This window comes from Garra rufa, chromosome 1 (genome assembly GCF_049309525.1).
Source record: "Garra rufa chromosome 1, GarRuf1.0, whole genome shotgun sequence".
Lineage (NCBI taxonomy): Eukaryota > Metazoa > Chordata > Actinopteri > Cypriniformes > Cyprinidae > Garra > Garra rufa.
In genome coordinates this window covers 81298854-81443032 of record NC_133361.1, presented here as the reverse complement: position 1 = coordinate 81443032, position 144179 = coordinate 81298854, and the positions used below count along the sequence as shown (strand labels likewise).

The following is a 144179-nucleotide window of genomic DNA, read 5'->3' as shown; positions in this document are numbered from 1 at the left end:
AGCTTTAAGTCAACTTGGTGCAGGTATTAGGTTCAAATAATAAGATAATTGTTGATTGAAATTGAGAATATCAATTTTCAGTACAATTTATGTTGTATGCACATTTAAAATAGATAGTGCTACAAAGAGATACAAAAAAATGGCAAAAGGTGGTCAGTCTGCTAAAGGTAGCAAAGAAAATTTATCAGATATTATGCAATCACAGCAGCAACTAAAATTCGAGGAATGTGTAGAGACACATGAATCAATAGCTGTTGATAATACAACAGATCCAAAGCTACGAAAAAGTCAAAGAACACGCAAATTTACCAAGAAGGGTAAAGAATTGAATGAAGAAAAGCTGGCTAAAATGAAGAATCATTTTCAATGCTCTTATGAGAAGTGGAAAGCTCTGGCTAGAGATGCTAGACAAAAACTGATGGGTCGTCTTTCTAATGACATGCTCCAAGCTCTTATAGGCACAATAAGTTCTGCTTCAAAGGATTTGAATGCTGCTTATGAAGAGTTGCGACAAAATGTGAGTCCAGACAGTGATACTCGTCGCAGAATAGATACGTGTGGTGCCGTCACTAAGATGATAGTTGAGTCTGCATGGAGTCGTTTAGGTGAGGGAGTAGAGGGTCATGATCCTTTTATACAAGAGGGATGCTGTACTGATACAGGCTCAGTGTTTTCATCCATAGCCTCCAAATCAAGTTATGGTCATACCAGGTCATCTTCTCAGTCTTTAAACAACTCAAGCGTCAGCTCCAGAGGTTCAAGTTTGTCCTCCGTTAAGAAACAAGAAGCTGCTGCAGAAATTGCTGCAACTGAAGCAACACTAGAAATAATACAACAACAAGAACATGAAATGGAGGAATTCCAAAGACTTGAGGCTGAAGATAAAAAGAGAATGGCAGAACAAGAAGCAGAAGCTTATAAGCGTCGACTAGAAAGAGAAGAAGAAGCAGCTACGCTGCGTGTAAAGTTTGAAGCCGAAAATGCTGCCAGACGAAAGGCATTGGAAGACAAGCGCAGAGAGCTAGAGCGCTTGGAGACACTCAAGAAGTTAAACGCTGCAAAAGCACGTATGCAAGTTTATGAGCAGACAGAAGACTCAAAGGATGAAACCAGAGAGTTACTCCATGACTGTGCACCTGTCCAGAAGAAGCACATGCCTAAATCAAGCACCTCCTTGTTCCAGCACACACCTCCACACAAAAATGTGACAAAATCACATCAAGAAGATAGCACTGCAGACCTTGTTAGGATGTTAGCAGAATCAATCAGTTCAAGTCGTCTTCCTATACCAGAACCTGCAACATTCTATGGAGATCCGCTCAGATTTAGTGACTGGAAAATCTCTTTTCAAACTTTGATTGACAGAAAGAATATACCAGTAAGTGAGAAGATTTACTACTTACGAAAGTATGTTGAAGGACCAGCTAAGAAAGCCATCGAAAGTTACTTCCTATTGGGCACAGAGTCAGCTTATCATGCAGCATGGGCTGTTCTGGAAGAAAGGTATGGAAATCCGTTCATTATTGCCAAAGCCTTTAGAGACAAGCTTGACTCATGGCCCAAGATAGGTCCTAAGGACAGCGTTGAGTTGAGGGAATTTACTGACTTCCTCAGAGGCTGTGAAGCAGCGATGGCACAGATTAAAGGTCTTCAAGTCCTTAATGACTGTAACGAAAATCAGAAGATCCTTTCCAAACTTCCTGATTGGTTAGCCTCAAGTTGGAATCGTCAGGTAATAGTAATTGAAGAAGAAACTAAGATGTTTCCTACCTTCAGTCAGTTTGTGGAGTTTCTTGCAAGAGAAGCTAAAATCGCTTGCAATCCAGTGACGTCTCTTCATGCTCTGAAGTGTTCTGATGTTGGAAAAGGAAAGTTAATAAGAAATCAAGGCACCAGAGCGAAGGTGTTAACAGTTCAGTCTAGTGAGAAAGCAGATGTTGCAAAAGGTGCTTTCTGTGAGAAACCAGGACATGCGATTCACAAATGTTGGAAGTTTATAGAGAAGAATACAACTGAACGGATCAAGTTTGTTCAAATGAATAAATTATGTTTTGGCTGTTTGAAGCCTGGCCATCACTCAAAGAACTGTGAAGACAGAAGTGTATGTGAGACATGTCAGAAGAGACACCCAACTTGTCTACATGAAGACCGCCCCAAAGAAGCAAAGAAGTTTGCAAAATCAGAACAACCAAAAGAGACGTTGAAGGAAAGAAAGCAAGAACTCACACAGAAGAAAGAGACAACAGGTGATGCAACATCCAATCGAGTGGTACAGGATGTGAACAATACTCATACCTCTACAATTGTTCCAGTATGGGTCTCAACTACAAATGAACCAAACCATGAAGTTCTTGTTTATGCACTTCTTGATACTCAGAGCGACACTACCTTCATCCTTGAAGAGATAGCTCAAGCTCTTGACACAACAAAGGAATCTGTGAAACTGAAACTTTCAACGATGGTGTCCAAAAGTACAGTTGTTTCATGTCAGAAGTTAACTGGTTTACAAGTGAGAGGATTTTATTCAGACAAGAAAATCTCCTTACCAGTAACTTACTCAAGAGAGTTCATTCCTGCGAATAGAACTCACATTCCTACACCCAAAACTGCAAGAGCATGGCCACATCTAATGCACATAGCGGAGAAAATTGTCCCTCAACAAGTTTGTGATATTGGCCTTCTAATCGGCTATAATTGTCCCCAAGCTCTCCTTCCTAGAGAAATTGTATCTGGCAAAGAAAATCAGCCATTTGCTCAAAGGACAGATCTAGGCTGGAGCATTGTTGGTGGTGGTAAGTCCTGCGTAGACTATGGTGATGCCATTGGAGTGAGTCATCGCATCATAGTGAAACAAGTGATGCCAAGTCTGCCATCATCTATAAATCTCACGAATGAAGTGAAGTATATTTGCAGAACACAGTTCAAAGAAATAGTCACCCCACCAAGTGTCATCAAAGCGCTTGAGTCTGACTTCAATGAGAAAGCATCAGAGCATAATTATGTTTCTCAAGAAGACCTCCGTTTTCTGTCAAAATTGAAAACAGGCATCAGACTTAAGGAAAATGGTCATTATGAAATGCCGTTGCCTTTCAAGGAAGATAGACCAAAGCTGCCCAACAATAAGGAATGTGCTATCCACCGTCTCAGATGCCTAGAGAAAAGGCTAAAAAGAGATGAGAAATACTATAAGGACTATGTAGCCTTTATGGATGAGACAATCGCTCGAGGTGATGCGGAAAGGGTACCAGACGAAGAAATCGATAAGCACCCTGCTTGGTATATTCCCCACCACGGGGTTTATCATCCTCAAAAGCCTGGGAAAATCCGAGTAGTCTTTGACTGCTCAGCAAAGTTCCATGGTACATCTCTCAATGAGCATCTGTTGATTGGTCCAGAGTTGACAAACACCCTTGTAGGTGTACTCTGTCGTTTTCGCAAGGGTCCAGTAGCACTCATGTGCGATATTGAGCGCATGTTTCATCAATTTAATGTAAAACCCGAAGACCAAGACTATTTAAGATTCCTTTGGTGGGAGCAAGGAGATCTAGAGTCCCAGCCACAGGTCTATAGAATGAGGGTACATTTGTTTGGTGCATCCTCATCACCCAGATGTGCAAACTACGGACTCAAACACCTTGCTGCTCAGGGGCGAGGAAATTTCAGTGAGACCTCAGTTCGATTCATAGAAAGAAATTTCTATGTCGATGATGGGCTGACAAGTGTCTCATCAGTGGATGAAGCTGTCCAGCTAATTAACGAAGCAAGAGAACTCTGCAGCACAGGGAGACTTCGTTTGCACAAATTTGTGTCGAACAGCCAAGAAGTGATAGCATCAATCCCCCAGCAAGAATGTGCTGAGAGTGCTATGGTTCAAGACTTAGCATTGGGTGAGCTTCACATTGAGAGGGCACTCGGTGTGAATTGGTGTGTGACATCCGACAGTTTTCAGTTCCGAGTATCTGTTAAGGAGCAATCACCTACAAGAAGAGGAGTCCTGTCCACAGTGGCTTCTGTGTATGACCCACTTGGCTTTGCAGCGCCCTTCATCCTAGTTGGTAAGCAAATATTGCAGAAGATGTGCCAAGACAAAGTTGATTGGGACGAACCACTAAGGGATGATTTGCTACCACAGTGGGAACGTTGGATTTCAGGTCTACGAAACTTGGCAGATGTCAAAATTCAGAGATGCTATCTGCCATCAACTATCAAGGATGTTCAGTGTCATGAGCTTCATCATTTCTCTGACGCTAGTGCTTCAGGTTATGGAGAATGCACGTACCTCAGAGCCATCGACACATCAGGAAAGGTTCACTGTTCCTTAGTTATGGGCAAAGCCAGAGTCGCTCCTACTAAGATTACCACCATACCTAGGCTGGAGTTGTCAGCAGCTGTAGTGGCTGTACAAACAAGTGACTTGCTGAGAAAGGAATTAGAGTTAGACAGCCTAGAGGAGTACTTCTGGACAGACTCAAAGGTTGTCCTTGGGTACATTAATAATGATGCCAAAAGATTTCACGTCTTTGTGGCCAATCGTATTCAGCGGATTAAACAAAGTACGGACGCTAAGCAATGGAGATATGTGACCTCTGAAGAAAACCCGGCTGATTCTGCATCAAGAGGCCTTACAGCAGAAAAGCTCATGTCATCCAATTGGTTTACAGGACCACAGTTTCTGTGGAAAAATGAACTGCCCAAAGATGTTAAAGTGGGAGATCTCGAAGTTGATGACCCAGAGCTTCGAAAAGCACAAGTTCATAATACCCAAACAACTGAAGGAAGATCATTGCTTGATCGACTCAACAAGTTTTCTGATTGGACAAGAGTGGTGAAAGCTATTGCGAGACTTAAGAGACGTGCCAAAGAAGTCAAAGGTCTCGTTCCAAGAGTCAATGAAGCTTTGTGCATTGAAGAAAGAAGAGAGGCAGAATTTACCATTATCAAAATGGTTCAACAATCAGCCTTTTGTGATGTGATACAGAGTCTCAAACATCAGAAGGAGATTAAATCCAACAGTAATTTGCATCAGCTAAATCCCTTCCTAGATGAGCATGGCATCCTTAGGGTGGGAGGTCGACTGACACATGCTGCATTACATTCGTATGTAAAACATCCTGCAATTCTACCAAAGGACAGTCAGATTTCCACATTACTCATCAAATATTATCATGAAAGGGTGCATCACCAAGGGAGAGGGATGACTTTGAATGAATTGCGTTCAAATGGTATATGGATCTTGGGATGTAACAAGGCAGTTTCCTCACATATCTACAAGTGCATTAAATGCAGGAAATTTAGAAGGCCCACTGAAGAGCAGAGGATGGCGGATCTCCCGCAGGAACGCATGGAGACAACTCCTCCTTTTACGTACTGCGGGATGGACTGCTTTGGTCCTTTCTACATCAAGGAAGGAAGGAAAGAGCTGAAGCGTTATGGGCTTCTATTTACTTGTATGTGCTCAAGAGCAGTGCATGTAGAAATGTTGGACGATTTATCCACTGACGCATTTATTAATGCGTTACGTGCTTTCATTGCCATACGTGGACCGGTGCGCCAACTTAGATCAGACCAAGGCACTAATTTTGTTGGTGCAAGACGAGAATTTGCTGAAGCACTAAAGGAAATGAATCCAGAATGCCTAAAGGAGTATGGCTGCGAGTTCATCATGAATACCCCATCAGCCAGTCACACAGGTGGCATTTGGGAGAGGCAAATTCGGACAATAAGAAGTGTCTTGACTTCGATTCTGGATCGGTCAGCTCAAAGACTTGATAGTACCTCCCTAAGAACGTTTCTCTATGAGGTCATGGCTATTATAAATAGCCGACCATTAACAACAGAGCATCTAAATGATCCATCTGGTCCACAACCTCTTACGCCTAACCACATATTGACAATGAAGTCTTCAGTAATTTTACCACCACCCGGAGAGTTCGTAAACGAAGACGTTTACCTTCGCAAGAGATGGCGCAAAGTGCAATTTCTAGCTAATGTGTTCTGGTCACGTTGGAGAAAAGAATATCTTCTGAACCTTCAACAAAGGCAGAAATTGCACAAACGTCGCAGAAATGCAAAGGTCAATGACATTGTCATTTTGAAAGAGGACACAGCTCCACACAGTCAGTGGAAGTTAGCGAAGGTGACAGGAGTCCACACTGGCACAGATGGCTGTGTCAGAACAGTGAAGTTACTGATCAGTGATTCAACATTGGATAGAAGGGGCAAACGTGTTACTAAACCAACTTACCTTGAAAGGCCCATTCAGAAAATTGTCACCCTAATTGAAGCAGAATAAGAGCCTACCCTGTGTCTACCATTCCTTGGGTTAGTCTGTGATATTCTTAAGAGTTAATGTCAGTAAGTTAGGAAAAGCACAAGAAAGTGCTTTGGTGGGAGTGTAACTGACAGAGATGTCAGCTATATTTCTTTCTTATTTACTTATTTTCAATATTTTGTTAAAGACTTTTCATTTGAAACTGCTTTGTTAAGAGCTGTTTGAGTGGGGACTTTTATTATGAAAAGTAAAAAGTGAATGAGGAAGACAGATGTCTGCAGCTCATGGCAAGTTAAAAAGTGTTCATGTTCTGAAGCTTATAGTGTATTCATCTGGAGTCAAGAACAATTTCAGATGCAAGAATAATATCTCCTTTTGGTAATAAGCAGCCAATGAAGTAAGTTTCCGTTTGTATCATATGTGATTGATGTGGATTGTGTTGCTGTGTGGAAAAGAACAATGTCTGTATAAAGACTAGTTAAATTGTTAAAGTTAACAATTCTGTCTAAAGGATTTACAAAGCCATTTATTTCATGTATTTATTATGTTCTTTATATTATTTGTTTTTACTTTATTTGTGTGTATTCAGTTCTCACGGCATCTTGAGTTGGTTGGTTATGGTGAACCAGTCAATAAATCGTCAGTCATCAGAGAATCCTTGTGCTCGTGAAATTACTGGGGGGAGCTACACCAACTTCAGTCTAAAAGGAAGAAAAGGGAAAAAAGTGTTTCAGGACCTTCCCATCATGCGTCTTATCACAAGTAAAGAAGTAACTCACAACAGTAGGGTGACCGTATTCTGAGAATCCAAAAAGAGGACACCCCCCCCCCCAGGATGGACTAGGCATCTTTTCTTTATACAGGCCTAATGCAAACATAAATAATACATAAAGTGCTTAAATAAGAAGAAAGAGATAGCTGTCACAGTTTGAGGAGTGGAGATGAAGGAGCATGAACCGGAGTAAAATAAACACTGATATTTATTAAGAAAACATCAAGTAACATTTATTAAGTAACATATAAACAAAAACCAGGAGCTTGAACAAAGAACATGTAACGTTATTGACGGACACTGGGGTGTGAACTGACAGACTTAAATACACAGAAGACAGGGTGTGGTAACAAACAAGATAACGAGGATAACGAGGGGGAAATACAAATATGGGCAAGACTAAACCAACTAAGACTAAACCCAAAGGGGGAGAACAAGGACTAAACCATTTACATGTGAAACATGGGGGGGAAAACATTGGGAAAACAGAACAGACAAGACTAAATCCTGACAATAGCCCACTGTTAAAAAATATATTTCTCAACAGACACATAAGTGCCGGCTTTGCAGATGGTGCACAATGCTTCCCATTTATCACGACCACGACTGAACGTCGGGTATATTTTTTAGTTATACAATTAAAATAACTAATTGTTAAATCAGTTATTTACAAAACTGTCCAGTTTAAATTTACTGCTACAATACACATTGGCGGTTTTGAAATGAAGTGGATTTTACTATAGCCCTGTAAACATTAATTGGAAATAATTATTGGATTTCATTTTGTACTGAGGTAAATTTGCAGACGTCCCCAAAGCAGCCTAGAATATGCAGCAAATATCAAATATAAACTAACTTTATTAAACACTAGCTAGACTGACTGTGCTCATTTAGAGTGTGTTCTTTCACTGCATCATTCAGTCTAATAAAATTCAGGATATGGGGCATTTCATATAGTTAATCAATATCACACAACGTGATATTGATTGTATACAATAGTTCAGTAAACTAGTCAATAATATTAGTTAATATTAAGATTTTTAGACACCATATTGCTTGTTTTTGCTCTATTTCGCCAAAAAAAATCATTCCAAATACAGGCACAGTGCTGTTTTGCGTCTCTAAACAACGTGTTTCGTTCCTGAATGAATCAACTGTTTAAATGATTCAGTTCAATCGGAATGACTCGCTTATTAACAGTGACTTACTGACACCATTTTTTATTTTTTTAAATAATTACAAATATATCAGCATTCAACATTTTAGGATTAAAATATCAAACATTATTCATGAATTTGTAACTGTTGGTTAAATGCATTCATGTCCTGCATTAAACAGTGGGTAAATACATCTAAATAAGTGAATTTATTGATTAAATGTAAGAATTTGACACAAAAGATAATGCACACTTTCAGAAAAAAAGAATGGCTTTATAAAGGTTAAAAAAATGCCCACAAAAGGTAAAAATCACTAAAAACATGTTTGAAAATATTAATTTCATCGGCTAGATATTTAATTCTTGTTTGCTTAGTGAATTCTTTGACACTATTTAAACACTGATGTATATTAATTTTTTCTTTCTTTTTCTATTCTAGGTCGAACTTGATGAGGTTGTAATCACATGGAATTCCCACAAAATCCGACCACAGCCTGGAAATGATGGAGCATCAGGACGTCCACTAGTTATGTACTCTCTTCCAGAAATGTGCAACGCTGAAGACAGATTAAAAAAAAACCAGTTGACATGGATGCAGCAGCCTTGTGTCATGAAGAGTGCACCCCCAAGGGCCAGTTCCCTTGTGATGAGACAGTTTTTGAACTCTGCTGTATGTTAATGGAGGAAAAAGGGTGTGACGCTCCTACAGATCCATTCAGTGCAGTTGATCTTTACATATTATTAAGAGCAGAAATACAAAAACATATTTGATGGTCATCTAGTAATCAATGATGAGACTTGAGCGGTACACATTCATGTTATTACTCTTATTTGTATTCTGTAGATGATTGTGACTTTACAATATCAACAGCAACTCATTAATACAAAACCATTAAAATGTATACAAACTGTCTATATGCATTGCATGGTTGTTGTTGTTGTTTTGTTTTGTTTTTTCATTTGATGCAGAATTAACAGCATTATGTCTAATTTATGACATTATTTTGTATTGGTATATTCACAATTGCATGTCATGTTTTTGAAATGTTTATTTAGTAAAACTTTTAACAAAATGACCAATAAACAGCAGTGAGGAACATGAAAACATCTTGTAATTTTTTAAGATGTCAAATTGGCACAGAACTCCAGTTTTAACTTACAAGAACGTCCTGGAATTTAATAACAACATATTACTAAAAGAAGTATGCACTGAAATTAACTATAAAACCTTGGCATACAAATATATGCATCACAGTGTATAAAGTTGGACAGCAGAGTTCAATGTGGATGCTCTTATTAGCCTGGATATTAAAATCAGAAGTTTTAACAATTCACTGCATAATTAAAACATTTAACCTTTTTTTCCTGAACATTTGCTTGACCAATTGTCGTCAAGCTAAGATTGCCAGCATTTACAAAACCAAACAAAGCCACCAGAAATAAAAATGAGGGTTTTGATAACTACATGTTAAACTATGTCCATTATCCAGATGTTGCTCTCCAGAACTGCATTAAATTCTGCATGGAAGTCTGGAAAATTATCATAGTTCTCACAGGGAGGAACATCCCACATGTACGATCAATAGGGCGCCTTGTGAAAACAAACTCGACAGAGATGCAGTCTGAGACAATCAAGTGACATCCTGTGCAGAACCTCAGAAACGTTCCTAGTTCCTATCATCCATTTCTCTGATGGACTAACATAACCAGTCTAAACGAACACACACGCAAATCACAAATACATGGTACATGGCAAACCCGCACGAGACCTTCTTTACTCATCTAATGACTGGTGAGAAGGTGTTTGTAATGATGGATGCCTGCCACATATTGAAGCTGACACGGAACATGTTGTGGGCTTACAGTCCTATAATGAGCAGTTCTAGCCAGATCAACTGTGCACACAGTGTGTGACGTCATCAGCTGCTGAATTTAAATCTGCTTTCGCGTATTGACTTGAGCTGATCCAGTAGTAGCAAAACAATACATTTATAGTTCATAAAATACACACGGTCTATGGAAACGGCAATAACAATCTGTTCAATTACTTTCAATTATAAATTGTTTTATTTATATCAGACACACATTGTGTTGGTAACTATAAAGTTTATTCTATTTTTCTCCCAGTTCACCAGCCTCTCATTTTCATGTATTTTGGGAGAAGTGGATGAATTGAGCCATTGCAAATCCCACAGATCCCATATATTGCACTGAAAAACACACTGACAGTGCCGTAGCCTGAGGAAAATATTTTATCTAAAACATCAGAACCTCAAAATTTGTGCAAAAAATTTTAAGAAAAAAACTGACAGATGAGGAGATCAGAGAAATATTTTTTTATTCTGATGAAGAGGTACATTTTGACAACGAGAAAAGTGAGAGTGATTCTGATGATAAGCTTCCACCCAATCTCCAGACCCTCGAAAGGGGTGATGATGCCACAACTGGTACCCAGGGAGAGACATCCAATTTAGCAGACCAGGTAAGCTCTACCTGGACAGTTACCAGCAACTTTACCCCTCCTGGACCAGGTGTCACCTTTGACAGCTCGAGGTCTGGATTGCAAACCCCTCCTGCATCTGCTACTGAGGTCCAGTGCTTCAAGCTGTTTTTTACGAATCGGTCTGCTTCAGAACTCCAGGAGAAGGTGGCACCAGGGGTGTTGGGAAAGATGGCAAGGTGGGTGTCAACTTCCATCAAAGAAATGTGCATTTTCCTGGTTGCGGTTCTTCTGATGGGAGTTATCAGAAAGCCATCTCTCCGGCATTACTGGAGCACCGACCCGTTACTGCAGACCCCTTTCTTCGGAACGCTGTTTTCACAGGACCGCTTCCTCCTGCTCCTACATTGTCTGCATTTCTCCAACAGTGCAACAGCTAGTCAGCAGGATCCACTGCACAAAATAAAACGCATATATACTGCAGTTACTTCCTCCTTTCGTAATGTTTTTGTCCCATATAAAGATCTCTGCGGGGACGAATCACTGATGAAATGGAAAGGTAGGCTGGCCTTCCGTCAGTACATCCCTACGAAAAGAAACGTCTAGGTTACGAAGGTAACCCTCGTTCCCCGAAGGAGGGAACGGAGACGTTACATTGGGATCTCGCTTGAGAGACCGATCACCTCTGAGCCTTATTAAAAAGGCCAATTGAAAATTGGCGAGTGGACGTGCGCGCCGGCCATGCCCCCGTACATACGGGTATATAAGATGGCTGCGCGCACCACTCAGTCAGGCTTTTGCTGAAGAGCCGGGAGAGCCCAGCGTCAGCGCGACGCCAGGGGCGTGGCAGGGGAATGTAACGTCTCCGTTCCCTCCTTCGGGGAACGAGGGTTACCTTCGTAACCTAGACGTTACCCCTTCAGTCGAATCACTTCGACGTTACATTGGGAACTAGACCCATGGAAAAGGCCACGACCCTGACGCCGCGTTACGCACAACGCCACGTGCCGGCAGGTCTTCCCAGACGTGTCCGCAAGCGGTCATTGAACGTAATCTTCCCAACGTCCCGAGGCCCCCTTTTTATAAGGGGGCCTGCAGGGATGCCAGATGTACTGAAGCATGGGTTGGGGGGGCGGAGCACATGCAATTTGTGCATGTGGAAATGAGAATAATTCAATATATCCATAAGATTTCTTAGGGATACACGAGGGAAACAGCGGTCTCCTCCGCTGGAAAATATTGAAAAGTATAGCCACAACCTGCGGGGCAAAGGAGACCCAGGCAGGATCACAGCCAAGGACTACTCCGCATCTAGCCCTGACTGCGGGGCATGGAGGACCCAGGTTCGCCGGAGGGAACATTCTGGGAGATGCGGATCCACGTGGGAATGGCGCAGCAAGCCGACACCAGCCGTCCCCCCGCTCGCCTGCAGTCTTATGTTAAGACACGGGAGGAACGGCCTCTGCGCGGAGGTTGAAGAACCTAGCGAAGGTATTAGGTGTCGCCCAGCCCGCAGCTCTATAGATATCTGCTAGTGAGGCGCCATGAGCCAACGCATAGGATGAAGCAGCACTCTTAATGGAGTGGGCATGAACACCTAAGGGGCATGGCTCTCCCAGATATAGATAAGAGAGGGAGAGGCATCTACCACCCAATGAGCCACCTCAGTTTGGGGACAGCATTCCCTTTCTGCTGAACCCCAAGCAGATAAGCTGCTAGGTGCGTCTGAAGTAAGAGGCGAATTCATTTTCACATAGACACAACATCGCAAGGCTGGGTCTGCCTCCTCCAGGGAAGAGCTTGCAGGTTCACCACCTGACCGCGGAAAAGCGTGGTGGGGAACCTTGGGCACAATAGCCGGGCTGGGGTCTCAGGTAGTAACGTGAGAGTCGCCGGGCCCGAACTTCTTGACACACTTTGCTGGCAAGGAAAGCTTGTAGGTCTCCAACCCTCTTAATAGGAGCCGGGGCAGTCAGGAGCGCTGTCTTAATGACAGGACTCAACTGAGGCCCACTGAGCACCTCTGGGGAACCTTTGCTCATTCAATGGGAGCCAGGGCAGTCAGGAGCGTTTTTCTCGCTCGACTGAGGCCCGAGGCTCCAAGGGAGCGCCCCGCGGCCTGAGAAGGCGACGGGGAAGCTTCCCTACAGAGAAGTTTGTAGGTCTCCTTACCCTCTTGATGGAGGCCAGGGCAATCAGGAGCGCTGTCTAAATGACAGGAATTCTAGCTCGACTGAGGCCAGGGGCTCAAATGAAGCGCCCCGCGGGCCCGAAGGGCTGGGGGGGGTTCCAAGAGGGTATGAGGCGCGGTCTGGCACCTCTGAGGGACCTCACGACCAGTGGGTGCTTACCTATTTCGCTTCATCTACTGCATGTGATATGCGGCTAAGCGGCGGCATATATTCCGAGAGTCGAGGGGACAGCCTGCGCTCCAACTCTCCTGCAGGAAAGGAAGCACTACTGCAATCGTGTATCTATGTGCCTCTCAGCGAGAGGAATGCCAGCGATAGACCTCATCTCAGTGCGTGAGCCAGCCTTTGCCAAGGGAGCCCAGTACCGAGTGTTAGTTTGTATCACGGCCTGTGGAAGGCCGGAGAGATCTATGGTGTCAAGCCGTGCCCTTACAGAGAGGGACTGCCGCGAGGGGAAGGTTACTAAGACCTAAGTCCGGGTGGGCCGTCCTTGCAGCGCAACCTCCAGACTTACTCCTCGTCCTCCCTGGACTCGCACAGAGTCTGCGCAAGGAGGCTCACTGGGGAAGGGCGTACTTGGGCCCCGGAGGTCAGCTATGTGCCAGAGTTACTCTGGTAATGGGAGGAATCGGGAGGGCGAGCGGATGTGGCTGGGCCTGCCGATATAACTCCAACTAGCTGCGTCACGGGGTGGAGTCGCCATTCTGCAGGTGGGTGGACTGCCGTGGGAACCGGGGGGCTGCACGGTTGAGTTTCCCTGCTTTAAATGAATGCCACGTTGGACTCCATGGGAGCAGATGGGAGGAGCTGTAAGCCTCTGTTGTACATGGCAACCCAACCCGTGGTAAGCCACGGGCTGACTTGTCGGCAATACTGCGGGAAAACGCCAGTCCGGAGAGAGCCGAGATGCCATGCCCATCATAGGACTCGATCGTGCTGCAGCGGTCTCACATGAAACAGCTTAACGGCAAGCGGCTAGAGCTGACATGTGCCCCAGGAGCCTCTGATTTGAGGGGACCGCTGAATAGTTCCTGATTAGCTCAGAGACTACAGCACCAACTGCGCGCTCTTGGTAGCAAGGCGGGCCGTCTTGTGGACCGAGTCGGGCTCCCGACCGAGGAAAGGGATTCCCTCGGTTGGCCTGAAGGACCAGATGGCGGGGGTGCCGAGGCACCAGGTCCCTGTATTCGCACAACGGAACTCACGAGTGGGCTGGTAAGCACCAGTCGAAGAGACGGTTGAAGACGCGAGTACCTGTCTGCCGAAGAGGGGACAGGGGAGCTCCTATGGCCTAAAGAAGGCAGGAAGGAGAGGGACTAGCCAAGTGGAAGCACCTCGCGCTGAGCGCTCGACCCCCGGGGCAGACCGCTGGAGGGGTGTGCACCGGGGAAAGATCGAGACCCGACAGCGGGTGCCCTTCAGGCAGATGGCTGCAACACAGCCCTGGAGACGGAAACATACTTGTATGTGCGTCGTCGTGAGCATGTGTGCCGACAGCCTAAGAAGGGATCGGAACAGAGCTCCATCCAGGGCGGATGTTAACCCACCACTCTAACTGGACACGTGAAGTCAGGACTCTTACCAAACCCCGACCTCGTCCTGGCCGGAGAGACAGGCTGGATCGCGTCCTTCGCCAGTAGGAACGCGACCTCCGCAGGCAGAACAGAGGCACGCCTGTTTCCGAATAAAGAATGTAAGGGGTACCTGTGAGTCTGAGCGGACGCCTGGAGCCGGGCCATACCGTCCGTATCAACCAGTGTAGGGGTATCAAGGGAACGTTGACCGGCGTGACCGTGGTGGGGCAGCCTGGGGAAAGACAGGGAAGGAGACAAAACCCAGAAGGATAAACGTCCTGGAGAAGTGTCTAACTGCGCTAAGCAGTGCTTACCTACTTCCCTGGTTCCCGATTTGGCGACATCCGGTCCCGAGTCTGGTTCCGAGGAGTGGAAGTGCTGCTCAGGAAGGAAACTCGGGGCCGGGGCCCCAGAGGTGAGAAAGCTGGGTCTTTCTGTGATTTCAAATGACTGGCTAAGTCCCGCTTCCAGCGGGAGTGCCGACAGAGTAGCTCTCTCCACCTCCGGGGGTGCTCGCATCAGGGACGCTTCGAAGCTCGCCTGCGAGGGTCTTCCGTCGCAGGACCCTGAGAGGCGAGCGGCGTCCCTCTCCCACGGGCGGCTCGATGTCGGCTGCGAGCCTGGATCGTGTGGCTCAGCAGGGGACGGAGCTGCGGGGGGACGCCCTCGGCGACGGGCAGGCGGTGACGGGGGCCCAGGCGGCGGAATGGTAACTTCGCGGCGGGGCAGGATATGTTGGACGGCCTCCGTCTGCCTCTGGACCGTTGGAGCGTCAGAGGAGACGCCCAGCCCGAACGACGGGGAGGCATACTGCTCTGGCAACTCGACGGGGTATGCTGATGGGCGGAGGATCGCAGGCTTTTGGGGGCCGGCGATACGTTCGACGCCGCTGAGCAAAAACCCTTCACGGTGTCGCCGAATAGGCCGCTCTGGGGAATGGGAGAGTCGAGAAAGCGAACTTTGTCGGCCTCTGCCATCCGGGCCAGAGTCAGCCATAGGTGGCGTTCCTGGACCACGCAGGTGGACATCACCTGACCAAGGGGACACGCCGCAACCTAGTGGCCCGAAGGGCGAAGTCAGTGGCGGCGCGGAGTTCTTCAAGTACCCCCTGGTCAGGACCACTCTCGTGCAGGCCTTAAGGTGCCTGCACCTGGCACTTTTGCAGTGTTGCAATGGCCTGCAGGGCGGGGCAGCGTGTCGGGGGGCGCAGAAAAGGCCCAGCCGATGAGGGCGGAAGAAATTTCACATGCCCTAAAAGGGAGACGCGGAGGGCCCCACCAGGCGGCCGCGCCCGCGGGCAAAGGTGCACCGCGATGGCGCGCCCGACCTGGGGGACCGCCACGTACCCCTTAGCTGCCCCGCCATGGAGAGTGGCGAGGGGAGAGGAGCTGGAGTGCGCTTCAAGTTAATAGGGCGCCATCGATTTTGTCAGCTCCTCATGCACATCCGGTCAGAACGGGACCGGGGGGGAGCGCGGCGCTGCCGCCGGTGCCCCCCCAGGAACCAGTCGTCCAGCCTAGAAGGATCGGCCGGAGGCCCCTGAGGAACCCTCAAACCGATCCCCCCCGGCTGCCCGGAAAAGCATAGCCGACAGTTCGACATCAACCTCCGGGGGTCAGCGACCACGGGTGGGCGCCCCGCTGCGGGAAGAGATGTGTCACCGTCTGACTCTCCCTCTGATGCTGTGACAGACATCTCATCCTCTGCAGGAGCACCGAAGGAGACGCTCAGCCCGCCAGGCGGGGAAGCGTCTGCTGCGGAAACTCAACGGGACCGTGCTGAGATAGAGAGGTCCGCAGGGCTTTTTGAGCCGGGCGGAACGCTGTCTATCGTAAATTGAATGTCCCCCCCCGCGCCCCACCGCGGTGGCCGAAGAGCATAGGCGGCTCAACGGCTGACCACGGGAGGGAGGCGGGGGGAGCCAGCTCGCGAACGAGCGGCAGGACTTCAGCGTGGTCATGGTCATGCTTTCACCGCATGGACCATTCATGAGCACCACCCCAGCGTGCTCAAAGCCTAAACACGTGAGGCAGCGCTCATATCCGTTCGCTGAGGAGAGGAAACTACCACATCCAGAAACGCACGGCCGAAAAGACATCCTGAAAAGGACGTCTAAAACGGCCGCTAGAAATTGCTCTTTTGTGATCCCGGTTTGCCCAGGGAGGGGCTGCGGGGCAATGCACTCGCCGGGGCTGCTCGCTGGAATGCAAAAAGGCTTTATATGGCCGTGAAAACGGCCGCCCGCGGGACCGCGCTGACGGCTGCCAAACAATGCTCTTTCTGTGAAACACTCTTTTAGTTATGGCAGCGCAGCAGCAGGAGGGAGCATGAACTCTGAAGAACTCTTCTCGGCTGTTTAGAGGCTCGACACATCGGCTCTGAAAGCAAAAGTCTGACTGAGTGGTGCGCGCAGCCATCTTATATACCCGTATGTACGGGGGCGTGGCCGGCGCGCACGTCCACTCGCCAATTTTCAATTGGCCTTTTTAATAAGGCTCAGAGGTGATCGGTCTCTCAAGCGAGATCCCAATGTAACGTCGAAGTGATTCGACTGAAGGGGTAACCGATTTGGAGGGAAGTTTTTCATCTTGTGTGATGTGCTGACCGGATATGTGCAAGTCATGGTCATTTATACCGGATCCACTACCGACATCTGCCACTATGAGGGGTTAGGCATTTCTGGTTCAGTTGTAATGACCATACTTGCACCTTACCTAGGAAAGGGCCACGTCATCTATATGGACAACTGGTACATCAGTCCATCACTGTTCCAGCATCTCCTCTCTCAAGTCAAGTCAAGTCACCTTTATTTATATAGCGCCTTTTACAATACAGATTGTGTCAAAGCAACTGCACAGTATTTAAACAGCACAATAGTGTGTAAGTAACGCATTATTGTAACAATCAATTTTCAGTTAAAAGCAGTTCATCAATGAATTCAGTGATATCATCGTCCGTTCAGTTCAAATAGTGTACGATATCGCTGGAAAGTGTCCCCAACTAAGCAAGCCAGAGGCGACAGCGGCAAGGAACCAAAACTCCACAGGTGACAGAAATGGAGAAAAAAACCTTGGGAGAAACCAGGCTCAGTCGGGGGACCAGTTCTCCTCTGGCCAGACCAAACAACAGTTTGTACCAATGTCTGATTGTAGAGAACTCATCAGGATCCTGTGGTGTAGTGCCAATGGCCGTCAAGGTTGGCGAGGTCTTTATTGGTGATCCGCCTTGGAGCTCATCTGGTTGACATCCATGGCTATTGAAGTCATCTCTAGGTGGTGATCCATGATCTAAGCTGGGTACGGACTGGATCCGGGGGACTGGAGTGACCATCTGATCCGGATACAGGCTGGATCTGGTGGCTACGGTGACCTCGGAATAAGAATGAAACAGACTAATATTAGCGTAGATGCCATTCTTTTTACGATGCAACGAGTGCATCAGGTGTTATGGGAGGTGTTTTCGGTTCCGGTTGACCTAATTAATGCAGCCTAACAATCCTTTAACGGATTTGAATTATAGAAATGTGTTAATGATTTTATGTGTAAGCCAGGTTAAAGAGATGTGTCTTTAATCTAGATTTAAACTGACAGAGTGTGTCTGCCTCCCGAACAGTGTTAGGTAGATTGTTCCAGAGTTTAGGCGCTAGATAAGAAAATGATCTGCCGCCGGCAGTTGATTTTGATATTCTAGGTATTATCAAATTGCCAGAATTTTGAGAACGCAGCGGACGTGAAGGACTATAATACGATAGGAGCTCGTTCAAGTACTGAGGAGCTAAACCATTGAGGGCTTTATAAGTAATTAGCAAGATTTTAAAATCTATACGATGTTTAATAGGGAGCCAATGCAGTGTTGACAGAACCGGGCTAATATGGTCATACTTTCTGGTTCTAGTAAGAACTCTAGCTGCTGCATTTTGGACCAGCTGGAGTTTGTTTATTAAGCGTGCAGAACAACCACCCAATAAAGCATTACAATAATCTATCCTTGAGGTCATGAACGCATGAATTAATGTTTCAGCATTTGACATTGATAGCATAGGTCGTAATTTCGATATATTTTTAAGATGGAAAAATGCGGTTTTGCAGATGCTAGAAATGTGGCTTTCAAAGGAGAGATTGCTATCGAATAGGACGCCTAGGTTCCTAACTGATGACGACGAATTTACAGAGCAGCCATCTAGTATTAGACTGTGTTTTAGGTCATTACTTGTGGAGGTTTTAGGTCCAATAATTAATACCTCTGTTTTTTCAGAATTTAACAGTAAGAAGTTATTCGCCATCCAGTTTTTAATATCAGCTATGCATTCTGTTAGTTTTTCGAATGGATATGTTTTTCCGGGCTGCGAAGAAATATAGAGCTGAGTATCATCAGCGTAACAATGAAAGCTAACACCATGTTTCCTGATGATATCTCCCAAGGGTAACATGTAAAGCGTAAAAAGTAATGGCCCTAGCACTGAGCCTTGAGGTACTCCATACTGCACTTGCGATCTAAATGATACCTCCTCATTTATTGCCACAAACTGATGACGGTCAGATAAGTACGATTTGAACCATGCCAGTGCACTACCACTAATGCCTACATAATTTTCAAGTCTATTTAAAAGAATGTTGTGGTCAATAGTATCAAATGCGGCACTAAGATCCAGTAGCACTAATAGAGAGATGCAACCACGATCGCTTGACAATAGCAGGTCATTTGTTACTCTAATTAGAGCAGTCTCAGTACTATGATATGGTCTAAAACCTGACTGGAAATCCTCGCAGATACCATTTTTCTCTAAGAAGGAGCATAATTGTGAGGATACTACCTTTTCTAGTACCTTTGACAGAAAAGGGAGATTCGAAATTGGTCTGTAGTTAATTAATTCATAGGGGTCAAGTTGTGGTTTTTTAATGAGTGGCTTAATAACAGCTATTTTGAAGGTTTTGGGGACATATCCTAATGATAGTGACGAATTAATAATATTCAGAAGAGGATCTATGACTTCTGGAAGTACCTCCTTTAGTAGCTTTGATGGAATAGGGTCTAACATACATGTTGTGGGTTTAGATGATTTAACAAGTTTATACAATTCCTCCTCTCCTATAATAGAGAATGAGTGGAATTGTTCCTCAGGAGATCTACAACGCACTATCTGATGCGATACTGTAGCGGGCGGCTGTATGGTTACAATTTTATCTTTAATAGTGTCTATCTTGGAGGTAAAGTACGTCATAAAGTCATTACTGCTGTGCTTTTTGGAAATGTCTAAACCTGTTGCTGCTATATTTTTAGTTAATTTAACCACAGTATTGAACAAATACCTAGGGTTATGTTTGTTTTCTTCTAAGAGAGATGAAAAGTAATCCGATCTGGCAGTTTTTAATGCTTTCCTATAAGATAAATTACATTCACGCCAAGCAGTACGAAAAACCTCTAGTTTTGTTTTCCTCCAGCTGCGTTCCATTTTTCGTACTTTTCTCTTTAGGGCGCGGGTATGATCGTTATACCACGGTGTTACACTGTTTTTCTTAATCTTTTTTAGGCGCACTGGAGCAACTGTATCTAAAGTGCTAGAAAAGAGAGAGTCCATAGTTTCTATTACATCATCAAGTTTTTCTGAGCTATTGGATATGCTGAGGAATTCAGATAAGTCAGGAAGATTACTTACAAAGCAGTCTTTTGTAGTAGAAGTGATGGTTCTACCGTATTTGTAGCAAGGAATTGAATTAACAGTTTTAGCTATCTGGATTGTACAAGAGACTAGATAATGATCTGAGATATCATCGCTTTGCTGCAGAATTTCAACGCCATTAACATCAATTCCATGTGACAGTATTAAATCTAGAGTATGATTTCGGCAATGAGTAGGACCTGACACGTGTTGTCTAACCCCAATCGAGTTCAAAATATCTTTAAATGCTGTTCCTAATGCATCTTTTTCATTATCAACATGGATGTTAAAATCACCCACTATTAAGACTTTATCTGCGGCCAGCACTAATTCGGATAGAAAATCAGCAAATTCTTTAATAAAGTCTGTATGGTGCCCTGGTGGCCTGTATACAGTAGCTAGCACAAACGTCACAGGGGATTTATCATTAGTACTTGTTTCTCTGGATAATGCTATATGAAGCACCATAACTTCAAACGAGTTATAATTGAAGCCCGTTCTCTGAGAGACATTGAGAATACTGCTATAAATAGTAGAAACACCTCCTCCTTTACCTTTTAGACGCGGTTCATGTTTATAACAGTAATCTTGGGGGGTGGACTCGTTTAAAATAATGTAATCGTCTGGTTTTAGCCAGGTTTCTGTCAAACAGAGCACATCTAGGTTATGATCAGTGATCATATCATTTACAAAAAGTGCTTTCGTAGAAAGGGACCTGATATTCAATAAGCCAAGCTTTATCAATTGTTTCTCTGTATTATATATATTTTTTATTAGTTGAACATTAATTAAATTGTTGGTCCTGATTTGATTCAGGCGTTTTTTGTATTTTCTAGCTCGGGGAACAGACACAGTCTCTATAGAGTGATATCTAGGTGAAAGGGTCTCTATGTGCAGAGAATTAACTGATTTCTGTGACGTGAGGCGGCTAGCAGACGGTCGGTTTAGCCAGTCTGTCTGCTTCCTGACCTGGGCCCCAGTGAGTCAAGTGCAAACTCTAAGACTATGTGCCATATTTCTAGATAGAAGAGATGCTCCACATCCGGAGGGATGAAGACCATCTCTTTTCAACAGGTCAGGTCTGCCCCAAAAGCTTGTCCAATTGTCTATGAAACCTATGTTATTTCGCGGGCACCACTTTGACATCCAGCCATGGAGTGACCACAGTCTACTGTGAATCTCGTCACCACGGTAAGCCGGGAGGGGACCAGAGCATATTACAGTGTCTGACATCGTACTTGCAAGATCACACACCTCTTTAACATTATTTTTAGTGATCTCCGACTGTAAACATTGGACTATGTTGGCTGGTGTATCTATTTTCACGTTCCGTACAATAGAATCGCCAATTACTAGAGCACTTTCATCAGGTTTCTCAGTGGGTGCTTCACTGAGTGGGGAGAACCTGTTTGATGTTCTGATCGGAACGGAAGAGCGGTGTTTTGACCCGCGACTATGCCGCCTCACAGTCACCCAATTGCCCTGCTGCATGGGCGTTGTTACCGGAACCGAACAATGTACAGGGCTTTCTGAGCTAGTCACATCCAAAACCGTATCTAAGGCCCTCACATTCTTACTATCCTCCATTAAAGTTTGGATGCGTGACTCTAGTTCTGAAATCTTCTCTGTCAGCCTGACTATATTCCTGCATTTATCACATGTATAAGGCTCACTGCTGACAGAGATAGATAAGCTATACATGTGGCAAGCAGTGCAGACTACAATTGTAGGAGAAGAAGCCATTACTCACCGTGATTGTAGAATGATTTCAACTTACCAATGTTGTTAGAGTTCCTGAAGAACAGATCAGGGGGAGAAAAAATGGAACGGAACCGGCTAAAAGAGTACTAATGATATTAAACACGAGAAAAAATAAATAAAAACGTGAATGGAACGCAGATGGCAAGTTAACCGGCCAGCGCAATGCTAAAAATAGTCAACAAGAGTTAAAAGCGTGAATGGAGTGCGAGCGGCAAATTAACCGGCTATGGAATGCTAACGTGCTGCACTCGTGATTATAGAGTAAGGCGAACAATCAAATTAGTCAGATTAGTTTGATGGATAAGACCAGAAATTAAATTAAGCTATATCTATCAATTTAAAACGGCAGAATTAACAATAAGATAGAGAATCCAGTAGAAAATCCAGTAGAAAAACGAAGCTGCAGAGAGCTAACGTTACAAACAAACAGACCACTCTGCAGCGAGGCAAACAGGAAGCAGGGAAACAGCGAAACAGCGACGATAGTTTCATCACTACTCTATAAAGTCTTACTTTAATCAGAATATTTGTGATATTTGCCTTAAATTGATTTCTAGGACACTTTTTAACTTTATTTTCCTAACCTTACTAAATGTGTCATCATTTACATTAAATTCTGAAATTTTATCAATACATTCAATCAGAATAACTAGACTCTGTATGGTTACCATTCAGATTAAATCAGTATCAACAAACTCCATCTTTCCAATGCATAGGAAAAACCCAGCCCACATCGAAAATGCTATTTAAATGTATTTACTTAGACTGTTTAATGAAGTTAAGAGGTTCCAAAAATGCATTTACACAGTAAAACTGCAAATACATAAATAATGTTATACGATTAATGTTGTACATCTAAAATGTTGAAAAAATGCAATACTTTTAAATATGAAACCGAACCACCAATAGATGGCAGTAAGTCACCGTCTCAATGAATGAGCGAGTCACGGATTCAACCATAGACAGATTTAACCAGTTCGTTCACTGACTCACCCCATTCATTAAATTAAAATGCTAAATCATTCAGTATTGAAACGGCGCTGTGTGTTTCTCAGATTCGCGACTGTTCTGATGTGTCTTTACTTATAACTATTTCGTTAACAAAAACGGCCAGTGATGTGTCTAAAATGTAAGTCAGTTAATATTACCTACTAGTTTATTGAACTACTGTTGTATAAAATCAATGTCACGTTTGCCATCGTAATGGTGCTAACCTATATAATATGCTATACAATATTTATCTTTTTTTTCTACCGCAGTATGTTTGTTTCTTTGTGTATTCTGTTGCGCCTATTAGTTTGAAAATTTTCATAATTCAGATAGGCTGCATGAGCTTGATACTTGATACCGTCCATTTTCAGTCACCGTTTACACTGTAAGTAATACAATCAGAATCATTCTCACCAAAGTTTCGTTGCTGCGCTAGTTATTGTTTGTTATTGATGTTTTAATCAGGTTACTTGTCCGGTCGGACAAGTAGAAATTCTCCTTCACTTGCCCATTCACAAAATCCAGTTGTCCCGGACAAGCGGACAAGCGTTAATGTCGAGCCCTGTGCTTACGGACATTTACAAGCTTTTAAAAGCGAGGAAACGAGAGAAAACTATCCCTCAACCTTTTCCCTTTGTGATACCGGTACTGCCCGTGTTCTCACACGTCAATTAACCGCTGGGGAAATCTGAAAATTATTATTTTCATGACTTTTCCTAGTTTTTTGTTGTTGTTGTTGTGATATTTACTGCAAGTTTATCAGAAAGTAACGATTTTGTTTTCTTTTTCTCGTTGGATGGAAACCGTGCTTTATGCGCAAATGTTTTATGCGATGTTCCAGTTTTGCGCATAAATTTAATTCGCATCTTTGGATGGAAACATAGCCAATGTTGTGTATATATGTATAAACCCAATATTTGCTTCTAATATTAAAACCATTTATTTCAAGCACTTTGGCTAATTATGCAAAAGTAAAAAATTACTCATTTTGTTATTTTCAGGGTTCATACGAGTACTTGAATTCCTTGAAAATGCTTGAATTTTAATGTAGTGTTTTCAAGGTTTGAAAAACGCTTGGATTTTGGATGAAGTGCTTGAATATGCAGTTGCATCGGTTTCATATTAATTTGCTTTCATACTAAATAGTTATTTTTTGCTAGGCTTATAATATGTAAAAGAAAAGAAAAGAAAAAAACCCCCAAACAATCAGCTCCGCTAGAATCTGCAGGTGTGGCTGTAGTGTGATCCGCCGCTCTATCTTGATGCGCGCATGCCGGGAGGTTGTCGCATCAGTCCGTGATGGCTTGAAAACAACAAATACGAATTATGTTTAAAACGAGAATTTGGGGCTCGCAAAATTGCCAGCCCGACGTGCCGGGCTATTGTGTTTTCCAGTCGGGCTAACCAAAATGTTTCTAGACTATTTTAGAGTAGAGGGCTCTTTCGGGTCCTTAAACACTCCTCCATTTAGTTGTATCAAATTTAAGGTCATAAAAAGTTTTAAATATATTAAATAGTATAAGAAAAGGCTTAATTATAAGTTTAAGAGGTCTTACAGTTACAGGTCTTACAGGATGGAAAGACAAGAATCGCGATAGGGCTGGATTAAACTTCAAAAGGCAATGTCATTGAATAACTATGCGCGCTGCAGGTTTCAAAGTACAGAGGAACCGACTGTCCTCACAAAGGTGTCGTTGGCCTTTTCATGTCATGTCTGATAAAACAGTGTACAGCCGTTACTAGAGAAACCATAGTCTCGCGTAGCCAGACCTTCAGACTGACGGCTGAAGGTCTGGAATTCATTGCAGCTTTAATTGGCCAAGGCCCGCCTATAAGGCCGTGTGACCGACATGTCAAACAACCAATCACAGTTCGTTTCGTTCAGCGTCACGTTTCGGGGTGTAGAAATGCCCCCCCAACAACAGACTGGCGTGCAACAAGTCAGTCATTGAAATAACCAGCATTGAAAGTTAACGAAGAAGGGGGAGAACAAGCAGTAAGTCAGTAATTTGTTTGCGAACGTCGCAAATGTGTTTAACAACAACGGCGTCTGCATAAGCACCTTTTAGCAAAACGCCGAGTAAACCAGTCTGCGCGTTGTTTCCCGGCGGACCGAAAATAAACGCGACACTCGCGTGTTCCGGAAATCCGGTCAAATTCAACTAATCAGATGATGACTTCGACATTCCTGAAGTGTTTCCAGTTAAGTGTACCATATGCATCAGACGTTTAGCCAACGTTCCGTGGGCGTGACGTCTGAGGCTGAGACTAGAGAAACCATAATGTTTCAGTGCTCCTAAAGCGCCCCCTCGTGGCAGAGAATGAATCTGCGAATTTTCAGCAGTTTTTAGTCAGATTATTACAAATATCGACCCATGTTTTTATGCAGCAAACACATAAGAGTTGTAAATGTGAAAGAAGTTAATGCTAAAAATCTAAACAATTAAGACAGTAATATTTATGTTTTAAAAAAAGTAACAAATTATACTTGATTTATCCATTTTAAAGTTATAAAGGCTGAAATGCCATTGTTAGATGTTTTGTTTTGTGAAAATCTGAATTATAAATCTCGTAATTTTATGGCTTAATATGTTACCGTATATTGTCCAACCCCACTCATACTGCTCATTTTACTTGTGCAGCTCTTAAAAAGGGTCATAAATTGCCTTACATTGATATTTAAAAATTCTGCAGATGCACTGTAAATAGTGGGAAAAAAAATAATTCCTTGATATTTGTGAATTAAAAATATTTTTGATTGACATTCAGACTCCTATCTGATTTTCTATGTTTATTTGGGGTAGTTAAGTTTCATTATTAATTTTATAGTTTCTTTTTGACTACCTTTTTAATACTTTTAAGCTCAAATGTAAATGTATTTGTGAAAAACTTTCAAGTTTTAGAAAGTTTTAGAATTTTAGGTTAGTGTTATATTTCTTTACAGTCATTTTATACCAGTCATTAATATGTTACCACAGACATTGCCTACTCCACTCATATAGTACTACTATTATTTGTGCAGGTCTTAAAAAGCCTTTACATTTCATTTTTAAAATACTGCAGGTACTCAGTAAATTATATTAGTTAAATATTTAAAGTTATATAATTTGTATACTGTATGTTTGCTATTTATACTAGGCAGGGCTGCCAACTTTTGAGTTCAGCTTGGCGTTAGAATTCCCACAGCAGTGTCTTTAGGGGGGTCCGGGGGCATGCTCCCCCGTAAGAAAATTTTGTACATTTTACAGTTAAATTCATCTATCTGGTGTACTTTGAGAGTTCACAATTCAGAGCTCCAATACAGTTTCAGTGTGAAAACTAAACAAAGAAAAAAGCTGGTGAATTGACTTGATCTTGAGGTTTAAAGGGGACTTAATCCTCTTATTAGTTGTGATATAGTGTCTCAGTCTATATTAGAATAAAAAATAATTTGAAAAAAGAATAATGATAATAATAATAATAATTTTATATTATTATTCCAACGACAGTAATATTGGAAAACAATTCTGTAAAGTAAATAAAAATGAGTATTTCACCAGTATGTTATTTTCTCTTATTCTACAGTAGGGGAATTACAATACTTTAGTTGTAATTTCTACACTTACAAGCACGGCCTAAAACTTTTTGCCATATCTGCCATTTTATTCATGATACAAGCGACATTTTTTGGTGATTTGAGAGAATTTACCAGCCATAAATATTTTTTTTTCTGGCAATGAAATGTTTTTGCAGTTAAAAAAATATTAATAAATTGAAAATTAGAACTAAACACTGCATTTTAAATCATGAAACAAAAAAGGTGCTACACACGTTCGCATGAGCAGTTTTTTTATTAAAATTTGGTCTGACTTCAGCATTGTGAAATTATTTGTTATTTTTAAATAAAATTCAAATATTTTTCTGTAGTCTGCTGTTCTGAGAAATTATATTTTTCTCATATTCGAAAATTAATCCTTCATTCATGAGGGATTTATCACTCCCGAAATTCTGCTTCTTGTACCGGGTATACAGCTGTTAGCAGGACGAAAAACAAAACTTTTATTCAAATTCTAAACGGATTATACGTAGCCTTGGAGTGCGCAATAGCCCTTCATTGATAATCACTAAAACGTGTCGCTTCAGTTAATCGCAAAAGTCCTTTTATTATCAATGAACCGTTTATTTACAGCGAGAGGACTGGCAAATGCAATCTGGCGTTTAGAGGTGAGTGAATTCAGAACGCAATGGCCAATTACAGGCGTTCTAGATCAACATATATGTCTGTGATTGGCTACATTGCTCAGCGCTACGAAAACACGTCTTTTGGCGATTTCCAGAGCACAAACACAAATACGCACTGGAGCTTTGTCCAAATCTGTTTAGCCAATATCTTATTATTAGTTTTAACTGAGGGTGCTTTTGACTGCGTGAGAAAATGGATGTGTGGCGTGAGAGCGTGTGAAAAGTGTCAATTGCGTGAGTCTCACGCTGAATGCGTGAGAGTTGGCAGCCCTGTATTAGGCAATGTTATATGCAATCCAGACATTTAATAGCACAATAACATGATTTAAAATTAAGAACTCATGTATGTGAATATGTAATTTACCACAGTGCTGGAAAATCTTGAAAATGCACCTTGAAAGTGCTTGAATTTTACTTTGGAAAAGGTGTAATAACCCTGTATTTTGCACAAAAGCAAACCTTGAAATGTGAGTAGTCATATTTGGATACTGCATGCTGCCTACAGTTGTTCATTTAAAGTATTTGGTAAGCAACTAAAACAGCCTGGTTACATCTAAATTAATCCGCATACAATCTGTATAACTGGATCCACACCAGCAGCATACGTATGATTAAATGTCCACAGAGTGGGCTGCTTCAGCAAATCATGCTGCTGTTCGTTGTGTCTTTAAAGTAGATTTGTAGCACTTAAAGGTTGTATCAGCGATTTCTAGGCTGAAAAACAAAGTGTCAATTTCAGCTGACCTTTCATCACGATCCGCTCGTTGCCTGCCCCATAAATTGTCTGTGAAAAAACCGCGTCTCTGTGGTCAGCCTACGGTCCGAGATATGCCAAAAAAACAATCGGCACTACCAAACTTTCCACACATAAACAAACATTGTTCCAACCAATCAGCGTCAGGGGTTTGGTGTTGTGGACTTTCCTACTGGTGCAGGGATGTGAGGGAGGTGGAGCGAAAGTCCACAACACCAAACCCCTGACGCTGATTGGTTGGAACAATGTTTGTTTTTCTGTGTAAAGGTTTGTAGTGCCGATTGTTTTTTTGGCATATCTCGGACCCTAGGCTGACCAGAGAGACGCGTTTTTTTCACAGACAATTTATGGGGCAGGCAGCGAGCGGATCGTGAAAAAAGGTCAGCTGAATTTGACACTTTATTTTTAGGCTAGAAATCGCTGATACAGCCTTTAATGGCTTGAAGAACAAATGTTGACAGACTGTACAGAGTGATTGATTTAAGAAACTATTCGATTCAAAAACATACCGTGTTGTTGGGGGGCTCCAGGAACGTTGTTGGGACTCCCATTTTTATGATTGGCTAACATTATTGCATCGTAATAAAACCTAAGAAAGAATTATTGTGTGACGAATTTTTCATCTGACGGTTGAGCAGGGAGTTTGTCCCTTTTCCTTGCCTTTCTTTTATTTTTTGCATTTGATCCCCTAGAACAGGGGTTTTTAACCTTTTAGGATATACGCCCCCCCCCCCCAAGTTTGTCTAATTTCATTGGCCCTCCCGCGAGCCGAAAGTAATGCATATGCAAACATCATTCACATTTTATTTGCTGCGTATCGAGTTCGTAGCATTAATTGCATTTAAAAATAAATGTATAACTATTTTACCTGTTTCAATGTGATGGCTGAGCCTGTTTCTGAGAGCACAACATGCCAATCCGTGGTTGTATTCCCGATATGGCTAACCGTAAATCATCCTCCACTGTCAATAAGCGTGAGCAATACTTGCGTTTTGATGTAAGTAAACACAGAAAATGCTGCTTCGCAAAGCCAAGTTGAGGCAAAAGGCAAAAGTACATCAATTGCAAGTCTTGCAAGTTCAGCGTATTCCGTCTCCGCTGCCAGCAAGAATTCTGACAGTGTGGTTGAGTCGAACAGTGTCTTCAAAGTACGGTCACTTGAAAGGTCCAGAAGGGCATCCTGCTGATTTGATGACAGACTCGGTGTGCTTTCGACGAAGGGGTTATGAACCCAGTCGTACTGGTTCCAACTATGCTGCTCAGGAAAATACTTAATGAAATGTGAAGACAGGGCTTGCAGATGGAGAGTGATTTTTTTTTTTTGTAACATCCCAGTTGAGCTCATTTTCAGTGAGAAATTCATCCAGTGTCGGGACTATGTCTAAAATTCCCCCATCAACCTGCCCTCTCCATCGCTCTAGTTTCTTCACAAACCCCACAATTTTATAGGACATTGTTAGCAGGTTGGAATTCGGGCCCTGAAGAGACAAATTAAGGGTATTAAGTCTATCAATAATGTCAGACAGGTGTGCAATTTCTGTGAGCCACTTAGCGTCAGTAAAAAAGCTTGCAAAAGAAGATCCACAGTCAAGCAGAAAAATCCTCAGTTCGTCACGCAATGAAAATATCCGCTGCAATACTTTCCCTCTGGAGAGCCATCTTACCTTTGTGTGCAAAAGTAAAGATTCATATTCTGACTCCATTTCTTTGCACAACAGGCCAAAAACAGTCTTGATTTTGTGGGAAGGGTCTTTATGAAATTTACAATCTGTGTTGCTGTTTGAAGCCCTGCGTTCAACTCCGCAGGAAGAGTTTTTGCTGCAAGGACCTCTCTGTGAATTATACAGTGGGATACTTCATTATATAATTGGGATACATAATTGAGATACATAATTGAGATAAGTCTTTATCTAGGTTTCCTAAACTTTTATTAGATTGGATAAATTGTATAGCAGCCAGCTTAAACTCTATAGGACACCAGCCAACTATGATCAGGTTTGGACACCATGATATGAGATCTAGCATACATGCATTACATACAGTATCTACATGTTTTGGTGTTACCTGCTTTGTGGCATTAAACTGGGGTTAACTTTTATTTATTTGTTTTTCCACCTTAGACCCAACAGCACTGAAAGAAAAGAGAGAAATACTGAATGAAACTGAAGAGAAAGATCAGTTTGAGAATCTTCATGTTTTCATAACTGGAAAAAAATCATTTTGTTCCTTACAGTCGGAAAATACATCTATTCAAAAAAAAGCTCAAAAGACAAGAACTAGGAGTTTGACAAGAACTTGCTTTCATCATGGAAAGAGTTTCAATGAACAAGGAGAATTTAAAGTCCACAAGAAAATTCACACTGGAGAGAGGCATTTCATCTGCCAACAGTGTGGAAAGAGTTTCCCTTGAAAAGGAAACCTTAAAGTCCACATGAGAGTTCACACTGGAGAGAAGCCTTTCATCTGCCAACAGTGTGGAAAGAGTTTCAATGAACAAGGAGAATTTAAAGTCCACAAGAAAATTCACACTGGAGAGGGGCGTTTCATCTGTCAACCATGTGGAAAGAGTTTCAGTCACAAAGGAAACTTTAAAGTCCACATGAAAGTTCACACTGGAGAGAAGTCTTTCATCTGCCAACAGTGTGGAAAGAGTTTCACTCGAAAAGTAATCCTTGAAAGTCATATGAGAATTCACACAGGAGATGACTCTTTCACATGCAATCAATGTGGAAAGGGTTTCAGTAACCGAGGAAACCTTGACAGGCACATGAAGATCCACACTGGAGAGAAGCCTTACACATGCAGTCAATGTGGAAACAGTTTCAGTCAACGAGAACACCTTGACAAGCACATGAATATCCACAATAGAGGGAGCCTTTTTACCTGCCAACAGTGTGGAAAGAGTTTGACTCATAAAGGAAATCTTAACAGGCACATGAAAATTCATAATAGAGAGAAGGCTGACAGATCTCCTCAGTGTGGAAAGAGTTTCAACCAAAATGTATAAAACAGTTTTGGTCCTTGATTCTGATTGGTTGAGCCACATCTGAAGCTGTTGTAAATTACTCTACAAACCGACAATCTTTGTTGCCTATGTGTTGCTCGGAAAAAACAATGTAGGGTCCAGACCAATCAGACACCGTTGTTCATTAGATTTACAAAGTAATCAATTTTTCATTAGATTAACAAATGATCACAGACCCCCCTTCACCCAATCCACAACACTGGCTGCCATGATGTCTACAAATGGTCTTACTATGGCATCCAGGACTCCTCTGCCAGACCAGAAAATCTTAAAGACTCAAAAGTATGCAGAGAAAATTTTTCCCCAACTAATACTCTAAAAAGGACACATACTGCCATAGGAACTGACTTCTTTCATTAATTCTTAGAAAAACCTTTCTGTGAATGAACACACATATCCTCAGATCATTGTGTATGTTACGACTGTTCATTCATTTTGTCTTTTGTATTGTGTAATGTTTTTATGCATGTGTTATAATAGTTTTATAAAAAGTTTTTACATGAACAACCAATCCCAGTACTTATGCAAATATCATGCTTACAGACAAAGAGTCGTAAACTTTCCCTCCAAAAGCAAAAGTCACCATTGGCTCTCTAGCCACCCAATGATCAATTAACCTGGCCTGCCAATTAACTGTATCTCCTAAGTGTGACCCCTATAGAAGATAAAGGCTTCACACAGTGACTTGCCTAAATTCTCCAGGCTTTTCTCAGTTCTTTTAGTCCCGTGTCTCATTACCTTGCCATCTTCTGGTTGATAAGGACCAGAGTCGATGCTTCTGCACCTGGGAGGCCTTAAACTCCTAGGAAGATGAAGAAAATAAGCTAGAACTCTCCAGAACCCTAAGCCTGTCTTTTCATTCCCCAAAGATCTCAGGATTTCAGCGGGGTCTCCCTCTCTCTCTCTCTCTCTCAGCTCATAATTCTTCTTCACTTTCCACTTTGAAAGAAACTCCCAATCACCACAGAGTCAGCACACCTTTGAAATTCATCGCTCCTTTAACCCAGAAAAATGTGATCCCAAGTCCAAAACCTTGAAACCATCAAGACTTTCATCCGAGACTACATCCAAACACTCGTCAACGACCAAGGCAATGCAAGTACTATATATTTAACTTAACAAACATATTTGTTTAATTTGTTTAAAAGGTTTAATTTGTAAACCCAGTTGTAAAATGGCACTGATGGTTTCATTCAGGTGGTTAACTGACTCTTTTCATAGCCTCATTTTTCTTGTTTCTCTAATGGCTCCATTCATCCAATCTGACTTGCCCTTCCTCCATGTATGAGCGATTGTATGTTTGTTAGTTTAGATTAGTTACGTGTTAGTCCTTAATAAAGTCTTGTGGACAAATTACATGAGTTTCTGATTCTGTCTTGTAAATTAATGTCCCTTTACGATTCTGATCAAGCTACTGTAATGTAGTGTTTCTCAACGGGGGCGTTCGAGGAGCATCGGGGGGCGCTGGACGCAAGATTTTTGAAAGGGGGGCGTTCAGGTTGTCATGGGAGGCGTTTGCAAGTTTAAACTAAAGATCCGTGTAAGACAAGAATTAACTTGTAAATACTTGCAAAAGAATATTGTCTGTGTTAATGAAATATGCAATTTTCCTGTTGCAAGTATGTCCTTTTCTTCTATATAACACTTGTATTGTGTTAGCTTTATTAAGAAAGACACCACACATTTGTATTGTATACGTTTTATTGAGAGTTGTTTATTAAGAAAGACACCACACATTTGTATTGTATACGTTTTATTGAAAGTAGTTTATTAAGAAAGACACCACACATTTGTATTGTATACGTTTTATTGAAAGTAGTTTATTAAGTAAAACACCATACTTGTTGTTTTAAAGCATTTATTAAGAAAAGGTTTATAACATGTACTAGCAAGAACATAGATAGGAAACAAACATGTATTAGAAAGAGCTTTGCTAAAAAGAATGACCAAGAGGAATTCAAATGTTACCGTCGAGTGTTCTGTAGTAGACAGGCGTAGAGTGAAGCAGAGGAGAAGAATCCGGAGAAGAAAGAATGCGAAGATGCAGAGAGGTTTTAAAGGTACTTTCTTAGGGGATTTCCAAAAAGGACATTGGAATGCACCTGCTGGGTATAAAAGACTGAAGTACGAAGAGGGCATCAGATGCTGGTTCTGCAACAGCTTCTCCGGTGCCAGACGACCTGCCATGACGACCTGCCATTGAAGCCTTCGAACGACTAAGATAGCAATTTATTTTCTTTTATATTTCTTTATTTTATATAGTAGTATTTGTATGTAAAATATATAACCTATAGACAATAAAATTATACTTTATTATAACCAAGAAGCCTGCCTGCCAAAAGACTCTGATTGATAGACTTGAACTGAACAGACCACGGAGGAGTCTTCTGAAGCCTATGGTGTGAGTATGAAAATTACTTATACGATAGGGCAGATTCGACTATCTTTACCTAACCTGAGAATAAACAAAATAAGGTAGAAGGTGTAGGAAATTGAGCACCGCAAAACATGGCGCCCAACGTGTTGGGGGGGCATATTGACCATTGATTTCTGGCCAGGATCAATGATCACTTGCTCAACTCAGCTAATACGATTTAGGCACAAAAATATAGAGTTTAATAGGTAGGGAAAACCTATAGGAAACTCGAAAACTAAAAATAATTCAAAACGAGTTATTTATACGACCCATAAAGGGTTGTGTGCGCGCACAAAACTAAAAATCTCTGAAGGGAAAGCGCTTCCTGAGATTAGCTAAGTTTTTGTGAAACTTAGAAGGGGCTATAAAACTGTCAAGTGGGGGACGCTCCACTAAATGATGGTGAGGCCCCGAAACATACAAGTATGCAGGACTAAAGATTCTTAAATACGCGTATGTTAGAGTAGTGCCGTAAAAGAAGAGAATGTTGGTTTAAAGAAGAAAAAACGATTTGGGATAATTTGGTAACCATCCAGAGACATTAAAAACTGTAAAGTTTAAGAAAAATGAGATAGTGATTCTCAGTTTTAATTATATTGAATTTTTATTCAATAAAAAATAACATAGTAATAATAGAGTACGTAACACAGTGCTAAGAAAGCAGGTAAAAATGGAGAGTAGTAAAAAAAGAGGATAAGGAAACAATTAGCTTAAAACCTGAAGAAGGAAATCTTTCAGGAAAACAAGAGGATGAGAATAGTAATAGAGAGAGCTTAATAATGCCAGAGCCAGGATCGGCAATTAGACTGAATAAACAGGGATTAAAAATTGGCAAAATTGAATTTATAATGTATGATGGTTTAATAGAAGAAACTAGAGGAGGAATTGTGGTTATTGAAAAAGAACCCGTACAGATAAGTGCCGTTTCTAGATTGCTAGAAGAACAGGCGTAAAAGAGAGATAGAAAATACACAAAAATAGTTAGGTATGCAGAGTCCAGGATCCTTTAGAATTACGACTGGATCGCCTTACTGGAATTTTGTAATGCATGCCGTAATGACAGACTGCATGGCGAAGTTGCGTACTATAAAATACTCAAAATTAAAAGATAAAACAATAATGTAGTCCTTGATTGAAATTGCAATTAGTAGAGAGGTTAAAATAATACACTTAACCTTAATAAGAATAGGACAGTTTAGACATTTTGGAATGGCAGTGATAAAGGAATGCTAACTAGAAAAAATAAGTAGAAAAGGCATTGGATAAAATAAGCCTGTTAATGAACAACAAGAATAGAGAAAATTAAAAACAAACTTACAATGAGAGAAAGGGAGCAATAAAAACCCCTGAACGGCAGTTTCTGCCACAGAGAGATAGAAGGGAGCTCCGAAAAACCAGTAAGAAATAGAAATTAAAGTAACTAAGTATAAAGATTCCACTAGTAATAAGAAAGGAAGAGATTTAAGAGGAAAATGAGTTAGGAAGATTGTTCCTGAAAATAATTTAACTTACAGGCAAATGCGAACAGCAAGCCAGTCACCTTTTGCCACTAAGATAAGCGAGGTAAAATGAATGGTCAAAAATAGGAAAACAAATTATATGCCAAAAGGGTTTGAAATTAACAGAAAATAGTTAGAGAGATAAAAAGGTTAAACGCAGAACTAAGGCAAATAAAGAGGGAGTTGAATACTGTGCGGGGTCGGCAGGCTATAGCAAAACTAGAAATCGGAATGTGGGAGATTCCAGCGAAGCGATTAGAATTTACAACTCCAACACAGAGTAGAGAGGAGCAAAATGATATACAGGCAAAGTTATTAGAACTTCAGTTAACGGAGGCAGTTAGAAAGCAAATAGGATCTAAAAAGGCAGGAGAAAATCATAATGCTTATACAGATCGGATTATAAAAGCGGCAGAAAATGCAAATTTAGGTTGCGGAGCTATAACTCGCTTTAGTCCATACATGTACAGGTCATGCAATTTCAGCAACAGTTATAGAGAGGGTGAGGAATTTAACCGTGACAGAGGACAAACATACGCAATGGAAGGAAATGTTAATAAACGCGTCCAAAGATCAAGTTCCAGAGTTAAGTGTATGGTTATCGATAGAAGAAGAGATACCTATGAAAGATAAAGTAAGGTTATTAAGAGATGTAGGATGAAATATTCCAGGCGGATATAAGTTAATAGCAATTTTAGAATACTGTAGCTAAGAAATAAATAGAAGAGAGACTAGCTAATTTGATCTGAGTTATCACCATGTAAGAATAGTGAAAAGAAGAATCCCAAAATATGCGTAGGCAAAAACAAAAAAGTTAATCTGTTGAAAAAGCAGAATACAAAAGTGAGTGAAGGGAAAACATATAATTCTCATTTTCAAATTAGACAGAGAGAGAGAAAAAAAAAAAAAAAAAAAACACAGAGGTACTACAGAAAAAAAAAAAACAGAGTATGAAAATCAGGGAGAAAAATAATACAAGAATAGGAAAAAATGACATAGGAAGTAATCCTGGAAAATCAAATTATATTTCAGAAGATAGATGAAGAAAAATGACTCCAGAAGAAAGAAGCCGTGTGATTCAAAAGTGTAAAACAGAAGAATCAAATTTAATGTGTGTTCAGGCAGTAGATCTCTCATCTTAGACAGAACTATTTAAAAAATAATAATAATAATAATTTTGATAAAGACAATAGTCTAAAAAGATATGCAGTCAAATGTAGGGAATGAAACAGGAGTAATAGAGAAAAAACAAAAAGTACCACAATGAAGGACATTTGGTCTGTAAAAACGGAACATTTGTGACCAGAGAGTAATAGCATATGAAGAACATTTATTTGTTGATTTAGAAGGAGAGTATTTTTGGATACAGGAGCAGATGTGACCACTATAACAGAGCCAATACAATTTACAGACAGTATTTTAATTCAAGCTTATAATATAAATATAGAAAAGAAACAAATAGGAGATAAATTCGGCATTAAGATGTTAAAGGGTATAGAAAACTTAGTAGCTGCTAGAGATCTAAAAAAAAAGGTCCTGAGATTAAAAAAAAAAAAAAAAATGTAGATATCGAACACGAATTAAATAGAATATGAAACAAAATGATAGGATCAGAAGAAGCGAAAAATGAATTAATACAATTCATGGGAAAAGCTCCGTATAGGAAATATAAAAATGAGTGTGGAAAAGTAAGTGATAAATAGGCGCATGAAATAATAGGTGGAATACATAAGCCTCAAAGGCAATATCCAATAGATTAAAATGGCCAAAGAAGAATTAAATCAAACAATAGATGAGCTAGTAGAACAGGGAGTACTTAAAGAAGTTAAGTCTGCGATAAAAAATAGTCCCATACAATTAGTACCAAAACTAGACAAAACGTACTAGTTACAGATCGTAAAGCATTGAACAGAGTAATGAAACCAGATAGACGTTATGTAAGTAATGCTAGAGACACAGTTAAAAGGTTATAAATGGAAGATTTCTAACTAAAGCTAGATTTAGCGAATGGCTTTTGGTCTATTCCATTAACAGAAAAGAATCAAAAAAAAAAAACTGCTTTTACTTTAAGTAATACACATTATGTTTTTAAACAATTGCAACAAACTTAGTAATATGTAAACCGTAATGAAGTTACTAAACTATTCATAAGGAAATACTAAAGCAATTAGAGATTTATGGTGGTGATATATTAATCATTGATAACAATGGAAAAACTTGTAAAAACTGTAAAGAAAGTGGTGAATCGCCAAGCGGAGGCAGGATTGAAACCGAACATTAAGAAAGTAATGACAGATAAGGGTGAATTTTTAGGATTTTGGATATCAGCAGAGAATAGAGAAATTACACAAAGAATAAAAAAGTGAAGTACAAATCTAAAAACTTTAGAAAGGGTTAAAAAAGTACAACAAATGATGGGACTTTAAAATTATGTAAGGGATATAGTTCTTAAGCTTAGTAAAAAGCTTAACTAATATGCTACAATGAAAGGTAGTAAATTAGGTTGGGCTGAAAAAGCAGAGAAAATGCTACAAGACTTAAAAGACACAATTCTAATTTTAGGTCAAAGAAGAAAGGATGAAATTATAAGAAGGCTTAAAAGGTAAATTTAGATTGCGATTTAACTGGTTATTATTTAATAACAAAAAATGAAAGTAGTAATTACAAATACTAATTTGTAAAAGATGTGAAAGCTGGAAAAATCCAGAGAAAAAATGTTTTACCTATCAAGAAGAAACTAGCAGAAATTAGTAAGAGATATGCAGAATGTTAAGATCTAGCACAAGGACAGAAGATATTAATTAACATAGATGAAGCAATAACGGGACATTTAATGAAAAATAAAAGATCCGAAAGCCCAGAATTTGAGATGACAGTGATTGGTTAGGTTCAAACTATAAAATAAAATAGAGGTAGAGAAAAATGTCAGAAAATGAAAGTAACCGTGTTTAAAGGAATAACAGTGTACACAGATAGGTCAAAAACTCTCGTGGACGCTAATATAGCTCATTGGACATTTATCATACAAGTAAAGAAAGGAGAAGAGTTAAGAGACGAGAGCTGTGTCCTCGGAATAACTCAAATTGCAGAGGTAATAGCTTTATTAAAAGCTTGTGTAAGATTAAAATAAGCTAATAAAAGCTTAGGTTATTCTTATAAAAGATAGCAAATATGTTAAAACAAGAATAAATGAGAACGTAGACATATAGGGAAAATTTAGTGGAAAACCTGTTGAACATAGTGAACTAGAAGGAAATTTATGATCTAATAAGAGAGTTAGATCCGATAGTTATTCATCAAACTATACATTCCTCAGATGACACAGAAGTAGCTCAAGGAAACTGAGAGGTAGACAAGTTAGCAAAATTAAGAAGAATAATTGTAGTCAGAGAAAACAAGAATAACACTGTTTAGAAAATACATATACATGAAAAATACATGAAAAATCCCCGTATAAACCATCTGAAAATTATATAACTATTGCCAATTAGAGGAAAAATATAGACAAATAGGACTAAAATGTAAAAATTGTATGCAAAGAAGATACAATGAAGCTATAAGAAATGACTATGGTAAAATTACACCAGAAAGAGTTAGTCAAGAATGGTCATTAGATATAGCTGGACCTTTAAATCCTAAATCAAGGTCAGGAAATAAATTCATGCTGATAGCAGTAGATGAATTTTCAAGTCGGATTTGGGCAAAATCCTTAAAAGAGGCATCTGCAAATGTGATTATAAGAGCATTAGAAGAATAGATAACTAGTTGGTTTAGACCTCAATCGTGTAAATGTAATTACGCTACTTAGTTCATTCAAAGGGAGTAAGAAGATTGACTTTCAGAGAAACATATAGTTGTATATAAAGCTTTATGCTGTACTCCTGAATTAAATGAAATCGCAGTATGCAAGTGAAGTATATAATTATACTTATTATAGATCAAATCAAAATTATGTGAGATGGAATGAATATATGGACGAAGCCTTGTATTACAGTGACTTAGAAAATCAAAGAAAGAAAAACAATAAAGTGTCAAGTTAGAGATAATGTCTAATAATAATAATAAAGTTAGACAATAAGAAGTCAGCTTATCCTTTTTAGAAGTTTAACAATAAAAATGGATAAGATAGTGAGAAGAGTAGGATAGCAATCAAACAATAGAGCCATCTGAAAATGGATTTTGGAGTAAAAGAAATTTGATTTTAACTAAGTAAATTCTTGGAAAAGAAATCCAAGAGAAAGAACAATAACCCTATTCCTAGAGTGCAATGTAAATGCAGTGAAATGCATAAAAAGAAACAGAGCAGCTTTACTCTAGTGTACAAATGTGAAAGACAGAAATTAGTAAGTTAAGGAAGCAATAATAGTATGTCTCTGGGTGGACCAAAGTTAAGAGAAACTATGTTTAGTGAAAAATGAAGAATAGAATTCAACACTAAACTAGAGTCTGAGTAAATGGCAGAGCAAGAAAAAGAGGCAGTGAGCGAACAACGAATATTTGCTGGCAGTGGTCTGGTCGTCTGGCACCGTAAGTATACAACTCATCAATTAAATAATGAATTGGAAATAACCCCCAAAGAAGGGGAACAAATAACAGAATGTTTTGAGTGTTGATTAGACTTTTAGAAGGGGAAGAAAGCCCAGTCAAAAGAGAAAAGTCTTCTAACACACAAAACAACTTCAGAGTTGAAGCTTCAGATCCAGAAGCAAGTGCTGGAATGTGAGGAAACGAATGATTAACGACTAAGGGAGATTCCAGAGCACTCCATTTTCTGTTGTATGATACAAGATAACGGGAACTGAAACAAAATGGACGAGCAGAGGGAAATATAGCAGAATAGTGTGAAAAGGGAAAAAGGTCTGCTTAAGCAAACTAAACTTTGTAGTAACAATGATAACTAGCTATACTTATAGTAGTAATTTGTAGTTTGAGAAAAAGCGATAGGAATGCGACTGTAATAGATCAAGAGATACAGGGATAAGGTACCACTTATCCAGACTATGAAATTGACAACCTTAGTGATAAACAAAGATTTCACTTGAAAGTCAGATAAAGAAGGATTTAACATAGAACATCATAAAATGTTACCCTTAGATGAATAACAACAAGAAAAGATAAATGAAAAACATTAGAGTGTAAAGAGCTGTTTACAAACGAAAATATATACATTATATGAAAGTTTGCAAAAGTTAAAAAATCAATTTCCCAGTCTAGGAGGGTTTGGCCAATCCATTAGGGAAGTTGAAATAGCTCTAGGACAAGTTAAGCATGTTAAAAGAGAAAAGAACCTTTTATCAAATCAGTATTATAATAGATAAATACTGGTAAGAGTGCCCTGACAATAGTTTTAATAAATGAACCAAGACAAGATATTGATTGGAAATTACATGTGATGTGGCATTTTAAAGTACTAGAAATATTAAATAAGAGATTTAAAAACCAAGCTTGCACGGTCAGAGAGTTATATTAGATCAGCTGTATATGGGCAGGGCAGTGAAGAGGTGATGAGAGTTATAGTCACAGAGCAGGAATAAGGGCAAAAGTCAAAGGCAGTTATTGGATAATATTCTCAGATGGAGATGGAGTTAAAAGTCAAGGAGTAAAAATTTAAACAATGTTAAAGCAACCACTGTTGTGGAGAAATCTGATAACGAAGAATAACACGATGACTGATCAGATGATAATACAGTTTAGGCTGTTTGATTTGCTGCACGAAGTAGCAATGAGTGAGTATGGAAAGATAATTCCAATTAAAATTAAGGATCCAATAAAATGATCCACAGTAGGAAATTATCGAGCTAGAGTACAGTATGATAACAAGAAGTTAGGGAAGGAATATCCAATACCTATAGTTTGAATAAGAGATAAGAACGATAAACAAATAAATACATAGGTTATTCCTGAAGAGATTCCAGAATCTTATAGGAAAGAAGATGAGCCAAATATGGCTTCTAAACTGATAAGAAGTTTCAGAGGTGATTTGGACATAACAAAGGATTAGTTCATCTGAAACTATTTTGGATGGTGAGATATTGTTATGATATAAAAGAAACTGGAATTTTGTGATGGGCAAACAAAAGATAGCAACAGAAATAATATGAATCAGGGAATTAGTAGGTTGCTATCCAAGACCATTAACACTGATAAGGCGATATATGCAAATGCTAGCCCACATTTCATATATTTCATAGTGGCTAAAAAACATTAATTTTTATAGAAAGTAGTAACCCAGAGAAAACTAAAGGTACAGAAGGGGAATTGAAGAGAGTAAGGTCTCTAAAAATAAAAAATACAAATACAAAGTAAAAAGGAACTTTTTATTTCTTGGAGGAATGTCAAAAAGTACCTATAGAAATTTGAAGTGGATCATGAGTAATTTTCATGTGATATTAATCACAATAATTGGACTGTTGGTTTTAATCATTTTGGAGAAAACTGATAAGAATGATTTGTTTCAGAATCTGTAGGATAATGAAAAAGTGTAAAAAGGGTGTAAAATAACCCCGACACTAATTTACATTCAACTATGCACCTGATAAAGTGGGTGTTGTCAAACCTAGATCCTATAAGACCTCATACGTCTAGTAACATAAAGACAGAACACTTCAAGACTTAAGGACACACCAAGGCTTAATTTGCCAACACGAAGATAATATATGGCACATAGCAGAGTGATGACTGCAGAGTCTGTCTTAGAACGACTTGATCATTTAGACCAAATGGTAATTATATATTTATTCTGTCTAAGAAAGAATAATGCTGTTCATTAGCAACATCTGAACATTGTAACTAAGAATAAAAGAATAAGTAAAGTATGTATAGCGATACTTTGAATTGTAATATATTTTATTTTATAGTTTAAAAAAACCGCAAGGTCAACTGTTGTCACGAAATCCGAACTACTGTATTGCTGTTAGAGAAGATGAATGCATGTGTTATCATCAGATGTTATTTATTCAGAAGACTAGATTTGTTATGGGAGATCTGTGTACCAATTGCTTTAAAAGATGTAAAGTGATAGCCTGGTTTAATGATGATGATGGAACAATGGAAAACTGTGTAAGATCACACGAGTTGATCACATGCCTGAGTACAGATGTATTTAAACAATGCAAGAGTAAACTGAAGTTGCTCCACCCAGAGGCCAGATACTGGTACAATGACTTAAGTGCTCACAAAAGTTGGCTAAATGATGACTTGCTTTTAGCGCATGAGTTGCATGGCAAGTACACCAATGATGTTAACAGAGTAGTGAAATTTGATGAAGTGTTTATTTCATAGATGAAAACATTGAGGGAGTTGCTGGAGATGAAAAAAACAGCCACTCTAGACACAAACGTCTCGACAGAGCTTCAAAATGACATAGACGGCCACTGGGACGGTATTTGTACCTAGATCCAGAATTCCATTGGTTGACATTTGTAGAACATGTCGGATTAATGGAAGGAGCCGCACGTTTATTTGTGAAGACTCTAAGGGACAATTGATTGGAGTATGTTATTATGAAATTACTGATGGGAAATTGATGAGACAAAAATTTGGGCAATATTTGACAATTATAAAACAAAACATCAAAATTTGGCCAACTGGTGATATTGTGAGTGGAAAAATTATAGAAAGTAAAATTATATGGCCTAAGAACAAATGACCCTGGGTGGATCAATATATGAACATATTCCAAATGAACGTTGTTACGGAGTCAAGACAAGTGTATACTAGACTAAGCAAATGTGTCAAGAATAAGAAATGTTACATGCCATACATGGGTTTCAAGATGCAGAACAAACTTGCAAGACTGGGGTGTTAATGAAATATGCAATTTTCCTGTTGCAAGTATGTCCTTTTCTTCTATATAACACTTGTATTGTGTTAGCTTTATTAAGAAAGACACCACACATTTGTATTGTATACGTTTTATTGAGAGTTGTTTATTAAGAAAGACACCACACATTTGTATTGTATACGTTTTATTGAAAGTAGTTTATTAAGAAAGACACCACACATTTGTATTGTATACGTTTTATTGAAAGTAGTTTATTAAGTAAAACACCATACTTGTTGTTTTAAAGCATTTATTAAGAAAAGGTTTATAACATGTACTAGCAAGAACATAGATAGGAAACAAACATGTATTAGAAAGAGCTTTGCTAAAAAGAATGACCAAGAGGAATTCAAATGTTACCGTCGAGTGTTCTGTAGTAGACAGGTGTAGAGTGAAGCAGAGGAGAAGAATCCGGAGAAGAAAGAATGCGAAGATGCAGAGAGGTTTTAAAGGTACTTTCTTAGGGGATTTCCAAAAAGGACATTGGAATGCACCTGCTGGGTATAAAAGACTGAAGTACGAAGAGGGCATCAGATGCTGGTTCTGCAACAGCTTCTCCGGTGCCAGACGACCTGCCATGACGACCTGCCATTGAAGCCTTCGAACGACTAAGATAGCAATTTATTTTCTTTTATATTTCTTTATTTTATATAGTAGTATTTGTATGTAAAATATATAACCTATAGACAATAAAATTATACTTTATTATAACCAAGAAGCCTGCCTGCCAAAAGACTCTGATTGATAGACTTGAACTGAACAGACCACGGAGGAGTCTTCTGAAGCCTATGGTGTGAGTATGAAAATTACTTATACGATAGGGCAGATTCGACTATCTTTACCTAACCTGAGAATAAACAAAATTAGGTAGAAGGTGTAGGAAATTGAGCACCGCAAAACAATACCTAGAGTTTGTTGCGCTAACATCAGTGTTGCCAAGTCTGCATTTTTTTTATTTTTTTTTACACTGTTGCTGCAGGTGGGTTTTCATGTCAGCGGGTTGAAACGACCCCAGTAACTAATCTTATCTTGATTGACTTCTGAATAGATTGCAATTACATTACATTACATTTATTTATTCATTCATTCATACACACGTATTGCATGTATTGTGTATTTTAATCTTTAAAAAACTTATTTTCTAAGAAACAGGAAAATGTCTGTATTTGGTCATTTGCCCTTGGCATGGACAGTCATTAATCTGCACCAACCTCTGATTGAGACAACCCTAAATATTAAATATGTATTAGCATTTAAATGTTCTTAAAAATATCACTTTATACAAAATAATTACTGACATGTTGTGAAGAGAGGCTGATAAGATTTAGATTTAGTTTTCCTTCCATTTTATTTTTTAGGTAAGGAATAACATCTGCAAAGTTTCATTTTTATGCTTAATAAAAATTATTTACTCAACTGCATCTTCATTATCTCAAGCTATTACAATCCTTCGGGAGTTTTTTTGTACTTTACAGCTTTAGATCTGAAATTAGCTTTAAATACAAATAAAACTAAATACATTATTTTTACACATAGTTGTTCTATGACCACCACTCTATTTATTCTTTCAGTTGATGGCGAAAGAGATGCTGCTTATAAATATCTAGGAATATGGCTTGACGAGAAGTTGGCATTTGATGTTCATATTAATTCTCAGATTAATATGAACATTACAAGCAATTCCTTCTTTGAATATTTAAACACATTCTGTTGACTATAAGTAAAGTTGAACCTACATATCCACTAACTCTCACTGGAGTGTTAGTAGAGTACTAGTAGAGTGGTAGGGTTAGGGTTAGATTAACTTGACATGTACTTGCAAAGTTACTTATAGTCAGTAGATTATCTGTTGAAAGACCATCACAATAAAGAGTTAACAGATATTAATTAAACTGTCTACTAATACTCTATTGAGAGTGTGTTGAGGTGCCACGTTACTTATTGTCAACAGAATGTTCAAAAGGGACCATCAACATAAAATATTACCGAAAAAATAAGGACTAAATAAACAAAATAAATCTTAAACAAATAATGCCAAATATTGCAATAAATAACTACTAAGCACAATGTGAATACATTTTATTTCTTTTAGAATTGTGATTTAATTATTTTAGAGTGATCTTTATGACTTTATTTCTTCTGTCTGTTTGATGGTATCCTGATCCCACACCTGTTTCTAAAGAAAATTACTGGCCCCAAACTTTGAAAAAGGTGTTTATTGTTACTAAAGTTTTCTATTTTAAATAAATCCTCTTCCTTTTAACATTTTATTTATAAAGTAACATATTACAGGCAGTGTTTGCAACACTGTCAGTAAATCAGCATATTAGATTTCTGAAGGATCATGTGACACAATGCTGAAAATTTAGATTTGCATCACAGTAATACATTATATTTTAAAGAATATTAAAATAGAAAACAACTATTTTCACAATAGTATTTTTTTTCTGTATTTTTAAATCAAACAAATGCACCCTTGAGGAGTAGAAAAGTCTCCTTTAAAAAGGATTCAAAATCTTACTGATCCAAAACTGTGGGCGACCTTTCCCGTCTGCTTTGATAGGACTTGTCCACCCTTGGTGCCCTTTTCAGAATTTATACCAATGATCCGCCTGAAAAACAAATGCGTACATTCAGAATTAGTGTTTATAATGAGAATGTGAAGAGAAATTAATATATGAATCTAAGCATCTAACCACTGAATGAATTCCATCATGCATGCAGCCTCAGCTTGGTACTCAGCAACAGCAGCAACCCCAGACAGAAAACTTGGCTGGATGCCCTCACAGATTGCTGGAAGCAATCCAAAATACAGCCAACATTAAAGATGTCACGTGAATAAAAGGAAGGGTCTGGGTCCAGGTGCAGGGAAAGGATATTTATTAATTAAACAAATAAACAAACAAAGCAAAAGGCCAACACGGCACAGCACGACAAGAATCTAAGAGCAAAAATAAACAAAACAGGAACACGGTCAAGGAGTCAGGATAACACACACAAAGACAGTACAGGAGACAATGCAGCCAGGATGAGTAGTGGGAAATGAGTGTTCTTATAGACCAGATAATTGTGGACAGATGTGAGTGTAATCAGTGCTAATGACTAGACAGGAGTGTACAATTAGGGATGTGTAGTGCAGGGAAGGGAAAACACCGACCTCAGGTGGCTGAGGGGAGCCCCACAGCCCAGATCATGACAAAAGAAACAAAACAGCAACACTAAGAAAAACTCCCCTCAGAATACGGTTATGTACAAGTCAGAACAAATACAACATTGAGGGTCTATATTGAAGGTATATTAGACAATAAATGATAAGATAGCAAGCTAAAATTAGCAGACGAGATTTTGATAATTTCAGCATGCAGAGACATTAATCTGACTTTGTTGCTACAGTGTTTAAAAGCTTACTTACATTGCAGAAGAGTTTATAGTATATCATCTTTGATAGAACTCACCTTGTAATCGTGGAACATCTGAATCAGAAATCCAGCTCCACTCTATCTTGGCACATTGACCAGTTTATCACTGAAATGGACAGATAAAACAGTTACAATATCAGCACCCACAATTATTACAGTTATTTGCAATTGCAAACATGCATTTGTGTAAAAGGAGCAAGACAAAGGTGCACTCACCGGTTAAGTCACAGTATAAAGACGAATGAACTTCCAAATGTGCTCGCTGACATTTTCTGTTTCAAAAATACTGTTAAGTACTGTTTTCTTTCCTTCATGCAACAAATACGGTAAAATACGGTAAAATAAATGTGTAACTGTAAAAAAAAAAACTTTATAAAAAACTGTAAAAAAAGCACTGCTTTTGAATATAACAGGATTACACTGTTAAAATACTGCCATAAATTAACAGCAATTTTTAACAGTGATATTTTGCTGACTTTGACAACCTCACAAAGACCATATAAGGTTCTTCTCTGTTACTAAACTACCATCAAATTATTCTTGATTCTCATTCATTATTGACTGTGAGAAAGTATGTGTTATCAGTGTGTGTGTGTGTGTGTGTGTGTGTACCTGGTATTCATCACGTTATGGGGACCAAATGTCCCCACAAGGATAGGAATACCAGTAGATTTTGACCTTGTGGGGACATTTCTCAGGTCCCCATGAGGAAACAGGCTTATAAATCATGCACAATGAGTTTTTTTGATGAAGTAAAAGTGTGCACAATCTCCTGTGAGGGCTAGGTTTAGGTATAGGGTAGATGTAGGGCCATAGAAAATACGGTTTGTACAGTATAAAAACCATTACGCCTATAGCATGTCCCCATAAAACATGTAAACCCAACGTGTGTGTGTGTGTGTGTGTGTGTATTATATATATGTATATATATATATATATATATATATATATATATATATATATATATATATTACATAGGCCTACATATTATATATATACACACACACACACACACACACACACACACACACATGGGCTGTAAGCATTAAAACAATGCACTACAGTATTGCAGTGCATTAGAGCGCTGCATTTCAGCCTGGGACCACAATCCCGACTTTTTTAACACCCCTAGGCTTGGGCTTCAGGCCTATTTTCAAATCATAGTTCAGGCATTAGGCCTCTTGTTTTAGGCTTCTCATTATTTTTGCATTTTACACATATTTTAGAAATATTTGATATTTTTTATGTTGGGGGAAAGAACACAAGCCTTCACTTAGCTTTTGAGACCAGTTTGGACGGCGTTTATTGTCCTTCAGCACACAAAGAGATCTACGTTCAAGTGCATGCAATAGGCTGAAACTTGCCACAAAGAGTAAGGACATATCTGAAATATTTATTAACAATCTAGTGTGTTCTGAGTCAGTGTGGCAAAGATCCTGTCTCCAATCTCCTTTTTGGACACGTATTTAGAGATAAATTCATATTTACCAATTACATAATGAAATGATTACAAATGTGTTTTGTTGAGTGCACACAAATAACATGGATACTTTTAAATTGCTTTCACTGAAAAAATTGCAAGTGATCGCACTGGCGTCTCCATGTCCTGCAAAGCAAACTCTTGGAAATGCGTCTCTGCACACACTATTGGATACCTAACAGCGCACATTTATTTTTAACGTTCAAAGTAATTGTTCAGTACTTGAACTGTTCTATATCTATAATTTTTTTAAGGCAAGTCGTGATGATTTGAGAAGGCAAAATGATCAAACAGAATATGATCAGTTTTCTGCTGGGCGCTTAAAAAACATAGGCCTACATTAGGGGTGATCGAGCGGGGCACAAGCTAACGCGGGGTTAATTGTAACAAACGTGGTTTAAATATTTCCACACATGCTAGCATAACCAAATTTACGGTGTTTATTAGTTGCAATAGCAACACTATGCAGAGCAAAAAGTGCGTCAAAATTCAAAAGCCTTTTGAAGATATCTCTGAATATTTATTTTACCAAAGTAAAAGTATATTTCTGGCTGAAGTAAACTTTTCATTTCAGTTTTTAGTATTCATTTAAAATGAGACAATTCTGCTATTATTTTAATCTCCAATTTGTTGTTTATCAGTTTAGACAGTTTATTAATGCTTGGCAAACCAGCAGAAGACACTAACCTGTTTTATATTCCTGCAGATGGGGAATAATATTGTAACACTGTGTGACAATATTCCCCGCTGTTATTAAACTATGCTATTCTATGGCATTAGTGGTGCAATTTACACTATTTACTTTTATGGGTTTTGATAAGAAACCACAAGAAACAGGTGAATAAAGGCTGACAATCAATGTTTAATGTTCAGAAGTTATTATTTCAAGAAATGTAAAGCATTTTGGCTGGTTTATTTGTCTGGTGTTCTATGAGAGCTGTGTGTGTTTTTCTGAATGTCAAAATGTGTTTCATCTATTTGTCCACATTGTTTTGAACTAGTGTACAGCTGTGTGTTGCGATCAGGGCCATTCCAAGCATTGTTGCGATGTGTTCATTGTCAAACTCCAAAATTAGATCATTTTTATTTTTTTAAAAACGTCATTACTTCATTTGAAAAAGTTAACACGTATATTTTACTGACAAAATATTTTAGTTTGTTGTGTATATTTTTTTTTCCATTCGATCAGATAACATTTTAAGCTGTCATATGGTCGTGTTACAACGTGCCCCTCAGATGTTACAATGTACGTCACCTACGGGGCATGTTGTCACGTTACACTTCCTTTCTTTTGAGGTAAATAACGAAAAACGTATACACTGTAAATATGAAACAAAGCAATATATTTGTACTAGACAAGTGTGAAAATAATGTGGATAAAAGTTTTACTCTGAACACCAAGTGGATTTACATAAACCGCGAAATTCAAAAAGTTATTGTGCCCCGCTCTCCCCTATATATTATTATTATATTTATATTTATTATACAAAATTATATTTAACAAACAAAAATGCTCCAAACGTTTTTCTAAATTTACTTAATAAAAAACGACACTAGATATATAATCACATTGCCATTGCATAAAAAAAACTGAACTATTTTAATAGCTGAAACTATTATTAGTATAGGCCTAAGTTGTTTTGGGAAAAGGGGAAAAAAAGACAGGCTCGAGTCGGATTCATGGTCGAGAATTCTGATGAGCTGTTGAACAAGGTCACTAATCTTAGTTCATAGAGATCTCTGTGTCTGTGATTAGCTACATTGCTGAATGCTGCAAAACACATTTGAATAGTTTGCCATGTCTTCAATTCCTTTTGCTTTCGTTTGAGGGAATTTAGCTCTGTCTGCTACCCTCGTACAACCAGGCTTGGCTAACCGCTCCAGTTGCAGAGGGCAGTCGGGGATTCCATGACTAATATAATATATATAAAGCATAAATGTTTCTTCATTATTGTATTTGTGCATCCACAGCTGAGTAGGTTTTATAATAAATTGAGAACAAAATATGAATATCGCATTTGCTGGACAACACCTGCCACCTTATGGGGTGTTTTTACTTGAGTACACTGTCGTGTTACACCAGTTATGTGTCTGACCAAGCAAATGAATAAATAACTCATTGTAACATACAAGATCAAGATAACGAACACTCCTGATACACCGTGTGACACTACAGTTAGTACAATTAAAAAATTATAATGAGAAAATTACAAAATACATTTACATTTATTATTGTTTAAAATGTTGTTAATGGATTTGTTTCAGCTATTTAAAATGTAACTATTTAAAATCTTTGATGTCATGTTCTCTGATGACTTTAGTACCATGGACAGTGAATTGTTAGCAGGCTGCCGTAATGGAAACGTAATTTGAAGACGGTCCCTCAGATGAGCGATGACGTCACGACACTCCATAGAGGTAAGCGTGTTTATCAGCTTCTTTAAAACGCCGACTTCTGCAGAAAAATGCGTTGTAGTTTGTGCTCATAATATTGGGTAATGATATTTGACCAAAAATAGCCTTTTTTGATGCAGATTAACAGAGTTATTGAACACGGAAGTCCGAATGTGCGAATATAAAACCAACTTTACCGCAGTCCCTCTGCCCATCTTGTACTTCTGAGTTTGAGATCTTCTCAGAGCACTAGCCTGCTTCAAAGACTAAAATCAAGGCGCCCATCATTAGTTCTAACACTACGTTTTGCATTGCAGATTATACAGTTTTCTGTTGCTATGTGGGCGCTCAGTTTTTTTCTGACATTTAGCTAAAATATCGACAACAAAAGTCTCGACAACAAGTGTTAGACTAAGACACACTTTTCTCATCTCCTCGAATGCAAAAAAAACATTAGCCTTTATAAATACAGTGCTGTGTTATAAATACAGAAAACATGTACTTTCAATCAACACTTCTTTATTTACCTCAAGTCTGCAAACACGCTGAGATGCTTCAAACTGCGCGCCGCACTTCATTGACGAGAGAGGCGGGAGGAATAATACGGTTTGACTGACAGTTTAATGAGCCAATGGCGTCACGAGGTTTAGTGGCGGTGGCGTCGCTTACTGACCCAGGATCAATGATCCGTAGCAGTTATATTTCCGATTTGAGCTTAAAGTATAGAACAATATATAGCTTGTAGCTTTTGTTGACGCTACCGCGTTACTTGATCAAAATAATAGCTTAGCTACTGAAAAGCTATTTGATTCAGAAAACAGCGACGCTACCACCACGCTACTGAGAAATGTAGTTAAGCTAGTAGCGTCACTACTTGTAGCGACGCTACTGCCCAACACTGTTTTCTGCTCACATTTTTAGTTTTCGTACGTTTACGCTCTTTGCTCACTCGCTCTCGGTTCAACAATCTGCGCTTGATTTTCTAAATGTTGCGCTCCTGGTTTCATGTAAATGAGGGCGGGCTCAAACATCACCATTGGTTCACCAGATGTGATTGACAGCCTCCTTCTCTAGCCAATCGATCAAAGCGCAGAAGTTGACGTCACTCCAATGCGTGATGGATGATTCCCGTCAGGAAAATGCTGGACAGTCTCAGTAGATTTTCCATAAGTATATTTTGTATGTTGAAAGTTGCACCCGTTTTACACCGCGGTCAAGCCAGCCGCCACCTGAATTCTGCTGCATGTCTATTTGTGGTATCACGGTACAGAGACTCGAAGCAGTCAAAAAGCTGACGAACATCTATATTCAGCGGGTAAAAATCAAATGTGCCCGAAAATAAGGGGAAACTATTTAAAAACATATCAATATTGTAGGCTTCATTAAAAAAAGATACAATTTGAATATACTTAACTGTAGAATTTAGCAGAAAATAAATGGTAAATTCAGTCACTATTCATTACCAGTTCTTCACATGTAACACTCAAAATCCTTCATAGTTAACATGAAAATTTCTATTCATACTTCTTCAGAATACTCAAGACTCTGTCTGTGTCAGTTCTCATGACATTTTACTATAGAATTTAGCAGAAAATTAATTGCAAATTCTGTCACTATGCATTATAATGCATTAACGTTTGCATCTATATCTCATATTTTCTAAAAGCTAAGGGAGCAAAGTGTTTTTAAAATCAGTCAAATTATCTAGTTAATACAAAACTCTCATCAACAAATTCATATAACATAATAAATGTTAATATTAAATAACCACAGTTAGTCTTTAGATAAGACCAGTAAATTACAATACTTTATCATCAACCAGGTAAAACTTCCTAATCATGTTTTCTTCTGGATTATTTTGCTATAACAAATGTGTTTTGCAGCAACCAAAAGATCAGAAGTAATTGTTAAAAAGTGAAGGATCAAGAACACAACTAAAGCAAACATTGATCACATGAATCTAAACCTCTGTTCTCAATCATAATTTAATCAATCTGGTCAGTAGTGAATGAAGCTGGTGCTGCTGTGTGTGGAGTTTAGTCCTCCTCTGCTGAGATCTTCAGAGATTTATTGTGTTTTATTTCAGTTGATTTCATCTGAGGCTGTGACTAAGTCTGTTATAGCTGTCTTTCTGTTTGTCTCTTCTTTTTTTGTGTTTCTCTTTGCTTCATTAATTTTGCTTAACATTCTCTTTAAGTTCATCTCTGCTTCAGTGTTCAGGTAACACTGTATTGTGGGACCAAATACACTCTGAGCATTGTTGATAGATTTTATTAAAAAATAGATTTTTTTTTTTTTGTATTGCATACAAAATGTAAATGCAATGCAAAAATTAACTGAGACTGTCCAGCATTGTCCTGACGGGAATCATCCATCATGCATTGGAGTGACGTCAACTTCTGCGCTTTGATCGATTGGCTAGAGACGGAGGCTGTCAATCACATCTGGTGAACCAATGAAGACGTTAAATTTACATGAAACCAGGAGCGCAACATTAAGAAAACCAAGCGCAGATTGTTGAACCGAGAGCGAGTGAGCAAAGAGCGTAAACGTACGAAAACTAAAAATGTGAGCAGAAAACACGATTTTAAGAGTGAATCAAATAACTGTGAATTCAAGTTTCAGATTTGTGCGTGCAAGTGTATAAATATTTATCTTGTGCTTATTATTTTTCAGTTTGTGTCCACGTATTTTATTCTTCTGAATGTCTTTGCATTTAATTTTCATTTGCGTGCGATATATTTTTACATGCGTTTTCAAATCTTTGATTCACGCTTGTTATTTTTCGATCTGTGAGCGCAATACTTTTGAAGGAAATTTGACCCCATAGACGGGTGGCAACCCTAAACTTTGCTCTTAGGAAAACTCGACCTGACCCCCCCACCCCCCACAAACTTTTTTTTTTCTCTCAGCCCCCCCAGCTCAAAATACGTTCCCGCGGCTATGGATACATGCAAAGAGTAAGAAAATGTTCCATTCATTGTAATTTACAACATGACATGCATTAAACATATTACATAGTTTCCCAAAATAGAATTTAGTTTAGTTCAATAAAAAAAAAATGAATTAGATCATAAATTAGACATTATATGATGTAATTTGATGCAAAATAAATAGTTAAGCTTTATTGTAATATGTAGAGAATTATTTATATCAGGGTTTCTGCAGATATGAACAAGTGAAATTTAAGACTTTTTAAGACCTTTTTAATACCACCTTATATGAAATTTAAGACCGAAACCTGTAATGGAAATAGATATTATATTACATGCATATATGTGATATTTAATGTGTTTAATGTAAAAAGTAAACACAATTTCATGGCTGTCATAAATTACATTTATTACTACGATATACTGTGAACTTTTCATATCAGCAGATACTATTCCACACAAAATATCCCCATAAAAGTACCACTAGAAATATCTGATGTAAAAAAAAAAATCTGAAGCAATATTTTCATCAGTGCTCTATTAGCTTTTACATCTTAAATCTGCATATTTGATTTACCTTTATAAAGGCTTTTTTTTTTTACTTTTGAAATGTATGCATTACCTTTGAAATTTAATTTTATGAATTTATCAATAAATTCTAAATGGCTGTTAGCAGTGAGATTACATAATTGAAACAGAACAAAACAGTGGAAATATTTTGTCTAATATGTAAGTAACTACTTGTTTATTGAGCTAAAAATTAATGTAACATTTGTAATTGTGAGAATATTCAGCAAAAAGCTCACTGGTATGTTACTGAACTATATCATGTTATAAATAAACTATACATTTTAAATTTTTACCTCAGAGTGTTTCTTTAGAGTGCTGTTACATTCATTTGTTTTAAAGTATGTCACAAATAGACCAGAAATGCACTATCCATTATCAATTTCTGTTAACGTTGAATGTATTAAAATAGGAATCTTTCTTCCCTTTCGCTGCTTCGCTAGTTGTTTTTGTCACTTCAGATTTAATCAGGCGGTTTGTTCGGTCAGGCAAGTAAAAAAACAAAAAACATTTTAAAGTTATCTCGAAGGCTGGCGGTCAGCTAGCTCGACCTATATTTATTATTATTATTGAGAACATTATATACAGAAAAAGGTAGTTTGACCTGTATTCTGCTACTGTGATTCTGTCTGAAGACGCAGTAACTTCCACAGAGGGAGGGAAAAAAATTACAGTTGTTAGCAACTGGCCTTAGCCAAGCCCTATATTCAGTTTTTTCAAGCCAAGTATCACTAAACTTGCACTTCCCCAAAGCTAAAAAGTTAAATCCATTTTCCTTCTGCGGTACAATCCGAGAGACTCGCGCCAATTACAGAAAGCTGATTGGCTATTGCATGTTGGTCTCATTTGTAGTTTAAATACAGAAAATTATATTTGGAATAGTGAAATAAAGAACTACAACACCACGGAAACCACAAAAAGATAATTTAAATGAGCTTTAGAGGTAGCGTTAGATGGACATCGGAAAAATAAGACCTGTGTAAAACTATTTAAGACCTAGAACAGCGAAATTAAGACTTTTTAAGGCCTAAAATTGTGATTTTTAAATTTTAGACTTTTTAAGACCCCGCGGAAACCCTGTTATATTTTCTAATGACATTTCAGCAATCGTGTTGTGTTGACATGGAGCAAGCAATGGTCTTCTTAAAGTCATGAATACAGCTCAAGAAACAGTTTCAGATGTCAAACAAAGTCTTTATTAGTCTTCTTTATTGATAGTTTGTCTGACCAGGCATCTGTACTTACAACCAGGGGCGTAGCAAGCTTTTCAAAAGTGTGGGGGATGAATGTGGTTTATTTGTTAACAATAAAAATGATAAATACAGTGACAGAAGGGTACAAAAGGTATTAACATACAAGATATAAAAAGCTTTCAATTTAAATGAGTGATAGTGATACTAAAGTGATACTAAAAACACACTCTGAACACACTTGCTAGACTTGCTAAAGATTTAGAATCAGAAATGCTTTAATAATATCAGGGAGAAATTTCAGGGCTGCCAACTTTTGACTTCAGCTTGGAGTGAGAATTCCCACAGCCGTCCCTGTAGGGGGGTCCGGGGGCATGCTCGGAAAATTTTGTACATTTTACAGTTAAATTCATCTATCTGGTGCACTTTGAGAGTTCACAATTAAGAGCTCCAATACAGTTTCAGTGTGCAAACTAAACAAAGAAAAAAGCTGGTCAATTGACTTGATCTTGAGGTTTAAAGGGGACTCAATCCTCTTTTTAGTGTGATATGGTGTCTCAGTCTAAATTACTCTCACACTGGTATATTTAGAAACCAAACAATTTAGAATTAAAAAAGAATTAGAAAGAACAACAATAATAATATTTTTATATTAACAACAGTAATATTGAAAACAATTCTGTAAAGTAAATAAAAACAAGTATTTCACCGGTATGTTATTTTACCTTTTTTTACAGTTTTCTACATTTTTTGGTGATTTGAGAAAATTTACCAGCCATAAATATTTTTCCTGCCATGAAACTGTTTTTGCAGAGGCTGCTACTACAACAACTAAAAAATTTTAATAATAATAATAATAATAATTAAACAAAAATTACATTGAAAATTAGAACTAAACACTGCATTTTAATCTTGATACAAGCAAAGATGCTACACACGTTCGCATGAGCAGTGTGTGATACTGTTTTTTTTATCATAAAATTATGTAAAGTAACTGTTGCAGTGCTGCAAAACTGTTCACTTTTTAGCACAACAAGAAACGCAAATTTACAGTGAAATGCACGAGTCATATGCGCGAGTCATTGCTATGATTGACAGTAATAACCAGACCAAAAAAATGACAAGCTGATGTCAAAAAAAGAGCTTAAATGATTCAGACTAATTTCAGAGTAACAAAACTACAGCAGTAACCATTACCGCGGGAAGTAGGGGTGCTGAGGGTGCTGCAGCACCCCCTGACTCAGAGCTAAAGAAAAAATGGGGGTGCGGTGCTAAAAATAAATAAATGTAAAATTTGTAACAAAAAAGGACAAAAACTGTCTTTAGTAATTCGAATATTCATTCAAATTTATTGGAAATACAATACAATGACAATAATTGTCGCGTGACGTCACCGCATCCGTCATTGAAGATTAAAAATAGCCTACCAACCAACCAACACGGCGCAAAAACGCATTTCCAAACAAAATAAAAATAGACTGAGACTTGAGCAGACAGATAATATTGGATCAGTCGGATAAGGAAGCAGATCTACCCCCAAATAAATAAGGTTTCCCTTTTTTTAAACGAATGCTTAATTTGTGGTTCACCGTTATTTTTTATGAAAACACAGCAACGATAAAGACCAGCTCATTTATTTTAAATGAAGAAATTAAAGGTTTATTAACAATAGTTATCTTGCTTTTGGATCCGCCACCTCATTTCGCATCATTCTCGTCACATATCACTCCTGCGTCTCAGAGCTGCTTGGAACAGACTCGCTGCGCTCCCTCAGATCTGTAGCCTCCCATGTTCAACTGAACTAAATGTATTTTATTTCTATAAAAAAAGCCACATTTACCGTCTCTAATTCAGCGAGTATGTCTTTGCACTTTTCAGAGCACCGTCACACTCAGTCAAATCCATTGTATGAGGTATGCCTTAATAAATGAAACTCCTTATTTAAATTTATTTAATCAATTTTTATTAAAAACAAATGACTTTCCGATGTGATATAGCCTAAGTGAAAAGGGAGACGATTTCGAAAATGATTTCACCAAAAGGCGGACGCGAACTCGGGTCTCCCGCGTCAAAAACAAAATTTTACACGTATTATCAGTTACGCCACTGAAAACGTGCTGAGATTGCCGTCTTTTGTAATATTTGTAAATATGGCCTATTTGCATTGTGTAAAAGCATTAACATAAAAGGTTACTACAGAAATAATTTTTTTCTCTCAGCCCCCCCTGCTCAAAATACGTTCCCGCGGCTATGGCAGTAACAAGTTTGTGTTGGTTAAATTTAGGCTACTTAATAGCTTTTACAGTTCAAGATAAAACTTAAAAGATGTAGTTATTAAGTATTAAAATATTAAATACGTTATTAAATATTTCAAATTCCTATCGATTCATATTGAGTGCATTATTTAATTATTATACCATCAATATTTAATGTATTTGTGGTGAACTATATATTAGTATTTAAATAATTCACCTTTATAGGCTGTTTGTGTGTGACCTCAATGACTTTCTGCACTTGCTATATATATATAGGCGGAAAAAGTACCACAATTTATTATAGCCTACTAGTAATTTTATAATAAATCGACAAGCAAGACGTCTTGATATAGGGATTTTAAAAGGCAGCTGCACAATAAATAATCCTCTGCTGCCATCTATTGGTTATATGGGTAATTCCATAAATAGACGTTGTTTTCTGTGAAAAGTCATTTTTTTCCGATGGCGTTTTTATGAATGAAAAGTGAGTCCTTGAAATACATTTTATTTCACAGCCGTAGAGTTGGAAAATAATAAAGGTTTTAAAAAAATATTGCAATATTTTAAAAATGTGTTCATGACTATGAAGGCAAGTTACTGATTATCAAGAATACGATTAAGATACCTTTGAAGAGACGTATTGTTAGATAGCTAACGTTAGCTTAAACACGTTATGACAGTGTTTAGCTGTCAGCATTTAAATTGCCAGGCTCCACATTTAAATGATATGTTGATAAATAATATTAAACTGAATGTTCATGAACAAACAGAACATCTTCCCAAACATAATCAAGCTTATATAAAAACCTCAAAAGCATAAAAATTCAAAGTACCTGGAAAACGGATATGTAAATAATCATAACAACCATAAATTCCCGCCTCCTCTGCACGAGCTGACCGATAAATCTAACACACCAAGAGAGGTAAGACTTAAGGCAGAACAGCCAATCATCAGCCGGTGTCATGTTTGAGAGGGAGGGGAGAGGAGAGCTGAAGCGAGCGTAGACAGAGACACAGAGCGGCCAGAGAAACGGAGGAGCGACTGCGAAGGCGTTTGTTCAAAACTACGGGAAAACTGTGGAAAAAGTGTGGGTGTTGAACCATCTCACCGGGAAAAGTGTGGGTGTTAAAACACCCACATCCCCCACGGGTGCGACGCCCCTGCTTACAACTTTTTCTTTTCAACCATAAATTGTCAATTCGGCCTGATAATAAACTGAAACAAGGCACTTTATTTGAAAGAGTTTACTTATTTGTTGATGCGTTTGAAGCTCACAGAATTTCTCCCGAGTCCGCCATGATAAAGTCTTCATCAAAATGATTTGTTCACATGCTTTGTCCACATATTATGGTGCTGATTATCAATGTTTGGAGTTTTTGTCTTCTCATCCACTCACCTTCCTGCAAGTCAACAGAAATAAATGCAATATGAAATAGTCTGCAGTGAGCACATGCCTACATTTCATTTGCTCATCGGAAATGTTGCACTGAAGCTCAAGAAGGAAACTGTACCAGGATCTTTGTCATCTCAGCTCTCATGAGGACACAGAGAAGGGAACAGAGACCCTGCTGTACTCCCAGCTAACAAAAAAAGGTCCCCAGGACGTCCCCTAAATGGCCTCTGCGAACGTCCCTCGGACGTCATTGTGTAGGGTCCCCGTTACGTCTAGCGGACGTTCGCGAAGACGTCCTCCGGACGTTCCCGGGGACGTTCACAGGACGTGCAGCGGCCAATCGGGACGTTTAGAGGACTTTTGCTTAAAGTACTCTTAATGTCATTTTTTTTTTAGGCTAACCAAAGAAAGTAGACACGTGGAAAATAGTTGTAACAAAGTAGGCTACATTTTATTTAAACAATTATTATTTTTTAGATGTTAATACATAAAAGATATACAACTATAACAAAACATCATAACACATAGTATATTTAAAAAAGATTAAAAAGACTTACAAGAAAAATGAAATGCATAAATGTAGAACTTAGCAAAAAAAAGAAGAATTATATCTAAAAAAACAACAACAACAATACAGGCTAAATTTTTTTATTTCATAACTCTTTAACTAAAAAAAAAAAATCATTTTTTTTCGTGCGTGGGTGGCTGGCTGGCTGTGTGCTCTGGCTTCTTATTCTGACAGTTCTGCCTGGCTTCTAACCTGAAACAATGAAATGAAAACATTCACATGTTAAGATAAATAAATCATATGTAATGCTGTCTTGCAATAAAACTACAGCAAAATTCTGCGTTATTACTGAAAAGCATCCACTCAATTATTTTCTAACATAATAATTTAAATTGTAAATGCCATCATCAAGTAATATAAAATTCAGAAAAAAAATAGCGAAAGTCCCCTAAACGTCCCGAACGGCCGTTGACCGTCCTGTGAAAGTCCCCGAGAACGTCCGGAGGACGTCTTCACGGACGTCCGCTAGACGTAACGGGGACCCTACAAAATGACGTCCGGGGGACGTTCGCAGAGGCCATTTAGGGGACGTTCTGGGGACCTTTTAGAAGTGTCTGTGTATGTTTGTTTCCCCTTGTATTTTATGTGGTGACCACTGGGAGGTGCTCAGTGCATATATTTTTCTTTCTTAGTTTCTTCCCTGATGTAATGTTGCAAAGCGAAAGTACACATTTACGCACGTTTGCTGCATATATTTATTAAAAATCGTTTATTTTATGAAGAACATCGCTTTCTCACATTACACACTGAAGCAGACCCTGCATACAGTGAATAATCACTTTCTGAGAATCTATATCAACCAATTCAGCACCACGGCCATGGGCAGCAACCGGTAACGTCGCACGTAAGCACGAGCTCACATGCGATTTTTTTGGTTATCGGAGAAAATCGTCTCTTCTCGTATGGTCTGGGCACGTACGGTGTGTGAGAAATTACGAGACGATCGTACCATTTTTAAACATGTAAAAAAAACTTCGGGAGCTGTCGGATTGGAGCGTGACGTGTGTGCTGTTGAACGAGCCGATTTGTTGATCATGGAAATGACCAATCAGAAGCTTAAGAAAAGAAAACCACAGAAGAAGAAAGATGAACATGGCAGCGCCACAGCGACTTAATTTGGACTATCGATAAAGAGGCCCTGGCACGAACAGCGAGCATATGTCAAACTGTATGATGTATCGAGCAGCATTTATCATGATAGGGTCACCCGAGATGACATTTTACAGCGAATCGCCCAAGAGCTACATTTATCAGGTGAGTTGTCACCTATTGTTTGCTACAGCTATTGCTAGCTATAGTGGTAGCCAACTAGCCTCCTCGACGTGCATAATACTACGTTAAAACATACATTACAATACTGTCCATGTTTTTGGCGCGGAAATTCGTGAGTGATTGCCTTGGAAATCGGCAGGTTTTAAAATCGTGCCGTGTACCACTGCGTCCGTCACTCGCGACATGTGCGTGACCATACGGTCTTCCGACCGTCCGAATTCGTACCGTGTACGGCCGCCTTTAAGCGGCAGCAGGCTATATAGTTAGGGGAACAAAGCTAGAAAAGGTACAGCTGTAGTGAAGATATACCTTTAGCATATAAGAGACCAGGCACGTGCAGAGGGAGGGGAGGGGAGGGGAGGGGAGGGGAGGGTGCTTGAGCACCTGCTCTTTTGGCCCCAAGTGATTAATTAATAATGTTTTAGCTGTAAATAGAATGACCCTCATGATGACCTTTCACGTGACGAACCCGGAAGTTCAGGACGATCCGATCACGTTTAAAACGTTTATAAGACACCGTTCGTGGCTGCTGGTAAGTGGTGTTTTCGCTAGATTTAACATTATTTATTATAAGAATGACGTGAAAAAAAGAGATTATGCACGAGTATTTATACTTTTTTTATAGCTTGTGCATGTGTCGTCTGCTCTGAAATAGCTGCCGATAATGTTAATGTCTTCATGTACTGTAAACAAAAGTGCATTTTCACTTTGTGAATAGTTCTTGCATTTTGGGGGAGAAAAGGACGTCATCGGCATCAGTATTTATTACTTGCCTACAAAAATTTACTACCTGTGTAATATTTACTCTTCTTTTTAGATTGTGCAATGTTTGCCTTTCAATAAAGGAGATTTTGTTGTTGAATACAGAGGAGAAATGATTTTGGAGAAGAACATTGAAGACACATCTGTCCAAATACAGGCCTTATCTTTGACTTTACTTGGCAAAACAAGAAGTGCTGGTAAGTTTTCAAAATTTACATTGTCTTTGTATTCATGTTTTAGTTTTTTTTAATTGTCTGGCAAAACATTCATTAAAATATCATGTTTCTCTTATTGAAGCATTGATGCAACTAAAGAGAACTCTTGGGCTTTCTGGTGAATGGCGATCGCTGGCTTTGGAGAGAGGTTTGACATTTGTTTTACTGCTTTTGTCATTTTTACAGTTTTTTTGTTTTGTTTGTGTTTTCAGTCAAACAGCATTTATTATAAAAAATATTATTTTAAATGTTATTTTCAGTCTTGAGATCAAACAGCAGCACTTACACACTGGTTGTTTCTGGTGTTACGTTGTGGGGTCCTGTAGTGTGCTAATAGGAAATCATGTGAAAGCCATTATATAATCACACACACTGTACTGCCCCATAAAGTTGATTAAAAAAACAACTTTGCTTAACACACTGCTTTACTTCACTTCAGAAGATCTAACAACTCATAGAGAAAATAATTAGTGTAAACTACCGTATCCATTCAGTCAAGTTCTGAGCTGCAAACATTAATGTTTTATCCCCACAATGACCAAAGACTGGTTGTGTGTTTGCCGGACCCCAAATTTACTCAATGCCTGAAATGTCCCCACAAGTAACCTCTGTGTCATGTTTGTAACTTTTGTAGTGGAATATTTGTAATCTGAAGTGATGCTTTTAAATAGGCTTTTTAGTTTGTGTCAAATGATCTTTTTAAGGCCTGTAAGACCAGAGGAAAGGCCGGTCCCCACAAAGTAGCATTTCTGACAGGTGACCCCCACAATGTACAAAAACAAGTGTGTGTGTGTGTGTGTGTGTGTGTGTGTGTGTGTGTGTGTGTGTGTGGAAAGCTTCCAAACAAAAAACTCTTTCATAAAGATTTTTCGTAAAGATGCATTTCTCTCTAAAGGTGCATCCAAAGAGAGATTGCGAGTCAGGATACACATTTGTCATATGTAAATTTGTTTTTTTTGGCTGGCTGTTTATAACATACAGAATTAATTTTCATGATGCACTCACCTGATTAACTGTTCTTTCTCGATCCGGGGCATGTTTTAGGGTGACGGCAATCATCTCTTCCACACTCTGGGATTTTTGGTGTGGGTATGCCTTGCTGCAGGCACCTGAATTTAATACAGAGATCACCAATATTAAAATTAGAACTAGACATTGGAATTACAAAGTTCTGTTGTAAAAAAAAAAAAGTCAAACATTAATCTTATTTCTGCTATGAATATACATTTATTTATTGAGAAGAATGTACACTTTTACATTTAAGAGGAGGAACAACATATACAACCTACCAAATCTTATTTACAACTTATTTACTATCCAAATAATTTGAGATCTTGAATTAGACACATTATTAGCCATGGCAAGTTTTAAAACTTACGTATGATTACATCGTTGATGAGGAGCTGCTGAAATTTACGTTTTCCCTTTCTCCCTTTGTAGCTGTAGTGTCCCCATAAGGAATTTTCTCCAATTTTTTTTAGCATCCGCCTAATTCCTTCTCCCAAGCTACCTCCACTCTGAAGACACAAATAACGCATCTACAAACAACAACAATCAGTAGTTTAACTCGACAGCAAAATGTTTTAAATCATTATAGGTTATGACACATACCATCTTCTTCCGAAATTCAGCATCTTTAAGCTGATCACACAACTCCTCTAATTCTTCTACAGTCTTGCATGGCTTCTCTAGCACCTCTGTGAGATCATAGGCAGAGGTGCTAGGCTGGCTTATTGGTTGCTGTAATGTGCCAACCACTGATGTGATGTTAGTTTGGATTTCGTCCAGTTTCAACATGATCCTCCTTTCTAAATTCTCAAATAACTTGAAGATTTCTGTGCAGAATTTATTTTGAAACATAAATGACATTACAAACTGCAGCACTAAAAAAACACTGCCATAAGAAAACATAAGTCTGTTGAATAATTATGATTAAATTAAATGGTTACCATCTCGAATAGATTGTGGATCAAGCACACTTCCTAAAACAAGTCACAAAAACATTTAGTCAGATAGGTACCTGTATCCGTGTGTGTGTGTGTGTGTGTGTGTGTGTGTGTACTGTATATATAGCTCTTAGTGTACCTTGATTCTGCAAGTTGGCAGAAACTGACTGATTCGGCTGCACTTGTGGTGTTGGAGGAGATGGAACTGTAATTACAGGGAAAAAATAATTAAGTTTAAAAAAAATCACGACCCACTATTATTCCAACACACACTTTAGCTGTACAGTGTTAGGCTATTCAACCATAAAACAATATTATTAGCATATTGTTTAAATCATGACAATAACTTTTAAAAACAAAAATATTTTTTGGTGCAGAATTTGTTTAGAAACAAATGACAACAAACTAAGTCAATAAAAAATAGTATTGCCATAAGACAACATAAGTCTGTTGATGAAATTAGATAGTTACCATCTCGGAGAGATTGTGGATCAATCACACTTCCTAAAACAAGTCACAAAAACATTTTGTCAGATAAATATCTGTATCGATGTGTGTTATTTTCATTATATATATATATATATATATATATATATATATACACACACACACACACATGCATGTAGCTTTTGTTGTTAATGTTAATTAATTTTATTTATTGCTGACCCGAATAAGATATTTCACATAAAGACATTTACATATATTCCACCACAAGAGAAAAAAAATAGTTGTGGGATCTGAAGGATTTTTCTGAAGAACAGCGGGCAGTTTAACTGTTGGACAAACAAGGGACTCATGAACAACTATAACTAAACAAACAAAAAATCAAAGAACAAAACAGCTATGATCATTCAGGTAACACATAAATGTCTTTTATGTGAGATATCTTAATCTTATTCAGGTCAGTAAATAAACTAAATAAAAAAACATGCATTTTGTATGCTCCCTATTATTTTGCTAAAATAATTAACACTGTTCATAACTACTTTAGTGTACCTTGATTCTGCCAGTTGGCAGAAACTGACTGATGTGGCTGATTTTTGGGTGTTGAAAGAGATGGAACTATGATCACATTAGAAGAAAAAAAAAATTAATAAACTATTATTAATCCAGCAGTCTCACTTGTTTGTACAGCCATAAAACAATATTATTAGCATGGTGTTTAAATCATGACACAATACCTTTAAAAACAATAATGTTTTTATGTATCATTAGTTGAGTTTTGTATATTTTTAATACGAAACTGTACATTTAGTAGTAATCAACATTATAACACAAATATGGCACATTTACTTATTTTACACTGAATATTCTCACAATTTCACTGAGATTTTAACTCACAGCAAGGTGCCTCAGGAATCATCACACTGTATCCTTTTGATTTTTTTCTCACTGGTTGCTCCTCGTCTAACTCAGAGAAAGAAAAAAAAAGAAGAAAAAAAAATTATATATATATATATATATATTAGTACAATTTCAGACTATAGAAAACAAATGCAGTCATGGTGATTTTACCTTCATCAGGCTCCCCAACTGAAAAAATAAATAAATAAAATTCAACACAACAGATATATTTATACAAGGTTGGAACAACTTAAGGGTGATTATGATGACATAATTTTCACTTTTGGGTGAACTGTCCCTTAAACGTAATGGCCTTCATGAATATTTTTGCATAACTTAGAAAGAGGATTCCATTTTTAGGTTAGCATTAACAGTTGATAACTTTTTTTTAACTTACAGTTAGGTGCAATTGCTGTTGATCTTGGCCGTTTGTTTATTTTCTTTGCTCTCAATCTGGAAATCTCATCTTCTGGGCAAAAGCAACAGGGCAATAAAGAAGTAATTTATACCAGTTAGAAAGAGATGCTACAGTAAATGGTCCTATTTTAAATAATTTATTCCCACTGTTAAATCTTGCATTAAACAATGAATACAGTGACAACATATAATTTTACCTTGGGATGATTCGCTGTCCTCTTGAACTGTAAAACAAAATTAGCATTTAAAGAAGATATGTATAGACAACATGTATTTTGGCTTTTCTTGATCATTCCAACTTCATTTGTTTTATATGAATACTTACAGCGTTTTGTCTGTGGTGTCTTTATGGGTTTGGAGGGCTGAAGTTCTTCTTCTGCAAGAAGCAAAGGTTACAACTGCAATTGTCTTTTAGTGTGAAATCATTAGCTTATTTACAGTGTCAGCACAAATCTTATACCTCTAAATCTTCTTGGTGGTATAATTTTTCGTGAACTATTTTCATCCGAGTCCTCAACATGGGAAGTTTCAACTGCTTTTTGGGCCCGATACCTTGCTAGGTCGAAACTGTCTGTTTTCAAAATAGTATAAATGAAATTTAACAAACCTTATATAAATAATTTAGATTTTAGGAATGGTTGTGAGTAGTTGATGAGATTAAAAATAATCTTGGTATTATACTTTACCTGTGTCAGAAAATACTCTGACAGCATATTTTGTCCAGAGATGTTTGTCTGGAATGGCACATTTTATGACCTTGGTCCCAACATTTGAATTGGGCCAATAGCAGAACAGTACCTTTCAGACAGAGACAAGGATGTTTGCTTAATGTTTTTGATGAATATAGTTGACCTTGTTCAATGTGTATAATTTGTTTTATAAAAAAATCCTACCCCATCGATCTTTTCGAGCCATGAAGATGGCGCCACCTCAACCTCATTTTGCTCAATGAAATTGAGTACTACGTAGCGGAGAAAAACCTGCAAGTAAAGTTCGGATAAGTCTGTAAGTTCAGCTTGCAATACGCAACTGAAACATACACAAGTACCTATTAATAGACGATCATTGGTTACTTTCCCTAACCTTATACTTATGTTTTCCAATGTTGTTTCTTGTTGTACTGGAAACATCCAGGTTTAAAAAAACATGGCATTGGAGAGCAAATCACCAGAAGACAGAATGAAGCTGTAAGAGGCAGAAACTTCTTCAGAAGACAGAGGCAAATCTTCAGAAGGCAGAGGCCAAGGGGTGAAGCTGTAGAAGGCAGTGACTCAAGGGCAAAGCTTGAGGATCCAGAAACTCAGGAGTAGATCCAAAACACTTAGCCACACAGGGGACATAGCTTCAGGATGCGGAGACTCAGGGCTGAAGTTGAAGGATGTAGAGACTCACGGACCAAATGAATACTTCAAGTATGTATTTTTACTTATTGTCATGATCTTGTCATCTGATTATTTTTATTTTTGTTGATTTTTTTTTTGCCACACCCTAGAAAGTATGTAGAATAGAAACCACAATTTTGATCCCATAGTTTTCCTCCACGAAGAAAGCCTTCCTCTGAAGGGACTTTCTTTCTAAGCAAAGCATTTGAGAATGCCTAATGTTAGCCATGTAGGTTCCATAGAGACGTGAATCACAAGGTGTAGTCAGATACGGCTGTAGATGTGTGTACACCCTGCACAACACTGTGTTGTCCGCTTGTTCTGACACCACCTCGCAACATTGTTCGGGGCTTAACATGAAGGCATTGTTTGGGCACTTGAATGACATCAAGTTTTCCTTGATTTCTATACTGGACTTGGATTTTTCCTCAAGACGATTGGCAACTTGTGACAGAACATTCTTCCCGGATCGGACCATTTTTTTCACTTGATGAAGATAGCTCTCAAACTTGAAAGCACTGCAGCTGTCAAGGCTCCCAAAGTTTTGGGCATCTTCTGTAAGGTGCAGCAAGGAATGGACATTGTAAACCAAGAAAGTGCCTCCATACAGCTCCCGACCTTTCTCTACAAAATACTTCAGCAGCTGGTTTGCATAAGGTCCTTGTGACTTTGTGAGATCTGGGTTCACCAAAATGCAAAGAGCCGTGCTGAAGCTCAAGAAGTGTTCATAGAGCTGGTCTTGGAGAATTCCCTTTAGGACAATCTTCCCCGTGTACAACGCAAACTGCCTGAATTCTGTTGCTTTCCAGCGGTCTATTTCCTGCAAGCCCCTTGGCTTCCTGGCAAAGCAATCTGGAATGGACTTCTTTAATGTCAGCAGCCTCTCACTTACAAGGGTCATATCTGTTGATGACATCCGGAAATCTGTTCTCCCTTTTGTCCACAAGAGCAGCAATTTTTTCATCACCCCAAGACAGCTCTGGTGCATATAATCGATGGGGAATGATTTGATCATGTCGATCGGGAGGACAGAAAAGGGTGAGATCTCGTCTCCCTGATGGTGTTCAGGTTGCCAGCTTTCTCTGAACGACTGATCTGTTCTCATGGTCAGGTTATTTGTTTCAGGATATGTAATCCGACCATCCCAAGATCCCCTCTGGTCACACTTATCGCATCCATGGTATCCTGAAAACTGCTTAATACACTTTACCATAGCTTTAGCTGGTGCATCGCAGGTAACACAACGTATTTGGATGTTTAAGAGTCTGCCTCCCCAAGTCAGACCATCCTGCATTAGTTCTGCCAATTGCTGAACCGTGTCAGAGACAAAGTTTGGTGTTTTGGGTTTCGAAGCAGCAGTGGATATGCAGAGGGGGAAAACACATTCGGGTGACAAGTTTATTGAACATAGAACTGGCCAGAGGGATACGTTTGAGCTCTTGAACATTGGCAGCCCATCAATGTTCAGGGAGAGATCAAGTGACTGCAGATGGTCTGTCACAGCTGCAGGATACCTGCTCAGATGCTTTGAGAGCTGATCGGCCACATTAAACTGTACACTCTCGACACCATTTTTGGTAGCAAGTTCATAATGTTTTGTGTGTCCAAAGAGCGTCCTTGCAGTATGGGGAAGGTCTTCATGCCCATGTCTTTTAAGGATGTTTAATAGAGCATCCACAGCATTATGTTTAACTTGAAACATACATGCCCATTCAGAAAGTTCTTCCCTGAGCATGGGTGTAATATCTTGTTCGCTCTCAGAACTTGACAGGGCTGGATCTGAAAACATGTGAAGATGATCCTCCTCAATGTGCTGGTTGTGATTAAGGATGTCACTTTCAGCAATACTGGCCATCTCAACTGAACTGATAGTTTCTTTGTTGTCTGCCTTCTTTTGTGCCCTTGACACTCTAGCCCAGATTTTGTTGTACTGCCTCCTGCGCTCTTTGGATGTCATCAAGCTACTGTACTGATGTCTCTGCCAATGATTCAATAAATTACCTTTTTCAGCACACTAACAGATCTATTCTATTTTTCTCAATCTACCAGCATCAACCATACAACCTAATTTGGTACTGAACTTACCTTTTTTGAGGACATGTTTGCCAGAGTTATAAAGGCTAAGGAAAAAAAAAAAAAATTGGTTAATATAGAAATAGTCAAAAGTTGGGAAACATTACTATTTTTAATACCTTTGAAAGAAGTGTCTTATGCTCTTCAAGTCTGCATTTATTTGTTCAGTAATACAGAAAAACTGTAACATTGTGAATAATGTTACAATTTAAGTGAATGATTTTTTTATTTTAATATGCTTTAAAACATAATTAATTTCTGTGATGCAAAGGGGAATTTTTTATCAGCTATTACCCCAGTCTTCAGTGTCATTCTAATCATGCTGATTTATTTTAATCAGCATCAACTCTGGAAACAATTAAGCTGCTATATAAATATCTACCCATCTATTCATCATCATCTATCATCTATCTGTATATGTAAACATTTTTATTTAAAACATTTATGTAGAATACAAATATTTTGTAACAATATTCACTACTATTCAAGTGTTCAAGAGTTTGGGATCAGTATTTTCTTTTTCAAAGAAATTGATACTTTTATTCGGCAAGGATGTTATGTTGATAAAAGTGAACTCTGTTTTGAATAAATGCTTTTCTTTTTAACTTTTCATCAAAAATGAATGAAAAAAAACTACATTTTTTCAGCGTTGATAAGTATCAAATCAGCATATTAAAATGATTTCTGAAGGAACATGTGACTGAAGACTGGAGTAATGGCTGGAGAAAATTCAGCTTTTTTCATAATTCAAATTAATTAATTCATATTCTTATTACATTATCTTACTTGTATATCATTTTTTTATTTAAAGTGTTTTTTTTTTTATATCTTTTAAATATAAATTCACATTTACTTAAGTTTTACCAGAGTAATGTATAAAGGTTAAAGATCATTTTTAAAAAGTATAGTAAAATTCAAGCTGAATCAATGGCATGCAGTCACCAACTATGACCATAGGAAGTTCATGAACCTCATCTTTGTTCAAACACAAGAGGTGAATTATTATTGGGATTTTGGCTCGTATAAACTATTTTCACTGGCGCACCTATTGTTTTTGTGGTCCACTTTAAAAAGGACTTTTCAGTGTGTTTGCCATAAAAAGCAACAGTATAACTTATTTTGATTAACCTCCAGTGCAATAGGTGGCAGTATACATAGTACAGTAAACAGGAGAACAGGAAGTTGGGCGATATTCTTCTTTGAATATGCGAACAGCATGGCTTGCAGACGCATCGTAGGAAGGCGGTGGGAGAGAAACCCTTATGTAAGGTAACATAATTTAGACGTTGACGTGTTTATAATGACTGCAGTACATGTTTGCTTCTCTGTTATTCAAGAATCAGTCCTTTTGACAAATTGCCCAAAAAGCTAGGGAATGCAATGATCGCTCAAGTCGCGCGGCCGCGCTGTAACTGGTCTCGCGCACTTGACGCGTAGCTTTTAGCTATGAATGAACTGTTAATAACTTTTATTAATACATACATTTACTTACCACAAATGTAACTGTGTGCCCAGTTTTCGTTGACAGCGATGTAATGGACCTGCGACGTATTAAATGCTAAAACTGACTAAAATAATAGAAATAACTTAGCCTACGATGTTAACTACAAGACCCGAACACTTAATAAATAGAAAAACCTAGTATAAAATGACTAATTTTATATACAAACACTTATGAACTGCAAATATCTCTCTATATATAACGTTACACTCACACAACCTTTACTGTAACGTTACACTACACGAACCCTAACTATAGTAAATCTAACTTATCAAACTGTACACTACAACTACAATAAATACTATATTTATTAACTACACCTTAACCTATAACGAAAACTTAACGAAATAACTAACTTTACTGCGGTAAAGTTAGTTTCATATTCGCACATTCGGACTTCCGCGTTCAATAACTTTCTAATTATATGTCCAATAAAGTATTTTTTTGCTAATTCTGTTGAGCGACATAATTGTCAACCTACTACATTTTTCACAATCGACCAAAATGGCCAAGTATTGTTTTAATGGCATACTTACTTGCGAATGTCCACTGAATGTCAAACGTATTTTGGCAAACAAGATAGGGACCGTCTAAAAAGTTGCAATTTTTTTCTCATTGTGTGGAAACAGACAACTACATTTTAGCCAACTACAGATGTACCAGCAAACAACATTATTTCTTGTAATGCTATAGATTTTCCTTCAGCAACAATAAAAAAATTGCATTATAATAATTGTGTTTGAAAAGAATTTAAAAAATCATGTAGCCTACATGAATTGTAATTTGTGAACAAGATAAGTGGCAAATTACCTGTAATCGCCTGAACATAGTTAATGTCTTCATTTTACAACTGTTTTTACTTATTTATTTGCCTTAAAATGAACAAGAACTGTGTTGGTTTTAACAATAATATGATTTATTTTAATAGGTTTTGAAAGCATGGATCAGCTGCTCCAAAGCAAGTTGGAACATCTTGTCTGGACCCGACAGAAAATACTAGAGCCCATGTCTTGCTGTTTTATTCACTTCTGTTTCTCTGATTTAAAGTGTGATAAAGACTTAACAGTGTAACAGTGTTCTACAGGTGTTCAGTTAAAAGAACGGCTAACCTTTTATGTGTTCCTGTTGTGTGACAAATGCATTTCATATTAAACTCTCACAATATTACAATTGACGTGCATTGATTGATGTTTACAGTCCTGCAAAATATCACTGTCCATAGTACTGAATTCATCAGGTTATTGACTAGTACTCAGAAAGCATGAGAGCAAACAGGGTTTTATTTTGGGTGAACATTTCAAAAACAAGTGGGAAAACTTGATGATTTATAAGTAATTTGTGTCTCACATATATATTCAGTTTGTATCATCACTGTGTTTTATGGGTTTCTTTAATGATACATCATCCAGTTCAATAACTTTTGAAAAGAAGGTCACAATGATCTAAAACAAGTGGCTAAATATTTATTTGGCCCTAAAGAACATACTACAAGTCTTTAATGTTCAATTATTTGCTCTAGTTGTTTAATTTCTATCATCACTGTATTCTGTGTTGTTCTCAATGGCACAACATCCAGTTCAATAACTTTTGAAAAGAAGGTCACAATGATCTAAAATAAGTTGCTAAATATTCATTTGATCCTAAAGAACATACTACAAGTCTTTAATGTTCAATTATTTGCTCTAGTTGTTTAATTTCTATCATCACTGTATTCTATGGGGTTCTTCAATGGCACAGCATCCAGTTCAATAACTTTTGAAAAGAAGGTCACAATGATCTAAAATAAGTTGCTAAATATTCATTTGATCCTAAAGAACATACTACAAGTCTTTAATGTTCAACTATTTGCTCTAGTTGTTTAATTTCTATCATCACTGTATTCTGTGTTGTTCTTCAATGGCACAACATCCAGTTCAATAACTTTTGAAAAGAAGGTCACACTGATCTAAAATAAGTTGCTAAATATTCATTTGATCCTAAAGAACATACTACAAGTCTTTAATGTTCAACTATTTGCTCTAGTTGTTTAATTTCTATCATCAATGTATTCTATGGGGTTCTTCAATGGCACAACATCCAGTTCAATAACTTTTGAAAAGAAGGTCACACTGATCTAAAATAAGTTGCTAAATATTCATTTGATCCTAAAGAACATACTACAAGTCTTTAATGTTCAACTATTTGCTCTAGTTGTTTAATTTCTATCATCAATGTATTCTATGGGGTTCTTCAATGACACAGCATCCAGTTCAATAACTTTTGAAAAGAGGCTCACACCATTACAAATTAAGTTGCTAAATATTTATCTGACCCTCTTCAACATTTCAGAAGTCTTTAAAGTACAATTATTTGCTGTAAATGAATCATTTTCAACATTTCTGTATTTGATGGGTTTATTCATAGAGACACTATCTAGTTCAATAACTTTTGAAAAGAGGCTCACACCATTACAAATGAAGTTGCTAAATATTTATCTGACCCTTTTCCACATTTCAGAAGTCTTTAAAGTACAATTATTGGCTTTAAATGAACCATTTCCAACATCACTGTATTCAATGGGTTCTTTAATGGCATACTATCTAGTTCAATAACTTTTAAAAAGTTGTTCACACTGTTACAAAACTAGTTAAATATTTATCTGAACCTTGCACAACATTTTTACTGTAGATGATCAATATGTACCGTCATTTTATGGGTTTCTAAATTAACACAACTTCCATCAAAAATATTACATTATCTACATTTATTTATTACTGTAATAAGTTTTTGGATTTATTTATAGAGGAATTATGTGCTTTATCAGAACTTTAAACCCATTATGAGTAATGTACAGTTTTACCTTATACCTTCAATGTGTCTGTAATGGTTATTAAATAACTTTAAAAGTTTTAAGTTACAAAGTACATCATTTTAGGTCAGATCAAATATTTTGAAACTTGTTTTAGAACAATGAGCCTCCTTTGGAAAGCCATTGAACTGGAAGTTGTCTCAATGAAGAAACCCACAGAATACAGTGATGATAGAAATGAAAAAATGGTCTGTAATGTCTTTTTTCTAATGTTACTGCTAAGCATTAAGCCTCAAATGAACTTGACATTTTTAATTTTTAGGAAACTTTGGTTATGTTTGTATGACATGGCGCTGTCCACGTCTGTGGTGCTGAATGATCCTAACTGCACATTAACATTTCTGTAACTTTTTGGTGGTTACCCAAGTTAACCCCAAACCAATTGAATGTGATTAAGCACACTCCAAAGAATACACTACACCATGGAGATAGACATATTTATTGCATTCAGCATTTTTAGCTATAGAGAGATCTCGACAAACAGCTCCAAAACTTGTTCAAAATGCAGTGTTCCTGCAGTCTGGCCTCATTTCCCTGGCCAGATAAACTACTATTTTTGGAATTCTTGCATTCTAATTAGAAAAGAACCATTGTAGGTCTTTTCTTTCTGCATTTTGAAGATTCTAATAAAAAAGATCAACTGTCACAATTACTTCTCCCTCACAAATCCAGGTTTGCTTACTAAAAAAACCATTCACACAAAGGCCAGCAGAAGACAACAAGCACCACAACAATATGAAACATAAACAGAATACAAAAAAGTATTTCTATAACATATCAAATAGGTAACACATATTTATTACAATGTAAACACACTTTCAGCATAAGCATAAACTGAATAGCTTATAAACACAAATCACAAATCCATGCCTGTTCTTCTAGTGACATATTAATGTTGAGGCACTAAACATGAAACCACCTCTGGAATCTGAAAGGAAAGAGGATATGTTGTGAGATTTATTTAAACAGTTTTGAAATTATTAAATGTAGTTGTGAAAAACACTTCTTCTCTTAACACACATAGTCAACAGGCAGAAATGTCATAGTGAATACCCGGGTACATTGCTTCTGTGCAGGTTCTTTCTTTTTCTCCACACACAGAGCAGCATTCCTCTTTTGACACTGCAGTTATTTTAATGTAATATTCATATTCATATTCAATATTCATTTCTCTGTCTCTGACATGGAAGTAAACTGTTCTTTCAAAGTACTTTATACCTGACACCAGCAAACTTTTTTTGGCCAAATTGTTCCTGTAGTGCCACATCATCTCCTTGGGTGTTATATTAATGCTGTCAGAATTTTTTGAGAAACTCTTCCAGCACCTGGCCAATCTAGGAGGACAGCAGTGGAAATGAATAGACACAGTCTGACATGGGAAAGGTAAGTACAGTTTATGTAAACCCATTCTCCCCCTCCATTTACTAGCTCACAAAGACACCGCAGCTAGAACCATGCTCATGAAATGAATGTTGGATTGTGTCAGGTTTCCACTTGGTGTACACAAAGTCTTCTGCTCCATACTTATTTATTCTCGTTTGGACAAATTCTGTTTTTGGAAAAATGCAGTGTGTGTAATTATGGTGGTCTTACAGTTTTTTTACGATTGCTTAGGCACGATTTTACAAACAAGGGTCATCTTGTCAAAACCCTACACACAATTCACACATCTACACACACAAGTAGCAGAAGATCTCAGATCTTTTGCAAAATGAAACACTTAATTCAAAACTGTACAATAATTTAACAAAAGTCATGGAACTTTTTGCCTCAAAACAGTTTTACCTGTGTTCAAAATCAAGCACTGCTCTCAAATCATAAACAAAGTGAGCAAAATGATATACACTATCAAGCAGTCAGTAAACCATAAAACACATTGTTCAAAACATATAGTTCTCAGGGAGAAGTAAATTTTTAATCTCAAAGTTCAGGCCCATACAATTTGTTCATTGTACAGTATACAGCCTACAATGCACTGCACTACAGTATACAATACTAAAAGGGACAAAAATCAAAGGAGTAAACATGTGATCAATGTGCTTCCTCTTGTCTTTAGGCTGAGTCAGGCCAGAGCACTTTGTCGACATCACAAGCAACATTGTCCTTCCTGAGGAACGGGGGAAGAAGCCTCTTGTGTGCTGTATCCAGCCCTGACATGATTCCTCACCTATATAAATACAATCTTTCTTGCCCTCCTCCTCTTCCTCTTCCATCTCCTCTTCCTCTTTCTTGCCCTCTTCCTCCTCCTCCTCTTTCTTGCCCTTCTCCTCCTCTTCCTCCTCATCACCCACCTCGCATAAGCACTCGTCCTCGTCCTCTCACATTGTTTCTTCTATCCATTCTCAGACTTTCTCCTTCCCATCTTCAACACTCTGTTACAACCTGAACTGGCTTATATTGGTTGTGTCACATCATTTGAAAAAGTTACAGTAATATCAATTTTGAGTGGTTGTGTTTACAGTTTTTTCCAGACGCTAGGACACATTTCTCAATACTTAGGTCACTTTTGCAAAACTCTTCACACAGTGAGCACAACAGAAGTCTATGTGGGCTAAACTGAGGATCAATTATCATTGTTTTGGCACAAAATGCATTCAATGACTACATCTCTCAAATTTCATGAATTCTTTTCTCACTCAGACACAACAACTGCCAAAACTCTTTGTACGTACAGGACATTTTGCACGTGCTTGCATACTGTTTTCAAAACTGTTAAACTTATGTTCAAAACAATAACATCATGCAAAACTGAATAAGACAGCAAAATTCAACAGCAATATTTTATTTAAACATATTTAAAATCTAAAAATGCGAGTAGATTAGCATTACTATTGTATCTGTATCAGTGGATGGTGTGTACAAATTCTTGTATTTTGTGCAAAAAAATAAAAATAAATAAACAACATAAAATATTGACGAATTCTGCATCATGTCTGATTCATTCCAGTAACATATATTGCAGTTATAAACAATATATATTGCAATTATAAACAGAGATGTGTCCTTGTTTTTCACAAGAAAACACTGTGTAATGCTACATGTTGTTAGTGTTTTTTAGGTCATTGTTTTGTGGGTGACAAAGTGTGTTTGTCGACTGTCAACCTTTGCTAGTGTTGTGGAAGAATGAGTTTATTTGAGACCTGAATAAAGTGTTTTGGTAGTTGTAGTGCATTTTGAATGTGAAATGAACTGCTTTGCCAAGCTGAAAGTCGGTTAGGAGAATTGTGTGAAGAGTTTTGCAAAAGTGACCTAAGTATTGAGAAATGTGTCCTAGCGTCTATACAGTTTTTTATGATTGTTTACACTCTAAAATAAACATTTCCACACAATTTGCAAAATTCTACTCCAAGGAGCAAAACACCGCCACAGATTTGCACAATATTACACACAATGTCTGCTTCACTCTTTTTGCAAAACATTACACACAGTGATTTGTAAAACTCTACACACATTTCGACACCTTAGACACAGATAAGGATTGTGAGGTTACTTCCTTGTCATTACAAAGCCCCGGATTGCCAATGACCACACTAATGAACAAATTGGATAAACACATCCACAAGGTGTGGAAGCACACATGTGCTAATTTGAAAACGCAGCACTCAGGTGTGCTATAAAAGGCAGCAGGTGAGTTCACCTGTATTCATCAAAAATGATGTGGATGAAATCTTATGGCCTGATCCAGCCAGACGGAGAGATGAGGAATAGTTACAGTAGTTGTGTTGCTTTTTTTTCCAGAGTCAAACTGTATGTACTTCATGCAGTAATTTTTATTTGTCTACAGATTTTATTTGTTTCATTGATTTCATTGTTGGTTGATTACTATAACTGATTATGGTAAGAAATACTGTATGTCTTGAATTGAAATAAATACTTGAAATATTCAGTCTGCAGCATCAGTGTTGTGTTGTGCAGTGCTTGGTAAGTTTATAGTAGGCCTATTTGTGTACATTCTCCCTCTATCTCAAACTAATCATGATGAATGTTGTGGGTTTGTGGCACTATTTTGTTTTGTCATCGAAATGATCCCTTACATAACAATGTCTGCCCAAAAATCTAGCACATGTTATTTCCTAAAATTAGTTTCTTTTTTACAAATGTGTTTTTTATTTATCACAGCAGTGTGAAACTGTCTGCAATAGTGTCTGATCATTGAGGACTGTGTTGGTTAAATGAAAACTAATACCATTTTCACAAATATGTGTATATGTTTTGACTGAAATGTGTCATTTTGCAAACAATCTAGGAATTCTGCAAATTGAGTGTGGTATTTGGATAATTGTGATTATATTTTGAAAAAAAGAACCCGGTTTTCAAAATTGTGTGTAAACAATTGAACAAAACTGTAAAAGAAAAAAAAAAAATTTACCACTAGATGGCTGCATTGCTTTATGCTATTTGACCAACTGAAAGATATCTTTTCACAAGTTTTTTTCAGTTGGGATCATATCTACATATTATGAAATACACAGGACACACAGAAATACATTTGTGAGACCATAAAAACTGCTCTATTATAAAAAAAAATAAAAAAAAACCATTTGCTGTAGTTGCATTCTTATGTTCATTTTGTGTACTGCTACTCAATATGTAATAGAATTTATTTGTTTCAGTGCAAAATAATGCTGAACTTATTCAGCATTTTATAATTTACTTATAAAAAGTAAATTTCATTGTTAGAATTGTGATTTCATAATATGTAGCTTTGAACTAAACTGAAACAATTTATGAAAAGATTTCTTTCTGGTGGGCAAATAGCAAATAGTGGAGCTCTGCAGCCATCTAGTGGTAAAAGTGATTATTATTTTTACTTTTAAAACCGGATTTTCCCAAAGATGGGCAAAAATCTTACACCAAACCATGTGAAATGTGGGTCTTTTATAAAGTGAATTTTACATAAAAAAAAACAGTTTTTGTATAAAACCCATTTTAAAAAATATTTATCTATTATTTATATATATTTAAAAATATCATTAACCCACTGAAAACTGCTACAAAACTTTATTAAACAAAAATATTTTTTATTTAAACTATTATTTTGGTACAAAATTTCTTTTTGTTAACCGCGGTAAAAAAGGACCCCTAAATTCTCGAGTGTGATTTTAAAAAGAGGACCGCATAAGGGTTAACATATGAACAACTTTTTATGGCCTTAATTTGATATATTTGATTTTTTTTTTTTTTTGTCAACTACTGGCCTAAGCCAGTCTTTAAATCTTGAGTCATCCAGCCAGAGGTTCGAAAACTTGCATTTCCCAAAATTTAATTTAATTTGCCCACGCATGATATCGCTCAGGTCCTACCTCTCAACATATAAATAAATCCATGCAAATTTTAGAAGAAAGGCCTGCACTTAACACAAATTGACAATGTATCTAAAAAAAATGGTCTCGAAAACTTAATACCTCGTCAGATGACGTTTATTACTTTTTAATGCCCTTAATTTTGGCTAATTTCATTTACTACCTTTTACAAGCCCACAGACACCCTGGCAAACAAAGTAACTAAATCGCTGTTATGGTCAATCAATCTGTTAATTGGAGGAGCGGAAGTCCTCAGAAATGGCGACCTTTTAACAATTAATTGCGAAGCTCTAATGTAAACACTGCAAAATGTTGCGAGGATATTGATACGTTCTCACGAGATCTGGTGTCACGAAATCTCGCCACATCCCTAGATGGCATGTCATGACGTGCACAGAATGCGCTTTTGTGTTGTGCGTGTGTGTGTGTGTGTGTGTGTATATATATATATATTGAGACTTTAAATTTTTTCGGTAGTTACCAGCCCTACTTGTGACACAGAATGAGTTCGCAAATGATTTTTAAATTTTCTTTGATAGAAAAAACTCTCTTTACACCAAAGACATTTGTAAGGTTTTTCTCCAGTGTGAGTTCTCATGTGGACTTGAAGGATTTGTTTTTTGGAATATCTCTTTTCACACAGTTCACACGGGAAAGGCTTCTCTCCAGTGTGAGTTCTCATGTGTTCTTTAAGACTTGCGTTGACGACAAAAGCCTTTCCACACTTCAAGCAAATGAAAGGCTTCTCTCCCGTGTGAGTTCTCATGTGGACTGGAACGCTTGATTTTTGAGCAAATCTCTTTCCACACAGTTTACAGGCGAAAGGCTTTACTTTGGTGTGAACTCTCACGTGAACCGTGAGGTGTCCTTGCTTCCTCCAATTCTTTCCACAGTAAAGGCACATGAAAGGCTTTGTTTTTCTGATGTGAGTTTTGACATGTTGCTTAAGCTGTTTCCAGTCTGGGAAAACCATTTTGCATCTTTCACTTTGACATACGATCTTTTTAGAGTGAACTCTCATGTGCTGATAAATGTGTTTTTTGCATCTGAAACTCTTTCCACACTGACCACATATGTAAGGCTCAAGACATTCTTGAGTGGCATTTCCTGAGGAAGTATTTTCAGTCTTTATGGACATCTCTTCTGCTGCATTCATTTCTTGACTCTCCTCTTTCAGTGCCGTCATGTCTAAAATGAAAAAGACAAACACAAATGAACTCCAGCTCAATAGTACAAACAACAGACATCAAAACAACTTGAAGAATCAAAGCATTAGAATCTAGAAAATAGAACATTTTTGCTAGATCCTATATTAACCCGAAGGCAGTGTTAATTTAATTAACGAATCATTTGTGTCTAAATTTTTTAAACGAAAATGAAACAAAAACTCGTTTTGAATAACAAAAACTATGACGGAAATCTATTGACATTTTCCTCAACAAATAAAAACGAAAACAACGTAAAATGTACAGTACCTCCCATAGATGTGGCATTAGAAACACCCTCGCATTAGCGTTAACTACCCTGGATAGCACACGCACATCACAGAGATGTCTATTTGACGTCTGCATTTACATCTTGAAGATGTATTTTTTAGATTGTTTGCTCATCTGCAATGCGCCTGTTGGACCTTTCTATCAGATGTCAAATAAACGTCTGTTAGATGTCTTTAAGATGTTTACGAATCAGAATGAATGTAAAACTGACAACTTACAGACATCTGCCAGACGTTTGTACACAGCAGATGCTTTCCAGATCAAGAGATCTTTTGTAACTTCATTGAAAGTTGATATAATAAAGTACCCAGATAGCACACGTACATCTGCAAGTCTGTTAAAGATCTCTTGATCTGGAAAGCAACCGCTGTGTACAAACGTCTGGCAGATGTCTGTAAGTTGTCAGTTTTACATTCATTCTGATTCATAAACATCTTAAATACATCTAATAGACATCTATTTGACATCTGATAGGAAACGTCCAATAGATGTATTGCAGATGAGCAAACTTTGTCTTGCAGATGTAAATGCAGACATCTCTGAGATATATGTGTGCTATCAGGGAAGGATTTCTGATGTTGATGATGAGCGTTATCACACGTCATCACACTCTTGTGAAAAGGGTCCATTTAACAGAAGGCTTCAACATTCAGTTAAATTTGATTCATCCATCCTCTATATTAATGTTCCAATGTGAGTAAAGCATAATAAAATAATTTTTAACTGAACATCAAATTGTTCAAACTAAGGTTTATACGTGATTACAATTGTTTATACAAGTCGAAAGTAGGATCTTCTTAGGTGCATTTTAAAAAAAGTTACTTCAGTTGTTTTTAATATTTATTTATTTTTGTGTTAAAGGAGTAGTTCCCTTTCAGAACAAAAATTTACAGATAATGTACTCATCCCTTTGTTCATGTCTTTCTTTTTTCAGTCGTAAGGAAATTATGTTTTTTGTGGAAAACATTTCAGGATTTCTCTCCATATAATGGACTTCTATGGTGCCCTGAATTTGAACTTCCAAAGTGCAGTTTAAATGCAGCTTCAAAGGACTCTAAACTTTCACAGCCGAGGAAAGAAGGGTCTTATCTAGCAAAACGATTGGTTAAAAAAAAAAGTTTAATAGCTATTTCTTAACCACATTTTAACTAATGTGTCAAAAGCCAAATATAACTGTATGCACACACTTTTCCTTAAATACAACTGACAGTTTTAAAAAAAATTATAATTGTGATAAATTTATGCACAACAGTATGTCCAGGTTGATTGTCCCAGATCACCAGTTAATTATGCATAAATGGAGGACTCCTATTAAAGAAATGTTGTTGCAAAGAAGAAAATTAAACAATGTAACTAGAGTCCGTTCATTGTCCATGATTTTTTTTTAACCTTTTTATGTTTAATTAGGCTCAGAGGTGCCATGCGTGCAATCAAATTCATAAATTCATGTTGAGATTAATGTTTTAAATATAAAATTTTGAATACAGAGATCTGCCAGCAGGTGGCAGCAAGAGACTGATTTAATTACTGGATCATATTCCTTTGATTTGTTCGAACGGATGGTTCATTCAGGAATAAAGCAAGTGACTCTTTATGAATAGGAAATTGAATCATGATACTGTCTACTTTCCCGAGCGTCTCGCATGCTGGCTCCGGGCCATCGGGCAGTCCTCAATGTCGAGCCCTGATTTGCATAGTTGTCAAAATGAATGTCCTGTGAGTGTTTTATAATGGATGCTCACCCATAGATGTGGATCTTGTGTTTATGCACATATGAGCACCAGCATCAACAGATGTAGAATGTATTTGCTGTATTTTTCATTTGTATGTTTATTTTATGATGGATACAAACAGTCAGTCCAGTTCAAATGGACAGGTTTAGTGAGTGTTTTTTTGGCATCTCCCTGTTGGCAGGTTCAGTTACTTAAGAAGAAGTACTCTGAAGTTGTAAAGAATGTCTGAATTAAACAATTCAGGAGATTTGAATCTGTGTATGTGTATATATATATATATATATATATATATATATATATATATATATATATGTTAAAAGCCAGGACCGAGCAGAGGGTTTTCTTTTAAATTCAAAAGTATAGCTTTAATTTAAAGTTAGTTTTAATATGGAGGTTTTTTTATAGCGTGCAGTAGAAGAATAAAAAGGCAAAACAAATGTTTTGGTTAATAAATAATGTCAGGCATAGGGGGGCCATGCAAAATTGACCCGAGAAGGAGGTTGAGACCCCCTGATATAAACCACTTTAATTTGGACACTCGTAACATCTATAAACATATTCATTTCTGTAGAGCTGGACATTTTAATAAGGATCAAATGATTTAGTTTAGCTTGAGAATGAAAACCAACCTGTTTGTTCCTCAGTGTCTTCTTGTTTGATGCGAACTGTTTCTTGTATCCAGAAGTCTTCACTGTCCTCATCAACAAAAGCCATCTTGACAGCGTCGAGTCGATTTCAGCGAGTTCTGCAGGAGTTTTTCTATTTTTGGCAAAAAGAAAAAGAAACACAAACTAAATCTCTGGGTGCGTTTTTAAATCGCTCCCTGTTTCAGTAGTCAGCACACTGGAGTCAGTCAGAGAAATATAGAGAGATCAAAACAAACTAGCACTCAAATTAATAGAAAACACCAAATTTAAGATTAATATTTCTATGTAAGTTTTATGTTTACATATTTGCACGTTATATTTGATCACACTTTGATGAAATCATTTGTTGTCCTTACACATGCTAGTTCTCATTTTGAGCAGCAGGTTTCATCAGGAGATTCATAACAGTGAATCATTTTGAGAATGAATTGATTTAGTTGTATTTTACACCTCGTGAGCCATGTTTTTTTTTACAGGTTTCTTAAATTAGACATACTTAATGACATATGCAGCCTTCAAATGCTCCCTTGAATTGAGAAGCAGCTCTCTTTCTCTATCACTAAGTTACTTTGCCAATGGTAGAACTAGTGTTTAAAACTGATTCACGATAGAGAAAGTGAAAGAGATGCACAAAATAACCTTCGTTTATATCACTGGGTAAAACATATTAACGTTTCATTCGGTATTTGTATTATTTTAATTTTATATACAATCGTCTAAACGAGTTGTGACAGCTTTAAATGATCAAAAAACAACAAACCTTTCTTCTGCTGGACCGCAGTCCGTCGTCTTCTTCTTTTAATTTTATGGTGGGTTGCGAACCAACTTCAGAGGTGCATAGCGCCACCTACTGTGATGGAGTGCGAAGAGTATGCTCTAACTCTGAGGTCTCAAACTCAGTTCCTAGAGGGCCGCAGCTCTATCTCCAACCAGCTCCAACTCACACCTGCTTGGAAGTTTTTAGTAATCCTGAAGACCTTGATCAGCGGGATCAGGTGTCTTTAAAAAAAGGTAGAAATCAATGAACCGTATTCATTTTCCCTGAAAAAAGTTTTTTTTTTTTTTTATACAAAATTGCTTTCATAAAAGAACATTACCACTGAAATAAGATCAAATACAGTCCATAGTATTCTAATATTTCCAGATTTATTCATTTTCAGTGTGAATCCCTGACAGTGTTTCAGTAACTTTCCAAAAGAGGAAGAAATAAATAAATAAACAAAATAACAAGAGATTGATTACAATAGTCAAAAGAGTGATAGATCAAATATGTCATCACACCCCCTTTGTAACAGTTACACAGCAGCATGAACTAGTTTAATGTGAATTCAATGGCAAGGTATATCAACATAAAACAGTGTTATAAATTTACATAAAAATCGAGAATAATATTAATAGATTCACAATGTTAATAACTTTAGAAAAGCATCATCATATGGATACGAAATTCTATTCTATATACAACATTTCTATGATATATTTGTGATTCTAGAGAGCAGTGCACCAATGGGACTTTTATTTTGCTCTGGTGATGTGACGTCATAAAGCTGCGCCTCGCTCCTCATCTGTTGTGATTCACCTAAAGAAAGGTTTGTGCTTTTAAAGTTTTTAAACCAATAGACATTGTTGCATCAATTAAAGCGTTTTTACAAGCTATGTAAAATAAATGTAATGCTTTATTTAGTGTCAGTGAAAACGTTAGCCTTTAGTAACAGAGAAGGTGCGTCTCATTTCTCTCTCTATATCATGAATCAGTCGTGTGATGATAAGAAGTGATGAGAGAAACTGAGAATCCGAATCATTTGAATCAAATCTTTTGTGAAATGATTCAGTGATTCAATTCAACTGCACGCGGACTACAAACGACAACAACAAACACAAACGTGAATGACAACCGAGAATGATTTAATTAAAGTGTAGTATATTAGATATGGTGTACAAATAATTGAATACCATATCTAAATCAAAAATAGCCGGCCTAAGTATGAACCTTATGGGTAATTCGTCTTTTTTACAAATGTAAATATAAGTCTATTAACTCTCTATCTTACTAGTGCACTGACTACTGAACTAGGAGCTGATTGAGACACACCCAGAGATTGAGTTTGCTTTGATTGTACTTTCTGTTAAATATTCTCATTAAACAGGACAAAGTGTAGAAACACACAGAAAAACTCCTGGAGAATCAACAGAGATCCATGTGACACATTATTATGAAGATGGCGTTTATTAAAGAGGAGAGTGAAGACATGAAGATTGAAGAAACATTGAAACATGAAGATACTGAGGAACAAAGAAAGATGGAGTTTATTAAAGAGGAGAATGAAGACATATTTAGAGTCAAGCATGAAGATACTGAGGAACAAACAGGTTGGTTGGTTTTTTACATTTTTTCTGTAACATTAAATCCGACATTTGCTTCTAAATTTAAAACGATTGATTTTCTAGCACTTTGGTAAATATGCAAAAGTCTCTAAGAAAATAATAAATTTTGCACAAAGCAAACCTTGAAAATGTGAGTAATTGTATTTGGTGACTGCATGCTGCCTACAAACAGTGCTGTAAATATAAAGCAAGTCTGACAATAAAAAAAGCCAAAACAAAAACACAAACAAGTTACATTTAGTTGTAATTATGTGAGGTGTAAGATTGTAATAGACCTTTCTCACAGAAACTGGAAATACGCAATCGCAGGGTATGCAGACTTCCTGTGTAATGTCAGCACAGAAGAAAGCCGGGTAATTTAAAATTAAAATGGAGAGAATCTACACAACTTCCCTCAGTCTTGCCAAAGATAACTTTTGCCGACCTGATAAGAGTCGTGGAGGAAAACTCCGTCACAAAGAGGAACAAATTGGATAAAGGATATACATTTTTCCATGAAGTTTATCCGGGACGTTCTAAAACGCTTAACGTGAAAAACGCTTAACGTGGCTTAACGTACGTAAAAAACGACCAGGAAATTTCTGTCAAACCTTACTTGTAACAAACACTAACTACTATCAAAAGAACAAACCCTTATTCCACAGATAAAGTGAATAATATCACGTTAAAGGTTGTATCAGCGATTTCTAGCCTAAAACATAAAGTGTCAATTTCAGCTGACCTTTCATCACGATCCGCTCGCTGCCTGCCCCATAAATTGTCTGTGAAAAAAACGCGTCTCTCTGGTCAGCCTAGGGTCCGAGATATGCTAAAAAAAAACAATCGGCACTACCAACCTTTCCACACATAAACAAACATTGTTCCAACCAATCAGCGTCAGGGGTTTGGTGTTGTGGACTTTCGCTCCGCCTCCCTCACATCCCTGCACCAGTAGGAAAGTCCACAACACCAAACCCCTGACGCTGATTGGTTGGAACACTGTTTGATTATCTGTGGAATAGTTAACAGCGTCGATTGTTTTTTTGGCATATCTCGGACCCTAGGCTGACCAGAGAGACGCGTTTTTTTCACAGACAATCACAGACAGGGAAAGAAGAAGGAACAAAATATATATAATAATAAATAGATAATAATAATACAATTAAGTAAATAAATAGATGAGCGCTGTTCAGGAGCATCAGAGTGGAGCAGTAGGTCACAGTTATAAAGAAGGTTCTGTATTTTACCATGAGAACAATATAAACCAGTGGTTCTCAAACTGATGGAGGGGTACGTGAACAAAATGCTGAGCTTAAAGTGCCCCAACTTAAAGTAACATTAAAGCAAGTATTTCTGACAAGCAAAATTTCACTTTTATTATAAAAACAATTAAATGGGAGTAAATGGTAGAGTTGAGCCGGATACTCGGCTGAAACGAGTATCCGGCACGGATAAAGCACTTTTGCCGAGTACGAGTATCATACGAGTAATACGAGTCAATATCTGTGCTCGGATTGAATAAAAATTCTCATTGGGTAGTTTACTGTGTCTGCGTTCTGTGATAGACTAATCACAGCGCCCCTCCCCTACACACATACAGATTTAGGGGCCGTTCACATGTAGCGTCTTTTGCGTGCTCAAATTCGTTATTTTAAATGTAGACGCGCATAATGGAACGCTCGTTTTTTCCAGGCGCGTCCGCGCCGCATCGAGATAAAAACATCTCAACTTTTCAGAATGCAGCAAGCGCACCAAAGCTTGGAGCTAGAGTGCAGCTGATGGTTGCTTAGAAACGGCAGACGCTTCCGGAACGCAAGCGCCCGAGCGCTTTGTTGATAAAGAAAGCGGCGCGCCTAGCGTTTTCCACGCGTTTTTAGGCGCGACATGTAAACGGCCCCTTATTGTGTTGCTGTTTCCCGCTTTGCTCACACACACACACACACACACACACACACACACACAGAACACTGAGAAGAGAAGAGAAGAGAAGAGAAGAGAAGAGAACAGCGCGCTCTCTCTCGTTCTCTCCCTCAGTCACTCAGGTTTGCGGGTTTTTTTCCGTTAACGTTTAGGGTTTCTTCAGCTTCAGGTTTGTTTTTTACTTTGGTTTGTTTGTAGTACTTACTTAACCAGTAGAGTTTTGGTTAACGTGGGGTTTGTTCAGACGTGGTGCTTGGTAAAAGTTCATTACATTTTACTTCATAATTGCAACCGCATGTGTTGTATTCATTGTTGCAAAACTTGTTCTGTATATAGTTCGTTTATTATCATGATCAAAACCACTGATCTGAAGCTCAATGCTGATGCTGTCATGTAAATAGTTTTCTAATCAGCAATAAATATAACAATTTCTGATCAACCCATATTAATTGCATGCTTAAAATAACATACCGGTTAAAGCCCCGCCCATTTCAAGACAACATGACCAACTTCCAGGTTAAATCCCACCCACTTCCGGGTTAGGCCCTGCCCACTCCGAGTACAGATACAGATACAGATAATTCATATGGTTAACAGATACAGATACAGATACAGATAATGCTGTACTCGCTCATCCCTAGTAAATGGTCAAATGACATTAAGTTACCTCATTTTTGCTGTGAAACCTGAATCGACACCAGCAGCGTACGTATGATTGAATGCCCACAGAGTGCTGCTTCAGCAAATCATGCTGCTGTTCATTGTGTCTTTAAAATAGATTTGTAGCACTTAATAGTAGGGGTCGACCGATTATTGGCGCCGATATTAAGCCTTTTTACGATTATCGGAATCGGTTATTTTCAAAAACCGATTTGCCGATCAAAATAATTAAATTTTGAAATGCGCTCTTTGGCTCCGACGCAGTCTGTCAGAGCTCACCACTCTGTGCCCTAGAGCAGTCTCCGCCCACCGCGCATCTGATTTGTTGGGAGTTGCGAGCCCGACCAATCAACTCAAAGGCTGAAGGCACTGAAGGCACAGAACGCTTGCTGGAGCTGCGAGCGGCAGTAATCAGTTGTCTCTCAAAGGTAAGTCAGCAGCAGACGTTGATTGTGTTTCAGTAATTCACAATCCTTTACGGTGAAGTTGCAAAAACACCTCAATGTTATCTTGATTTCCCGGATGCGGAAAACACGGACGGAATCGCGGAATCCAGTCATATACCGTATTTTCCGCACTATAAGGCGCATCTTCAATGAATGGCCTATTTTAACCCCTTAGCACGTACGATCACACCGGTGTGATTTGTCTTGGCTGGTCCCTGATGCGTACGATCACACCGGTGTGATTCGAACGTTTGCCACATCACGTCATCAGCTGCTGAATTCAAATCTGTTTTGGCGCGTTGGCTGGCTCTGAGCCAGATCGGATGCAGAGTGCTTGTCATATTATCACAACTATTCAGTGTTTTCAACCATATAATGCTTATGTGTATTTAAGTGTCTGAAACCTAAAATAAGTACCAGCAAAACCATACATTTATAGTTTGTAAAATACACACTGATGTCTATGGAAGCGGCAATAATGATCCTACAAATATATTCTGACAACATATTTCATTGATATCATATACAGATTATGTAGGTAACTATAAAGTGCACACTCCTCTTCTCCCAGCTCACCAGAGACTTAATTTAATGTCTTTCGAGAGGAGAGGATGAATTAGCATGTTGTAAATCCCACAGCTCGGATTCAGCGCAAACAAACATGGCAGCGCCCATCACCCGGTACAGATTAACTAATGCGGTCATAATAAAAGTATTTGGATTTTTAAATACATTTACTTGCACATATTTCGAAATCGGAATATCATATATTTCATAATATAGTGAGCATGCTTGTGAATATTAATAATAAAAAAGGAAAAACAACATAAAAGCGATCCATGTGTCTTACAGTGCTATTGTGGCTGCGGTGTGTCACATGACGCGTCACCAGTGATGCGAAACATTCTAAAATAATAAATTTGTCGCCTAAAAAAAACTCACTCTTTGGAGTTAGAATATTTTAAACTCGTGTGAAAATTAAAACCGTTTTCATATATAAGGCGCACAGAATAGAAGAGGCAGTCGGGGACGCATTCTGATTGGATGTTTTCCATGTTTTTTTATTAGTAAACTCATTTGTAAAAAAAAACGTATTTTATTAAAAGATAAATTAATGTTTTTATGCCTACATTTGCACTGCACTGTAAATTAAAACTAATGAAAATTTGTAGACACATCGGTTCAAAATATCGTTTATCGGTGTATTTGATCTGTAATAATCGGTATCGCCATTGGCCCTGAAAAACACATATCGGTTGACCTCTACTTAATAGCATGAAGATCAAATGTTGACAGACTGTACATAGAGATCGATTTAAGAAACTCTCTTCGATACAGAAACATACAGTGTGACTTACTGCTTTTCATCTTTAAAATATGAGCAAGAGTGCAATTTTCTCTGAATATTCAAATGATTTCAAATGTTGATTTTCTAAATTAAACAAAAAGGCAATATTAAGTGAAGATTTAAAATTTTAAATGTAGCCTACATTTTAAACACAATATTATCAGATTTTACAACAAAGCAATAATAGATCCAACAAAATCCACAACAGAACTGGTGTGAGTCTCCAAGAAACAGCCGTGTTTCATCAGTGAATGAATCTGCAGCTTTCAAATTTTCAATGTCATTTTCATTTTGTCTGCATGTAAAGCCTGATAAAGCTACCAGTCTCGGATGGAGCATTGTTCCCTTGATCTGAGAGCTAAGGTCTCTTCTCTGTGAGCTCTGTGCGCAGTCATATCAGGTTCTTAGGCTTTTTTCCTCCTTGTTAGGCTGCTCCTGTCTTTGAGCTTCATTCTAGAGCAGGAGAACGAACTCCGGTCCTGGAAAGCCACCGTTCTGCAACCGTCCGTGACTGCCCTTATGGTTTAGTTGGCAGTGTCTCCTAACCTTAACTCAATTTATATCATGTTATGTCAAGCTCTGGGGGCTGTTTCAAAAAGACTCTAAGAAAAGCTGGGATTAAAGTCCAAAACCTGACTTGAGATAAACTAACAAATCAATCTGGGTTAAAGTAGTTCCATAAATGACCATTTAAGGTCACACAATCTCACTAATGTGATCCTGGTTCAGTGAGTGAAGGCAATTTGATGTGCACGCTTGTTTTTAAGCAGTCCTTAATGTCGGTTTAATACATATTGTTTAATACATTTGAGATGTTGTGTTTTCCTCAGGGCATATTCTTCATCTGTAAATGTTAGAAAGTCATGCAAACATATGAAGTTTACTGTCAGGAGTAGTGATGCTCCGATTGATCGGCCACCGATCATGATCAGCCGATATTGGCTAAAATAGCTTGATCGGTGAACCCCAAAAGCGCTGATCAAAAAAGCCGATCATTTGACGTAAATTACTCGCGTGACTTTTTCACACGTGCATGCACGCCGCACAGCTAAACAACAGTAGAGCGGAGCTTACCAGTGGCAACATGAGAACTAAATTCCTTATTCGTTTTGTAAGGGTAGTCTTATTATTGGGCATGTGACTAAGTTGTGCGTGTACAGAGCGCTGACTGTAGTTTTGGCAGAGAAGTTTAAGTTTACTTTCGGTTTCTTTCTCTGCCATCTTCAGTGAGTGGTAATTGTGCGTGCTTGAATGTAAATGAATGTATCTTTCTATACCCGTCATATTGCAATAATGTTACCGCTGTATGTCTGATTGTTGTCATCAGTACATGTTGTAGTTCAGTTCATACAGAATAGAAACGGTGCGCGTGTAATTCACGTGCGTATGTTTAGCGCCATTTTATCCCATCGTTATTCTAATGAACGCATATAGATGTTACTGAGGTGAATGTTTGTTTCCTATATACAGACGGATTCGGATATATCGTGTTTAATTCAGCCTAAACCACATTTTACTACCTTTATCCTAATGACTGCAATGCTGGATAATATAATCCTTACATCATCTTAAAAAGCAGCTACAAATAACAAGCAAAGAACATTTACATTATCAAAGAACTTCATCATTAACTGGTGTAGCCTAGTCTAGTGCGAGGAGCACTTTAAAAAACACTCCAGTTATAATCAGTTTATCTATCTACACTGTATGCTGAATAAAATCTCTTGCATGTGTCCACTCTATGCATGTGTTTATACCACGGCAAGTTTCTGAAGCATCCTAGAACTGACTCTCTGCACTAGATCGCTAAAGTTAGATGCCTTTTTGAGCAGAAAAGACTCCCTTTTGAGTCTTGCTATCGTCAAAGCCATCAGCAACTGGCGATATCTCTAACTATCATCGATGCACTGTACTATCGTCTACAACCCTAACTTGGTGTTTCTTCAAGATCTTGACTGTAGCCTATTTCTACAGTTACTTTTTCCCAATATAATTAATTTATAGTTAGTTTCATTTCTACAAATGGTGCAATCTCTGCTAGATTATAGATAAAAAGATTCCCATTCCCCTGCCATTCTGTGATCGGCAGTGATCGGCGTTTGGCAGATCAAGATCTTGGTGATCGGCCCCAAAAGTGCTGATTGGTGCATCTCTAGTCAGGAGAGGACAAAGGTTACACAAGTAAACGAGTGCTAAATGAGATCTAGCATACATGCATTACAAATCTACATGACTGGTGTTACCTGCTCTGTGGCATTAAACTGGGGTTAACTTTTATTTATTTGTTTTCCCACCTTAGGCCCAACAGCACTGAATGAAACTGAAGAGAAAGATCAGTTTGAAAATCTTCATGTTTTCATTACTGGAAAAGAATCATTTTGTTCCTTAGAGTCAGAAAATACATCTACACAAAAAAGAACTGGGAGTTTTTTCACTTGCTTTCAGCGTGGAAAGAGTTTCAATGAACAAGGAGAATTTGAAGTCCACAAGAAAATTCACACAGGAGAGAAGCCTTTCATCTGCCGACAGTGTGGAAAGCGTTTCAGTCAGAATTCAAACCTTAAAGTCCACATGAAAATTCACACAGGAGAGAAATGTTTCATCTGCCGACAGTGTGGAAAAAGTTTCAGTCAGAATTCAAACCTTAAAGTCCACATGAAAATTCACACAGGAGAGAAATGTTTCATCTGCCGACAGTGTGGAAAGAGTTTCAGTCACAAAGGAAACCTTAAAGTCCACATGAAAATTCACACTGGAGAGAAGCCTTTCATCTGCCAACAGTGTGGAAAGAGTTTCAGTCAAAAAGAAACCCTTAAAAAGCACATTAAAATTCACACAAGAGAGAAGTCTTTCACGTGCCGTCAGTGTGGAAAGAGTTTCAATGAACAAGGAGAATTTAAAGTCCACAAGAAAATTCACACTGGAGAGAAGCGTTTCATCTGTCAACAGTGTGGAAAGAGTTTCAGTCACAAAGGAAACCTTAAAGGCCACATGAAAGTTCACACTGGGGAGAAGCCTTTCATCTGCCAACATTGTGGAAAGAGTTTCAGTCACAAAGGAAACCTTAAAAAGCACATTAAAATTCACACAAGAGAGAAGTCTTTCACGTGCTGTCGGTGTGGAAAGAGTTTCAATGAACAAGGAGAATTTAAAGTCCACAAGAAAATTCACATTGGAGAGAAGCGTTTCATCTGTCAACAGTGTGGAAAGAGTTTCAGTCACAAAGGAAACCTTAAAGGCCACATGAAAGTTCACACTGGGGAGAAGCCTTTCATCTGCCAACATTGTGGAAAGAGTTTCAGTCACAAAGGAAACCTTAAAAAGCACATTAAAATTCACACAAGAGAGAAGTCTTTCACGTGCTGTCGGTGTGGAAAGAGTTTCAATGAACAAGGAGAATTTAAAGTCCACAAGAAAATTCACATTGGAGAGAAGCGTTTCATCTGTCAACAGTGTGGAAAGAGTTTCAGTCACAAAGGAAACCTTGAAAGTCACATGAGAATTCACACTGGAGAGAAGCCTTACACATGCAGTCAATGTGGAAACAGTTTCAGTCAACGAGGAAACCTTGACAATCACATGAGGATCCACAATAGAGAGAGCCTTTTTACCTGCCAACAGTGTGGAAAGAGTTTCACTCTAAAAGAAAATCTTAACAGGCACATTAAAATTCACAAAAGTGAAGGCTGACAGATCCCCTCAGTGTGGAAAGAGTTTCAACCAAAATGTATAAAACAGTTTTGGTCCTTGATTCTGATTGGTTGAGCCACATCTGAAGCTGTCGTAAATTACTCTACAAACCGACATTCTTTGTTGCTCGGAAAAAAAACAATGTAGGGTCTGGACCAATCAGACGCACAGTTCATTTATTAGATCCACCAAATAATCAATTTTTCATTAGATTAACAAATGAACACACACCCCCTTCACCCAATCCACAAAACTGGCTACCATGATGTCTTCAAATGGTCTTACTATGGCATCCAGGACTCCTCTGCCATAATCTTTACCACTCAAAAGTATGTAGAGAGAATTTTCCCCAACTAATACTCTAAAAAAGGACACATACTGCCATAGGAACTGACTGCTTTCATTAATTCTTAGAAAAACCTTTCTGTGAAGAAACACACATATCTTTAGATCATTGTGTGTTATTACTGTTAATTTATTTTGTATTGTGTAATGTTTTAATGCATGTGTTATAATAAATCACTATGTAGTATAACCACACAAAATGTTTGTTCTCGTTGAATTTGTTGATCTGAAAGATCTTTAGTAGTTTTTACATGAACAACCAATCCCAGTACATATGCAAATACCATGCTTACAAAGAGTCGTAAACTTTCCCTCCAAAAGCAAAAGTCACCATTGGCTCTCTAGCCTCCCAATTATCAATTACCCTGGCCTCCCACTTAACTTTATCTCCTGACTGTGACCCCTATAGGAGATAAAGGCTCAGTTCTCCAGGCTTTTCTCAGTTCTTTTAGTGCCTTGTCTCATCACCTTGACATCTTCTGGTTGATAAGTCCCAGAGCCGATGCTGCTGTGCCTGGGAGGCCTTAAACTCCTAGGAAGATGAGGAAAATCCCATGCCCTGGAGGGCCTCCGGATGTTTGGGGCCCGGGTCTCCTCCATGTCTGCTTCATGCCTTGCGGGACGGGGCTATGGTTCCCACACACTATTAAACATTTACATGGAGGAACCTTATGAACACAAGTGCGCTCACACACACTGGTGCACACACAAGCATTCACATTGGTGTAAAAACAGGTGCTCACAGACACATTTAAAGGAAAAAACAAAACAAAATGGAAGTGATGTTATCAGCACAAATAGACTGATCCACTTATTAAAAAAAAGAAAGAAAAACTCCCAATCACCACAGAGTCAGGACATCTTTGGAATTCATTGCTCCTTAAACCCAGAAAAGACTGGGTGAAACTCGTTAATGACCAAGGCAATGCAAGGATCATACATTTAACTAAAAAAACATATTTGTTTAATTTGTTTAAAAAGTTTAATTTGTAAACCCTGTTGTAAAACGGCACTGATGGTTTCTTTCAGGTGGTTAACTGACTTTTTTTCATAGCCTCATTTTTCTTGTTTCTCTAATGGCTCCATTTATCCAATCTGACTTGCCCTTCCTCCATGTATGAGTGATTGTATGTTTGTTGTTTAGATTAGTCATGTGTTTGTCCTTTATTAATAAAACTCTTGTGCACAAATGAGTCTCTGATTCTGCCTTGTAAATTAATGTCCCTTTACGATTCTATTTAATTCTGCTATAGTTAATACTGACAGCTGATATAAATAATTGTTATCATAATTAGTCATAAATGAATTATTTATATACATTTCCCTCTTGAGCTAATTCACAACAATTATTTGTGAGGAACTACAGTTAAAGTCAACATTTTACATTTCCTTTTCAGAATCTGCCAAATACTCCCTTGTGAAAAAACCCCATAAAGGATTCTAATTAGAATTTCTATCATATTTTGGAAGCGTTCCTTGAATTCCATTAGGAATTGTCTAATAGGACAAGACATACATTTCCTGTAGGATAATTTCTACATGATTTAATGGGATTCAATTTGATCTTGAATCTCTTAAAAAGTACTACTTTTTCATTGTATCTATTACTAACAAATAGTTTTTGCAGTTTACTTAAACTCACCTTGATGTACTTTCAGTTGCATAACCTGCATTAGTGCACAGCATTAGTGCAAAGATTTCTAAGGAACTGATAAGACTGATGAAACAAAAGACATTTCAAAAGTATTTTAACTCTTTCCCTGGCAGCATTTTTTTTTTTAATATGTAGGATTTTATTTCATATTTGCTGGGTTTTTGAGCATTGTACACCCTGAAAGTGAGGTGCCCACGCCACAGAAGCATCCTCTCATCAATGCATATTGCTGCATTGTTGCAAAGTTTTGCATCAGTGTTATGCTGATACGGTTCATGGAATTTGGACAAGAGGTGATTTAAAAAGGGCAAGACTTTTGTAGAGCCCCGTCAGTGTCACTGGCTGGCCTTGCTGTATTATCACTGAAGTGAAGAAATAGTTTGCTGGCAGTTCATTTCATGAGGTTCAGGATCTTCAGCTAGATGGCTCACAGCGGACCATGTCTGGTCAGCAGCAGGACCAAGTTGATGTGCTTCACTAGTCTGACCTTTGTTGTACCTGTAAATAATTATATGAATTATATGTGTATTGATCACCCCTATACAACAACACTGACACACCTGATAACTGGACAATGTTTTTGTAATGTATTTACTGATTCAGGAATGTCATAGGAAATTTTCAACATTGAAGACATGTCAGAACTGCCTAGAAGCCTTGTTATTTACTTATTTACTCTTATTTACTTAAATTGCTAATACTTTTTAGAATTTAATACATTGATGTAAAACTACTAGTTGCTAAGTTTGACTGTAATGCAGTGATGTCTGTTGTTGCTTTGGTAGTGGTCACATCCACTGCTGCTCTGAGCTCTGGATCGGCTGCTGTCCGTGGTGCTGAAGCTCCACAGCTTCACAAATCAAGAATTAAGCCAGACCTGCAGCCTCCTTGACAGGGATAGGAATGTAGATTTTCTTAGCCTGATCACTGTCTGGTGATTTTTTCTGTTTTGCAGAGATATTTACTATTTTTTTCTGGGTTTTTATGCAGCAAAGTCACAAGTCAAAAGTCAACAACAAGACACTAACATTCTGTATTTATTTATTTTTTTGTGCACATTCTCAGACACAGTAAGAATGGTACATACAAGGCAGAGGAAGTTAAGAGCAAAGAAGAATTACCAAAGTGTTAAGCCAAACATAAACAATAAATAAAGATCAAGATCAAAACTTGTTGGTTATCCCAAATCCAGCTCATCATATACAATCTTAATTAGATTAGCAAGAGATTAATAAAAATTAACAACAAAATGTATAATTTTGTGCGAGACACAGATACAATTATACAGATAATAATAAATAATCCACAAACTGGCAAACACTGATTGATTACATACCTTGTGGGTAGATGGAAATTGATGCAGAGAAAAAAACACAGAGAAGATAACACAAGGGCAGCTGTGAAGACCAAAGATAGGGACAATGAGAGACAGGTACACTCAAAAAAATAATTCAGCCTAAAAATAAACTTTATGTAATTCAATTACATGCAAATTTTCCATGCATTTGGATTACATAGTTTTAATATAAACATGTTAATAAACTTAATGTGATTCATATGCATCAGTGATACGTGAATGAAACAGGTAATATTTCCCAGTGTTAAACAAGCACTGCTCAGTGTCCATGTGTTTCCCCACTACAGAGTGTTCAAGTAGCATTGACACAGTGTTGGAGTTAAGGAGATCATTATGTGATGATTGACCATTAATGATCAACACCTGCTGTTAACAAGCAGAGTCGCCAATGCAAAAAGAAATGCAAAAACTACAACTGACTTCAGCCACAGCCGAGATGAAATCAACTGAAATAAAACAATACATTAAATCTCTCAAGATCTGATTTAAAAACTCCACAAACAGCTTTTTATTTAATAATAATAGCTATCTAGTTTGAAGATTATGCATTATTATCTGTATCTGTGTTTCACACAAAATTATTTTGTTGTTGTTAATTTATATTAATCTCAGATTTTATATGATTAAGTGGTTTTAGGATAACCAACACTTCTTGATCTTGATCTTTATGTAGTTTAAGGATAATAATGCATAATCTTCAAACTAGATAGCTATTTACTAACGTTTCACATGGTTCTTAACCCATATGCCATAATATTGCGTCACGATCAGGCCTAGCTCGCGTGGTCCTCTAGTTTATTTAAGTAGCAAATAACTTGACTTTTAAACAAAAAATAAAAGGGGACTTCCGGTTATGGCGGCCCTAGCGTAAGACGTGGTGCAGGGAGCTCCCGAACAATTTCATCTAAATAACACGTCCTAAAGACCTTTAGTGTAACCTAAGTACTTTATTTATAACAGTTACGTTGTTGCACTTCGAATTTTACGACAAGTATGCCGAATCCAAAGAAAACGGACAACAAGAAGGAAGATACTCACGAAACGAGACAGCCATTATCCGACCCGCCACCGTGGTTCCATGCAGAAATGGAAAAAGGATTTCTCAGAATCCAGGAGTTAATCGACGGACGCCTAAATAAATTCGCAGAATCCATGGAGAAAATGAGTAACGAACTACAATCAATAAATCTGAGAATGTTCGAAGTAGAAACAAAGCAGATGGAGATGGAAGAAGCGGTAACGGGCCTTCACAAAGATGTCGCGGATGTTGTTGACGACGAAATTAAACAGCTGAAAGATAAAATTGATGAACTCGAAAATCAATCTCGTCGTCAGAATCTACGTCTTGTCGGTTTCCCAGAGGGAGTGGAAGGTAGAAATGCCGTGGATTTTTTGAAGGAATGTTACCTAAGATTCTGGGGCAGGAGGATGAGATCTACGAAATCGAAAGAGCTCACTGCACTTTGCAACGACGACCAGCCGAAAATGGCAAACCACGGGCTATTCTGGTCCGATTCCTTCGGTACGGAGACACACTTAAGATCCTCAATGCGGCCAGAGAGAAAGGCAAGCTCACCTATGGTAACTCTAACATTATGATTTTTCGTGATATGTCATCGACCCTGTTCAGAAAGCGACAAGAATTCAGCGCACTCAAAAGACAGCTACGCAATAACGACGTGTCTTATGCGATGCTTCATCCTGCGACGCTGAGGATTCAGCTACCGGAGGGACAACGATCTTTCAACTCCAAAAGCATCGGCAGAGACTTACCTTCGACAACATCATCCACATCTGATTGTCGGATAAGACACTAAATTATATGAACGAATTCCGGATCATTCAACTTTACCAACCACCCAAAAATATGTAAGAAAAACTGTACCATAGCAACCGGGTGAGAGGTTTTTTCTCTAGGATGAAGATTTAGGAACTTCATTTTGTCAAGAGTGATATTTATATTTAAAATCTGGTAGGAGAAAAATGTGATTATATTTTTGTTGAAGTGTTTACTAAAACTTGTGTATTTCGGGTTTGTCACTGTTCGAAGTGAATAATACGTTTGCTTTAAAGTACATAACTTAAGTATTTGTTGGGATAGACAGAACTGGTAAGGGAGCTAGTTAGTTTGGACAAGGAAGAGGAAGTCTAGGTCGACTGTATGATGCGGTGCATAATCAGTCATGGGGGTTTAAAGTTACACACTTCGTTTGGGGAAGTGGTGGGAGTTGTAGGGGGGGTTGGACAGAACACATATTTGATTCATTTAATTTTTGGGCTATTTAAGTTTCTTAAGCTGCTCTATAAGAAATATAACAATTAATATATAGTTAATGTCAAGTACACTAAAATACAAATATGTGACTTGGAATGTTAATGGTTTAAATCAAAGACTTAAAAGGAAAAAAGTAATACTATATCTCAGAAAGCATAATATTGCAATTGCCCTTCTACAAGAAACACACTTGACAGATTCCGAACATTTAAATCTTAAAAAGCAGTGGTCTGGACAGGTTTTTTTTTCTTCCTTTACATCACAATCCAGAGGGGTGGTTATACTTATTGATAAAAACATACCCTTTCAAATGGAATCAGTGGATAAAGATAAAACAGGTAGATATATTATTTTAAGAGGATCGATTGCGATGCAGAGAATAACCTTAGTAAATGTATATCGTCCTGAAATGGAGGGCGCTGAATTTATTCATAATATATTCTTCAATCTTGCATGCCCTATGACAGAGCTAATAATCGGAGGAGACTTTAATGTAGTCCTGGACCCAGTATTAGACAGGGTAGTCCACTAAATTGTTACCCTTAAGTCAAGTTGCTAGAGCCCTAAAATACGAACTCTCAAGTTTTAATCTAATAGATATATGGAGATTTAAGAACAAAACTAAAAAAGAATATTCCTTCTACTCGCATAGGCATAATAATTACTCCAGAATTGACAATTTTTTTGTTCCAAAAGTGAAGGATTATTTGATTGAATTGTGCGAATGCTTACCAAGAATACTGTCAGATCATGCTCCGTTACTTATTTTAGTGCAACATTCTCCGGAAAAGCCTAATAAGCTTTGGCGATTTAATGGCCATTTATTAAACGACTCTGAAGCGTTGAGCTTCATAAATAATAATATAGACAGTTTTATTAGTACAAATAGAAATTCTGCTTCTTCTGGTATGATCTGGGAGGCTATGAAGGCATTCTTACGGGGCCAAATCATTAATTTTTCTTCCGGTAAGAAAAAACAATATCAAAAACAGTTACAATTACTTGAAAAAGAAATTTCAATAATGGAAAGAGAACATTTTAAGACTAAGGATGCTCAGCTGTTTCAACAATTACAGTCCAAAAAATTGGAATACGATATTTTGTCATCTAAAGAAGCAGAAAATGCACTTCTCAGATCACGACAGAAGTATTACGAACATGGGGATAAGATTGGGAAAGTGCTAGCATGGCAAATAAGAAAAGAAGAAATTAGTAAATCTATACCTACATTATGTTCATCCGAAAATAAAAATATTAAACACCCCAAATTAATTAACCAAGAATTCTTAAATTTTTATAAATTACTTTATAAGTCTCAGGGAGTAGAGGATGCGGAGATTCAAAGATTTTTAAGTAAATTGGATATTCCAGTTTTAAGTGATAATGACCGAGAAGAACTTGAAAAAGAAATTTCGAAAAAAGAGATTCAATTTGCAGTTGCTGTACTAGCCGGGGGGTAAAACACCTGGTTTGGACGGGTTTTCGATGGACTTTTATAAAACTTTTTTTTCTAAATTAGCAGAACCGTTGCTTTCGATGTATACGGAGGCAATTCATAAAAAAGAATTACCAGAGACTTTAAACCAGGCTTTAATCACAGTTCTTCTGAAACCTGGCAAAGACCCTAATCTATGTACCTCCTATCGACCAATCTCACTACTTAATTCTGATTATAAAATTCTTACCAAAATGATTGCGTTACGTTTAGAGCGGGTTTTGCCTAGTTTAATTCATATGGATCAAACTGGATTTATTAAAAATAGATCCTCTTTTGATAATACACGGAGGTTAATGAATATTATTTATTCAGCAAAACAAACAGATTCTCCGGTGATTGCTCTTTCTTTAGATGCAGAGAAAGCCTTCGACCGAGTCGAATGGCCTTATCTGATTGCGGTTTTAAAAAAAATGAATTTCGGTCCAAATTTTATTGAAATGATTCGAATGTTGTATAGAAGTCCATCGGCAGCCGTCCGTACTAATTCTGATGTATCTTTGCACTTTTATTTATCAAGGGGAACCAGACAGGGGTGTCCTCTCTCCCCGCTACTTTTCGCGCTAGCGGTGGAACCCCTGGCCATAGCAATACGGGCACACGAATCAATCTTTGGGCTGGAGATAGGAGGTTGTGTACACAAAATATCATTGTACGCGGACGATGTGATACTGTATCTAACCAAACCTGATTCATCTCTATCTAATTTAGCTCAATTGTTGGAAAACTTTAGGGACATATCTGGTTATAAAATTAATATGAATAAAAGTGTTATGATGCCATTGAATTTGGCTGCGGAGAAAATACCCTTAAATAACATTCCTTTTTTATGGAATACTGAAAAGATTGTTTATTTAGGACTAAATATTCCCTCGAAGTTGGAAGAAGTATATTCTTTGAATTATTCCCCATTACTTAAAAAAGTAGCGAGAGATCTGGAAAGATGGAATTCATTACCATTATCACTAATTGGCAGGGTAAATTGCATAAAAATGAACATTCTTCCTAAATTTCTATATCTATTTCAGACCCTTCCCATTTCTGTCCCACAAAAGTTTTTTAGTAATCTCAACAGTTCAATCAGAAATTTTATTTGGAATAAAAAAACTCCAAGGGTTAAACTTAAGACATTACAGATGACATCCAAAAAAGGTGGATTACAACTTCCAGATTTTTTGTTTTATTTCTGGGCAGCACAGATGAGAGCAGTATGGTTTTGGCAGACGAATAGTGCATTTTCACCTGCATGGATACAGATTGAAAAATATCATGCAGGGGAAATACCTTTAGATAAGGCCTTATTCATCCCTTTGACTTGTGTTATGAAGGCAGTTAATAACCCATTCATCAGGCACACTTGCAAACTGGGGTTTGCGATCAGGAAAAAAAATAATTGGCTACTTTCATTGTATAATAACACTCCGTTTCATTGCAACCCATCTCTTCCTGAGGCATTAAGAGATGGAATAACACAATATTGGCATAAAAAGGGAATACAGGTGTTTGGAGATGTATATGAAGAGGGCACACTAATGACATTTGAACAATTAAGATTCAAATTTTCTCTTCCTGTTAAACATTTTTTTAAATATTTTCAGGTGAGACATTATATTAATACAGTTCAAGAAGGTAAATTAAGACCTCTCTCTTCTCTCCCAATAGATGCTATTATAAGAGAGAAAAAAGAATCCAAAGGTTTTGTGTCTTATATGTATACCAATTTCAATGACTTGTATGGAGAGGATGTATCGTCTTCAAGACTTAAATGGGAAAAAGATTTGGAATGCACTTTTGATCAAGATACTTGGGAACTTATCTGTAAAAGTGCCTTAACATTTTCATTTAATAGTAGACATAGATTAATACAGTTTAATATTTTACACAGGGTATATTACACACCTGAACGATTACACAAGATAAGTGATTCATATTCAGAATGTTGCCCTAGATGTAAAACAGAGGTTGGTACATTATTACATATGTTTTGGACATGTTCTGAACTTAACAACTACTGGAGAAATATAATTCAAACTATCAACAAAATTATTAATGTGAAGCTTCCACCTAATCCAAGATTTATGTTACTGGGGGATGAATCAGTTCTGCAGCTTGATCAAAGGAAGAATTTACGTTTAGTTAAAATGGCTTTGATAGCAGCAAAGAAATGCATAGCTATACAGTGGAAATCAGTAGAACCACCAAGTCACATTGTTTGGCTTAGAGAACTTTCATCTTATGTTCCTGTTGAAAAAATAATGTTTAATCTTAAAAAAAAGTCATCAATGTTTGAAAAGATTTGGGGCACATTTATTGAATACATGAATAATGTGGATGTTACATTGACTGAAAATGCTGATGGGATAATGTGACTCTTCATGGCTTTACTCTATTATTTGTTATCATTGTTTATTTCCTCTTATTTTACACATCAGCTCAATGCCTTACAATTATATCCTTTTAAGTGTTCTGTCTAGTGAGGGTGGGACTGGGGTGAAGGGTGGTTAGAAAAGAATGTTTACATGTATATTGAAATAATTCTGTAAATTGTTGATGCAAAATAATAAATATATTGATAAAAAAAAAGATGTCAGCTGGTTCTATCAACTTAAAGTTGCCATAAAATGCATTGAGAGAATATTTTAATTTGTTCTTTGACATCTGCATAGAAGGTATATGGCATAGGAAAGGGCAAACAATCTCCAGAAACGGTTTTACAGGACCATTTACAACCCTAGGATTTGTCCCTAGAATGAAATGCTCTGTTATTGCCTTTTTTGGAAGCTTCATGAATATTAATGAGCTCTGCTCCGATTGGCTGTTTCACAGAGCTGCTCATCTCTATAGCTGGCACATTGATAAAAATATATATTTAATTAGGAGCTCTAGCGGCTTTTAATATGTGGTTTGTTGAATCTGCCGTTTTGTATCGCAAACATTTAAGTCTCATTACTGTGATCCATGTGCTCTGTGTAAAGTTATAATGCAGAGGGAGCGCTTCTTACCACACAAGTTCAGCTGCTTCTCGGTGATACTCTGGATCTGTAAATCATTCGCCATCATCAGCGCAGTTATTTCTCCATCATTCACCATCATCAGCACAGTCATCTCTCTGTTTATGTGGTAAGTGATATCTTTTGTACTGCAATGTAACAGGCTAGCGCTAGCATTAAGCTAACCGTGTCCCTTCAGTGGCTTGCCTTGTTTTACTGATGTACTGACGTTACCGATGATTGGGCGATGCAAATGTTGGAGGCGTAACTATTAACGATCCCGGGACTGTTGCGTAACAGTCGGTGTTATGTTGGAATTGACATATAAATCTAGTGTTTGCAAAAGACCACCGAAATATAGAAGATTTATCCTTATCCTTATATAGATTTATCCTTGATTTCCATAAGAAAGGTGCCCCAAATTGGTGGAAAATCACATCTCAACCGTACGCTGACCAAAGCATTGAACCGCCTTCACGCGGCAAGACAGAACATGTTGTTGGCCCGCACTGCTGGGTCAAACTGCGCTTCCCAATAACAGATTGGGTCAAAACTGACAGAAGAAAACTCTAAGCCTGCTCTAAGCACTACCCACGGGACGGCTCGACAGTCTTGCACAACGCGAGAGCCTCCGTTTCGCCTGTGTCATTTGGGAGCCGATGAAAACTGCGTCCGACCCGGTGAAGGAGACCACAACCAGCCCGGCTAGATCAGTCGGTAGAGCATGAGACTCTTAATCTCAGGGTTGTGGGTTCGAGCCCCACGTTGGGCGGCTCTGTTGGCGCTCTTTCTTCCCAACAGGGTGGCGGGCTCCAGCGTGCCCATTCTCCGTGCCAACATTTTCACCAGCTCGAGTTTGCTGTGGCATGTGGATTCATTCTTTACTGATGATCTGTCTCTGGGGCTCATCTAGTTGACATGGTATCCGCTGACATTCAGCTGAAGGTGCTGATCCACCATCTGCTCTTGGTACGGACTGGATCCGGGGGACTGCAGTGACCATCTAATCGGAATACAGAATGGATATGGCGGCTACGGTGACCTCAGAATAAGAACAAACAGACTAACATTAATGTAGATGTAAAAGGTCCATGTTGCCACAGTGTCAGATTGGAGAGGATCTGGTTTTCACAGTCTTGCGTCGATGGCCGTCTAGGTGAAGAGGTCTTCACTGATGATCTGTCTCTGGGGCTCATCCAGCTTGCTATCACCTTGTCGGATCACATCCACGTAGCTGCAAGAAAAGGTCACGACCGTCGCCGGTATTCTATCGCAGAGGCAATGTTGTAGCTTGTGTGGTTTATCTGAGGTGTGATCATTGCTGGTTGTAAACTTTCCCCGATATCCCATCGGGATGATTTGAAATACAGTCAGCTTCGACAGTTTTTGCCGGTCTCTCTGGACGCTTCTTGAAAAACAAAGTTTTACTTCGTTTTGTTGGAGTGGCTGGTTGTTGGTCCTCGTCAAAGAGGTGTCTACAGATCATAGCGTGCCGGAGCCAGAAGATTTGTTGTTTTGTCAATATGCTCTCAAGACTTCGCTGCAGGTATCATTAAACTACAGCACAATCACAGCTCACCGCTACCCATCGTAAACAGGTTGGGCCTGTCTGTTCTGGTGGGCTCTCAGTGGTGCTAAATCATCAAATGAAGAGGACGGGATTCAAACCCACACAAACCAAGGTGTGCCTAGCACAACGGATTAGCCTTGCATCGCCTTAACCACTCGACCACCTCGTCACTTTCCGCGGTCCTTTTATTTAACACTCCCGATTCAGACCATCAGCTCATTAGTAGAGCACTCAGTGAACTGAACTGAGTGTGTCAGATAAGGAAGACACAAAAAGCGCAGAGTGGGGTCCCCAGGACCGAGGATTACTGCTGAAGGAGCCGAACGACGAGGATGGGATTCGAACCCACGCGTGCAGAACACAATGGATTAGCAGTCCATCGCCTTAACCACTCGGCCACCTCGTCTTTTTACGTGACATTTTTTATTTAGCACTCCTGATTCAGATCATCAGTTCATTAGTAGAGAACTCAAAGAACTGAACTGAGTGTGTTAGATAAGGAGGACACACAAAAAGTTTAGCATGGGGTCCCCAGGACCCGGATTAAGGTCCAGTGCTAAAGGAACCGAACGACAAGAATGGGATTCCAACCATTGCACAGAGCACAATGGATTAGCAGTCCATCGCCTTAACCACTCGGCCACCCCGTCCCCTTGCTGACCGAGATAGGCCATGCTGCGGACCTTTTCAGCTGCTGCTGCCGTGCTTTCAGCAGGCTGTTTTGAGCACAGAGGGAATAGTGAATGAGCCGTCTTTTACACACCTCTAATCTGTTCCGTAGAAACACGGTGCAGCAACCCGTGGCAGGAGACTGTTTGTGCGGCAGTTTATAGCTTGCTACCACGACCGTCGCCGGCATTCTTTCGCAGAGGCAATATTGTAGCCTATGAGGTTTGTCCGAGGCGCGATCATTGCTGGTTGAAAACTTTACCCAATACCCCGCCAGGATGACTTGAAATACAGTTATCTTTGGCAATTTTTGCTTGTCTCTCTGGAGGCTTAGAGTTTTGTTGAGAAATATAGCCTTGTTTCGTTTAGGGTTTTTTTTCCTCGCCAAAAAAACGGTCTGCTGATGATAGTGCGCCAGAGCCAGAAGGTTTTTTTGTTTTGTCAATATGTTCTCAAGACAAGTATCGTTAAACTGCAGCGCAATTGCAGCTCACCGTTACCCATCGTAAACATGTTGGGCCTGTCTGGTCCGGTGGCCTGCATGTGGATGCATTCTTCGTCTTTTGTTTCAGCCGTCGAGGGCCTGTTTTCCACTGAGGCCCTGCGCCAAACTCCCTATGAGACACAATCGAACGTTAGTAGTAACCTCCGATTACGGCCGAATGTGGATTCTGCTCGGACGACGGGGCACCGGTACATCCTTTGTAGCTTCAGCTTATTAGCCAAACGCTACACCAGTTTGCCATTTCCCATGAAATCATCCTTGATTTCCATAAGAAAGGTGCCCCAAATTGGTGGAAAATCACATCTCAACCATACGCTGTCCAAAGCATTAAACCGCCTTCACGCGGCAAAACAGAACATGTTGTTGGCCCGCACTGCTGGGTCAAACTGCGCTTCCCAAAAACAGATTGGGTCAAAACTGACAGAAGAAATCTCTAAGCCTGCTTTAAGCCCTACCCACGGGACGGGTTGACAGTCTCGCACAACGCGAGAGCCTCAGTTTCGCCTGTGTAATTTGGGGGCCAATGAAAACTGCATCCAACTAAAATTACAAACAAAATTTTAGGACTCTAATGATGTTTCAAATGTAACTTTTCTCATCTCTGTTGTTAGGTTGTAACCATCTCTGAGACTCAAAGTGTCAGAACTCGCCTAAGCTGGTTTTGCAAAATGGAGGTCAAGACTATACTTTCAGGGATCATTTCTATAGTTTCTAACTAGGAAATGTGTTTCAAAAGTGTAGTGTCTCCCAAACTACGATGATGAGCTTTGATACTCTTTTCTGAGCGTGAACCGGGTGTGGAGTAATGGTTTATTTCATATGCTCCAAACCATTGATGAACATTCTGTGTGGCGTTCAAGCAGCATAGAAGAAGAGAGTATGGTCAGAGTGGTCTCTGAAAAATGTAAATATCAGATTAAAAATCTTATGAATCATTCTGATTGAGATTTTTTTTTTTTTTTTTTTTACATTTTTGTTGGTGGGTGTCACCATCCTTGATATTCAGAATGTCAGGATAAGATGTCAGCTGGTTCTATCAACTTAAAGTTGCCATAAAATGCATTGAGAGAATATTTTAATTTGTTCTTTGACATCTGCATAGAAGGTATATGGTAGGGATGGGTCGCTCGACACCCAGTTTCGACACACGTGTCGAGTTTTCGACACGCTAGTGCTTCGAAACAATGTTTCGGAGCATTGCTTGAAATGAGGCTGTCACGTGACCTGTGGAAATGAAGCTTTGTTTCCTCACTGACACGTCATTAAGGCTCAAACACACAGCGCGACGATTGCGCTATCCCATACCCGCTGTCCATTTTATTCCAATGTTATAATTATATCCATAATTGTCATGTCTTTATGTTTTTTTACATGGTGTATTATTAGAAAAAAATATATATAATAAAAACAATGACGTTTGAATGTCTGTTGTATGAATGTAAATTAAAACACCTTGCGGTCTCAACCACTGTCCCAAAATGAATAAAAGTCCTTCCTCAACTACAAACTTGTTTGCTGCTTGTAAACGCCGTCCTTGTGAACGCCGTCCTCAGCTCACATTGCTTGTTTAATATCAATATGGAAAATGCACGCAAGAGACCCCGTTCTCAAATGTGGGAACACTTCAGTCTGGACATTCCTAATAAAGTTTCATGCTTAATATGTGAATCAGTAAAAAAAGGAGCCACTTAAGCTCCAGCACAGCAGAACATATAATATTCTTGAATAAAAATATGTAGTTGCATTTGTGTGTGTATTTTTTTTATTTTTGGTGTTGTTGTTTTTGTACAACGTACATGTTTGTGATGTTTTGTAAAGAACACAGAAAAAAATTAGCAATGAAAAACAAAAAATCACACATGCCTATAGGTCTCTATGTAGAAGGGGGAATGTTTGATGTGAGTACAAATGAAAAACAGAAAGTCTTTATTGCCATTATATTGTCCAAAAAAAAGGGGGGGGGGACTCTACACACACATACACACACACACACCACCATCTTGCAAATTACATATGTTTATTAAATACACAAACACAATCTTACACTGAACAAAACACTTCAATGGCACAGCTGGTGTAGAGATTTTTTTTGACCACCAGATGGAGGAGTAGAGCACTGTGTCAAAAAGCTTCGAAGCATCAATGCAGTTTGTAGTAAAAGCTTCACTGCTTTGGAAGCTTCGTTTGGCACATCCCTAGTATATGGCATAGGAAAGGGCAAACAATCTCCAGAAACGGTTTTACAGGACCATTTACAACCCTAGGATTTGTCCCTAGAATGAAATGCTCTGTTATTGCCTTTTTTGGAAGCTTCATGAATATTAATGAGCTCTGCTCCGATTGGCTGTTTCACAGAGCTGCTCATCTCTATAGCTGGCACATTGATAAAAATATATATTTAATTAGGAGCTCTAGCGGCTTTTAATATGTGGTTTGTTGAATCTGCCGTTTTGTATCGCAAACATTTAAGTCTCATTACTGTGATCCATGTGCTCTGTGTAAAGTTATAATGCAGAGGGAGCGCTTCTTACCACACAAGTTCAGCTGCTTCTCGGTGATACTCTGGATCTGTAAATCATTCGCCATCATCAGCGCAGTTATTTCTCCATCATTCACCATCATCAGCACAGTCATCTCTCTGTTTATGTGGTAAGTGATATCTTTTGTACTGCAATGTAACAGGCTAGCGCTAGCATTAAGCTAACCGTGTCCCTTCAGTGGCTTGCCTTGTTTTACTGATGTACTGACGTTACCGATGATTGGGCGATGCAAATGTTGGAGGCGTAACTATTAACGATCCCGGGACTGTTGCGTAACAGTCGGTGTTATGTTGGAATTGACATATAAATCTAGTGTTTGCAAAAGACCACCGAAATATAGAAGATTCATCCTTATCCTTATATAGATTTATCCTTGATTTCCATAAGAAAGGTGCCCCAAATTGGTGGAAAATCACATCTCAACCGTACGCTGACCAAAGCATTGAACCGCCTTCACGCGGCAAGACAGAACATGTTGTTGGCCCGCACTGCTGGGTCAAACTGCGCTTCCCAATAACAGATTGGGTCAAAACTGACAGAAGAAAACTCTAAGCCTGCTCTAAGCACTACCCACTGGACGGCTCGACAGTCTTGCACAACGCGAGAGCCTCCGTTTCGCCTGTGTCATTTGGGAGCCGATGAAAACTGCGTCCGACCCGGTGAAGGAGACCACAACCAGCCCGGCTAGATCAGTCGGTAGAGCATGAGACTCTTAATCTCAGGGTCGTGGGTTCGAGCCCCACGTTGGGCGGCTCTGTTGGCGCTCTTTCTTCCCAACAGGGTGGCGGGCTCCAGCGTGCCCATTCTCCGTGCCAACATTTTCACCAGCTCGAGTTTGCTGTGGCATGTGGATTCATTCTTTACTGATGATCTGTCTCTGGGGCTCATCTAGTTGACATGGTATCCGCTGACATTCAGCTGAAGGTGCTGATCCACCATCTGCTCTTGGTACGGACTGGATCCGGGGGACTGCAGTGACCATCTAATCGGAATACAGAATGGATATGGCGGCTACGGTGACCTCAGAATAAGAACAAACAGACTAACATTAATGTAGATGTAAAAGGTCCATGTTGCCACAGTGTCAGATTGGAGAGGATCTGGTTTTCACAGTCTTGCGTCGATGGCCGTCTAGGTGAAGAGGTCTTCACTGATGATCTGTCTCTGGGGCTCATCCAGCTTGCTATCACCTTGTCGGATCACATCCACGTAGCTGCAAGAAAAGGTCACGACCGTCGCCGGTATTCTATCGCAGAGGCAATGTTGTAGCTTGTGTGGTTTATCTGAGGTGTGATCATTGCTGGTTGTAAACTTTCCCCGATATCCCATCGGGATGATTTGAAATACAGTCAGCTTCGACAGTTTTTGCCGGTCTCTCTGGACGCTTCTTGAAAAACAAAGTTTTACTTCGTTTTGTTGGAGTGGCTGGTTGTTGGTCCTCGTCAAAGAGGTGTCTACAGATCATAGCGTGCCGGAGCCAGAAGATTTGTTGTTTTGTCAATATGCTCTCAAGACTTCGCTGCAGGTATCATTAAACTACAGCACAATCACAGCTCACCGCTACCCATCGTAAACAGGTTGGGCCTGTCTGTTCTGGTGGGCTCTCAGTGGTGCTAAATCATCAAATGCAGAGGACGGGATTCAAACCCACACAAACCAAGGTGTGCCTAGCACAACGGATTAGCCTTGCATCGCCTTAACCACTCGACCACCTCGTCACTTTCCGTGGTCCTTTTATTTAACACTCCCGATTCAGACCATCAGCTCATTAGTAGAGCACTCAGTGAACTGAACTGAGTGTGTCAGATAAGGAAGACACAAAAAGCGCAGAGTGGGGTCCCCAGGACCGAGGATTACTGCTGAAGGAGCCGAACGACGAGGATGGGATTCGAACCCACGCGTGCAGAGCACAATGGATTAGCAGTCCATCGCCTTAACCACTCGGCCACCTCGTCTTTTTACGTGACATTTTTTATTTAGCACTCCTGATTCAGATCATCAGTTCATTAGTAGAGAACTCAAAGAACTGAACTGAGTGTGTTAGATAAGGAGGACACACAAAAAGTTTAGCATGGGGTCCCCAGGACCCGGATTAAGGTCCAGTGCTAAAGGAACCGAACGACAAGAATGGGATTCCAACCATTGCACAGAGCACAATGGATTAGCAGTCCATCGCCTTAACCACTCGGCCACCCCGTCCCCTTGCTGACCGAGATAGGCCATGCTGCGGACCTTTTCAGCTGCTGCTGCCGTGCTTTCAGCAGGCTGTTTTGAGCACAGAGGGAATAGTGAATGAGCCGTCTTTTACACACCTCTAATCTGTTCCGTAGAAACACGGTGCAGCAACCCGTGGCAGGAGACTGTTTGTGCGGCAGTTTATAGCTTGCTACCACGACCGTCGCCGGCATTCTTTCGCAGAGGCAATATTGTAGCCTATGAGGTTTGTCCGAGGCGCGATCATTGCTGGTTGAAAACTTTACCCAATACCCCGCCAGGATGACTTGAAATACAGTTATCTTTGGCAATTTTTGCTTGTCTCTCTGGAGGCTTAGAGTTTTGTTGAGAAATATAGCCTTGTTTCGTTTAGGGTTTTTTTTCCTCGCCAAAAAAACGGTCTGCTGATGATAGTGCGCCAGAGCCAGAAGGTTTTTTTGTTTTGTCAATATGTTCTCAAGACAAGTATCGTTAAACTGCAGCGCAATTGCAGCTCACCGTTACCCATCGTAAACATGTTGGGCCTGTCTGGTCCGGTGGCCTGCATGTGGATGCATTCTTCGTCTTTTGTTTCAGCCGTCGAGGGCCTGTTTTCCACTGAGGCCCTGCGCCAAACTCCCTATGAGACACAATCGAACGTTAGTAGTAACCTCCGATTACGGCCGAATGTGGATTCTGCTCGGACGACGGGGCACCGGTACATCCTTGGTAGCTTCAGCTTATTAGCCAAACGCTACACCAGTTTGCCATTTCCCATGAAATCATCCTTGATTTCCATAAGAAAGGTGCCCCAAATTGGTGGAAAATCACATCTCAACCATACGCTGTCCAAAGCATTAAACCGCCTTCACGCGGCAAAACAGAACATGTTGTTGGCCCGCACTGCTGGGTCAAACTGCGCTTCCCAAAAACAGATTGGGTCAAAACTGACAGAAGAAATCTCTAAGCCTGCTTTAAGCCCTACCCACGGGACGGGTTGACAGTCTCGCACAACGCGAGAGCCTCAGTTTCGCCTGTGTAATTTGGGGGCCAATGAAAACTGCATCCAACTAAAATTACAAACAAAATTTTAGGACTCTAATGATGTTTCAAATGTAACTTTTCTCATCTCTGTTGTTAGGTTGTAACCATCTCTGAGACTCAAAGTGTCAGAACTCGCCTAAGCTGGTTTTGCAAAATGGAGGTCAAGACTATACTTTCAGGGATCATTTCTATAGTTTCTAACTAGGAAATGTGTTTCAAAAGTGTAGTGTCTCCCAAACTACGATGATGAGCTTTGATACTCTTTTCTGAGCGTGAACCGGGTGTGGAGTAATGGTTTATTTCATATGCTCCAAACCATTGATGAACGTTCTGTGTGGCGTTCAAGCAGCATAGAAGAAGAGAGTATGGTCAGAGTGGTCTCTGAAAAATGTAAATATCAGATTAAAAATCTTATGAATCATTCTGATTGAGATTTTTTTTTTTTTTTTTTACATTTTTGTTGGTGGGTGTCACCATCCTTGATATTCAGAATGTCAGGATAAGATGTCAGCTGGTTCTATCAACTTAAAGTTGCCATAAAATGCATTGAGAGAATATTTTAATTTGTTCTTTGACATCTGCATAGAAGGTATATGGTAGGGATGGGTCGCTCGACACCCAGTTTCGACACACGTGTCGAGTTTTCGACACGCTAGTGCTTCGAAACAATGTTTCGGAGCATTGCTTGAAATGAGGCTGTCACGTGACCTGTGGAAATGAAGCTTTGTTTCCTCACTGACACGTCATTAAGGCTCAAACACACAGCGCGACGATTGCGCTATCCCATACCCGCTGTCCATTTTATTCCAATGTTATAATTATATCCATAATTGTCATGTCTTTATGTTTTTTTACATGGTGTATTATTAGAAAAAAATATATATAATAAAAACAATGACGTTTGAATGTCTGTTGTATGAATGTAAATTAAAACACCTTGCGGTCTCAACCACTGTCCCAAAATGAATAAAAGTCCTTCCTCAACTACAAACTTGTTTGCTGCTTGTAAACGCCATCCTTGTGAACGCCGTCCTCAGCTCACATTGCTTGTTTAATATCAATATGGAAAACGCACGCAAGAGACCCCGTTCTCAAATGTGGGAACACTTCAGTCTGGACATTCCTAATAAAGTTTCATGCTTAATATGTGAATCAGTAAAAAAAGGAGCCACTTAAGCTCCAGCACAGCAGAACAAATAATATTCTTGAATAAAAATATGTAGTTGCATTTGTGTGTGTATTTTTTTTATTTTTGGTGTTGTTGTTTTTGTACAACGTACATGTTTGTGATGTTTTGTAAAGAACACAGAAAAAAATTAGCAATGAAAAACAAAAAATCACACATGCCTATAGGTCTCTATGTAGAAGGGGGAATGTTTGATGTGAGTACAAATGAAAAACAGAAAGTCTTTATTGCCATTATATTGTCCAAAAAAAGGGGGGGGGGGACTCTACACACACATACACACACACACACACACACACACCACCATCTTGCAAATTACATATGTTTATTAAATACACAAACACAATCTTACACTGAACAAAACACTTCAATGGCACAGCTGGTGTAGAGATTTTTTTTGACCACCAGATGGAGGAGTAGAGCACTGTGTCAAAAAGCTTCGAAGCATCAATGCAGTTTGTAGTAAAAGCTTCACTGCTTCGGAAGCTTCGTTTGGCACATCCCTAGTATATGGCATAGGAAAGGGCAAACAATCTCCAGAAACGGTTTTACAGGACCATTTACAACCCTAGGATTTGTCCCTAGAATGAAATGCTCTGTTATTGCCTTTTTTGGAAGCTTCATGAATATTAATGAGCTCTGCTCCGATTGGCTGTTTCACAGAGCTGCTCATCTCTATAGCTGGCACATTGATAAAAATATATATTTAATTAGGAGCTCTAGCGGCTTTTAATATGTGGTTTGTTGAATCTGCCGTTTTGTATCGCAGACATTTAAGTCTCATTACTGTGATCCATGTGCTCTGTGTAAAGTTATAATGCAGAGGGAGCGCTTCTTACCACACAAGTTCAGCTGCTTCTCGGTGATACTCTGGATCTGTAAATCATTCGCCATCATCAGCGCAGTTATTTCTCCATCATTCACCATCATCAGCACAGTCATCTCTCTGTTTATGTGGTAAGTGATATCTTTTGTACTGCAATGTAACAGGCTAGCGCTAGCATTAAGCTAACCGTGTCCCTTCAGTGGCTTGCCTTGTTTTACTGATGTACTGACGTTACCGATGATTGGGCGATGCAAATGTTGGAGGCGTAACTATTAACGATCCCGGGACTGTTGCGTAACAGTCGGTGTTATGTTGGAATTGACATATAAATCTAGTGTTTGCAAAAGACCACCGAAATATAGAAGATTTATCCTTATCCTTATATAGATTTATCCTTGATTTCTGTAAAATAAAGTACGACACCGACAGTGTTTCAATTGAACAAGAGCTTCTTTACTTCTAGATGTGCTGCGTTCAATATGCGTGAGGAGGAGGAGCCTCACCGAACATACAGAGTCTGAAGTGTTTCTTAAAGACACACTGACAAGATGACAATACATTACATCTCCCCTCCTCAGCAGAAAACATTCAAACTTAAACAATAACCGTATATATATACACATCTATACAGCTAATATGAATGTTAAACACCTGGTTGCTATTTTTCCTAACTCTTTTTTTTATAACTGCAGATAACGAGTGAACATTCAAGCAAAACACTAACAAGTAATTGGCACGCATTCTTTGTAAAATTTTGCCAATGATACACGATACAATAACAACAAACTGTTTAATGTGTCATTAAACCTATCTAGGAAGGAGAGGTTGCTAGCACGTCACTTCCACAAGGTGTCTTTACCACACCTTTCCCTGACTATAAGCAGAGCCTGTTTGGAGGCTTTACCACTCTTCCCCTCCTAGTGACATACTGTCCAGCTGGCAGTGTTTTCTTGCCGGATAAAGTCTCTTTAGGCGGTGATCGGGGCAAACGAGAGCGAACTACAGATTCGTGTTCTTCATCACCCGATGTCTCTGACATTTCCGACCAATGTTTATTGTCAGGCCTGTGACGGGCCTCATTTGCTTTCACTGTGCTTTTGCGAAGATGCTGACTGTTGCGACGGTACTCCTTACATCCAGAGCTTACCACATAAGATCTTGGAGCACAATGCTGTCTCACTACGACACCAGGAGACCACTTAAGATTTCCAGGATATGGCTGCATCCTTACTTCATCTCCAGGATTCAGAGCAACCCGAGGACCACTTGCCCTCTTGCGGTCGTAGTAGAACTTTTGGATGCTTTTACTTTCATCCAGTCGTAGTTTTACCTTGAAAGGGTCATAGGCACTTGGTGTGAGCAACTGCCGAGCCGCAGGTAGGTTGTTACGGGGCCGTCTGCCCATTAGCAGTTGTGCTGGTGACAGGCCTACTGACTCTAATGGCGTTGTCCTGTAGTCGAGTAGAGCAAGATGCTTATCGGATGCCTTGCGCCAGAGTCTCTTAATGGTCTGTACTGCTCGTTCCGCTTCGCCGTTAGAGTGTGGCGTGTGAGGTGATGACGTTTTGTGTATGACTCCATAGCTTTGGCAGAAGTCCTTGAATTCCTCAGCGGAAACTGTGGACCATTGTCCGTTCGTAGAGTGGCAGGGATTCCATGTCTGCTGAATTGAGCCTTGAGAGCTTCCACAACAGCACTGCAATATAGACCTTTCAACTTGTCTACTTCAATGAATTTTGAATAGTAATCTACCAAAAGAACATAATGATTACCTTCAAATTCAAACAGATCTGAAGCTACCTCTTCGAATGGCAGTTCAGGAGTTTCTGTCGGCTTGAGCGGTTCTCTGGGCAGCCTATTCTGGAAATCAGCGCACCTGCTGCAGTTCTTTATCATTTCCTCTATTTCGGCACTCATACCTGGCCAGTATAGTACCTCACGAGCTCTCTGCTTGCTTTTCACTATTCCCAAGTGAGACTGGTGTACAACTTTCAGCATATGATCTTGCATGGAAGGAGGTACTACTATACGGAGACCTTTATAGATCACACCATCTGTTATAGCGAGCTGACTTCGAGAGTCCCAATATGGTTGGACTGCTGTGGGTGCCTCGCGTCTGTGATTTGGCCACCCTTGCTGTATCATTTGTTGGAGGGCGCTGAGCTCATTTTTCGATCGCTCTTTGAGCTCTGAGTACTTCTGTTCAGTAACTGAGACGAAACTGAGCATAGAGATACACTCCAAGCCTTCAATTTCCGACTTTTTCTCAGGCAATTGTGCTCGAGACAAAGTGTCCGGCAGCTCCATGTCTTTCCCTTGCCTGTATTTTACTGTCAGGTCATACCACTGGAGCCGCAGACGCATTCTTTGTAAGCGTTGGCAGAACCTGCTGGATTACGATAAGAAGAGAGTGGTGTTTGCTGTCAGACACCAGAGCAGGCTGGACACAGGGTCACTCCAGGAGTGGAGAGCGTGAAGAGGCAGACATTCACCACCACTGCCCCACTTGCCCAGTGGCCAGATTGTTGTCGCCTGATAGAGACCATTTCAAGCTCTGTGCCATCCATAAGAGTCCAAAAAAGAAAGGGGATAAAGTTTTATTTATCGGTATTGTTTTCTGCTTTCTGTTCTTTTGCACTTTCAAAACATGCACAGGAGTCATTAATATTTTAAAGTTTTATTCATTTGTATTGTTTTGTGCTTTCTGTTCATTTCACTTGCAGTTAATGCACAAGACAGAGCCATGGACATTGGACGGTTTTGTTTATATGTATAGTGATTGATGTGACTGATTGAAAAATAAAAGTTTGGTCATGATCAAATAACTCTTTTTGTTTGTCATTGTTACAGTATCATTAAACAGTTATACGCCCTTTTAAAAATGTTGATAAATTTGGGGATGATTTAATACATAAATGTACAATTTTTTGTACTATAAGTTTTAGAACATAACTACAGCCGAAATATATTTAAAGTGCAAAAACTTTGAATAAAATATCAATAATCAGTAATATAAATCTAAAAAAAATATTAATTTGTCATTTCAAAAATGATTTCATTCATTTGGACATCATTTATGTGATAATTACTGATAAATAAAACATTCAGTAAACACTTCAATCTATGGCAACACTGTAATATGAACTGGAAAGCTTGTGATCATCCTTAGTCCCATATAAATGTACAGGAAAATAGAGAAAACATTTTTTTTTCAGATAATTTATTGTAAATATACACTCCATAAACATTGCTTTGAAGTTCAAAGAGATAAAATTCCCTTTCATTTCTTTTCTCCTCATTTTTTCCTTTTTTCTCTCTTTTTTCTTTCTTTTTCTCTTTTCCCCCCTTCTTCCCCCTCCTTCCTTTTCTTCCCCCCCCTTAACAGACTATTGTTCCCCAGCTTTGGCGCAATCGGTTAGCGCGTTCGGCTGTTAACCGAAAGGTTGGTGGTTCGAGCCCACCCAGGGACGTGTGAAATGCCGGAGTTTTGCACGCGCGTCAGGTGTCCACTGACGCCTATGCCATTCTTAGGGTTGCGAGGCACAGCTTTCTCAGGGCGTTTATCTTGTGCACCTTCAATAAGCTGGCTTGTTTTAAAAGAATTCAGCGGCGGGTGTTTGGTGAACATTTTCACCAGCTCGAGTAGTTTGCTGTGGCATGTGGATGCCTTCTTTACCGATGATCTGTCTCTGGGGCTCATCTAGTTGACATAGTATCCGCTGACATTCGGCTGAAGGTGCTGATCCACCATCTGCTCTTGGTACGGACTGGAACCGGGGGACTGTAGTGACCATCAGATCGGAATACAGAATGGATCTGGTGGCTACGGTGACCTCAGAATAAGAAGAAACAGACTAATATTAATGTAGATGCAAAAGTTCCATGTTGCCACAAAGTCAATACCCCACCGGGATGACTTGAAATACAGTCAGCATCGGCAATTTTTGCCAATCTCTCTGGAGGCTTGTTGAGAAAGATAGTCTTGCTTCGTTTTGTTTCCTTTTATTGGCGTGGCTGGTTGTTGGTCCTCGTCAAAGAGGTGTCCACCGATCGTAGCGTGCCGGAGCCAGAAGACTTGTTGTTTTGTCAATATGTTCTCAAGACTTTGCGGCAGGTATCAATAAACTGAACTGAGTGTGTCAGATAGGGAAGACACACAAAAATTGCAGAGTGGGGTCCCCAGGAACTAGGATCACTGCTAAACGTACCGAACGACGAGGATGGGATTCGAACCCACGCGTGCAGAGCACAATGGATTAGCAGTCCATCGCCTTAACCACTCGGCCACCTCGTCATATTACGTGCCGCCTTTTATTTAGCACTCCCGATTCAGATCATCAGCTCATTAGTAGAGAACTCAAAGAACTGAACTGAGTGTGTTAGATAAGGAGGACACACAAAAAGTTCAGCATGGGGTCCCCAGGACCTAGATTAAGGTCCAGTGCTAAAGGAACCGAACGACAAGGATGGGATTAGCAGTCCATCGCCTTAACCACTCGGCCTCCCTGCCCCCTTGCTGACTGAGAGAGGCCATGCTGCGGACCTTTTCAGCTGCTGCTGCTGTGCTTTCAGCAGGCTGTTTTGAGCACAGAGGGAATAGTGAATGACCCGTCTTTTACACACCTCTAATCTGTTCCGTAGAAACACGGTGCAGCAACCCGTGCCAGGAGACTGTTTGTGCGGCAGTTTAAAGCTTGCTACCACCTTGTCGGTTCACATCCACGTAGGTGCCTGAAAAGGTCACGACCGTCGCCGGCATTCTTTCGCAGAGGCAATATTGTAGCCTATGAGGTTCATCCGAGGCGCGATCATTGCTGGTTGAAAACTTTACCCAATACCCCGCCAGGATGACTTGAAATACAGTCAGCTTTGGCAATTTTTGCTAGCCTCTCTGGAGGCTTAGAGTATTGTTGAGAAAAAGTATCCTTGTTTCGTTTAGGTTTTGTTTCTCGTCAAAAAGGTGTCTGCTGATGATTGAGCGCCAGAGCCAGAAGGCTTGTTGTTTTGTAAATATGTCCTCAAGACGGGTATCATTAAACTGCAGCGCAATTACGGCTCACCGTTACCCATCGTAAACAGGTTGGGCCTGTCTGGTCCGGTGGGCTCTCAGTGGCGCTAAAGCTTCCAGTGCATGTCGAGCACAATGTATTAGCCTTCCACCGCCTTAACCGCTGGACCACCTCGTCATCTTGCGTGGTTTCTTTGTATAACACTCCTGAATCATGTGCATGTGGATGCCTTCTTCGTCTTTTGTTTCAGCCGCCGAGGGCCTGTTTTCCACTGAGGCCCTGCGTCAAACTCCCTATGAGACACAATCGAACGTTAGTAGTAACCTCCGATTACGGCCGAATGTGGATTCTGCTCGGACGACGGGGCACCGGTACATCCTTTGTAGCTTTGGCTTGTTAGCCAAACGCTACAGCAGTTTGCCATTTCCCATGAAATCATCCTTGATTTCCTTAAGAAAGGTGCCCCAAATTGGTGGAAAATCACATCTCAACCATACGCTGTCCAAAGCATTGACCCGCCTTCACGCGTCAAAACAGAACGTGTTGTTGGCCCGCACTGCTGGGTCAAACTGCGCTTCCCAAAAACAGATTGGGTCAAAACCGACAGAAGAAAACTCTAAGCCTGCTCTAAGCCCTACCCACGGGGAGGGCTCGACAGTCTCGCACAACGCGAGAGCCTCCGTTTCGCCTGTGTAATTTGGGGGCTGATGAAAACTGGGTCCGACCCGGTGAAGAAGCCCACGACCAGCCCGGCTAGCTCAGTCGGTAGAGCATGAGACTCTTAATCTCAGGGTCGTGGGTTCGAGCCCCACGTTGGGCGGCTCAGTTGACTCTCTTTCTTCCCAAAAGGGTGGCGGGCTCCAGCGTGCCCATTCGCTGCGCAGGCTGAGCGGATTTTGCGAGCTCCGGAAACATCTTTCAAAACAGATGTCGCTGTTAGTGCGAGCGATTTTAATCCCTATCACTAACCCTAACCCTTTCTTTTACACCGGTGATCCGGCGGCAGCAAGCAGCAGCGGCTGTCTCTGTGGCGCTACCTGGAGCAGGATCGTCTGTTTCTGCGGCCGTCTCCTCGTCCAATCGCCGATCTCGCAAAATGTAAATGTAGTCATTCTTTATGACAATTTACCGTGTTTTTACTGTAATGAATCGTAGTAACCATGTTGTGTTTTTGGCTGATCGATTACAACTGTATGAACACAGTCTTACTATAAATTAAAATCCGAATGAACAAAACAAACAAAACCCATTTTCCTTGTGTTTATCTTTATTTACCATGGTTTTACTATAGTGAGAGTGTAGTAATCATGTTTTGTTTTCATGAATTGCCTATAATCTCTCATTTTAAACACTGTTTGCCTGTAATCTTACTCATTAAACTAAATTTACTCGTTCTGAAGTTGGATTTATTTTTCAGCTGTAAATGGTCATTCCTTATGACAATTCACCATGTTATTACCATAGTGAAAGCCTAGTTGTGTTTTTGGCTGATCGATTACAACTGTATGAACACAGTCTTACTATAAATTAAAATCTGAATGAACAAAAAAACGTTGTGCTTGTGTTCATTGTCATTTACCATGGTTTTACTATAGTGAAAGTGTAGTAATCATGTTTTCTTTTCATGCCTTGCCTATAATATCACATATTAAACACAGTTTGCCTGTAATCTTACTTATTAAACTCAATATAAACAGTCTTACTATGAATTAAATCGTGAATGAAAAAATCACCATGGTTTTACTAATGTGAAAGTGAAATGATCATGTTTGGTTTTCATGACTTGCCTAAAATCTCTCATATAAAACACCATTTGCCTGTAATTTTGCATAATAAACATGTATTCTTTTTTTTTCAGTTTGATTAGGATTTAAAAAATGTTTTGTTGTAGAAATTGTCATTTCTAATTAAAATGTAATGTGATTTTGCTATGTGTGACTGTAGTAATCAAGTTTTGAGTTTGCAGATGGATTACCATTTGTATAAACACAGATAAAAGTGCTACAAATAATAATTAAAATGAAAACGCAATGTTATATAGACATAAAGGGAGGGTAACACTTTATTTTACATTGTCATTAATACACGCTATATGTAGTTACTATAGCAATAACAGTAAATTATAAATAATTGGATGCAACTAATTATAAACCAAACAAAACACTAGTCTTATCCCTATAGTAACTGCATATGGTAATTTAATATTCAAATACTTATATGCATAATTGTAGTTTGACACCTTTGAAAGTGTAACCTTATTTTGCTTTATTAGTAATAAAATAATGTTTTATTGTTGTAATGGGTGCCATTATTTAGTCAGCTTGAATATATATAATTGTATCATTATAAATAAATTAAAAACATTTGTGTAGTTGTCCAATACTTGCAAAAATACACATTACTAACTATTATTTCCCTATTATATTTAGATGAGCACTAAGCCAAAGAGCCACAAGGTCATGGGTGATGGCGAGTGGATGGCCAGGTTGAGGACTTTTGCCAGCTCTGGGGTTTGTCCGTCTGGAGGCAACAGACCAGCACCACGGCAGCGGAAGTGGTACAACCTCTACCAGAAGGTAAAGTTACCTGTATCTCATTGTAGAATATGAATGTGTACATTATTTGTCAAACATTTTTACACGTGACTGTGTTTAATGTTTTTGAAAGAAGTGACTTTTTAAGTCTGCATTTATTTGATCAAAAATACTGGAAAAAACAGCTAAATAGCTTGTACTGCATATTTGTATTTATTTTTTTATTTTTTAAATAAAAAAAATATGTTTTGCAGAATTCATTGATGAATAAAAAGTTAAAAGAACAGCATTAATTTCTCTAAAAAAAAAACTTTTGAACAGTCCTGTATATCGTTAAAGAAGATTTTCTATTTGATTTCTAATGCTGTTCTTTATTGAACTTTTTATTCTTCAATGAATCCTGAAAAAAGTATCACAGATTACATTAAAAAATACATTAAGCAGCACAACTGTGTCCAACATTGGTCATAAATTAAATTCTAAAATGATAGCTAAATATTCAGCGTTGATGACAGAAATAATTTGAATGTAAAGTTTATGGAACTATAAATTTAAACTGTAATGACATTTTACAATATTACTGATGTTTTCTTTATTTTGATCAAATAAATGCAGGATCGATGAGCATAAGGCACTTCTTTCAAAAAACATTAAAAATAGTGATGTGTCCAAACTTTTGACTGATCCTGTATTTGTGTTTCCTTTTATTAAATTTTGTTTTGGTTTTTTATAGGAGAACTGCTTGGTGTTGACTACTTCCTGAGTCAGACTGGACAGCCCCTGGTAGTGGACCCTGACTCAGAAGAGACAGAGAACATGCTGGAGGATGTGGATGAAGGCGAGGATGAAGAAGACGAGGGCTTCAGGGAGGACCAAACACTTGACATTACTGAGTCGAGTCTTACTGATGACCCAAGCTTCTCTCTGTCCTCCACTGTGCCTCCTTCACGCCAGGTGCCTCAGCATCTCCTGACGAGTCTGTGGTATGTAAATGTCTCATTTAATGTATGTATGTAATTATGTTTTATGTAATACTGTAACATTTCTAGGAAAATATATATTTATATGTTTGTTTATTTTGTTCCACTTCACTGTACTCATAATGTTGTTCATTTCTGTTTTTTTTTTTCCTTATTTTTTTTCCCCCAGGCTTTGGATAGTGCTGGTGTGCTGGACAAAGTGGACAGCCTTGTGGAGTATCTTGTGGAGCTCAGGAATCAGCCATCTCTGGCTCTCACCAACCAGCAGGTCAGTTTCTCTGCTTTTTCTTCTTGACCTGTCATATGTTAACACTACCACTTGTTTTGTTTTCTCATTTGCCTTGTATTATATGCTCTCTCTGCTTAGGTGGGCAATATAGTTGGCAGAACCTGCTGGATTACGATAAGAAGAGAGTGATGTTTGCTGCCAGACACCAGAGCAGGCTGGACACAGGTTCACTCCAGGAGTGGAGAGCGTGAAGAGGCATACATTCACCACCACTGCCCCACTTGCCCAGTGGCCAGATTGTTGTCGCCTGATAGAGACCATTTCAAGCCCTGTGCCTTCCATAAGAGTCCAAAAAAAGGGGATAAAGTTTTATTTATGTGTATTGTTTTCTGCTTTCTGTTCTTTTGCACTTGAATGCACTAGTGCCATGGACATTAAGACAGTTTTATTTAATAGTATAGTTTTGTTTTCTGTTCTTTAGCACTTTCAAAACATGCACAGGAGTCATTAATATTTTAAAGTTTTATTCATTTGTATTGTTATGTGCTTTCTGTTCTTTTCACATGCAGTTAATGCACAAGAGCCATGGACATTGGACGGTTTTATTTATATGTATAGCTCTGTTTTCTGTTCTTTTGCACTTGCAAAAAATGCACAGGAGTCATGGACAATAGAAAGTATTATTAAGAGGTATTATTCTGTTTTCTGCACATGCAACATAACTATAAGAATAAAAATGTAAAAAAAAGAGAAAGAATAATGAATAATTGGCTATGACTGATTGAAAAATAAAAGTTTGGTCATGATTAAATAATTCTTCTTTGTTACAGTATCATTTAACGGTTACAGGCCCTTTTAAAAATGTTGATAAATTTGGGGATTATTTATTAAATAAATTTACTATTTTTTGTACTATAAGTTTTAGAACATAACTACAGCAGAAATATATTTAAAGTGCAAAAACTTTGAATAAGATATCAATAATCAGTAATATAAATCTAATAAAATATTATTTTTGTAATTTCAGAAATAATTTCATTCATTTGACATCATTTATGTGATAATTACTGATAAATAAAACATTCAGTAAACACTTCAATGTATGGCAACACTAACATGAACTGGAAAGCTTGTGATCATCCTTACTCCCATATAAATGTACAGGAAAATAGAGAAAACATTTTTTTTTTCAGATAATTTATTGTAAATATACAATCCAAAAACAGTTCAAAGAGATAAAATTCCCTTTCATTTCTTTTCTCCTCATTTTTTCCTTTTTTCTCTCTTTTTTCTTTCTTTTTCTCTTTTCCCCCCTTCTTCCCCCTCCTTCCTTTTCTTCCCCCCCCTTAACAGACTATTGTTCCCCAGCTTTGGCGCAATCGGTTAGCGCGTTCGGCTGTTAACCGAAAGGTTGGTGGTTCGAGCCCACCCAGGGACGTGTGAAATGCCGGTGTTTTGCACGCGCGTCAGGTGTCCACTAGCGCCTATGCCATTCTTAGGGTTGCGAGGCACAGCTTTCTCAGGGCGTTTATCCTGTGCACCTTCAATAAGCTGGCTTCTTTTAAAAGAAGTCAGCGGCGGGTGTTAGGTGAACATTTTCACCAGCTCGAGTTTGCTGTGGCATGTGGATTCATTCTTTACTGATGATCTGTCTCTGGGGCTCATCTAGTTGACATGGTATCCGCTGACATTCGGCTGAAGGTGCTGATCCACCATCTGCTCTTGGTACGGACTGGATCCGGGGGACTGCAGTGACCATCTAATCGGAATACAGAATGGATATGGCGGCTACGGTGACCTCAGGATAAGAACAAACAGACTAACATTAATGTAGATGCAAAAGGTCCATGTTGCCACAGTGTCAGATTGGAGAGGATCTGGTTTTCACAGTCTTGCGTCGATGGCCGTCTAGGTGAAGAGGTCTTCACTGATGATCTGTCTCTGGGGCTCATCCAGCTTGCTATCACCTTGTCGGATCACATCCACGTAGCTGCAAGAAAAGGTCACGACCGTCACCGGTATTCTATCGCAGAGGCAATGTTGTAGCTTGTGTGGTTTATCTGAGGTGTGATCATTGCTGGTTGTAAACTTTCCCCGATATCCCATCGGGATGATTTGAAATACAGTCAGCTTCGACAGTTTTTGCCGGTCTCTCTGGACGCTTCTTGAAAAACAAAGTTTTGCTTCGTTTTGTTGGAGTGGCTGGTTGTTGGTCCTCGTCAAAGAGCTGTCTACAGATCATAGCGTGCCGGAGCCAGAAGATTTGTTGTTTTGTCAATATGCTCTCAAGACTTCGCTGCAGGTATCATTAAACTACAGCACAATCACAGCTCACCGCTACCCATCGTAAACAGGTTGGGCCTGTCTGTTCCGGTGGGCTCTCAGTGGTGCTAAATCATCAAATGAAGAGGATGGGATTCAAACCCACACAAACCAAGGTGAGCCCAGCACAACGGATTAGCCTTGCATCGCCTTAACCACTCGTGCTTTTTACCATTTTGTTAAGCCCATCATGCGCAATGTTGCAATCGGACAGCAGAAACCATTTGGAGGCCTCTTGTTCTCAGCGTAAATTGATTTAAAGAAAAGGTCAATCATATTTAAAAGGTAGCAAAACATGCCCAAGAACCAATTCAGTGAGGTATGGCAATCACTGTCTTGCATCAAGTGGAGGCAGCAGGACGTGCGAAGTGTTTATTCATGCATCGTCTAAGACGCCATCCCCACAATTAGCATGTGGTTTGGCGCCGTGGCTTAGTTGGTTAAAGCGCCTGTCTAGTAAACAGGAGATCCTGGGTTCGAATCCCAGCGGTGCCTTGCAAATGGCAGCTTGGACCTTTTTGCCCTCCCTTGGACCTGAGGCCCTTACAGTGCCTCTGCCTTTCAAACGACACTGGACACTTCAATTGTGCAGACACCCGAGGGCCTGTCCTTCCTGCAGAGAGAGAACGCGCTCTCTTACCGTTGGACGGCCACAGACCCGGAAGGTCAGCCTGGGTTTGAATCCGAGCAATGCCTCTGGTTGAGCGCCACAATACAGCCAACGTCGTGCTTTACGGCGAATGGACGGCGAATGGAGACACATAGAAGCTCGAGGACAGCGGGCGGTTTCTCTTGCAAAACTACCCTCTCACCTGCTTTTGAAGGATAGGATCCTAGGCTAACTGGTCCCACCAAGGAGGTGCCGTGGCTTAGCTGGTCAAAGCGCATCCCAGCGTTGCCTTTCCATCAATGGCTCTCTCTGGCCTTGTTGTTGGATGAGAGATCCCGACGAGACTCTGTTTTTGAGCCATGCCTAAATTGTGCAAAGACCTGAGGACCTGTCTTTCCGCCCACACAGCGTGCCACTCAGCCGAGCTGGACAGGCACAAATCTGTAAGACAAGGGCTCAGTGGCCCAGCCTGCCAAACCTACAGGGCTCTGTGGCGAATGGATAGGGCATTGGACTTCTAGACTGACAGATGAGGCCATTCAAAGGTTGTGGGTTCGAGTCCCACCAGAGTCGTGGCTTTTGGCTTTCTTGTAACTCTCATACTGTGCAGAGTTGCCCTCAGGGAGTAGAAATTTGTTAACACTGGCTGCATCTGAAATCGCATACTTAATGAGTAGGTACTTAATTTCAATAAGTAGGTACTTAACAAGCACTAAAAGAGTACTACAGTACTACAGCCAAATCTCGTTGAGTATGAATGCGATCCGCCATGATGGCGTTATCATGTGATCTACGACGTTAAAACAAGAGAAACAATTTAAAAGATATGAGCGACAGGTTTAATTCATCTATTTGTATATATTATCTATTTGTATATATTATGATGTTGATCAAATTTCTGGTCTTCCAGAAGAAACAGATACCTTTTTGATTGTAGTACGTTTTTAGGCTATAACCCAGTTTAATCATTAAAGATGTTATTTTTTATTACGAAAACCTAAAATCGTAACCACTTTAATATGTTTTTAATTTATTTATGTGCAAAATTGTTTATCCACACGCAAAACTGGCTTGAAATCTCCTTTGTTTTCCTCTGTTTATTGTGGGATTTCTCGTTTCATCCCCGAGGATTATAAATAACAAAAAAACAACACATGCAATTTTAATGCATTATGATTAAATGAATATTACGATAATTTAAAGATATTTCATCTTTTTTTTCCACGTGCAGAGAATCACACCCTTTACAGTTTTTTTCTGTCATTATGAGTTTTTACTGATAAAACAGCCTACTATCTTTTCCTGCGGTTGTATGTACTTATAAGTTCTGCAGTGATAATAAAATAAAATAAAGGCGACAGGTGCACAGAACACAATGGCATCACGACAACTCTATAGTACGTAGCCCTCCTTGTTTGCAATGTTTGCAATATGTGCACAAAGGAGACGTCAATCAGCTGCTGGAAGATCACGTCTTTGGAGAAGACTTTTGATTTTACACTCGAAAGAATTAAGTTTTACTTAGAAATTAAAGATGACCTCGGAATGCATTGCTAGACAACACCAACGCTTATGAACAATAATACTAATGAAGGCTAACCACTAATTAATTATATTTTTAGTAAAATGAACTACATGCATTTTTTAATACGCCATATGCATGACATATTCATGACTATGCAGTCAATTTGAATACATCTCAATTCTCAGTCAAGTAATGAATTAAAGCTATATTTTATTAACTGACAACAAGAAACACGAATAAATTTGCAAAAGAATGAATAAAAGTAACCTTGATGTTAACCCTCTGGGGTCTGAGGGTGTTTTGGGGCCCTGAAAAAGTTTTGACATGCCTTGACATTTGTGCTTTTTTCAGTATGTTAAAAACATATTAATATCCTAAATCTAAATACATTGTAATTAGCACAAATTGGACTACAAAAATATGTAAGCAGCATGAATGTACATTTTTAAGTTTTTGAGAAAACAACGTTTATGCGTGCATAGTGAAAAACTAAATTTTTGGAGTCACTGAAATAAGGTCATCTAACACATACAGAATATTTGTTCTCGGGACTTTCGAGAATTGGATGTGGTAGGCTTGGTTTTTTTCTACCAAATGATGTGAAAATCATCTAGTTCACTTGTTTTCACAAAACAGTATATAGATTTACATTTTTGAAGACACTTTTTGTTTCGAATGGCTGTATGCGAGAAGGCGTGAATGATCATGAATAATGCTGTGATTTACACCTGAGAAGACAAAGACCTGCATAATGAGCCGCATAATGAGCCATTCAGTCGGATGTTGACTAAGAGGAAACAACAGAAAGAATAAAGGAAAAATGAAAGGACAAAATAAATATTTTGTTTGAAGCGTATTTTGAATATATTTAACTATCACGTAAAATAACTTGAGATTCACTTGTGAGTGCAGTTAAACTTTTTATTAGGAACAAAAGTAATAAACAACACAGAAGTCAAGATGTCGTGGGTGCAATATCCAAATCACTCGCAGGAAACTTGAACACAGGAAAACGGGGAACAGCAGAAACTGCAAAGAAAACAAGTAGATGTGAGCAACACAGTGATCTGACAAAGACAGAGCTAACATGGAGAAAGTACATACACTACCAGCCAAACTTTTTTATTATTAAAAGTTTTTTTTTTAAGTGTTACATAGTAAACCTATTTCACAAAATTAGATAATTATTTTTCTTTAAAAAAGTACCTTTGACTGGTAAGTGTATAGGTGTATAACAGTTAGGTGCAAATAAAAACAGTGCAAGATGAATACAGGTGTGAGGTTTGTAATGAAGTGATACAGGAGAAACCACACATCTTCTACCTTTCATACAGATTACTTAAAAAGAGAATATTAGTTTTTTATTTGAATTGGTTTATGTAAACGTAAACCCTTCAAGCTTTCTACAAGTATATGCATTATGTTTGTGAGGCACGTAATCACTGAGATTTAGGTTGTTTCATTTATGTGTCAGTGAAAAGATATAACAGAGACAGTGAAGGCAGAGCGCGTGCCCTGTCTGTTTTCTTATTTTCATAAAAGCACAGTGTATATAAATAAAAATATACACTCTACAGTTTCGAATGATGTATTGGTTGTATTTGTACGATCGGAGAATTTTACATTCTTTTCGGCATTATTACAAAAGCGTGCCTCAAAACGCGCCGGCGCGTTTTTCGACCAAAGGGGGTCGAAACATCCTGAGACATGAGACATTTAGATGCAGTGAAATGAAACATACGTTATAATGTTTCACTTGCTGTAGTCAGGAAATACAGTTGGCAAAAAGTCTTAACTGGTAAAATGTGTGCACATTCTGTCACAGTAACAACTAACAAGCAGGCTAATAAAAGAAAAAAACGTACTTGTGTAAATATTTCCTCTGCTGGTTCACGCTGTGTCTCATATAATGTTCATCTTCTGAAGTAAGTTTTATTCCTGACAGCCCATCTTCTTCCAGAAAGGACTAACTTGAAAGAAAAGAAACTGCTTTCTCCTTTGTTTACCGTGATGTGGGCGTCTACTTTTGGCGCGGCGCCCTCATGTGGACGATTTGAATTTGAAAAGAGAATCGCTCTTGGGCGTGATCTAATTAAAACTAATGAAGCAGACAAGAGAGACTGGACATCGTGTTGGTTTCATACGGATTACTTTATCACAGAATATTTGATTTCAATATTACATTACTTCATTCGAAAGTATAGATATCAAGCTTCCTCTAGATATATTGCTCATGTCTCTGTGTTGTGTATTGGCTGAGTTATAGTCTATTTTAAAGGGATAGTTCGGGCATTTAAGACATAAAGTTGTATGCAATCCTTATCAGCACTATAGTGTATACACACTGACCCACACTGCGTTCACCTCCCTGGTCAGAGTTCTGGCCGCTGGAAGTTTTTCAAGAAAGTAGTCACGGTTAGTTTCTGGGGCCTCAAAACTGTGCGTTTTTACGTGAAAAAAATATATGCGTTTCAAAGCTTGATTAATTTACATCACAAAAAACACTCCTGACAAAAATCATACCTCAGTTTTAATCGGCACTATATTCTTTCCGTTTCCATCAATCCGCGCTGCTGTCAGTTCGCACGTTCCTATCATCAGCTGTTCCATTACACACTCGAATGACAACAACGTAAAAAGTAGAAAATTAACAATGGTGCGAACTTGTAAATTCCCAGGTTGTGACCACAAGAATGTGCAGGGATGTGCAGGCTACTCTGCGGGAGCTAATATATCCAGTATCAAGGATTTTCGTGTGTGCAGTGCTTACTTCAGCGAAGACGATTACATCCTCAACCAAGGAGGAAAAATCAAAAAACGGATTTTAAAGAGTTCTGCTGTACCAGTACCACGGGTAAGCTCTATTTACTAACTTTATGTCGCATACGACAGGTTTATTTTGAAGCGTCGGTTTTTAGGCTAACGTCACACTGAGAATATTCTAACCGGGGCAGTGATAGCATCGACAATAATCGACTGTCTGTGTGGTGAGAAAATCGTTAAATGTCATAACTAATGAATTAAATTGAATCTATATAACACAACAAAATATGATGCTTTGCTATATTTGTTATTGTCTGTAACTATGCGGAACGTGCATCGGTATCATCGTGTTTATAAGTGTGCTTGAAGTCACATACAGGTAGGTCTAAACCAGGTATCTCCAACTCCGGTCATCGTGAGCTACATTACTGCAGCTCGATGTTCTCCTATGACAGGACACCTTTCTCAAATGAGACATTCTGTACAAGCCTGCTAATTACCCGTTGATTTGAGTCAGGTGTGTTGCATCAGAGAAAAACTAAAAACCAGCAAGACAGTAGCTCACGAGGACTGGAGATCCCATGTCTAAACTGTACAGTAAACAATCTGATGTTTAGACTCCTGTGGAAATCACGTGAAACGAGGTCTAATATAAATATATATATATATATATATCGTCTGTTCCGTCTGACATTGTGCTAAAATTGGTTTCATCATCAGAAGTTTCGTAGTCAGACATGTTGTCAGCGAGTCGCGCTATCAACGGCTGATCGGAACGTGCGAACTGACAGCAGCGCGGATTGATGGAAACGGAAAGAATATAGTGCCGATTAAAACTGAGGTATGATTTTTGTTAGGAGTGTTTTTTGTGATGTAAATGAATCAAGCTTTGAAACGCATATATTTTTTTCACGTAAAAACGCACAGTTTTGAGGCCCCGGAAACTAACCGTGACTACTTTCTTGAAAAACTTCCAGCGGCCAGAACTCTGACCAGGGAGGTGAACGCAGTGTGGGTCAGTGTGTATACACTATAGTGCTGATAAGGATTGCATACAACTTTATGTCTTAAATGCCCGAACTATCCCTTTAATGACGCGTTTCTGAATGAAGATCACGGAGATCAACGCGGCAGACAGCACACCCTTTTTGTTTTCTTTATTTTGTAAAATCACAATATTTTTTTGGTTTTGTGAGTATATACAAATAAAAGTAGACCCTTTACAGATTCGATTGATGTACTGCTTTTATCTGTACAATCAGAAATGACAGAGTAATTGAAGTTCCTTTTGGGAAACTGCCACAAAACGCGTATACGCGTGTTTGGACCCCAGGGGGTTAAATAAAGTCAAAGACACATAAAACAAAGCTTTATTCAAAGTAATTGTTCTAACAAGCATGTGTTCACAGCCTGTAAATAACAACTACCATCAACAGCTGTGCCAATTCTGCAGCTTTGTTCTGATGAAGCAGCTGACCAGCGTGTCCACCTTCACCTGTCTCTGCTGTCCATCACGTCCTGTCCCTGTAACATCCTGAAAAGTTTCAAGTCACCTCTGTAATTCATGTGCTCAACACTGCATTTACACTCGCATTTTATCCAACACAAATGCTCCTCTATTTATTTATATTAATAAAAAAGATCAGTTATGTTTAGTTACTATGTACATGCGTTTATTTACATTCAATTCATATAAAGTAAACAATGTTGACAACAGTGAATTTACTGTAACAGCACACAACACTCAGATGTCTATTATGTGCTCATCTGCAATTCTTTTCGAACTTTTTCCTGTCACATATTAAATACTGTAGACATTTAGATGTATATGGTTTATGTACATTCACTTTGGAGATATATGTGTGTTTACTGGATCTCCCCTGTTTGCTATACATATAAAACATATTTTTACAGAACAGTCACAAATATACTATACTGTTACACCTTAAGCGATTTAACAGTTTGTTCTACGCGATTGTGACACAAGGAACAGCGTAAGGTTACTCACTTTTGAAAACACCCTTGTTGCTGTTCTCCATCACGTTCGATGATGACGTAGCTATTGATCTCCCGTGGGCTTCTGGGATAGAAAAGTAGAAAAGTATCCCTCGATCGGCGCTTCAAAATCTGGGCGGGACGCAGTAGGCATCCGGGGATCTCTCGCTTACTCTTTTGTGGTTACTCTTCTCACGTGCCCATTTCGCCTACTATATAGTAGATAAGTAGGCATATTCGAACGATACTTAGGTATACGTTCGCCTGAATCTCGCGAGAAATAGTGCTTCATCCTGGTAAATCTCGCCTACTCTTTTGTGGTGTTTGAGATTTCATGCATACTTTTTCTTCACCTACTACTTTTTGCCTACTAAATAGTATGGAAGTATGCGATTTCGGATGCAGCCATTCTCTTTTATGCGTACCAGCACCTGGCCAGCCTCTGGATGTTTTGACCCTTGGAGTAACCCTTCAGACAACCTTGCACGCGGTTTGGCACCGTGGCTTAGTTGGTTAAAGTGCCTGTCTCGTAAACAGGAGATTCTGGGTTCAAATCCCAGCGGTGCCTTGGACGATTTTCCAGTCCAGCAAGCGTAAGCTTTTCAAAAGCGACCTGCAAACAGGGATAGCGAGTGGTTAATTTTGCAAACCACCCCGACTCAGTTGTCGGCAAACGCCTTAAAGCTGTCCAGCGCCCGGTCAGCCAACCCCTGGCCTATTCTCTGGAAGCCTGGAGCGTCTGAGTCGCCCTCCCGGAGGGCGAACGTGCTGCCCGGCTAGTCTAGTAAACAGGAGATCCTGCGTTCGAATCCCAGCGATGCCTTTGGTAGCGCGCCACAGTACAGCCGAGCTTGTGTTTACCAAAAAAATGGACGGCAAATGGGGACACAGAGGAGCTCGAGTCGTGCTTTTTACCATTATGTTAAGCCCATCATGCGCAATGTTGCAATCGGACAGCAGAAACCATTTGGAGGCCTCTTGTTCTCAGCGTAAATTGATTTAAAGAAAAGGTCAATCATATTTAAAAGGTAGCAAAACATGCCCAAGAACCAATTCAGTGAGGTATGGCAATCACTGTCTTGCATCAAGTGGAGGCAGCAGGACGTACGAAGTGTTTATTCATGCATCGTCTAAGACGCCATCCCCACAATTAGCATGCGGGTTGGCGCCGTGGCTTAGTTGGTTAAAGCGCCTGTCTAGTAAACAGGAGATCCTGGGTTCGAATCCCAGCGGTGCCTTGCAAATGGCAGCTTGGACCTTTTTGCCCTCCCTTGGACCTGAGGCCCTTACAGTGCCTCTGCCTTTCAAACGACACTGGACACTGCAATTGTGCAGAGACCCGAGGGCCTGTCCGTCCTGCAGAGAGAGAACGCGCTCTCTTACCGTTGGACGGCCACAGACCCGGAAGGTCAGCCTGGGTTTGAATCCGAGCAATGCCTCTGGTTGCGCGCCACAATACAGCCAACGTCGTGCTTTACGGCGAATGAACGGCGAATGGAGACACATAGAAGCTCGAGGACAGCGGGCGGTTTCCCTTGCAAAACTACCCTCTCACCTGCTTTTGAAGGATAGGATCTTAGGCTAACTGGTCCCACCAAGGAGGCGCCGTGGCTTAGCTGGTCAAAGCGCATCCCAGCGGTGCCTTTCCATCAGTGGCTCTCTCTGGCCTCGTTGTTGGATGGGAGATCCCGACGAGACTCTGTTTTTGAGCCATGCCTAAATTGTGCAAAGACCTGAGGACCTGTCTTTCTGCCCACACAGCGTGCCACTCAGCCATACCTACAGGGCTCTGTGGCGCAATGGATAGCGCATTGGACTTCTAGACTGACAGATGAGGCCATTCAAAGGTTGTGGGTTCGAGTCCCACCAGAGTCGTGGCTTTTGGCTTTCTTGTAACTCTCATACTATGCAGAGTTGCCCTCAGGGAGTAGAAATTTGTAGACACTGGCTGCATCCGAAATCGCATACTTAATGAGTAGGTACTTAATTTCAATAAGTAGGTACTTAACAAGCACTAAAAGAGTACCTACTCTACAGCCAAATCTCGTTGAGTATGAATGCGATCCGCCATGATGGCGTTATCATGTGATCTACGACGTTAAAACAAGAGCAACAATTTAAAAGATATGAGCGACAGGTTTAATTCATCTATTTGTATATATTATCTATTTGTATATATTATGATGTTGATCAAATTTCTGGTCTTCCAGAAGAAACAGATACCTTTTTGATTGTAGTACGTTTTTAGGCTATAACCCAGTTTAATCCTTAAAGATGTTATTTTTTATTACGAAAACCTAAAATCGTAACCACTTTAATATGTTTTTAATTTATTTATGTGAAAAATTGTTTATCCACACGCAAAACTGGCTTGAAATCTCCTTTGTTTTCCTCTTTTTATTGTGGGATTTCTCTTGTTTCATCCCCGAGGATTATAAATAACAAAAAAACAACACATGCAATTTTAATGCATTATGATTAAATGAATATTACGATAATTTAAAGATATTTCATCTTTTTTTTTTCACGTGCAGAGAATCACACCCTTTACAGTTTTTTTCTGTCATTATGATTTTTTACTGATAAAACAGCCTACTATCTTTTCCTGCGGTTGTATGTACTTATAAGTTCTGCAGTGATAATAAAATAAAATAAAGGCGACAGGTGCACAGAACACAATGGCATCACGACAACCCTATAGTACGTAGCCCTCCTTGTTTGCAATGTTTGCAATATGTGCACAAAGGAGACGTCAATCAGCTGCTGGAAGATCACGTCTTTGGAGAAGACTTTTGATTTTACACTCGAAAGAATTAAGTTTTACTTAGAAATTAAAGATGACCTCGGAATGCATTGCTAGACAACACCAACGCTTATAATTAACAATAATACTAATGAATGCTAACCACTAATTAATTATATTTTTAGTAAAATGAACTACATGCATTTTTTAATACACCATATGCATGACATATTCATGACTATGCAGTCAATTTGAATACATCTCAATTCTCAGTCAAGTAATGAATTAAAGCTATATTTGTAATTGTAATTGTAAAAAGTAATTGTTCTAACAATCATGTGTTCACAGCCGATTTACTCATTTTTTTTGTTTTTTAAACAGAAAAATGAGCAACCCTGATGACAGTGGGCCGGAGGATACTGGTGGCAGTAGTGTAAGTACTGATAGAAAATAAATACAAATCTTCAAAATGTAAAGATAGTGATTAATTTTTAATTTTGTTATTATTATTTTCACAGGCCACCACAGAAATGATCAGCCGGACAGTGAACTTATACTTGTAATTAAATAGACCTTTTTCACAGAAACCGGAAATACGCAATCGCAGGGTATGCAGACTTCCTGTGTAATGTCAACACAGAAGAAAGCCGGGTAATTTAAAATTAAAATGGAGAGAGTCTACACAACTTCCCTCACTGGTTTGCCAAAGATAACTTTTGCAGACCTGATAAGAGTCGTGGAGGAAAACTCCGTCACAAAGAGGAACAAATTGGATAAAGGATATACATTTTTCCACTAAGAGTTTATCCGGGACGTTCTAAAACGCTTAACGTGGCTTAACCTACGCAATAAATGACCAGGAAACCCCAAATTTCTGCCATACCTTACTTGGAACAAACACTAACTGCTATCAAAAGAACAAACCCTTATTCCACAGATAAAGTGCATAATATCACGTTAAGCGGTTTTTCCCCCATAGAAGCCCATTATAAAAAAACAGCTTGGTTTAACTTACCTTAAGCGACCAGGAAGGACCAAACTTCTGTTAAATTTCACTTAAAATAAACACTTTCTGCTCTCAAAAGAACGAGCTCTCATTCAGCATATTTGTGATCGCCCCCCATAGAAGTCCATTATACAAGAAAAAAAAAAAAAAGCTTAACGTGGCTTAAAATTTTACTTATAATAAACACTTTCTGCTGTCACAAGAGTGAGCTCTTATTCAGCATATAAAGTGAATAATATCTTGTTTTTCTCCCTATAGAACTCCATTAAGGAAAAAGCTTAACATGGTTTGTTATAATGGACTTCTATGGGGGGCGATCACTTTATATGCTGAATAAGAGCTCGTTCTTTTGACAGCAGCAAGTATTTATTATAAGTAAAATTTAACATAAGTTTGTTTTTCCCTGGTCGCTGTTGAGGTACGAAAACCATGTTAAGCTGTTTCCTTATAATGGCTTCAATGGGGGAGAAAAAGCTTAACGTGATATTATTCACTTTATCTGTGGAATAAGTGCTCCTTCTTTTGATAGTAGTTAATGTTTGTTCCACGTAAGGTTTGATGATAAGAGTCGTGGAGGAAAACTCCGTCACAAAGAGGAACAAATTGGATAAAGGAAATACATTTTTCCACTAAGAGTTTATCCGGGACGTTCTAAAACGCTTAACGTGGCTTAACCTACGTAAAAAACGACCAGGAAACCCCAAAATTCTGCCATACCTTACTTGGAACAAACACTAACTGCTATCAAAAGAACAAACCCTTATTCCACAGATAAAGTGCATAATATCACGTTAAGCGGTTTTTCCCCCATAGAAGCCCATTATAAAAAAACAGCTTGGTTTAACTTACCTTAAGCGACCAGGGAGGACCAAACTTCTGTTAAATTTCACTTAAAATAAACACTTTCTGCTCTCAAAAGAACGAGCTCTCATTCAGCATATTTGTGATCGCCCCTCATAGAAGTCCATTATACAAAAAAAAAAAAAAAAAAGCTTAACGTGGCTTAAAATTTTACTTATAATAAACACTTTATGCTGTCACAAGAGTGAGCTCTTATTCAGCATATAAAGTGAATAATATCTCGTTTTTCTCCCTATAGAACTCCATTAAGGAAAAAGCTTAACATGGTTTGTTATGATGGACTTCTATGGGGGGCGATCACTTTATATGCTGAGTAAGAGCTCGTTCTTTTGACAGCAGCAAGTATTTATTATAAGTAAAATTTAACATAAGTTTGGTTTTCCCTGGTCGCTGTTGAGGTACGAAAACCATGTTAAGCTGTTTCCTTATAATGGCTTCAATGGGGGAGAAAAAGCTTAACGTGATATAATTAACTTTATCTGTGGAATAAGGGCTCGTTCTTTTGATAGTAGTTAATGTTTGTTCCACGTAAGGTTTGACAGAAACTTGGGGTTTCCTGGTCGTTTTTTACATACATTAAGCCACGTTAAGCGTTTTTCACGTTGTTTAACTGGTTACCGGCATACCGGGGCGGAAATAGGTTTACACAGCAATTACGTATTTCCGGTGCAAAATACGGAAGTTGTGAGAGGTCTATTATAAAAATATTTTCAGACTGTGATAATTCAGTGATGTTGGGTTTGATAGCTGTTGTGTTCTGCTTGTTTGTAGGATACAGAGCACAGCTCATCCGGGGAGAAGGAGGGACCCCCAAATGTTCTACCTCCTCTTCCTCCCGCACTACCTCCATCACCAGAGCTTTGTCCTGCTCCTCCTGATGAAGACGAGGAGGAAAATGTAATGTATACAGACCTTCTATAACTAATGTAGTGTATTTGCCTTTTAATATATTTTGTCCATGTCTACAGTATTTCGCTGATGACGAGAAGGAGCAGGACGAACTGCAGGAAGAATTTTTTTTTTAAATATAGTTCATAGTTCATGTTTTTTTTTTTTTTTATAAATACATTTAGTTCCCTTCCGGGAACTCGAGCCGCGTCTAGAACGCTATGGGGAACGCCATTGGCGGGCCGCACTCTGAACTATGTCTAACAACCAATGAATGACGGGGGTGACGTCACAGGCGTGGTGACGTCACCAACCAGCAAGTATAAAGCACGTGCGTTTGAAGCTGGCGGCAGCTTTTGTCATTCAGCGAGAGCGCTCTGTGTCTGTGTCTGTCTTGCCATTTCTGCTGTTTTTGTGTCCAGTTTGACACACTTTTATTTGAGTAGAATGGCATCTTTGCAACCTATTAAGAAAAAGAGTTTGATGGTGGTTAAGCGCCCGCATAGACAGTGTGTCCCTCCCTGCCAACGCTTCATTGTTGGTGGGGATACACACAGTCTATGTGTGGTCTGCTTGGGAGCGGAGCATGCACAGTCAGCCCTCGAAAAGGCTGGCTGTGAGCACTGTGAACGCCTGCCGGTACGTCTGCTTCGCTCCCGGAAAGCCCTCTTCGAGGAGGGGGCTTTCACTAGCGTGCCCCGTGGGTCTGGCCCCGCTTCCGCCGAGGCGGAGCGGCGGCTGCACTCGTGGGGCTCGCAGCTCGATCTGCTGGAGGGTATGGAGACGGGTGATCCCCTATCTCCGCCCTCACTCAGCGGATCGAGCGATCTCCTCCTGGATGTGGAAGCCCGCGCTGCGGTTTCTTCCCCCCGGGAGGAGGTCCCCGAGTTCCTCTTGTCTTCCTCCGAGGAGGTTGACATTGAAAGTGTTACAGAGGAACCACAACCGCCATCACGCTCGCCTCACTATGAGGAGCTCATAGAGGTGCTGACTAATGCGGTAGCCAAATTACACATCACATGGCCCGCAGAACAACAGCAATCACATGAGCCGCAGCGAAGCCGATTAAATGATCGCTTCCTGCGGACAAAGTCAGCACCTCCTAAACGGAGCCTTCCCTTCTTCCACGATCTCCACCAAGAGCTAGCGAGATCGTGGGAAAAGCCATACTCCTCCCGTCTTTTCTCCCCCGCTGAAAATTATGGAAATGTGGGGGGGGCAGAGGAGAATGGCTATAGGACGATGCCACGGGTTGAACAGACGCTTGCGGGCTATCTGTCACCCGGCTCGGCGTCGTCCTTGAAGGCTCCGTCCTTGCCCACCAGGCCCCTTAAAGTCACTTCTGGCCTGATGGGTAAGGCATACACGGCAGCAGGTCAAGCAGGGTCTTGCCTTCACACCATGGGCATCCTGCAAGCCTACCAGGCTGACCTGCTGAAGGAGTTCAGCAGCGGCGAGGAAGTTAGCGTTACAGAGATGCTAAAAACTGCAGATCTCGCTCTCCGCGCCACCAAGGAGGCCGCCCGTGCTGTTGGGCGGTCTATGGCAGCCCTGGTGGCCGCGGAGAGGCATCTCTGGCTGACCCTGTCCGACGTAAAAGACAAGGACAGGGTCACGCTTCTAGACGCCCCCCTGCAACCATCTGGCCTCTTTGGTGCTTCGGTTGATACCGTTGTGGCCAGGCACCAGGAGGCCCGCAAGCAGGCGGCGGCGTTCAGAACTTTCCTTCCTCGCCGCGTGTTCTCCTCTGAGGCTGCTGCACCATCTAAGAAGCAGCCTCAGCCGTGTACGAGCTCCCATAGAGAGGCACAAAAGCAGAGCGTTGCCGCCCGTGCTCCCCCGGCCCAGCCTAGGGGACCCAGAAAGCAGCGCTCTAAGTCGGGGGCTTCCAAGACGAAGAGGCCTGACCTGAGGGTCGTCCTCCAGTCAAGGAAGTCCTCGGCTAAGCGGCCCTGACGGTTGTGGTTCAGGGCCGTTGAGGGCAGCCCCTCTCGAGGGGGTTTGCACCGTACCTCCAGGTGCGGGTTTCAGACCCCTTCGTGGCCATCAGGAGATGAGTCAGCTAACCCTGCCAGTGTTACAGGCCGCGGCTATCTCCCGCGAGCATCCTCTAGCTGGTCCGCCCGGAAACGTAGCGGCCCTGGAGAGTTCGCAACCCCCGCGGGGCTTTTCCGAGGAGCTAATTCCGGCGCTTCCTGCCAGTTCGCTGTTACAGGACTCCGAGTTAGTTCCTCAAGTAAATCCAGACACCAGTCCCGAGAGGCTGGTACCCTTAGTGAACTTTCTGGTTCTTCAGCACAGGAAGTATCTCAGGTTCGCTTTCAGGGGCAAGGCTTACCAAGACAGAGTGCTTCCTTTCGGCCTAGCTCCCTCACCCCGCACTTTCACGAAGTGTGTGGATGCTGCGCTGGCTCCACTGTGACTCCAGGGCATCCGCATACTCAACTAACAGTTAGCGGTTCAGCATCGAGGTGCTGTTCTCGCTCACATGAAAGAGTTAGGGTTGAGACTCAACGCCAAGAAGAATGTGCTTTCTCCACTACAGAGGACCACTTACTTAGGCGTAGGGTGGGATTCGATCTCCACGCAGGCATGCATGTCTCCTGCACGAGTCGATTCCATACTGACCGCAGTGAATGCAGTAAAGCTAGGCCAGTCACTCACTGTCAAACAGTTTCAAGTACTGTTAGGTCTTATAGCAGCCGCTTCCAACGTGATACCTTTTGGACTGCTGCACATGAGACCACCACAGTGGTGGCTCAGGACCAGGGGGTTCTCTCCGAGGGGAAACCCACTCCGCAAGATCAAGGTCACGCGGCGTTGCCTACGTGCCTTGGCCATGTGGAGGAAACCCTGGTTCCTCTCTCAGGGACCGGTACTGGGAGCGCCTGGTCGCCGCATCACGCTAGCAGCCGACGCTTTCCTTACCGGTTGGGGAGCGGTCATGCGTGGCCGCTCAGCCCAAGGCCTATGGAACGCCCACCATCTCTCGTGGCACATAAACCGCTTAGAGAGGCTGGCAGTATTCCTGGCCCTAAAGAGGTTTCTCCCAGACCTAAGAAACAGACATGTGCTGGTCCGTACAGACAGCACTGCGGTGGTTCACTACATAAACCACCAAGGAGGACTCCGCTCACGCCCCTTATACAAGCTGGCGTACCGGATACTCCTTTGGTCTCAAGAGAAATTCCTCTCCCTGAGAGCAGTCCACATCCCTGGACATCTGAATGTGGGAGCAGACGTCCTGTCAAGGCAGGGGCCGAGGCCCGGGGGATGGATGCTTCACCCAGAGGTGGTGAGGCAGATCTGGAGAGTGTTTGGCCAGGCACAGGTGGACCTGTTTGCGACTCAGAAGATATCGCACTGTCCCCTCTGGTACTCTCTAGTCCCTCCAGCTCCACTGGGGCTGGAGGCCATGGCACAGACGTGGCCGAGGCTGCGTCTGTACGCCTTTCCCCCGATCGCTCTGCTCCCGGGAGTTCTGGAACGGGTCCGTCGGTTTCAAGTGCGGCTGCTACTCGTAGCCCCGTACTGGCCGACCCAAGTATGGTTCTCGGACCTGGTATCTCTCCTAGACGGCTCTCGTGGGAGATTCCCGTCAGGAGGGACCTCCTGTCTCAGGCTGGGGGCGCAATATGCCACCCCCACCCAGAGAGGTGGAGGTTATGGGTGTGGCCCCTGAGGGGGCACAACTCATAGGAGCGGGTCTCTCAACCGAGGTTGTTGAGACCCTTCTCCAATCCAGAGCTCCCTCTACAAGGAAACTGTATGGCCTTAAGTGGAACTTATTCGCGAGATGGTGCCGCGAGCGCCACCTGGACCCAGTCAACTGCCCGGTCGGTACAGTTCTGGAGTTCCTACAGTCTCGCCTATCCGCAGGGCTAGCTCACTCCACTCTAAAGGTATACGTGGCGGCCATAAGTGCCTACCACGCCCCTTTAGGTGGCCTCTCAGTAGGTAGAGAGCCCTTGGTCATACGGTTCCTCCGCGGTGCGCTCAGGCTGAGGCCTCGAGTGACACCCAGGGTCCCCACGTGGGACCTCGCTGTGGTGCTAGAAGCTCTCTGCAAGCCTCCATTCGAGCCCATAGAGGAGTCTACGGACCGCGCCCTCACAATTAAGACGGCGCTCCTGTTAGCACTCACCTCCCTTAAGAGAGTAGGCGATCTGCAGGCCCTTTCAGTGGCCCCATCTCATTTAGAGTTTGCCCCAGGGATGGCCAAGGCCTTTCTATATCCCAGGGTCGGGTACGTCCCGAAGGTCCCCTCCCTAGCACCGCAGCCAGTAACACTGCAGGCGTTTTTATCCTCCTCCGTTCGCGGAGCCGAACCACAGGAAGTTAAATTGCATGTGCCCAGTCAGAGCCTTAGATGCTTACGTCCACAGAGCTGCCACGTGGCGTAGAACAGAGCAATTGTTTGTCTGTTACGGCCCCCCCTAAGAGGGGGAGCCCAGCTTCAAAGCCCACTATTAGTAGATGGATCATCGATGCCATTACTACTGCTTACGAGTCCTCTGATCTCCCCTCACCGTTGGGACTCAAGGCTCACTCTACTCGGGGCATGAGTGCCTCGAGGGCTCTGACGGCAGGTGTTCCAATACAAGACATCTGCAATGCTGCGGGTTGGTCCACGCCCCTAACATTCGTTTGGTTTCTGGTTTTCCCCAGACCAAGGACTAAGACTCCTCGTCTGCCTTCACAGAAGGCCGAGGAGTGCCTCATGCACTGGCTGGCTACCAGGCAGAGGCACCTACTGTCTTCCCCGTGAGCCCGAGGGCCGGGGATTGCAGTGCCCTCTTGTCCGCGTAATGCTAGACAATGGCTTATTCCCTCGCGTCCTGGTGGAGCTCCAGGCCGAGCCTTGGATCCCTCTTGTTCTGGCTGAACCCCCAGACAAAGGATCACCCTCTCCTCGTGTGCCCGAGGGCCGAGGAGCCTTGAGGTCGAGCTCACCGTCCTCGTGGGTCTGCGGACCGAGGACTTCCCACACCATCTGTCCGCCGAGTGCTAGACAGTGGTCATTCGGTCCCTCTTGCACTGGCTAACTCCCAGACAAAGGACTAAGACTCTGCGTGTGCCTGAGGGCCGTGGAGTACCTCTCGTTCTGGCTGGTGACCAGACAGAGGAAGACTACCATTCCTCGTGTGCCCGAGGGCCGAGGACTACAGGGCCTTCTTGTCCGTGTAATGCTAGACAAGGGCTCTCTCTTTTTCCACCCTGGTTGAGCAGACACTCGCAGGGCTCGGAAATTATGGGGGCGTTGGTAGTCTCGTTCCCCATAGCGTTCTAGACACGGCTCGAGTTCCCGGAAGGGAACGTCTCGGGTTACGTATGTAACCTTAGTTCCCTGAGGGAACGAGACGCCGCGTCTCGGACCATAATTCCCGCACCCTGCGGCGCTCGCTTCATTCCTAAGAGCTGCCGCCGGCTTCAAACGCACATGCTTTATACTTCCTGGTTGGTGACGTCACCGCGCCTGTGACGTCACCCCCGTCATTCATTGGTTGTTAGACATAGTTCAGAGTGCGGCCCGCCAATGGCGTTCCCCATAGCGTTCTAGACGCGGCGTCTCGTTCCCTCAGGGAACTAAGGTTACATACGTAACCCGAGACGTTTTTTATGTATATAGTTCACAATTCCCTTTGTTTTAAATGCATTTGTTTTAGTAAATATTTTTATATATTTATTTGTTGAATGCACAATTTCATATTCGCTCCTAAAAAACTAATCAGTCAATGCATGAAAACATTCGGTTTGAAGGTAGACCTTGAGGTGTTAAAATCAGACCAGACCTTTGTGGATTATACAGTCAACACTTTTTTTAAATTAAGACAACACTGATGAAATATTGAAGCGTCACAAACATCCAAGTAAATAAAAATAAAAAAGTCTCTTGTTCAATTCATGTATTGCTAAACTTGTAAACATAGCACTTCTAAGTGATGAAATATGACCATTTGAACAGAAAATCTTAAAAAAATATTTCATATTCCAACATGTTACATTTGTTTTCACTTGATATGTCTGACAGTATAGTTTGGGAAAAGCCCAATATGTAAAATGTGTACTTGTTTTTGTCATGTTCACTAGATGCCCCCCTCAGTTACAACCCATTGTCCAGTCTCTTTGACCCAGTGTCCCCCTCCAGTTACAACTCACTGTCCAACATCTTTGTCCAAGTGTACCCCTCCAGCGTTTATTTCTCGTCCAGCCTCTTTGACCCAGCGTCTCCCTCCTTTTACAACTCACTGTCCAGCATCTTTGTCCAAGTGTCCCCCTCCACTTGGTCCAGTATCCCATGTCGAGTGTTCCATTGAATGAAAAAAAACAAATCTCAGTCAAGCCCCGCAAACACATAATCCTCAATCCCCATCCAAAGAGTTGGAATGTCAAGAAACCCAACAAGGTATGTACTATTTTCAAAGTGCACTATTCAATATCTAACAAAGTTTATCTCTCACAATTATCAACCTTTTTTTTATCTATATAGAATTCACACACAGGACCACAACTGCTGCTGCTTGACCTTACACAAAAATAACTGCATCTGTATTACAAAAATAAAATAGCATTTTACAAAAAGCATCATTAATGAAAAATTGAGAAAAAAAACTTGGCAACAAGATACCAAAAGGCTACAAAGGGGCTAAAGATGGGTGTCAAGCAACAGGACAGGAAAAAGTAACTTATGTGTATTACAAGGTTGGCATGCTTTATTTATTTATGTTTTCTCACAGCAAATGGAAGACTTATTTGGCAAACGTGGAGTTGGGAGTGAACCACCTGGCAAAATATGCTCAACTCCTCTGTTCAACACTATCTCATCCCAGCCTACAGCTCTGCAGCCCTCAGCAGCACCGCATCAAGCTCCCAAGAACAGACTGCTTCCCCCTCTAGAGAAAGAAGGAGAGTAAGATCAACATCCTATGATGTTTTTGAGGCACATTCAGAAAGGAGAACAGCTGCATTGGAGACGCTAGTGCGGCCCGACTTGGAGCGCCGGAGAAGGCTTAAAGACAAACATAGAAAAAAAACCTGTCTTGGAGAAATAATTGAACAGCTAAACAAAATCAGTAAATCCCAAGAAATGATAATTGATCTGTTAAAAGAATAAAGTATACCTATATAAAGTCTATTCCCATGTGTATTTTTATTGGTCATCACACATCATTATTATAGTTTTAAGTGATTTTCCAAAATAATGATAATAAAACAAATAAATAACATCACAAAATATCCCTTCCCTAAGAGGAGACAGTAGTTGACTGATATAATACTACATCAATCTTTTTTTTTTATTATTGCTTAATATCATACAATTCTATCCACCAGCTCAATATGGAAGCATATGTGTAGCAATATTCAATTTGCAATGCAATATGCAAAATGGCAATGCAATATTAAAAAGGCAACGTAATTTTGTATTTAAATTTACATTTTCAATCACCTCCACGTTTGCAGAATGAAATTGAAAATTAAATTATATTATTTACATTTGCCATTTTCAACAGTAGTCTTAAATTATAAAGTGCATACTATTTTAATGCTTTATAAGTAGCAAAATGAAAATGAAAATGTATAACCAAATTGATTTGATATGTGTAACGTGTCCAAGCACAAACAGTAGCAAAATTATCATTTAAATGTTATTTGTCCTAAATGCATTTAGACTAACAGTCAGGACACGTACGATTGCATTTTCATCATGACGCAGTGGGATATTTGTAGCAAAATTCAATGCGGCTTTGAAAATGCATTCCGAGCTGACCACGCCCACCCTACGTCACTCATTGCGTCACGGTGGGGCTTACTTTGCGTTGTCGTGGGTATTTTGATAATTGGCGGTAAGGAATATGGCGAAGTCTGTTCCACAGCTTCTCCGAGAAGCTGCCCAAGCACTGGAGCGGCAAACTGCAAATGTTGGCCCTTCAGAAAACCCATCGTCT

General features: G+C 39.4%; 2 protein-coding genes, 1 long non-coding RNA gene and 15 other non-coding genes across 18 annotated transcripts; 15 read left to right on the top strand and 3 right to left on the bottom strand.

Annotated features, from left to right (window-relative positions):
- Positions 1-77777: 77777 nt before the first annotated feature.
- LOC141325903 (uncharacterized) lies at positions 77778-82483 on the bottom strand. The gene is made up of 3 exons (XM_073834630.1): positions 82452-82483; positions 81674-81803; positions 77778-79003 (listed from the first exon to the last, which is right to left on the bottom strand). Exons 2-3 carry the CDS (start codon positions 81756-81758, stop codon positions 78276-78278), a joined length of 813 nt encoding a protein of 270 aa, XP_073690731.1. The 5' UTR covers positions 81759-81803; positions 82452-82483; the 3' UTR covers positions 77778-78275.
- A 1458-nt stretch (positions 82484-83941) lies between these two features.
- On the top strand, positions 83942-93369 carry LOC141339725 (uncharacterized). The gene is made up of 2 exons (XM_073844977.1): positions 83942-84061; positions 90729-93369. Exons 1-2 carry the CDS (start codon positions 83992-83994, stop codon positions 92117-92119), a joined length of 1461 nt encoding a protein of 486 aa, XP_073701078.1. The 5' UTR covers positions 83942-83991; the 3' UTR covers positions 92120-93369.
- Positions 93370-103499: 10130 nt separating this feature from the next.
- LOC141285823 (U4 spliceosomal RNA) lies at positions 103500-103639 on the top strand. The gene has a single exon (XR_012338952.1). It is a non-coding gene; the product is annotated as a U4 spliceosomal RNA (small nuclear RNA).
- Positions 103640-104662: 1023 nt separating this feature from the next.
- Positions 104663-104803, top strand: LOC141284984 (U4 spliceosomal RNA). The gene has a single exon (XR_012338525.1). It is a non-coding gene; the product is annotated as a U4 spliceosomal RNA (small nuclear RNA).
- An 853-nt stretch (positions 104804-105656) lies between these two features.
- On the top strand, positions 105657-105872 carry LOC141348499 (small nucleolar RNA U3). Its single transcript, XR_012357504.1, has one exon. It is a non-coding gene; the product is annotated as a small nucleolar RNA U3 (small nucleolar RNA).
- A 2890-nt stretch (positions 105873-108762) lies between these two features.
- LOC141285812 (U4 spliceosomal RNA) lies at positions 108763-108902 on the top strand. The gene has a single exon (XR_012338941.1). It is a non-coding gene; the product is annotated as a U4 spliceosomal RNA (small nuclear RNA).
- A 490-nt stretch (positions 108903-109392) lies between these two features.
- Positions 109393-109474, bottom strand: trnas-gcu (transfer RNA serine (anticodon GCU)). Its single transcript has one exon. It is a non-coding gene; the product is annotated as a tRNA-Ser (tRNA).
- Positions 109475-109925: 451 nt separating this feature from the next.
- Positions 109926-110066, top strand: LOC141284977 (U4 spliceosomal RNA). The gene has a single exon (XR_012338524.1). It is a non-coding gene; the product is annotated as a U4 spliceosomal RNA (small nuclear RNA).
- Positions 110067-110919: 853 nt separating this feature from the next.
- Positions 110920-111135, top strand: LOC141347884 (small nucleolar RNA U3). Its single transcript, XR_012357438.1, has one exon. It is a non-coding gene; the product is annotated as a small nucleolar RNA U3 (small nucleolar RNA).
- A 5845-nt stretch (positions 111136-116980) lies between these two features.
- Positions 116981-117062, bottom strand: trnas-gcu (transfer RNA serine (anticodon GCU)). Its single transcript has one exon. It is a non-coding gene; the product is annotated as a tRNA-Ser (tRNA).
- A 463-nt stretch (positions 117063-117525) lies between these two features.
- Positions 117526-117666, top strand: LOC141283946 (U4 spliceosomal RNA). Its single transcript, XR_012338318.1, has one exon. It is a non-coding gene; the product is annotated as a U4 spliceosomal RNA (small nuclear RNA).
- Positions 117667-118524: 858 nt separating this feature from the next.
- On the top strand, positions 118525-118597 carry trnak-cuu (transfer RNA lysine (anticodon CUU)). Its single transcript has one exon. It is a non-coding gene; the product is annotated as a tRNA-Lys (tRNA).
- A 4943-nt stretch (positions 118598-123540) lies between these two features.
- LOC141285790 (U4 spliceosomal RNA) lies at positions 123541-123680 on the top strand. The gene has a single exon (XR_012338919.1). It is a non-coding gene; the product is annotated as a U4 spliceosomal RNA (small nuclear RNA).
- A 583-nt stretch (positions 123681-124263) lies between these two features.
- Positions 124264-124337, top strand: trnat-agu (transfer RNA threonine (anticodon AGU)). The gene has a single exon. It is a non-coding gene; the product is annotated as a tRNA-Thr (tRNA).
- A 6892-nt stretch (positions 124338-131229) lies between these two features.
- Positions 131230-131303, top strand: trnat-cgu (transfer RNA threonine (anticodon CGU)). The gene has a single exon. It is a non-coding gene; the product is annotated as a tRNA-Thr (tRNA).
- A 596-nt stretch (positions 131304-131899) lies between these two features.
- trnat-agu (transfer RNA threonine (anticodon AGU)) lies at positions 131900-131973 on the top strand. Its single transcript has one exon. It is a non-coding gene; the product is annotated as a tRNA-Thr (tRNA).
- A 547-nt stretch (positions 131974-132520) lies between these two features.
- Positions 132521-132610, top strand: trnar-ucu (transfer RNA arginine (anticodon UCU)). Its single transcript is given in 2 exon segments — positions 132521-132557; positions 132575-132610. It is a non-coding gene; the product is annotated as a tRNA-Arg (tRNA).
- Positions 132611-133996: 1386 nt separating this feature from the next.
- On the top strand, positions 133997-142527 carry LOC141326172 (uncharacterized). The gene is made up of 3 exons (XR_012353861.1): positions 133997-134037; positions 136117-136242; positions 142324-142527. It is a non-coding gene; the product is annotated as an uncharacterized lncRNA (long non-coding RNA).
- Positions 142528-144179: the final 1652 nt, after the last annotated feature.

Bases quoted from the DNA above. Each gene is read 5' to 3' on its own strand.
- LOC141325903 (XM_073834630.1), bottom strand. From the start codon at position 81,758: ATGGCTTTTGTTGATGAGGACAGTGAAGACTTCTGGATACAAGAAACA. The intron at 79,004-81,673 runs GTTGGTTTTCAT...TTTTCATTTTAG, and splicing joins AGACACTGAGGAACAAACAG to ACATGACGGCACTGAAAGAG.
- LOC141339725 (XM_073844977.1), top strand. From the start codon at position 83,992: ATGGAGTTTATTAAAGAGGAGAATGAAGACATATTTAGAGTCAAGCAT. The intron at 84,062-90,728 runs GTTGGTTGGTTT...TTCCCACCTTAG, and splicing joins AGATACTGAGGAACAAACAG to GCCCAACAGCACTGAATGAA.